This window comes from Bos indicus x Bos taurus, chromosome 11 (assembly GCF_003369695.1).
Source record: "Bos indicus x Bos taurus breed Angus x Brahman F1 hybrid chromosome 11, Bos_hybrid_MaternalHap_v2.0, whole genome shotgun sequence".
NCBI classification, from domain to species: Eukaryota; Metazoa; Chordata; class Mammalia; order Artiodactyla; family Bovidae; genus Bos; species Bos indicus x Bos taurus.
Window position 1 is genome coordinate 81,021,773 of NC_040086.1, and position 144,179 is coordinate 81,165,951.

Genomic DNA, 144,179 nt, shown 5'->3' on the forward strand with positions numbered 1-144,179 from the left:
TCAGACATCACACTAGAGTGATAACTTTTCCTTTTGAAGTTTATGAATTTGGGGACAGAAAAAGTCTTCTTTATCTTCAGATATCTTTAGCTACATCACATATTGTAACTAACGTCATTAAGTCCAGGGACTGACCCAGATTGAGAAAAAAATACGACATGTGTTCTAAAGGCATAAACATCTGGGACAGCTGTGGCTGCAGCTCAAAGGGGAGGCATCGCGTCCTCCTGTGGGGACAGCCAGGGCTTCACAGGGGCTAAACACACACAGCAGGAGGAGGTATGTCCTTGGAATCAAATAGGGTACCAGACAGAGCAGGCATTTGTTGAATGCATCCTGGAGAGTCAGACATGGTCTTCAGTGAATTCTGAAGCCAAAAGAAAGCTGCATGGAAGTCTTGGCTGTAGCATCAACAAGGAAGTTGTTGTTTAATTGTTAAGCTATGTCCGACTCTTTGCGACCCTATGGACAATAACCCATTGGGCTCCTCTATCCCTGGGATTTCCCAAGCAAGAATACTGGAGTGCTTTGCCATTTCCTTCTCCAGTGATATTCCTGACCTAGGGATCGAACCTCCATCTCCTGCATTGGCAAGCGGGTTCTTTACCGCTGAGCCACCAGGGCTGACTCTTAGCTAAATAGGTGGCATGATTTGAGAGTCAAGAGTAAGCCAACTTCAGACTAGAGTTTCCAGTGCACCTACAGGTGGTCCAGCTGCCCCCAGGAGAGCCTTCCTCAAGGATCTGCTCAGAGATGTGGTGTATTCCTTTCAGAGGATATATGTCCCCCATCCTCTGACAAGGAAGGCAGGCTGAGCTAAAGAGGAAGACACTCCCTTACTTAAAATATGATAGAAATGTTGGTGTTAAGATGGAAAAATAAATTACCTAGTAATTGTAAATTCATAGCCTGGGACCAAAAGAGAAAAATTTCCGAACTGAAAAAGAAATTAAGAAAGGAATCCCTAAATGGGTAAGTGGCAGTTAAAATGAAAAGTGTTATAGGGAACTTGGAACTCCTTGCATGCCTTAACAGCTGGGACTAGGGATTAATGCCCACACAGAGAGGGAAATTCATCCAGGAACCCCGTGTGGGTGGGCAGCTGGAACTCAGTGGCCTGAATTGATTCTGCAGCCCTTAACATTGCCGTTTGTAAGAAAATCACTGCCTGCCTAAGCCAAGAAAGAGGTAATAAAGCTCCCTACCCACCTAGGCCAATGGATGGAAACAGACACACCTGCAAGTCATCAGGATACAGGACAGGGTCCAAATTTAAGCCAACTAAGTAGTCCAGGACCCAAAAGGAATAAGTCAGTGTAAACATTAGACCAGTTCACTCAAATCCATAAAGTCCCAGCAAAATGCAAATGAGAGACTGTCACCAGAAGCAAATCACAAGGTTTGTCTACGTAAAATATCCTCATGGACGTTGTCTATGTAAAATATCCTCATGGAGGGCAAGATTATAGCCAAAATCATAAACCATATGAGAAGATGAATGAGCCGGAAGAAGAGGCAAGAAGAACCATAATCCTAGAGATAAAGAGGCAACTTTTAAGACTGTTTGCAGAAATAGAGAAGTAAATAGAAATCACACTGTAAAGAAAAAGTCAATATGAGAAAAGAAGAATAATAAATTCTAGAAATATAAGTCAATGAAAAACTCATGACACCCCAAACATGGTTTCTCTTCATTCACTTTAGGTACATAAGAACTGTTTCTAAAAACTGACTATGCTGTGATTAAAAATAATAATAATAAAAACAAAACTTTAAAATCTCAGTAGCATAAACAACAAGGATGTATTTAAAACTCACACTGTCTGCCATGCATTGTTGGTGGTGGCAGTGTAGCTTCTCAATGTCATTCTTATTCTAGGACTCAGGATAATGAACATTGTATTTTGCAACAAGAGGATACAACTTGTTGAAAGGTCTCACACTATGTTAAATGTTCCAATCAAGAAGTGACATGTCTGCCTACAAACCATTGGCCAGAACTGGTGATATGGTGCTACAGTGGGGAGCAAAGAAATGTTTTCCTCCTGATGGCCAGAAGGAGAGAACCAGAAGTGATTTAACATTAGAATTTTTTTTCACCCATGGGAACATACGAATTTCCAGTTGATCATTAATATCCTACTGTTTTAAAAATATTATAGTGCTAATTACAAAATGCTAATATTCTGGGTGATGGTAACATAGCTATCTGTGACATTATTCTTTGTGTACATGTTCTCTAGAATGGAGTAAGCATGTCTCCATCATGACTCTGATGTAGTGGTGCCCAGCATTTTTGGCAGCAGAGACGGGTTTCATGGAAGACAGTTTTTCCACTGAGGGGAGAGGGTGGTTTCAGGATGATTCAAGCACGTTAACATTTACTGTGCACTTTATTTCTATCATTATTTCATCAGCTCCACTTCAGATCGTCAGACATGAGACCCTGGAGACTGGGGACCCCTGATAGAGTATCAGTGCTTTGGATCAGGATAAAAGATAGGAAAGAAGAAATAAATGCATGGTAAAAGCAAGCTTAAATGAAAATTTCCTGTTCACTTTCAGCAACTGGTATAAGCTCCTTAGAATATCAGAAAACCTCTCTGTAATGACTACTGTAGAAATCTAGTCTCATTTCCCAATCTACTGTCAAACCAAAGTATTCATAATGTTGATGATGCCATCCAGCCATCTCATCCTCTGCCATCCCTTTCTCCTCCTGCCCTCAATTGAATTCGTTACAGTATTGTTTCTGTTTTATGTTTTGGTTCTTTGATCACAAGTCATATAGGATCTTAACTTCCCAACCAGGGATTGAACCCCGAGTGCTGGATAGCAAAGTCCTGCAATGCATTTGTTATTACTAACTTTCCCTTTTCTTCCCCAGATCAGCACTACTCAGGAAAAAATACAATTTTTACTGAAAGCCCTTCTCACAGGCTAGGTTAAATGTTAGACCCTAAACTCCTAAACATCCTTCTTATACTAACAGCCAACTTCTTAGGGGTTTTTCATGTCTGCTTCCCCTATGGGCAGTGAGTGCACAAGAGTATCCTTGTGTCATTGGCATCTATCAAAATGTCTAGTATGTAGTGCTAAATAAATCCTTAAATGTGTGAAAATGTAAAATTTGTAACAAACCTCAGTGATCCTTGGTAGGAGAAAAAGCAAAGGCCAAAGAAAACTTGACCACCTGCAGGAAATCAGCATCAAATTACCATGCATGCCACTTTGGCAATTAACAAAAGCAAAATATTCTACCCTGCTTTCTGTTGCTACATGAGATAATGATGTTTCATTTAACTTTTCTTACAATCTTTCCACATCTGTCATTTCACTGGATTCTCTCAAAATTCCTCCCGGGTAGGCAGACCAAGTGTTTATTTTCCATGATGAACAAAATAAAACATTGAAACAAGAGAAGTCTACTCACCTGCCCTAAATCATACAACAAATAAAGCAGAACTGTTTTCAGAACCTAGAATTTAGGACAACAAGCTCTTCCCACTAGATCACACTGTTTGGTTACAACGGCAGTTTCAGAGTCTTGTCTCCGGAATTGACTTGGGTCTTTCCCTAGGCAGGGCTTCCATGGTAGTTTAGCTGGTAAAGAATCTGCCAGCAATGCAGGAGACCCTGGTTTGATTCTTGGGTCAGGAAGATCCCCTGGAGAAGGGATAGGCTACTCACCTCAGTATTATTGGGCTTCCCTGGTAGCTCAGATGGTAAAGAATCTGCCTGCAATGTGGAAGGTCTGGGTTCAATCCCTGGGTTGGAAAGATCCCCTGGAGGAGGGCATGGCAACCCACTACAGTATTCTTGTCCAGAAAATCCCATGGTCTCATGAAGTCAGACATGACTGAAGCGACTAAGCATACACACACAGTCATTTATACACTCTTGAAGGGCTTCCTTGGTGGCTCAGATGGTAAAGAATCCACCTGCAATGCAGGAGACCCAGGTTCGATCTCTGGGTCAAGAAGATCCTCTGGAGAAGGGAATGGCAACACACTACAGTATTCTTGCCTGGAAAATCCCATGGACAGAGGAGCCTTATGGGCTACAGTCCATGGGCTTGCAAGGAGTTGGACAGGACTGAGCGACTAACACGTTCACATTCCCCAGACAGATTCAGCCCTCCTGGGGACAAGATCCAATGCAGCCCAGTAAAATAGCTTTGGGATTTATGAGAAACTGGATCATCTGTGTACAGGAGGCCAGCATCCTAGATATATGACAGAGTGAAAACTTCAGTGTTTAAATCAGCATTTGGGTGAAGATTTGTTCAGTTTTAGGGAGAGAAACCAGCCTGGAACGAGCACACAATATTTTAAATCATATCTCTTCCATTCATTTCCCATATGACCTTGGGAAATCACCTTTCCTTCCTGGATCTCCATTTCTCTAAGGCCCTTCTGCTCTGACATTCTTTGAAGATCCTAAAATGTCTAAATATATGTTATAAAAGGTAATGTTCCTTTTATTCTAAAAAGCATTAAATAGATTCAGGAATACCTGGGTATAGATGAAATGTGGAAATCAGAAAACCAATTGCCTTTATGTATATAGCAACATAAAAATCACCATATTTTAAAAACGCTTCTATTTCCTCTCCCATTAACAGATGGGAAGCAGTTTGATGGAGTTTATTGGATGAAGCAGCTGCCATCTGAGCAGTCACACCACATGAGTGACACTAATGAGACCGGTGAAATATTCAAGAGTCCAAGACTCCCCCCCAGGAAATCACTGCATCTCTATCAGGGTCATAGTGGGCATGTTTGTGAGTTAGTCCTCAGCTCTAAAAATAGGCTGTGTAAATAATAAGGCTTATAATGATGATGACTATTATTTATAGCTTGCCCCAGCCTCCCAGGCAAATGTCTGGGGAAGAACAAAAAGATGCTTAGTATAATTAAAACAAAGAAAATACAGAGGTGCAAGCATATGAGGAAATGAAGCATTTGAACATCAGAAGCTGAGAAATATTTGTTGGATTTGATTAATAATCACTAATGTGGATTTTATTTTAAGATCATTCAGCTAAAAAAGCAGATTGCAGGAGTTTTGTTTTATGCATAAAAAAAGCATCCTGAAACTGACTTTTCTATTAAAAAGTTCCTGTATGGCTAAACCTCTTCTGAGCTTGACTATATTTTTATACTTTACTTTTTCAGAAATAACTTGAAAGAGCAAGTTTTTCTAATCTCCAGATCTTGAGGGATTCCATTTGAGATTAACTCAAGAGATACTTACTACTAAGTGTACTAATGTACACTTTTCAAGCACACAATTTCAAGCACTGAGAATACAGATATTTTATATATATGTAATTTATGGGCTATCTCATTTAATATGTGATATATTATATATCATATATATTGCATATAACATATATTAAATGAGATAGCTCATAAATATGTATAATTCATAAATTCCAGGGGCTCAGGAAGGGATGGAGAATTAAAATACTCTGAGATAAACTGAGTTACAGGATCTGGGAATGTTGGGGACCAGAGTTCTGAAAAGACTTACTACAAAGTGCTATTGATATTTCTCCCACCTGAAAGGATATCTTGGACTTCATCCATTTGACACAGGAGAATGGGGCATTCCAGGAAGAAGAAATAGCAAGGACAAAGGAAGAGAGGAGTGATATAATACTTTAAGAGAAGAAAGAAATGCAACAGAAGGAACAACCAAAGCAAGATTGCAAATGACCACATGAGTCATATGGTGTGACCATATGAGTTCTCCGAAGAATGTCTGACTGTCCTGGGGTGATGAGGAACCACTGGGGGTGTGAATAAAGGGGCTGCCATGATCATATGTATCTCTTAGAAAGATCACTGGACAGTGTATTAGATGATCTGTATATGAAGACAGAGAGACCAATCATAATGCTGTCAAAATAACTCAGGCAAGAGCTGATAAGGGGTTGATCTGGGCAGTAGTTCAAGGGAGGATAAAAAAAGAAGATAAATATGAGACCTAAACATATCAAAGTTCCTGCTAGTATCACTACTCTAAGGCATTTCTCAAGTGATTAAAGAGTCAAAAGGCAAACACAATCAGGTGAAACCATTTAAAAAGGCCACTTTTTGTAATTATTATATGTAGTAGCTATGTGCATTTAAACATAAAACATCCATGTACTGCTCTCAGGGCTTGTAAAGAAACTCTGCAGAGTCAACCATTCTGTTTGGTGGGAAGTTTCACTCTAGTGTCCAGCGGTATTCTCAGCTCCCTACATTGAACACAATCTCTGATAACAAGAGAGAGTCCTGGTCTACGTCTGAATCAACCTGTCTGCTTGCTCACTGATAAAGCAAAGAAACTATTTGCCAAGAAAAGGAAGATCTGGTAGTCCAAGGAATTCAAGGTTTGATCTTAAACTGTGATCCATGACACCTGTTTTATTTTCGTGACTGTGGTTAGGACTCAGTTGATGACTTGAACAAGTTACATCAAGCCTTAATTTCCCTGGCTATAAAGTGGGTGTAGTCGGAAGTGATCCCTACTTAACTGTTTGTGATGCTGCATAGATGACTGGGCTATGCCTATTAAATGTTCTAAGCCTTTGCTCAAAGGCCGTCTTACATGTGTCATTACTTTGTTGACAGTGATTGTGGAGTTGGTGTGAGCTTTGTGGGTGGTGAGGTTGAGTCCCCTAGAGGGGCTGACTCATTTGGTCAAAGGTGCCAAAAGATGATGGAATCAGCAAAACCTGGACTTACCTGGTCCATCAAAGATCAAGATCAACTGACCTATGAAAGAGTATTAAAGGGTTTAGGAGAGAATGGTTAGAAGAGAATGGTTTGATGAGAATGGTTTGAAGAGAATGGATCAAGTCATATATTCTTGCAAATCAGAGAAAGAAGCAAGAATCAAAAGCAGAAATAAGTTTATAATGCAAATAACTAAAATTGTTTTTAAAATTTGCCTAACTATGCACTGTAGCTTCACGTTCAATATCTCATTCATGCTTCCAACTGATACACAGTTCAGTTCAGTTCAGTTTAGTCACTCAGTCGTGTCCAGCTCTTTGTGACCCCATGGACTGCAGCATGCCAGGCCTCCCTATCCATCACCAGCTCCCAGAGTCTATCCAAACTCATGTCCATTGAGTTGGTGATGCCATCCAACCATCTCATCCTCTGTCATCCCCTTCTCTGCCTGCCCTCAATCTTTCCCAGCATCAGGGTCATTTCAAATGAGTCAGCTCTCTGCATCAGGTGGCCAAATTATTGGAGTTTCAACTTCAACATCAGTCCTTCCAATGAACACCCAGGATTGATCTCCTTTAGGATGGACTGGTTGGATCATCTTGCAGTCCAAGGGACTCTCAAGAGTCTTCTCCAACACCACAATTCAAAAGCATCAATTCTTCGGTGCTCAGCTTTCTTTATAGTCCAACGCTCATATCCATACATGACTACTGGAAAAACCATAGCTTTGACTAGATTGAACTTTGTTGCCAAAGTAATGTCTCTGCTTTTTAATATTCTGTCTGGGTTGGTCATAACTTTTCTTCCAAGGAGTAAGCGTCTTTTAATTTCATGGCTGCAGTCACCATCTGCAGTGATTTTGGAGCCCCAAAAAATAAAGTCAGCCACTGTTTCCACTGTTTCCCCATTTATTTGCCATGAAGTGATGGGACCGGATGCCATGATCTTAGTTTTCTGAATGTTGAGTTTTAAGCCAACTTTTTCACTCTTCTCTTTTACTTTCATCAAGAGGCTCTTTAGTTCTTTTTCACTTTCTACCATAAGGGTGGTGTCATCTGCATATCTGAGGTTATTGATATTTCTCCTGGCAATCTTGATTCCAGCTTGTGCTTCCTCCAGCCCAGTGTTTCTCATGATGTACTCTGCATATAAATTAAATAAGCAGGGTGACAATATACAGCCTTGCTGCTGCTGCTGCTGCTGCTGCTGTCGCTTCAGTCGTGTCCAACTGTGTGTGACCCCATAGATGGCAGCCCACCAGGCTCCTCCATCCCTGGGATTCCCCAGGCAAGAATACTGGAATGGGTTGCCAGTTCCTTCTCCAATGCACACATGCATGCTAAGTCGCTTCATTCGTGTCCGACTCTGTGAGACCCCATAGGCAGCTCACCAAGCTCCTCCATCCACAGAACTCCCCAGGCAAGAATACTGGAATGGGTTGCCATTTCCTTCTCCATATACAACCTTGACGTACTCCTTTTCCTATTTGGAACCAGTCTGATACACAGTAGACACCCAGTAAATGTCAGTTGCATAAACGACTTTATGGTAAGTCCTATTGTTCTCATTTTATATACAAGGAAGAGACAAGGGAGAGGGAAGTTCTGCCCAAAGTCATTGTGCCTTAAGTGCAGAAGAGCCCAGATTTAAACCTGACCTCTGCAAAACTCCTACAAGGCCCCCAGGTCTCCCTGCCTCCAGATGTCACTTTCCTTCCCTATTACCACTCTGTGCTTCATTGCTGGGGCTGCCTTTCTATTTCTGAACTAGGTAATTTTTCTCCATTCTTGACCATCGTTTGACACTATTTCTCCAGATCCTGAGAATTTATTGTTCCTTCTTCCTTTCTGGGGGACGGATGGATGGTGCTGTTTATAACCTTTTACCCATTTTGGAAGTCAATATCTGTATCACCCACACTTGCCACACAAGAGGGATCTACTTCATTAGGAATGTTCTTTACATTCAAAAGGAGGACTCTTCTTAGTAACTGACAGAAACCTAATGAGATCCTCATTCAATGGGAGAAGATCTGAGACATTTTGCTGTTTTATTAACAGAAGTTTATAAATGGTTGGGAAAAATCTCTAAAGAAATACAAGACTGGATTGAATACTTCACTCATTCAATTGTCATTTATTGAGCATCACTTTTTTTCATGTATCAGGAGTTCTTTAAGATTCTGAAAAGATACAAAGACCAATAAGACAGAGATCCTGGAGGCAGAGTTCATAGACTCATTTGGAGGCGCATACAGTCTACATTCATCATTTGTGGATTCTGTATTTGCAAATTTGCCTACTTGCTAACATCAAATTACTACTCTCAGTGCTTTTGTGTCATTTATCAACATGCACCAAGCAACAAAAACTCAAGCCACCAATGAGCATGTTCCTAGTTGAGGTCAATTGAGAGAAAGCTCTACCTTCTTGATTCATGGCACACTGTAGACAAGTGCCATGTTTTGTTGTCTATGTATTAATAGTACCGTGTTTTCACATTTTTGTATTTTTTTGTTGATTTCACTCTCTGGTCCTCAAGCATTGCGATGAAGTGCTGTCTGGTGTTCCTAAGTGCAATAAGGTGGTGCTGTGCCTTAAGAAGAAAATGCCTGTGTTAGACAAGCTTCACTCAATCATGAGTTACAGTGCTGTTGACTGTGAGTTCAATGTTAATGCATCAACAGTATATATTAAATCAGTATTTTTGAGCAGATTTTGGGCTCCAAAACCACGGCATATGGTGACTGCAGCCATGAAATTAAAAGATGTGTCTTGGAAGGAAAGCTATGACAACCCTAGACAGAGTATTAAAAGGCAGAGACATCACTTTGCTGACAAAGGTCTGTCTAGTCAAAGCTATGGTTTTTCCAGTAGTCATGTATGGATGTGAGAGTTGGACCATAAAGAAGGCTGAACATCAAACAATTGATGCTTTCAAATCCTGATACTGGATAAGACTCTTGAGAGTTCATTGGACCATAAGGAGATTGAAACAGTCAATCCTAAAGGAAACCAACCCTGAATATTCATTGGAAAGACTAATGCTGAAGCGGAAGCTCCAATACTTTGGCCATCAATACGAAGAGCCAACTCATTGGAAAAGACCCTGAAGCTGGGAAAGATTCAAGGCAAAAGGAGAAGGAGGAGGCCTAGGATGAGATGGTTAGATAGCTTCACCAACTCAATGGACATGAATTTGAGCAAACTATGGGAGTGAAGGATGAAAATGTTATCACCAGAAGCTCACAGGAGCCTAATCTTGAATTTTTCCTAGGAGCAATGGTTCAATATTTGTTAGGTCAACGTTTGTGGTGATTTCATAGAACACAGTCACTGGGAACAACAAAAATCAACTACATATAAATTTATCAGATTCACACAACTTTTTGAGTGATATGATAAAGGTATGAATGCAATACTATGAAAGCCCACAAGAATGAACATTTGACTTGGCCCTGGAGAGTTGAAGGAAGCTTTTCAGATGGGTTGTTTTTGGACCAGGATGTTTAAAATGAATAGAAACTCAATAAATGGAGCAGGCTGGAAGGTCATTTAAGGGAGAGAACCATGTGCAAAGAAGGGGAGCCTGACACGCTGTGAATTAAAACATGATGATTTCGGCCATCTTAAGTCATAGGCTCCAATTCAGCCACAGGCAATGATTTTCAGCCATTACCAAGTTTCTGTACATAGTTTGGGCTGTGATTTTTCTTTTTTTTTTTTTCTACAACAAGGAAGTGTGCAGCGTGTCAGCTGTGAAAATTGGCTCAATATTCATAATCAAATCTATTACGCTCCCTCTGAAGCCAGGGCCATGTTTCCGTAGAAACACTCAGTTACATAAAAGAAGCCTGGCCTGTAATGGGCAAGAAACCCCACCACCCTTGGAAGCCATCATCGTCATACTAGAGGGAAGGAGCGATATAATTCCTGAGGAACTAAGTGAAGTGGGAGGGCAAAATAAAGATTTCTCCCTGTGAAGTAGTAGGCAGAGAGCGCTGCAGGGGTTCAGCCTCCATTCCAAGTTCTAATCTATGAATCAACGCACCAAACACCAAGTCTGAAATGAGCACCTACTGAATGCCCAGTTAGTCAACGCACTGGGAGGAAAAGCACACATACACACACAAAACTATTCTTTCTTTCACAGTTTCAGAGCTGACATCAGCTCTCCCATCTATCTGCTGGGATAAGTTTTATTATTCTAATTTTAGAGATGAGAAAACTGAAATTCCAAAGGATTAAGTAACATAGGTTCGTACAGCCAGTGAATGACAGAATCAGAATGTATGTTCAGCTTTGACTCCAAATAAAGTGAAGGTTTTCTCTGTGTCTCAGATAAGATCCTTGTCCTCAAGAAACTTGCATATGTGATGAAGCAAAGAGTGAGTGGATCAGATTGTCAACTTCACAGAAGTTTAGAAGAAAGAAGTGTGAGCCTATAGTTCACCATTGTCCTGAAGGCATTATTAGCCTTGGAACCAGTGGTGTTTGACAGCTGGAGATGGGGCAGTAAGTCGTTGGAGGTGTGTATATGTTTATACACACAATCAAAGGATCAGAGCAGAAATGTCTTTGGAAGCACCAAGGGGAGCTATGCTGAGAAGTGAAGTGAAGTGAAATTCGCTCAGTCCTGTCCAACTCTTAACGACCCCATGGACTTAGTCCATGGAATTCTTCAGGCCAGAATACTGGAGCAGGTAGCCTTTCCCTTCTCCAGGGGATCTTCCTGACCCAGGAATCAAACCAGGGTCTCCTGTGTTGCAGGCGGATTCTTTACCAACTGAGCTATGAGGGAAGCCCATGCTGAGAAGGGAAAATCTTATGTGTCCAGGGATTTAGAAGGAATGTTCCACCTGCCCTAGGATGAATCTCAGTGGATGTAGAGGAGCCCTGGGTGGGATCAGCTCTTGTTGCTTTGTCTCCACAGGGGATCACTTGTACCCATCACTTTCAACCTTATTGCTCGCTCAACAATATTATTGGAGACCAGTTTGTGCCAAGTATTGCTCTCAGCACTGGGGATGCTTCCGAGAATGTGTTTCCAAATGTCAGAGAGTAGAACTGGTCCACGGAGGGCAATGCAGAGCCCCTGGATGATGATGGCACTTCGCTCCTGGTCTTTCTCATCACTGTCTCCTTTTCTTCCTCCAAACTGCAGTCAGTCTCCTTATTTGAGGTTCCAGTCAAGGCTGCCCAGCCCATGGGAGTTCCCAGAATCAAGTGTAGCCTTCTCAGGTTGATTTTCAGGGTCTCCATTCTCAGCCACACTTTCTCCAGCCCCTGACATTGCAACCACACCAGACCTCTTTGTCCCTCTACCTGGAGGGACCTTATTTCCCTCTACCTTGACCTCATTTCCTGCCTCCTGAAGTCTAGTCATCCTTCAAGGTTCAGCTTAAAAGAATCTGAACCCAATTTTCCCCAATCACAATGAACTCCTTGTCCTGAGCCCACATGAAAATACGTGTTTTAGCCTATTTTCTCTTCTGCCTTGTCATAAACTGGGCTGGCAATCAGTCTGTCTACTTCTCAGGCCAGGGGCGTGTGTTATGTCACCATCATTTGGTTTAGCACAGTGCCTGGCCCTTTGTCAAAGCTCAAGGTATCTCTTTAAAAAAATACATACATGACAAGGATGTCCTTAAAATTAGAACAGTCTGGTTTAAATTTAATTTAATTAAGGTTCATTTTAGAAAATGTATATTTTGAAGAAAGACCACTGAAATTTCATCTCAACCTACCTGCCCCCTCACTGACAGCTTAATTTCACTGTAATCTTTATTATAGTAAACTCTAAACTTGTTATTAGTATTACTGACAAAGTTGAAAGACCATTTCATCCGATTATTGTGTCTTAGGAAACACATAATTATTAAATTCCACACTAATAATTAGAAACCCTATTATTTCACAATGGGCTAGGCAACACCACGCAGGTAGCCCTCAATTACTGAAACAGAAGCCCTCTTTAAGTGTGTGGAAGTGAAATTTCATACATCAAATAGTCTCTTCTCACCAACTTCAGCTGTGTTATTAGAGACAGACGAGTGTAAAGTAAGGAGTCCTCCCGTGGTCTGAAATGACGATGTCGCATGGGGTGAATGGTGTCTGTGGCTGGCTTGTCCTTGCCCTCCTCAGACCCTGACCAGGTTCACGGTGGATTGAATAAGTCAGAAACTTTGCTGTGTATATGTACAGGGGTGGAGCAAGAAGGATTTTCCAGTAGAGCCGCCCAAAGATAATACAGGTCTTTGCAGGGATTGACAACATGGTCTGGTTCAAGTACAGGCAACTTGACTGGCAAAAATAAAAAATGGAGACCTGTGCATTCTGATCCTAAGGTCCTCTACCAATAGGAAGACTATTTCATTCTAACTAGACTGTGCCTTCCTGGCCCCTGTCTGAATTCTTGCCAAAACTCAGAGCAGGAGCTCCCTCAAGAAGAAGAACTTGACCGAGGTCTCCTGAAGCTTTCTAACTCCAGAACCAGGACGGCCTGATGCGCCCAAACCACACATTCCTGGAGCAACTGCTGCAGCCCCCAGCACGTTCGCGGCCTGACCCCTTGTAGGGGTTTAATAAAGTTTCTCCGATGCTCTGGCTGATTGACTGGGAAAGGAAGCAGGAGAGGCCTGTGCCTGCAGGAGGGCCCCCCCAACAGGAGCTCTGACTCACAACCTGTTTGGCAACGAGCAGCCCTCTTTGGTTTCCTGAATCTCTCTCTCTTAATGGCAGATGTTTTAAAACAATGATCGTGACAATGACACTGTAATCCCCTACTTTCCCTTGCATCATAGGGTTTTTTCAAGTGTTTTTGCAGACTTGCTCTGAAGGGTAATAACATTTTTTGGACTAAGCATTTGCAAAGACTTTTGAGGGTCCCTTCAGATAAGGGCAGCCCCCAGGGCTGGGAATCTGTTAATAGTCCGTGCCGGGAGGGGCAGGGAGGAGAACTGGATTCAAAATCGAGGGTAATTTGGAAGGGGGTGGTTGAGGCTGGGATGGTCCGGCTGGGTGCATGGGCGCACATTTGGAAGTGCGGCTAGAGATTAATCAAAAGACCGGTCCCCCGTCCTTTTTCTTTTTAGAGAAATAGTTGGTATGGTGGAATTCCGTGTGTAGAAGTAGCAGGGGCAGATGCAGACTTCCCCTTGGAGGGCAAAGCCAGAGGCCAAGGCCGAAAAAAAGAGCAGGAATGACCGCGTGTGGAGGTGGTCAGCACTATGGGTCTGGGAAGGGAACCCGGCCGGATGACGGCGGGGGTGGGGCTCCCTGGGGGCCGGGGCGGGGCGGCCGCAGCGGGCGGGGCTGGGGGCGGGGCTGGGGCGGGGCTCGGGGCCGGCTCGCAGGCTGCGGCGGCCGCGGGAGAGGCGTCCACAGCGGCGGCGGCTGGGGCAGAGGCGGACGGGCGGCGGAGCAGGGCGGCGGCGACTCGGGGTGAGCGCGGTGCGGGCGCGGCGGGGTTCGCGGCCGGGGGCCTGCAGGGACGCGGACTCCGGAGGCGCCCGGAGAACCCTGCCATCCTTCCCCAGCTCCCGACGCAGCCTTCGGGGAAGGGCGGGCGGGAGGGCGAGCCGAGGACCCAGTTCTTTTACCACGTCTCCGGCGATCGCCGTCCAGATGTCCGGTTGGAGCCCTTTTGCCCTTCTGCGGAGCACAGCCTCGTGATTGTGCCCCGGATCATCTCTCTCGTCGCTCAACCGCTCAACATCTTTCCCCTTCAACCCCAGCGCCAGGTAGCTTGGGCTCCAAAGCCAATTCTTCCAGAAGACCCCCAACTCTGCTTCCCCGTTCCCACCACCAGAGACCCGGCTCCCCACCACTCCCTACCGCCCCCAGAGGCAGGGACGACCCCCGCTCCCTGGGGCCTGCACACCTGGACGTTTGTGCTGCCACCTGCCAGGGAGATTATTTGCCAGCCAGACGGCCCGCAGCTGTGCGGGGACCCAGACCGCCTTGCCATCACCCTCCCCCTCCCCCGCTTAGAATCCCAGTCTGAAGAAAGGGACTTCACCGGATCCTTAGCTTTGGGAACAATTTGACCCACTTCCCAAAAGACTGGTCCCAAGCCAGCCAGGCTGTTTGGTGGCAACACCTGTCGTGCCTGCCAGCCGAAGGACTGAAGAGCCTCTGTTATACCGGGCCAGAGGGTCCCTGCGTCCTTCTCCAGGCTCCCCTGATTTTGTGACCAGCGTTCCCAGAGACTGGGGCCACGAGCTTTTGTCATTTGCCGACCCCACCCCGCGTTCTCCAGAATTCCCCTTCCCTGTTGGGTCCAGGACTGATGGGCAACAGTACTGGCCCTGGCCTCTCCTCCCTTGCCCCTGTTTCCCCCTCCGCTCCCCCCAGGGAACCCAGGGCAGAGTCCTGGAGCCTGTATGCAGGGCCTTGATCTCCCTACCAGCCCTTTGGCCCTCCTTCCCTTCCCTGTTAGAAACTTTCCCCTTCTCTCCAGTCACCATCACTCTGGTCGGGCCCGGGGCCATCTGCACAGCGCCGTGTCCCCAGGGCACTGAAAGCTGGGCTGGGACCGTGGGCTGGGACGTGTGCTGGGCCAGTGTAAGGAGGGTGGCTGACAGCCAGGTCAGGCTGGGCATCTGGGCCTGAGTGTTGGTGCGGGGGGTGGGGACGGGCAAGGTTTAGGGTGGGCCATTGGCTTTCCCTGAGCACTGAAGGAGGTCCAAGAGCTTGCTTTGCTGTAGAGAGAGAAGGCAGAACAGGGGCTGTTTTTCCTGCGTGCTTCTGACTGTCTTGTGTTGCTATGGTGACAGTTTTGCCTCTCTTCCTTCTTCTGACTCTTCTGGGAGCTGGTTTTTATTGGTCTGTTGTCCTGTCTTTTATGGCTCTAATTTCTCCTTTCTATTTGCTCTGAAATAAACAGTCGTAAACCTGGCCCCCAGGCCGGGGGACTGGCAAAATCTCACCTCCTCCTGGCCCCCAGGCTCCAGTGAGGGGAGGGTAGAGGAGAGGGGTAGAGACAGACCTGGCCACACCATCTCCTGCCCCCAGCTCTGGGATGGGGGCTGTGGCATCACAGCCTGGGGCTCACAGTGGATAGCACCAGGGCCCCAGTGCTAATAATAGACCCAGGTGTGATGCAGAAGCCCGGGATATTATTTCCTTTCATCTTCAAGGCAGTTCTGTGGTGTAGGGTCCGTCTCCACCTTGGAGATGCCAAGACTAAGCTCAGAGTGAGCTATTTCCCTCAGGTCACTCTGCTTTCAGCACATAGTGGGCACTGAGCTTTTGTTGAATGGATGGAAAAGTGATGGAGCTGGTGGGCAAACACCCAGCTCACTCCCTGGCCACCCCACAGGCTTCCAGGTACTGGTCCCAGGAGAGGGATAACAGAGCTCCCTAAACCTTCGTGCTGGGAGACTCGAGTGGGAAGGGTGTTCCCTAGTTTCTCCGGTAGACCCCTCCAGAGGCCCCTGCCAGAGAGCTACCTGTAAGGTCCTTTGTGTACCCTTGACTCTTCAGGTTGGGGGAGCTGAAGTTGGGAGGAGAGTCAAGCCACTTGGGACTTCCTGTTTTTACTTAGCACCCAGAAGCATTCGGTTTGCTTTTACTCTCAGAGCCGGGTGAGTCGGGGACACGGAGAGCTCAGGAGATCTTCCCAAGCCAACCCTGGGCGAGGAGTTCAGAGCTGTCCAGGCCATGGGTCACCAACTGTCAGCTGTCAGTGACACACTCCCAGAGAAGCTGTTCCCCCCTTTTATTTTTCCCTTCACCACACACTCTTTTCTTCCCCACCCTGCCCCCCAACCCTTTACTTTGCGGGTGTTCTTGGCCTGTTAGTAATGAGCTGGAAAAGCGTCATGGTGGCAGGAAAAAAACAGGGAGTCAGCAGCCCATTGTCAAATTCCAGCCCTGGGGCAGTCACTCATGTGGACCTCAGTTTTAACCTTTAAAATGGGGTTGATAGCATCTCTCCTCCTGGCCACAGTTGGCTTGTTTTTGTAGCTGGAATGCAGTAGCTTACAGGGAGTACATTTTTTTGCAAAATTGAAAGCCTGGGGAGCCCATCATGTCCTCTTCCTGTTGGGAGGTCTCCATGTTAAAGACACCCCCAAACCACTGCTCAGAGATGAAGAATTGATTTAAGAATAATTAATCTGTGAAAGCTTAGGATCAGAGGCATTCTCCAGTCTGCAGGTCCAGACTTGATGCTGGATCAGTCTGTTTCTTTAGTTATGCACCTTCTGTTAACTGAGCATATACTCTGTACCAAATATAGTTTGGGGAACTGGGGATTTTAAAAAGTGAACACTATTTCTGTTTTCAAAGAATGTAGTCTGAGGGTAAAGACAGACGTGAAAGGAGAGCCTTGCAATCCGTAGGAGAGGTGGGTGATCAAGGAAAAGGTAGGGTGATGGGGACCCAGAAGTGGTGACTTGACTCGGCCCCCATGTTAGGGTGAATCATTCATCCTGTGCTTTGTGACTGAAACACAATTCTCTTGCCTCTGCCCACGTGGCAAGCCCTCGGTCCAGCCCTCCCAGCCAGAGGGGATGGTTGCTGAGCCCCTCATTCAGCTCTGTGAGCAGTGTCAGGTTTGTGGCAGGGGCCAGTCCTGCCTTCCTTCCTGGCTTTTGACTCATCCACTCACCGTAGCCTCTGGCTCCGAGTTCATCTTGGTCAAATCCTTTCACCAAGGCTGCAGGAATTACCTGCCAAGGCAGCATGGTGACTGGAAAGAAAGTGGACTTTTGGAGTCACTCATAAATTCAAACTCTCCTACTGCTGTGTCCTAGGGGTGGGCTCCTGGAAGAGCATCTGACCTCCCTGAGCCTTGGCTGTTGCACCTGTAAAATGGTAATAATGAGACTTGCCTTCTAGGAAGTGAATGATCTTATGCATTTATAGGGTCTGGCCTGGTGCCCACCTCACACTTGCTGTTATTTAGTTATATTGATTAGAAAGGAGTTCTCAGTTACTGGCCCTCTGGGTCCTTTTAGAGCCACGGTGGGGAGCTTTTTGATCTAATTCTGGCCTTCAGAGATTCATTATTGGGGAAAGTTAAAAATCACCCACACTCCTGTTCTAAGCACTGCTGGTTAATCTTTGAGTTCTCTCTCACCAGATAAACTATGCTGAGCAATGTGGTGTTTGATGTCCTCAAAAGGGAACAAATTTGAAACGGCAACAAACACCCTGGGTTTAAGAAACGTGTCACTATGAGAATACTTTGATGTAGTTCCACTGTTTCTTTTTGGTGTCAAGTTCCAAAAAAAAAAAAAAAAAAATCATTGCCATTGAGGAGATTACTGCATATGTTTTCTTCTACAAGTTTTATGATTTTAGGTCTTACATTCAGTCTATTTTTTGAGTTACTTTTTGTGTGCAGTGTAAGATAGTGGTCCAGTTTGGTTCTTTTACACGTGGCTGTCGTTTTCCCAACACGATTTATTGAAGAGACTGTCCTCTCTCCATTGTATACCCTGGCTCTTCTGTCAGACAACACTTTGAAATGAGTGCTTCACATTTTTATTCTGGGCCTGTTTAGTTTCCTTTTATTTTCTTAAGTTACACTACCTATGGAAATACATTTTCTCAAATCATCACTGCAACTCTGTGATATTAGTATTTTTTGTGCCCTTTGGACAGTGAAGGAAATTGGCAAAGGTCTCTGGTGCAGAGTCCAGCAACTAGTAAGTGGCAGGGCCAGAATTTAAAACTGGGTCCTACTTGCTCTTCGTGCCAAAGTACACAGCACTGTCATCTCCTTGGCTGGTGTGTCAGTGACCTAAAATAATTGTGTTTGGAGCATGGGAGCAGATTTTAACAGGGGTGGGACCGGTCAGGACTGTAACTCAGACCCAGGCTCATAGTAAGTATTTAGAGACTTTATTGGGGTTTTGCTGTCATCACAGCATTATCAAGGTTTTTGGCAGTTGGCTGAGGTGTCATTCCTAGAAGTGGTGAAGAGGAGAGGAGTTTGGCATGTGCAAGTTCAGAGAAAATTTTGATGATGCTTGAAATAGCTTTCTTTGCCTAAGAGTGGGTTACCGGTTTGTCATTGACATAAATTGAACTGATTTTCGGACTGAACGTATGAATGGAAAGTATGACAGGCGCATCCCAGGGATAGGGGGACAGAAGCAAGAAGGTCAGAAAACCTGGTCAGCGGCCCAACAAATACAGGGGTGGTTGGGATTCAGTCTATTGGTATAACTCATGGCTGGGAGATGGAGGTAGGAAAGTGATTACAGAATGGCCCCCTCCTGGCATTTCTTTCCTGGGTGATTTAGAAATTGAATTTCTTTGGCCCAAGGACCCCATTGTTCTGAAAACGGTGCCATGTTTGCCGGCAACATGCTTCCTGGTCCAGCTTAACTCTGCTGACAGATCCGTTTCTATTTGCAATTATCTCAAAGCCTGAGTCTGGTGTCTGCTTGTTTAATGACTTCACTTTCTAATAAAAATTCTATGTGGCATAGATAATTAGATCTTTAAAATGAAACTGGGGAAATGGGATGCCCCCGAAGAGTTGAATTGCAGTTTTATGATGGATCAAGCGTAAAAAATGGGATCATTCACTCATTCACTTAGCAAATGTGTATGAGACTGGTTCTTGCCCGGTGCTCTGCTAGACAGAACACAAGGATCAGGATGGTTTTGCCGCTGCCCGCAGGTAGTGCTCACTCCAGGACAGGCAGGGGAGGAAACACACACCTGAGATGGAGCTTGGAGAATGTCATAAAGAAAAGCAGTGCAAGGGGGTGGGGAGTGGGGAAGTGTCATTGTTTCAACTCTTATTGCAACACAGTCCATTTTGCTCCCCATGGGTGTTGTCTGCAGTACACCTCTATCACACCTGACACTGCAGGGAGAAGAAGCCTGGAAGAGAAAAGTTAAAGCCTGGATGGTGAACGACTCAGCTCTATTCCTAGCTTCCTGCATTGGGGAGGAGGAGCGGTTCTCTGTAGGAGACTGCCCCCCGCCCCCGGCCCATAGCTACAGTTTCCGGCTTCCCAGGTGGCTCAGTGGTAAAGAACCCACCTGCCAATGCAGAAGCCACAGGAGATGTGGGTTCGATCCCTGGGTCAGGAAGATCCCCTGGAGAAGGAAATGGCAAACCACTCCAGTATTCTTGCCTGGAGAATCCCATGGTCGGAGGAGCCTGGCAGACTCAGGCTGCAGTCCTTGGGGTCTCAGAGAGTCAGACGCGACAGAGTGATTGTGCAGGTGGGCACACAGCCATAGTTTCAGTTACCCATTCTCAACCTCAGTCTGAAAATAGTAAATGGAAAATTCCAAAACTAAGCAATTCATAAATTTTATGTTGGGCACCATTCTGAGGAGTGTGATGAAATCTAGCACTTTCCGGCTCAGTCCTACCTGCAATGTGAATCATCCCTTTGTCCAACATATTCCTCCTATTAATCACTTAGTACCCATCTCAGTTATCGGATAGACTCTGGTGGTATCACATTACTGTTGTTCAAGAAAGTCTTATTTTACTTAATAATGGAACTAATGTGCAAGAGTAGCGATGCTGGCAATTTGGATGGGCCAAAAAAGGAAATTGTAAAGTGTTTCCTTTCAGTGAAAAGGTGAAAATTCTCAACTTAATAAAGAAAGAAAAAAAAAAATCTTTGCTGAGGTTGATAAGATCTAGAGTAAGAAATTCATGCTAGTTTTGCTGTCACACCTCAAACTGCAAAAGTCACAGCTACATGAAGAGTGTTTAGTTAAGATGGAAAAGGCATTGAATCTGTACAATAAGGTACTTTCATCAGAGAGAGGCCACATTTCCATAACTTTTATTACATCAGATTGTTATAATGGATCTGCTTTTTTATTAGTCATTGGTGTTCATCCCTGACTGTGACCAATTTATAAACTTTATCATTGGCACATGTGTATCGGAAAAATCATGGTATATATAGCGTTCAGTACTATTTGTGGTTTCCACTGGCAGGCTTGGAACAGATGGATCCCCTGAGGATAAAGGAGACTCTCCACTGTACTTTCTGTTGGTAAAACAAGAAGGCTTATTTGGTGACTTAGAAGGGAGCTTCCACATCTAGCCGATGATTTGAGCTTCTGTCCCAAAGTGATAGGTGAAAAAGCAAAGCCTGGCAGCCTTAGTCAGCAAGGTTTCAAAAACAGAGCTGGAGTGGAAAGAACCCTGGGTGTTTTCAAAGAACACAGAAATCTTGCTCTCCTTCGTAGAAAGGGGGCCAAGTCTGATTGAACATCCTGATACATAGTTGAAGGTCAAGGCTGATGACAAAAGGGAGACACAGAAGGGCCCCAGGAGGTCAGTAGAGGTGGGAAGGACCCTTACCAGCTCACTCCCACGTTCCAGAGTGTCCACCAACTGGAACGTGGAGGGTTGACCTCCACATTGTGACCACATTGAATGTGGTCTGTCCTCCATATTCCAGTCAGTAGAGGATGCTTTGGTTCCTGCAGAATGCTCTCTGTTTTAAGTTAATAACCATTTTAAAATCATTTAGTCTGATGATTTCTGGATTTTGGAATGCATTAAAATGCATAATCGCTGTGGGACCTCAGAAACAGTGACAAGCACACAACTGCCTCAACACACCATCAAACTCTCTCATCCCCAGTGTCATCCAAACTCAGGATCTTCCAGTTGCAGTGATGAGGCCAAATCCCCTGCTTCTGGAGTAAAGAAGCAGAGAAGACCCACTCAGAGCTGCCTGGGCTTTGGCAAGTTATTCCATCTTTCTTGAGTCTCGTGTTTCCCCAGTAAAACACAGGCAGCAGCAGTACCTTCTGAATAATGAGCATTTAATATCCATTTTTTTAGAGGACTTCCCTGGTGGCTCAAATGGTAAGAATCTGCCTGCAATGCAGGAGACCTGAGTTCAATCTCTGAATTGGGAAGATCTCCTGGAGAAGGGAATGGCAACCCACTCCAGTATTCTTGCCTGGAGAAGCCCATGGACAGAAGATCCTGGTAGGCTGTGGTCCATGGGATCACAAAGAGCGACGGTCCATGGGGTCGCAGGACTGAATGACTGACACTTCCACAAAGAGCTTTAGAAGCAGATATACCCATTCTATGGATGGGAAAACTGAGGTCCACAGGTGTTAGGAAACTTGCATAATGTCACATCATTCATTAGGAAGATTGCATAGCTGGTACCTGAAACCATGTCTGTGTGCTTTCAAAGTGTGGTCTGTCTTTACCTTCCACCCTAGAAATGAGATGATGCCAACACTTTGAGGTCCAGAGAGGTGAGATGGGCACATGGACATTACCTGGGAGCATCCCAGGGCTGCAGCATGAGTGCGTCTGAAGTCCACAGACCTGGGTGGAAGCCTCCTTTTCCCTTGGGCTGATCCCTTAAGCTTATAGAGTTTTCCAAGTTTTGAACTGAAGTTAATAATATTTGTGGCCCAGAAATATTGCAAAGAATACAGGCATACCTTGTTTTACTACACTTTCCAGATATTGCTTTTTTTTTTTTGACAGATTGAAAGTTTGTGGCAACTCTCAGTTAATCAAGTCTGTGCTGTTTTTCCAGCAGCATTTGCTCACTTCCTGTGTCCCTGTTACATCTCGGCAATTATGGCAATATTTCAAGCTTTTTCATTATTATTGAATTTGTTCTGGTCCCCTGTAATCAGTGATCTTTGATGTGACTGCTTCGACTGGCTGAAAGCTCAGATGATGGTTAGCGTTTTTTAGCAATAAAATTTAAATTTTGTCAACTAAGATATGTATATTTTTTAGATATAGTACTTTTGCACACTTAATAGTCTACAGTTTAGTGTAAACATAACATTTATATGCACTGGGAACTCAAAAATTTCAGGTGACTCACTCTCTGAGGTGGTCTGAAACCAAACCCACAGTATCTCTGAAGTGTGCCAGAAATAAACATGTCAGTCTTCATTTTGCCTGATCTTTTGAGAAAAGTGTGTTTGAAAAGTTCATCTACCTCCTTGGCTCCTCTTGTTGTTTTTGGTTGGAAACAGGAGGGAACTTCTTTCTCTAAAAGATGCGTTCCTGAATTGCCTTGGCAAAGCCACCCAAGTCCACTCTCCTGGACCTATGTTTCTAGCTCCTAAGCCTTTGTTTTATACTTTAAATGAACCTGACCATGTTCCTTACTGGAGTGTGACAAGGATAAGACTTCCAGTTGACATCCAGCATTACGCCCACTGTATGATCAGGCTTGCATCCTGTCCTTCCTTGATTTTGTAAATGCATATGTATTTTTTCCTTAAAGTGTTGAGGCTTCAAATCTATGCCCTAGAGCACCTTCAGAAGTAATCAATGGAGCTGTAAGCTGTTTTCTTACATTCCCTTATTTGCAAGTCGAAAATCCAAAATGCTCTGAAAATGCAGTTTTTATTTTTTTTTCATAACTCATGTGGGTGCAAAAGCTGGCTTGATGGTACATGAGACTATTTTTAGTTTGCATTTATCCCACTTGGGATGAATACGTTTTTCATCAGAAGAATGAATGCTCCAGACCCTGCTGGGGGTTCGTGTAACATGGTATCTGTACTCTATTACCTTTCTAAAATATGAAAAATTCTGAATTTGGCAGCACATCTGAGCAAAGGGTTTCAAAGAAGCGTTTATGAATCTCTCTTTCTGAAAGCCCGGAGGAACTCACAGGACCCTTGGTGTTGGGGAGACACCAGAGGGGTCCTCCAACGTCTGCCTGATTCCAGATGCTGTGGTGACATGGTTTGTTGTGTGCTCATCAAAAGCCTTTGTGGCCAGTTTTCTATTTCCTCAATTTAAATAAGAGGATATAAATTAAATGACCAGGCCTGGCACAAAAACAAAACAAAATAAAAAAACAATAACAAAACCTTTTAAAGCATGGGTTCCAAAGTTTCATGGGGACCAAGTATTTTTTTTTTAATTCCATAGAACTAAAATTAAGCTGGGAATTTTTGGTCTAGAGTGGCTTATAATTATTTTGTCATCGGCCTTGGGGGGAAGGTACGAGGGAGTTTTTCAATCCTACTCATCCTTTTAGCCTTGTGAGGAGGAAGCAGGCCTTGGAGAGTGAGCAGGAGGAAGTCAAAAGGCCCGAGTAGGCGTGAGAAGGTCTCCATTCTTATCTTGGTTTCGCTCTTGATTTGTTGAGGGATTTGGGCTCCTTGCCTCCCTTCTCTGGGCCCTTGGAACTCCATTTCAAAGTCAACTAATTCTTTCTTTCTAAGAGTCTAGGAGTTGAAGCTGGGGCCCTCAAAGAGAGTAAAAAGCGTTGATCTGCCTCCTTGACTTCATCCTTCCAGCTTCCATCTGGCTCAAGGTGGACTGGAGGAGGCGAAAGGCTCTGCTTTGGTTTCCTCTGGGCCCGTCCTCTCCGCTTCTCTCACAACACGATCCTTTGATGCTGTGGCCTGGCTTGTGTGGGACTCACCTTGACCCCTGCACCTCCCTTGCTGCCTAGGGAGGGCTCGCAGGATGTTTAACCCAGCCGTGCAGGTGACACTGCCCTGCTGGTGATGGTCAGCACCAGGGCTTGCTCTGCATCACTGGGCTACGGTCAAGGCCATGCCGGGCACGAGTGAGGGGGTGTAAGAAAGGAGGGAGGGAGTGCCCTGTTGCAGAGCACAGGACCAGTGCAAGATCTGCCCAGGGAGACGGAGATGGAGTAGGTCCCTGCCATGGCCTGTGTGGGCAAGGGGTTGAAATTAAAGCATTTAGGTAAAGGATGCTGGGGACCCGTCTAATTCCTGTCCTTCTCTCCTTTCTCCCTTTGTTTCCTCCTTCCTACCTTCTCTTCCTTCTTTCTCACTTTCTTTCTCTTTGGAGTTTACACTTAAAGTACCATCATTCTGACTTTTGCCAGGTTGAAAGTTTCCTCCAGAGTCTGACATGGTTTAAAAACTTGGTGTTTCTTTCTCTCAGAGGCCCCACCCTGTTCAACCAGGAGATACTCACTTGGAAGTAACTCATATTAGGAACTGGGGCCTTGACCTTGCACAGGGGGCTTTCCCCAATGGAGAAGTGATCTTGACTTTGGGGATCCTGAAGTCCTTCAGTTCACACGGACTGTGGGAGCCACTGGGCAGTTGTAAACATCATTGACACCAGGGCATACTGAGAGGAGGGCAGCCCTGGAGTGGCTGATCTTCATAAATTAACAAGGCCTGGGCTCCGGTGGGTGAGCGTGTATGAGTGTGAGTGTATGCCTGGTATGTGGGTGTGTGAGGGTGCATGGTGTGTCATTGTGTGCATGGTATGTGCTATGTATGTGAGTGTGTGTAGATGTGTGTGTGTCAGTGTGAACACGTGTGAGTGCATGGATTTGGAGGTCCTTTCAGATCCCGGGAGATGCTGCCAAGACTTGGGTCTAGCTCCTTTGGACAAGGCTCCCCCTCAGTCTGACTCCTGGCCTTTGTGTAGCTCACGAAAGGAACTGACCTCCCAGAGGGTCCCTGGGGCTGAGGGACCCCTGATATTTCAGGGACTAATGACCACTGACAAAAGCAATGCAGAGCTTAACTGGCAGGAAGCAACTAAATTATGTTTTCTTAGGGAGAAATATCTAATCTTTCAGCTTTGGAAACCCAGACCGCTGTCAAAGCTGATTTTATACATGTTTGGAAAGATGCACATTATTTGAGGATGCGACTTTAAAAATAAGAGAAAGGCCTAATACAGGTTTTGAAAATGAAGGACTAGAGAAAATAGAAAGCAATACATCCAGTGTTATTTAGCAATCGGTTGGGGGAAGGTAGGAAAAGATTGTGAAAGCAAAAAGCAAGAGAAGCAGAAAGAGAAACGGAAGAGAAACTGAGCTGCCTTTGCCCTGTGATAGGCGGTGGGCCCGTCTCCTGGTCCAGATTCTTCTGGGCCAAACCAGGCAGAGCTGAGAGAGTCAGGAGGCTAGAGGCGAAGGTGGGGGAGGAACACGGGGAGAAGTGGGTAGAGAATCCTTGCAGAGTTTGCTTCTACACTTCCGAGGATCAGGAAGACATCTGGGGTGATGGAGAGTGCCCTGTCCAGGGAGTCCCCTAGGGGCCAAGGTCTCCCACTGACCCAGCTGCTGCTGCTGCTGCTAAGTCGCTTCAGTCGTGTCCGACTCTGTGCGACCCCATAGACGGCAGCCCAACAGGCTCCCCCATCCCTGGGATTCTCCAGGCAAGAACACTGGAGTGGGTGGCCATTTCCTTCTCCAATGCATGAAAGTGAAAAGTGAAAGTGAAGTCGCTCAGCCGTGTCCAACTCTTCGTGACCCCATGGACTGCAGCCTACCAGGCTCCTCTGCCCATGGAATTTTCCAGGCAAGAGTACTGGAGTGGGGTGCCATTGCCTTCTCCGACTGACCCAGCTAACCTTCTGTAACCATCTGTCTCTCGCTGTCCCTCGGTTCCTCAGCCTGCAGCTGCTGAGAACGTTCTTCTCCATGGGTGCAAATTGCAGACTTGCTCCCATGGGACTGGGGGCGAGAGTGTCAGCATCTGTGGGTGGGAATGAGATGCTCTATGCATCTCCTCCATCTTCCCTCCCTTTGAACCACCTGTCTGAAGGCACTTTTCCCCCTGTCCACTCTGTAACCCGCTAGTAAGGCTGTGGGCTGTGCGAATATATCTGTTCCACCTCAAATTCAGGAAATGATTTGAATACCTCATATCAGCTAAAATAGCAGCAGTGAGCTTGCTATTTCATCGTATATATGCATGAGTTATTTTTTCTACATAGTTATTTACAGGTTACCCTATACCGACATGGCCCTAATGTTTCAAAGTCTACCACATTTTAAATTATATTTGTAACAGTGAGTTGTGATCTTTAGCATGCCTTTAATACCCATCAGTTCTATTTTGCTAGACTATCTGTATACATTCCTCACCCTACAGACAACCTTGCAAGGTAGATATATTTCTGTCTCTTTTACAGATAAAGACTGAAACTAAGACAGTTTTATAAACTTGCTTTAAGACATAGGATTGAAAGTGGGGCACCAGGATTTGGATTCAAGACTGTCTGGCTCTCAGAGTCCTACTCTTTCCCACACCACATACTTCATACTGCTTCCAGGCCACAATTTTATTTTTTTCTTAGGAAAATCAAATCTTTTTTTTTTTCCTGACATGGTTCTACTTAAGCCTCAGAAAATGCAATCATAGCTGGAGTTCTTTGTCTCTTTCCAGTGGAGTCCCATGGTGCCCCCTACCTTAATGTAAACTTCGCAAATAATATATTTCCATATAACAAACTTTTGCCATGCATGTGTCAAGTTCTAGAAACTTGCCTGTGTCATTTATTGGGAGAAGATGTTGTGACTTTATTTTACAGAGGTCAAAACTAAGTCTCAGAGAGATGCAGTTATTTATTTTATTATTTATTTTGTGGCTTGCTTTGTGAGTTAACATTTTGGAGTATGGCTTTGTAGGGGGCTTGGGATTTTTCCTTTGGCTGAGGACCGAAGTACCCCATGTTGAATCACGAAATGGAGCCCCAACTGACCCACCCATCTCTCAGCCTTGTTGTCTCTGTCTGCTGCGGTCAGAACCCAGTCTGGTGGTTTTGAAGAAAGACCTGGTTCCTCTTGTCTTTCCCCATCTTGCATCAGCCTGCACCATCCTTGCCCATTTGAGCTGGCCCCAACTCCTGTTCTAGTTTCATGGCTCATCACTGACTTGCCAATATTATGCATTAGCTTCATATTATGGAAGGGATCATGGTGATGTGTTTATCCAAGATTGCACATGAGTTACATATGCTCTTTCCTTTCCTGAACAGATCCTCAAAGATTCACTTCCGGTTTTACATTTACCTAAAATTCGTCCACCCATCCATCATCCATCCACTTATTCAACAAAAACTTATTGAGTACCCACAGTGAGTCAGGTACTTATTTAGGTCAGTACCTGGAGAGTCAACAGTGAACCAAACAGCCAAACCCCCTGCTTCATGGAGTTTACAATCAATCGGGGGAAAATGGACCATAAATAATACAACCAAGTAAAACAGAGGATGATGTTAGATGGTTGCAAGGTGATGAAGGAACATGAAGCAGAGAGAGGTGTACACAGTGAGGGGTCAGTGGGGAGAGTTTGAGGGAGAAGAGTTGCTGTTTTAAGTTGGATGATCAAGGAACATCTCAGAGAGGGTGATGCTTCAGGGAAGACCTGCAGAGAATGAGAGGGTGAACCACACAGCTCACTTAGAGAAACATGTTCCAGGCAGAGAGTCAAAACCTCAGAACACGGGGCAATGCAGGACTTTAAAACCTGGAGTGGGTGATGCCGGCTTGGCGATGGAACAGCACAGAGGCCAGGGCTGTGGTTGAGTGGACAAGAGGCAAGTGGGCAGGTTGGGAGGTTGGGGAGACAGCCAAGGGCTGGCCAGCAACTTCAGAGCTTCTCCTTCCAACTGAGAACCTTTGCTGTCTTTTTACAGCCTGCTTTCCCCACCCAGCCTGTGCACCCTGGAGGGAAGTCACCTAGCCCCAGGCCTGGGCTGGAAGGAGAGTGCAGCATTAATGATAACTGTGCGCATTTTTTTCTCTTTGTCTTTTTTTTTTTTCAGTTTTGATTTTTTTATTGGCATATAGTTGACATACAACGTTGTATTACTTCTGCTGTACAGCAAAGTGATTCAACCATACATATATATGCATTCTTTTTTATATATTCCTTTCCTTTTTCTAAAAGCCAAGAATGCTAATGAAAAGTTTATTTGCGATTCTCTGGATAACATGGGAATTTTGAATGCATGCCGCTTCTGAACTCCCAATTAGTGAGTTCCTTTTTGGACAACCATCAAAGAGTTGCCAGGGAAAGAAAGAAGGGGCAGGAAAAAGCTGGAAGTGGAAACTGTGGTGAGGAGAGTGTTAACTGGAGTCGAGAGGAAGAGCACTTCACCAGAAAGTCCCGGGATTAGTGGGGCTGCCCAGATCTCTGCTGGGGACCAGTGTTTACAGAGAGTGACCGCAGGCTGAGCAAGGAGCTCTTGAGAAAGCCTCAGAGTGAAACCCTCAGAGCGTGTCGGGAGTCCAGCCAGGACTTTCCACTCATCACTTCGCTGACTCAGAGGGACCTGGAAGGCCTTGTCTCTGGAGACCTTTCAGGAAAGAAAAGAGCATTCTCCCTGGTAGGGAGTTTCCCTTGCAGAGCTCCACGCTGGTCTCCGAGGGGCCTGGGCTGCTTCTGAGGCAGAGAAAGAACACCTAGGAAATCAGCTAAAACAGGGGTGAGAAGAGGGCTGAGCAGAAGCCTTGGGTCTCCCATGGCATGTCAAGGTCAGGGACCTCCCCTCCACTGGCAGCTCCTTCATGAGTGTGTGCGTGCTAAGTCACTTCAGTTGTGTCCAACTCTCAGCGACCCTATGGACTGTAGCCCACCAGGCTCCTCTGTCCATGAGATTCTCCAGGCAAGAATACTGGAGTGGGTGGTCATGCCCCCCTCCAGAGGATCTTCCCGACACAAGGATTGAACCCGCATCTCTTAGATCTCCTGCGTTGGCAGGTGGGGTCTTTACCACTAGCACCACCTGGGAAGCCCTCCCACTTTCATATCTGCTCCTAATTCGAATCTTGCATCTTCAGGATGCTTGTAGGATAAAGCTGTTCCAACTCAGAGCAGTTGGTCCAAGTCACTCACTAGGGTTGGATTCTTGGGGGGGTAGGGTTGCAATTCGTGGATATTGAGGCTGGAGGATGTTCTGAAATCACTTGGAAGCTGTTATGGCCTTTCAACAAGGCAGTGATGAAAGAGGGTTTCCAGCCAGATGTGTGTGTGTGTCCAGGTGTGTATGACATAGTTGGAAATGACTGTTCATTCACGAGGGATGCTGGGGGGAGTGATTTTTTCGTCACTGGTGTGTCAGAGGATGGGTTGGTTTAAAAATTTTAAAAAAGAAAAAGCAAAGATTTTTCTTGCTATTTGGATGTCTTATTGTTATTCAGCAACTCTTTTTGGACATTGGGCTATGCTCAGGCATCAAACCAGGTGCTCACGTAGACACAGCATATCAACACATTCCTTATGCGCCTTGCTAGAGAAACCATACTTCAAAACACAGGGGATAAGACCCTTTGCATGACCTGGCTTCAAATGCATGTTGCAGAGGTATAAAGGTGGGGAAATAAAAAGTCACTGTATCTGATAGTAAAGGGCTGGGGGTTTACTTCTGTACCTGCTAGTGATCTGTGTAAAGTGAGTGACAGCCTTTCAGAGCCTTCATCTCCTCACCCACTGGTGGACTTGATCTTCAGCTTTCCCTCCCAGGGATATTAGGAACATAACAAGCTTTGCCAACAAATGAAAAGGTCTGTACAAATTGCAAGGAGTTACTCACAGGGCTGTGAGAGACCTCTGTTAGCAATGAGGGACCTGGTGAGAGGTTTGGATCACATCTAATATTCATTCACAACTTAATTTTTGTAAACTTTGCTGCTCCTGCTATGTCTCTAACTGCCTGTTTGGGCTTTCTTCCAGCTTTCAGAACTGCTTTTCCTGACTTTTTATTAGCGTCTGGTTTTTGCAATTCAGTGCAATGCTTTAGAAGTGTACACATGTATGTATTTACCTAAACACCGTGGGGCCGATTGTTTTTTGACCAACATTATAAAAATGGAAGAAAAGGGTCAGGATTGTTGCTCAGAATATGAAAGGACTTGGGTTTTGTATGAAAACAGCACCGGTGGATAAGTAGGGCGTGGGAGGTGTCAGAAGTCAACCTTGCTCTGGTCAGGGTAAGAAACCAAAAGTGTGAATTATTATCTTGTAAAAGCATGTAGGATGCCAGCTCTGTCAGATCCCCCCAAAAATAGCTGTTTAAAATGGAGCTTTCTGGTGAAAAGATCAGTTGCTGCAGAATCTAGAATGCTTTCCTTATATGTCAGAGAGCTGGGACAGAGCATTGAGCCAGCCTGAAATGTGTCTAAATAAATGATTAAGGTGACTCACTCATTCCCCATTGAAAAGAGCTTTGTGAAAAAGGGAAAGTAAGAGGGAAAGAAGAGAATAAAGCAGAGGCAAAGAACAATAGGATTTTAATTTTGAACAATAGGAAAAAGAAAATTGAATTAGTCACTCGTGTCAGATCCTGTGAGCCTCTGTTCTGAATGACTACCACCCTGTGAAGGTTTTAAGGTCAGGGTCTCCTGATGTTGAATTTCCTGGTGAAATAACACACCATTCCTGGGGCTGGTCCAGGGTCTGTGATGGGCATTCTGGGGATATTTGTCATGTAAGCCACTGCAGGGCTACACTGTCCTGTCCAGGAAGCCTTCCCTTAGCCAGAGAACAGTCTCTCAGCCGTGGGCAGAAGGTCTGAGGCTTGCCAGTTTAGTTCAATAAAGATGGAAGCCTTGTCACTCGGTTCTGCATGTCTTTTATTTATGTATCATGTTCTTTGACTACATCATCCCTGATACCAGGACCTGACCCAGAGACCAGTCAGATCTTTATGACTGGCTAGTGTTTGAATTGATCTGCAGTTTGCAAAAGAGATTTTTACACGAAAGGTGAGCCAATCTTGTTTTTAATCATATGCAGCAGTGATAAAACATATAGTTTTGTTCCCATGACTTACATCTCTTTGCTGTTTAATTCTGGGCCATCACTTAATCACTCTTAAGTCTTTGGGACCTCAGTCATAGAATGGACCTGATTCCTTCTTTGCTGACCTCAACATAATACCTATGAATATGAAATGACTTACTATGCCATCAGGTGGTGTATTAGTCAGTTTTGCTGCAGTAAGAAATAACCCCCAAGTTTCAGTGGCTGGTAGCAACAAGCCTTTCACTTACATCATGCATCAGGGGGCTGCTGTTTGGCTTTCATGGTGCTGACCCACAGTTCTCATTCTGAGACAGAGTCTAACTGGGCAGTTGCTTCTTGGAAAGTGTCCTCCTCTTGACAGGGAAGAGAGTGAGCAAGGTGGCAGAGACCTGATGCTTCTTGAAGCTTCTGCTCCTCACATCCTTTTCCTAAAAAGGGCAAATGGCCGTGTCCTGTATCAATTGTGTCCCACTGCCATGGGAGGGAAGGTGGTGTTAATACATGAAGCCATATGGCAACCAGAAAGGCTGTATATTCTTTCTACAACCCCAGACACTGTAAACCTATTAAACCAGATGTGAATGTTATGTTCTTAGTAAAATAATAATTGATGGCCTAGTAGGAACTGAGCTCATATTGGGTGTTGATATTTACGTCAACTGGTCTAGACTGTTCCAGGACATTCAAATGTAGTCTCTCCAGGAGAAGAAATTTGAGGTCATTTACTCCCATCTGCTAGGGGTAAAGCCTAGCAGTGTGCCTGGCAAATAGTAAGTACTGGATACAGACTAGCTGCTCTGAATAATTCGACAGAGTCACAGCTACTCCAGTACTCTGGAGCCAAAGAATCAAGTAGGATTAAGGTTTCCAGCCCATTTAAGATGAGAACATTTGGCAACGCATGAATTTTAACTCTATGCTAGATCAACAGGTTTATCAGTTTAGTTCTTCACTTCAAATATAATCACATTTCTGAAGCCTTGTTGTCCCTTACACTGGAACTCATATCATGACATCAAAGAAGGTTCAGAGTGCAGACATAACCCAAGATCCCCAGCATTGTTCACGATCAGTGTCCTTGTGAGCGACAGTAATAACCACAGTTTTGACTGTTGTCATGTCTCTCTTTGGGGCTTTCCAAAACACTATTATTCTTCATATCTTGTTTAAAGAAATAAAAACCAAGGCCCAAGGATGTGAGGGCGGGCCCAAAGATGTGAGGGCGGGCCCAAAGGCCAAGCAGGAGATGTGGACACCAACCAGCTGTGTGACCTTGGGCTAATGACTTGGCCTCTCTGTGCCTCATTGTTCACATCTGCAAGATACACGTGTTAATCCCTGCGTCTTCCTCCTGGGGGTGCTGTGATGATTTAGTGGGGCTGTGCTTGGCACAGAGCCAGTGCTCAGCACACTCGATGGATTTTAGGTTTTGGCCCCGGGCACAGGAGAGAGAGTGGTAGGCAGAGTAGCGCAGCGGTCTGGTCTTCCCTGTGACTGGTCTAGTGATGAGGCGTTTGATTGAGGCTGGGGTGTGGGACTCTGTGAACTGTAGAGGAAGGAAGGGATGAGGCCATGCTCCTGTACAAACAGCCCCCTGATGTGGTGCAGAGACTGGAAGATTCCTCAAGGTCCTCGCGTGGGCTAAACCTGAGCCTAAGGGGTCTTGGGGCCCGCTGGGCTTCCCATTTGGGCAGGACTTCTAGTCACTTCCGGTTGGGGGCCTCCAACTGGCACTGCCCCATAGCACAAGGGACGGTCACAAGGATGCTTGTTCTGGGCCCCTGATCGTGTCTTGCTGACAGCCCAGGTCAGGCAGTGTCCGACCAGCTTGTCCAAGGCATGAGGCCTCTACATGTGAAGTGGAGCTCAAGAAGCACGCTCAGAGCCAACCTCAGGCAGGAAGGCTCAGGAGACCCCCGGGGGCCGGTTCAAAGGCAGGTGAGTGCCCTGCAACCCTCTGGGGGTCCTTGTAAATAAACATCACCCTCTATTTCCCCTTCAGACCTTAAGTAGACAACTTCTAAGAGGCCAGCGTAAATTGCATTTTTAACCTGCAAATTATGAAACATTGTTTTGCTTTTTATTCTGTAATTGAGGGTTACCTTTTCTCTAACACCTTTAATTTAAATAATTTCATCCTGAGCGTCCAGGAATTTCAAAATCCACTTTAGCATCTAAGCCTTTTGTCACCAGCACTAACAGGTTTTTGCAAGACACAGCAGCTCATTTAGAATGCTGTGTTTTATTAATAGCTGGGAAAATACAGGCCTTATTTACATCTTTATCACTTTCCGATCTGTTGGCTAGTAGGGGAAGACATTCTGTATGTGGCTCTGATGTAGCATTCAAGTTCAAGGACACAGATTTTCAGGAGGATTCCCACCTGCGTGGTCTTCCTTCCTCTTCCCAACAATCCTGGACATCACGCTTTATGATTTAAGCGCATTTTATAGAATAGGAAACTAAGGCTCAGGGGCTTATAGGAACAGGTTATGGTAGCTGCTAAATGGAGCAGCCACATGAGGCTTGAGCTCACTGGCCAGGGCTGTGCCCAGAACCCTAGCTCCCTGTGCATGGACCAGCTTCTCTGGATTTCTGAGACTCTGCTTTTAGACAGTTCAAGACCTCTCCATTTTCAGGGCTACACTCGACCTCTGCTTTATAGGTTGACCAAACAGGCAGGATTCTTTGAGATCATCTAGACCAGGGATTTCCAATGTTGGATGTCATAGCCACTTGGGAAATGGTAATGTGTGTACAGCACACAGAGGAAATGGTGTGCTTGTGGTGAAGCTGCTTGTGGTCATAAGAGAGTGGCCTGGCCACCCTGACCTCATCAGCTATCTTCCTAGACTAAGGACATCTTTGCCACACACGGTTGGTCTGTTTTACAGATGGTAATACTGACACCTGGGGAGGGAAACACTAGAGCTACCTGGTGGCACTTGCGATTACATTCCGTGGCTTGCCTTAACATTTTAGTCACTCCAAATCTCTGAATTATTCATCAGCTATTTGTTACAAATTGTCAGGGACAGCTGACTTGACTGTGTGTATATGTATATTCACATGATCTCTTCCCAATTGGGTTATACATTGTCTAGGGACAAGGTCTTGGTCTTGTTCCCTTTCTTTTCTTACTGCCCCCCTCCACAAAAAAAAGATGCTAAGCATAATGACTTGGACTTTTCTATGTATTAAAGTGTAAATAAACTACCATCCGTCCTTTTCCTTTAAAATAAACTGTGGCATCCTCCTACGTCAAGTATCTCTTCTTCCGGAACACATTCCCAAATGCCCCTGGCTGTAAATAATCTCTGCCTTGTCTCACCCTCCAGCACATTTTCTTGGTGACATCTTGAGCTTTTACTGGTTTTTATCTTGTGTTAGAATCGTCGGTGAATGTATTCCATCTCCTTTTCCAGTAATACGACCACTTTGAAATCAGTTTCTGTTACGTGTGGTTCACATAACAGAGTGGCATTTACTTAACAGGCATTCAATTCAGATTCAGTGTTTTCGCAAGCCTCTATTAGACGCTGCACCAGGGCTGTAATATGGGAGCTCACTTAAATTTTAGCAGCCATGTGAGATGGGTGGCGTATATTAGCTTCATTTTATACTGTAAGGAGACTGAGACTGCAAGAGAGGAAGTGCCTATTTAAGGCTGTTTAAGTTGAAGTCAGGACCCTGCACTCCAAATTCCACACCCTTAGCTCCTCGTCCTTGCTCACAATGAATGTTTGCTGAGTAGAAATACAAGCCAAGAAGACGGGACTTCATTAGTTTAGAGGCTGATAAAGGCCCGGCATAAGGCTTGTGTGATTTTTGTTAGTGGCCGGAAGAGTACCCTCGTGTTGGGGAAAAAATGAAAAGAATGTTGGTTCTTATGAATGTTTTCTGCTTGCCTGCCAGTTGTCCCCAGAACATCTGCAAGTTCAGATGAAATATGACTTTCAGATGAAAGAATGTTCTAACTGACCCAAGTCTTTCTTCCCTGCAATGAAAACAATGGGAATTTATACCTTTTTGTTTTGCTGTTAACCAGATTCCTTGAGAATCAGTTTCCTTGATAGATGAGGTAAATCTAATCAGCTGCTGATCTCCAGGAGACTTAATGGTTGTGTCTTTGTGTGTGTGTGTGTGTGTGTGTGTGTATGTGTTTATGTATGCAGCAGAGCTATGAAAATCCTGCTTTATTTTTCTGCTCTACTTTCCCCTTATTTCCCATGGCAATCACTGACCCCATTCCAAGTTAAAGACCACACCCCCAAAGGTAGCAGAAACCATGTACAGTGATGCTGGATTCATCTTCCATGTGATTATCTAAGTGTGGCCTCCAAGGAAGTCATTTCTCCAGCCCTGTTAATTCCTGACTCTAATCAGAGCCCCAAAGCCCCTAATCAAGCTTCTGAGTTTGGTGATGGCAAGTGCCTTCATGACCATCTGGGAAGAAAACATGCCAAGAGGAAGCTTCTGCCAGATGACAGTGGTTAAGCCACAGCACCTGCTGGACAGATGCATCTTGAATAGCAGGATAAGCCCCTTCTCCCTGGGGAACGTGGCAGAGAGTGCCCAGAGGAGAAATGATCATCCATGGCTAGAACTCAGTGAGGCTAGTTTTCCACGGGGTTACCAGTCCTCTTGTGGCCCCCTGGTATGATAATTCTCATTTTAGAGATGCATACACTGAGTCATCTCTGACTCAACCCTTCCACTACAAGGACTGACTGTAGAGTCTTTCTGGGTCCAGTCCTAACCTCCTTTTATGGCAGGGTGGACACCATGACCAAGAGGTTCACACCAACTCTACCTTGGATCAAATCCCAGCAACAGAGTAGAGATGCTGAGATGCTGGCAGAGGGTAACGAAGATGGATGTGCCCTGGTGCCCTTGCCTGCTTCCAGGTCTGCATGTAGATGAATTTGACTTCTAGGCACCAGATCTTTCCAGTGTAAGGTACTGGGTGGAAATGAAGGGTGATGTATATTCTGCCTTGAAGACACGTCTCAAGGAGCGTTCTTTCTTAGAGTATATTCTTACATCAAGGAACTGGTCCTGGTGGGAGATGATCAGAAGGCAGTCATTCATTTCCTCATTCATTGAACAAGTCATTTAAAAACACTATGCCTGGGTGGGCTCCAAAGGTATGACAGGGAGCAGGGCTGACATGGGCTAGGTTCTGAACATGCACTTACAGGATGTCTAATTCTGGGTGAATATGGAGAGAACTGGGCTTCCCTGGTGGTTCAGAAGGTAGAGAACCTGCCTGCGGTACAGGAGATACAAGAGACCCGGGTTTGATCCCTGGATTCGGAAGATCCCCTGGAGAAGGAATGGCAACCCACTCCAGTATTCTTGCCTGGAGAAGTCCATGGATAGAAGAGCATGGCGGGCTACAGTCCATGGGGTTGCAAAGAGTTGAACACGACTGAGTGACTAAGCTCATAGTATAGCATGCATAGAACTAGGGATAAAGTCTTTGTAGGGAAAAAGGTGTGTACTGTAAATAAAATTGTACAAAGGATGTTTCTACACAAGTATTTATCAACTTTTGTATATCTTGTTTCATTTTTATTATATGTCTTTTTAAGAAAAGAAGCATGCTGTCCATTGATGTCCCTTGAAAACATCCTTGGCTGGTCTGGATAAGCTGGAAACTGCTCAAGTCTGCTTCTTTCATGGTTTTGTATCATGCAGGCAGGCTTGCGACACTGTCAAATCCTAAGATGTTGGTGAAGGTTCTATCTCTAGGCCCTGGCTTTTTTGTTCCCCCTGCCTACAGATGCCTTTTGGCTGTGGCTGCCTTTCTCTGGGCTAAATGCTATTTATTGTTTAAGCTGCAGTTCAGAGATGACCAGCTAAAACCATTCATTCATGCATTTGATAAATATTAATTGAATGCCTACTTTGTGCCATGCAGAGTTCCATGTACTGGGCCTGTGAGACATTAGTGAGAAAAAGTAGATAATAAAGTTAGTATCACTCAGGCAAAAGTAATAAAATAATGTTTATTGCCTTCTAGCTTATTAGAAGGTCAAAAGAGCATGGGACAATGTGGAGTAAGGGGATACATTTGGATCTGTGCTGGATGTACTTTAAAGGTAAAGCCAAAAGAACTTCCTGGAAGGTTGGATGTGAGCTGTGAAATATAGAGGAGGCTAAAATGACTCAATGTTTTGTGCTAAGAAACTGGATGGATGGAAATGTCATTAGCTGAGATGAGAAAGACTGGATGAAGTAGGCTAGGGAGCAGGGAGGAGTGAGGAGTTCATTGTGGGGCCACATTAAGTTTGAATTCAGCATCCAGGTGTGGCGTTTGAGCAGACTGTGGTTAGTGCAAGCAAGGAAGAGGTCCAAGATGGAAATACTCATTTAAGATTTATCAAAATATAGACAACTTGAAAGCCGTGAAGCCAGGTGAGGTCACTAAAGGCATGAGTCCTGATAAGGAAGAGGAGGACTAAAGATGTGAGTCCTAGGGAATGCCAATGTCAAGAGTTCTAGAGAAAAAGAAAGGGAACCAACCAAGGAGACAGGGAGAGACAGAGATTAACTAGGAGGAAAAATAAGAGACTGTGATCTCCTAAGATTTTCTAGAAGGAACGATGACTCAATCATGCAGAATTGCTGATGGTCTAGTAAAGATGCAGGCTGAGAATTGACCATTGGATTTATCCTCAAGGAGGTCATTAGCGTCATCCACCTCTGACCCCAGCCCACCCAGCTTACTTCCTCTGCATACCACATGGTCCTTTCATGATGCGCCTCTAGGCTGTACTCATTTGATCTCTTTAAATAGCTGTGCCTGCACAAAATAGCTGCATGTCTGCAGTCTTGAGACATCTTCACATGGATGATTCACTTACGTAACATAAATGAGCACCTACTGTGTGCAGGACTGATCGAGATAGAATAAAGCTGCTAAGTCAATCGCGTTGTCCTCTGCCCTCTTCTTCTAGCCTAAGGAGTACAGCAAGACTTATACAGAATCTGTTATCACAAAAGAATGTGATTGATACAGTAAAATTATGGGAGCTCGGAGGACAGAGAGATTTTCCTTGGGGGTCAGTGTTGAAACCATGTGCATGTAGCTTTTGAGTTTGGTCTTAAAGGATGAATAGGATTTGGATTTCAGGAGATGGAGTGGAGGGAAGACTATTTTAGATAGAGGGAAATATAAGAGCAAGGGCATGCAGGTGGGACAGCTGGAAGGGTGACACTGAGCCTGAAGGCAGGGTACAGGAAAGAAAGAAAAGAAGGTGAGGCTAGAATTTAGGCTGGGACCTGGTGAAGAGGACCTTAATAATTAGAAGCTGGGCTTTTATTTTTTAGCCCATGGAGAAATCATTAAAGGTCTTTGAGCTGTGGAGTGGCGTAATCATAGCTCTGCTGCTTCAGGAAGAGTCATCTGGCTGCCTGTGCAAAACCATCCAGGAGAAAGATAATAAAGACCTAAATTAGGGCAGCTGCAGTGGGAGGAGGGGGAGGGGCCGTGTGAGAATCCACAGAAGCGGAATCCCCAGGACCTGGCGTTGGAGAGTGTGGGCTGCCTGGATTGTAGCTGGGGCTCTGGGCCCTCCCTAAAGACCACATGCATGCGTGTGTGCTTGCTGAGTCGCTTCAGTCATGTCCCTATAGACTGCAGTCCACCAGGTTCCTCTGTCCACGGGATTCTCCAGGCAAGAATACTGGAGTGGGTTGCCATGCCCTCCTCCAGGAGATCTTCCTGACCCTGGGATCAAACTTCTGTCTCTTATGTTCCCTGCGTTAGCAGGTGATCCTTCACACTAGTGACGCCTAGGAAGCCCCCTTCTTCAAGTGCCAGGTGGCCTTGGTGGCTGCTCTTGCTTATCACCTCCACCCCCATCCTCTTCCAAACTGTGGGTGCTCAACCTTCACCTCAATGAAATGAAGCTGGCTTATTTTTGGAACTCTGTGATGCCCATGTTCTCTGCATTTAAGAAACAAATTAACGCTGTGCCTTTTAGGACTCTCCATCTGCATGTGCCCACTCAAAATAGGTAATTGTGGAGATGTGAGCAATGTGCGCTCTGGCAAGGGCTCCTCTAGGTCACCTCCAACCTCCAATCTCTGATCTGTTTCATCTGATCAGTTGCATACAGCGTTTTCAGCAATAGTTGAACAAAAGGAGTTCTCAAAGCCTCAAGAGGGTAATCTGCAGTGCCACCCCCACCAGCAATGTCCTAGGAAATGCCAAGTGACCCAGATGGGGTCCAGGCAGCCTGCCTGATTATTCTTCCTCTGAAAATGCAGCCTCAAGAGCGTAGCCTTTGTACCAGAGGTTAGAAACCCCCTCTCTGCCCAGTGATTCTTTCAGCATCAGCTAGAGTGGGCTGAGACATGGCAGGTAATGATGCCCAGGGGATCATTACTGAGTTCGGCTGCGAGGATGGAACCCCAGGCTGTAGGGGGAAGGGCCTGGCCTGCAGCCAGTCCCAGGATCCCAAGGCAAGTGGCAGCGACGGTGGGGGAGCAACCTTTGGGGCAAGGCTGGCTTCCTCCTGAATCTGCCATAAAAGGATAAAAGTGCTGCTATCTCATCCGCATTGGGTAGCATTGCTGGATGATAAATTTTTTAAAAGTGTGGATTTTCCTCCCTTTTTGCAATGAGTGTGTGTGTGTGTGTGTGTGTGTGTGTGTTTATGCGTGTGCACGCTTTCATACAGTTTGCAGGCTATATGTGTTAACAGATGGATTCAGCCTCATCTTTATCTAGTGTTACAGAAGATAAAACTGAAACCGGGTGATATGCTGCCTTTTCAATTTAAGAGGAAAAACACTTTTTTAAATGCCTTTAAGGGAAGCCCTTCTGGTAGAAAAGAGCGGTCCAAAATATGGTCTGGCTTTACCCACAAGGCGGACCACAACAGAACCATTTAAAAGTGATTTTTCTCCTTCTCCCCGCCTTCCACCTGACTTCTCCAAAATATATGATCCCTGTGTCAGAAGTAGGCCAAGCTTTAAGGCTGTCATGAACTATGTATCAAGAGACATCCTTACCCAGGAGTCTTGAACGAATGCCCCATGGTTTAAATTTTATAGACTACCTCACCTCCCCCACAGTAGCAGCATTTTCTGTTGCTGCATTCTTCCTGAGATGGAAATAGAAAGTGTTTTACAAAAGGCAGGACAAAACGTTATGCTAATAAAGGTAATTGTGCAAGGCTTGGAAACGCTCCCCTGTGAAGGCAGCTTTAAGCCCTGCGCTCCAGGTACTGGTGAGCAGCCTGCCACGGCTTTGGTCTTTCCTGATTTCAACAGGAGTCAGACATCCCCAGGGTTTCCCTGGTGGCTCAGACGGTAAAGAATCTGCCTGCAATGCAGGAGACCTGGGTTCGATCCCTGGGTCTGGGAATATCCCCTGGAGAAGGAAATGGCAACCCACTCCAGTATTTTTTTTAAATTTTATTTTATTTTTAAACTTTACAATATGGTATTAGTTTTGCCAAATATCGAAATGAATCCGCCACAGGTATACCTGTGTTCCCCATCCTGAACCCTCCTCCCTCCTCCCTCCCCATACCCTCCCTCTGGGTCGTCCCAGTGCACCAGCCCCAAGCATCCAGTATCGAGCATCGAACCTGAACTGGCGACTAGTTTCATACATGATATTATACATGTTTCAATGCCATTCTCCCAAATCTCCCCACCCTCTCCCTCCCCCACAGAGTCCATAAGACTGATCTATACATCAGTGTAGAATCCCAAGGACAAAGGAGCCTGGCAGGCTACAGTCCATGGTGTCCCAAGAAGTTAGACACGACTGAGTGACTAACACAACAGCCATTCCCAGAGGCAGGACTGGTGGAGAGGAGAAACAGATCCACTGGGCAGGTCTCCCTGCCCACCTTTTCTGGCAAGGACTTTTGCCATTTCATCTGAATAGCAAGTATGTTTTACCCACCTATGTGTTCTGTAAGATTCAAGCTGAGGTTTGTGAAAATAATTATTTTATCTGAAACTGGGGACATTAACTGGATAAACAAAAAAGTTGGGTGTTTGGTGTTTGATTTTTTTTGCCTCCTTATTGCTAACCCGTGAATCGGAAAGTGAGTCCTGAACACACAGGTGCCCTGGGCGAGACGCTCCCTGGGTGCAGAATCCCAGAGGGCCTTCCGGACAAGAAGGCCTGGGGCTGCGGGCTGTGGTCTCCTCTGCTCTGAGTGCCATGACCTACTCTCCGTTCATTCTTCTGGGGAGTGCATTTTCATATTTGATAGCCTTGAGATAAGCTAGGGGTCATTCTTCATAGAGGCTTCTCATTTTTTTTTAATCTTTAATAAACCTTTTATTAAATATCTCATTTCATCCCTGTAACACATTGGGGATATGAAGCACATAGTGTGTTTCCCTCATTTTAGAGGTGAAATAATTGACAGCCAGGATGGAATAGTGTGTACGCACACATGTGCTCATGCGCATGTGCACACACACGCAGAGGCATGATGTAAAATATAAACCTGACCGCGTCACCCTGTCCCTGAAAAACGGTGAAAGGTGAACAGTAGGAGCCAGCTGCCACGTGAAGGGTAGATTCCCTTACAAAGCTCTGCTGGCCCCTGTGGTCTGGCTTCCATTTCAGCCCAGGTTTCCCTCCCACCTGACCTATTATTGTCTCATAGTCCAGCCATACAGCAGAGGATGAGATGGTTGGATGGCATCACCGACTCGATGGGCATGGGTTTGAGTAGGCTCTGGGAGTTGGTGATGGACAGGGAGGTCTGGCGTGCTGCAGTCCATGGGGTGGCAAAGAGTCAGACACGACTGAGCGACTGAACTGAACTGAACCAGCCATACCCAACTCACAGAGTGTCTTACATCAGGAGCTTCATCACCTCCATTCATTTTTATTGCCTTATGACCTCTGTCCTCTTTCCCCCGTCTCCTTCTCAACCCCCATGTTGGCCTGGCTAAGTCCTGTGTGGATTCCAGACTTAGACATTGACCCCTCCACGAAGCCTTGACTGACTGGATTCCCACCACGTGGATGGAGTTCGGGGTCCCTCATTAGTGCTCCCACACGAGCCTCTGCTTCCCCCTTACAGCAGTCACCAAACTGTATTTTAATTCTTGTTTCTTGTCTTTATCTTTCCTGGTAGCTCCTGAGTTCCTAGTAAACACGGATGAGGGGGCCATACTTTGTTCTCAGAATCTTTATCCCCAAATGGAAGAAACACAGAAAGCTAGTGTCAGGCGGCAGGGCAGACCTCAGTGGGATTCCTTCTCCTTATTGCTGTACCTCTGTTTGGAGGCACCCCCATTCAAGGGGTCAGCCCACTAGGCAGGGTTTTATACTGTCTCCTGTGTCGTTCAGTTGCATAGCTGCTCTCAGATTCCAAGATGAGGTCCCAGGAGGCATCTTATTTATCTCCTCTACTGACCCAGGCCCTTGGGACCACGTCTAGAAATATTGACCATTTTCGTAGGAATTTTTTAGTAGGAAAAAAAGTCAAGCCTGCTCTCAGGTCATTCTGAAGATGATTAATAATGAAGCAAAATGATTTTTTTATTTTGTAAAATAAAATGCAGGCGTTACTGAAGACATTATTGTACTGTTTCTTTCAATATTAGGACTGTAAATGAAAAAGAAAATAATTTGTTTAAGGCAAGAACATCGGAATCAAAGGGATTCACTAGTTTCAGTGCCTTCCTTTGGGCTTTAGTGCCTTTCTTTACTTCTCTTAGCCTGAGTCATGACCTGTTGCTGGGTCATGGACATGAGAAATGAATGAGAGATGAGCATGGAAGGGGCCAAGTTCAGCCAAGGATGGAGCCAAGTTCTCACCGAGTGGTGGTTACTTTGTAAATTTCTTTCCCTGGAACTACCCTGCTTCCATCCTGTGGCCCCAAGTCCTACCTGGACCACAATTAGCTTATGCCTACGCTCCAAGAAGACTCTTGAGAGTCTCTTGTGTTGCAAGGAGATCCAGCCAGTCCTGAATATTCATTGGAAGGACTGAAGCTGAAACTCCAATCCTTTGGCCACCTGATGTGAAGAACTGACTCATTGGAAAAGACCCTGATGCTGGGAAAGATTGACGGTGGGAGGAGAAGGGGAAGACAGAGGATGAGATTGTTGGATGTCATCACCCACGCGATGGACATGAATTTGAGTAAGCTCCGGGAGTTGGTGATGGACGGGGAAGCCTGGCATGCTGCATGGGATTGCAAAGAGTTGGATACAACTGAGGGACTGAACTGAACTGAATTCTCCAAGTTTCACCATTTAGAGTTCAGAGACCTGAACAAAAAGACTCACTGAGCAGTCACAAAAGTACCCTCAACTAAGAGTCAATAGAAAACCCCACAACAGGCCTGGGGCAGTGCACCCCTCCCCTGGGCCAGGGGCCCCTCATTCTTAAAGAGGATTGGGGGAGGGGAGCAGGTACTCAGGTGGCTTCCAGCCCTGGCATCCTGCGAGCCTAATTGGTAGCTGAGTGACCTGTCATCAGTCGACCAGGATAAATCAATAGACCCTCGTCATTCTGCTGGCAGCTCTGGTGCCTGAGAAGCCGCTGGGTCCAGCTACATCTAGAACTAGCTCTGAACCCTTGGGGTTTTAATTACAGGGCTTTGTGAGTCAGATGGCTCATGGTCAGGGAGACACTGAGGGGGGTCCCATCCTGTCATCTGCTCCCTGAGAAATGGGCCGCCTCTCCCAGTCCAGCCCAGGGACAGGGAACCGAGAGGCTCGCCGGGGGTCTTCCAGGAAAGACTTGTGGCAAAGCTTCTCCCCACAGCCCTGCTGACTTCAGGCCCCAGAGGAGTTGGGGCAGTTGGTATGTGGCATGTCATCGCTTTTCTCTTGTGAGCATCTGGGCCATGCCAGACCGCTTCCCCTGGTGCTTGGAGGGTTTCTTAACCAACGCTGTTTCTGCTTCGGGTGGTTTGTGCTAAATGCATTTGCAGTCCCAAGTGGTACAAGGGATAAAAGGATTGTCTTTAAAAAAAAAAAAAAGTGGTTTGTGAATGTGTGGAAAGCCAGACTGCCTGCTGTGTGTTTTTAACAATCACCTCCCCAGAGAGGGTTCAAAAACTTCACCTTTCAAGATGCTTCAACTCCTATTAGAAAGTGACTTAAATAAGGTTGCTTTTCTGACCACGGCTGGCTGCTGTGACTGTCAGGCTGGCGATTATTTGTTGAAGCTGAGTCCCCGGGGCTGGGATATCACACCATTTCCTCCCATCTCCCTCCCAGAGGAGGTGAAATCCCTCTTGTCAGTTTCTTCTAGCTGGTGTCCCTGTGATGGAGGGTGCACATACACGAGTGTGAGTCTACTAGAGAGACTACACTTTGGGTCCCAGCTAGACTCATTGCTTTTCCCACAGATCATTACTGAGCACCTACTGTATGCCAGGCACTGTGCTGGTGCAGAAACTCATATCCTTGGGCTGTCGCCCTGTAGCACTAACCACCCTGTTCTGCACCCACTGACCCTCCAGGGTTCCTCCAACTGACCCAAGTTGCCTTTATTTTCCTCTTGGATGCTGATGTGTTCAGGGAACTTCAACAGGCCACATGTTTAAGTATCTTTAGTTCAGGGCTTCTCAACTTTGGCACTACTGACATTTGGGGCAAAATAAGTCTTTGTTTTGGAAACGTCCTGTGCATCGTAGGGTGTTTAGCAGTATCTCTGGCCTCTACACACAAGACGCCAGTCGCACTGCACACACTCCAGCTGTGACAACCGGAAATGCCTGTAGACGTTGCCAAATACATCCTCACAACTTTGAAAGTGAAGATGAAAGTCTGTCAGTCATGGCCGACTCTTTGCGGCCCCATGGACTCCTCCAGGCCACGGAATTCTCCAGGCCGTGGAATTCTCCAGGCCAGAATACTGAAGTGGATACCCTTTCCCTTCTCCAGGGGATCTTCCCAACCCAGGGATCGAACTCAGGTCTCCCGCATTGCAGGCGAATTCTTTACCAACGGAACCACAAAGGAAGCCCAAGAATACTGGAATGGGTAGCCTGTCCCTTCTCTAGCAAATCTTCCTGACCCAGGAATCGAACTGGGGTCTCCTGCATTGAAGGCAGATTCTTTACCAACCAAGCTATCTTTACGTTTACTCAAATGCACTTAGGTCCACCGTCCTACCTTATACAGTCGTGTGTCAGGAAAGCAAGGATTCTTTGCTCCCAGTCTACAGTGAAAGTCATTGAGGATCAAGAAGGAGAGAAATGTGCTCAGGCCAAATGGTGAGTTGGGGGCACAGCTGTGGCTACAGTTTGAATCCCCCATCATCCTAACTCAGTGACTTCTGATGGATCCATGGAGTTGTGCCTGGTTAATGTTTAATAACTGACCCTCTAGGGAAAAACATAAACAAACCTGACTAGGAGTGTTTGCCAATTTCCACAGTGTAAGTATTCCCACATGGGCGGTTTCTAATTATAAGACCTCACTGAATGTGAAGTTGGGAAGACATAGGTATAATTGGCTCTGGTGAGCTGGTGCCATGGGTGCTTCTGTCCACACAGCATCCATACAGTGGTCTTTCTGTCTTCCAAACCTTGTTCTTCTACGCTTTCTACCATAAACACACACTCTTATGACTGTGAGGTATGATTGGGGGTATGATTAGGCTAGTCAGGGTTTCTGATCACCTCTGGATAACTATAGAACAGTTAGAGTGGAATTTTCTCCCTTTTCTTTTAGATGGACATCCAGTTTCACAATCTTTCCATCTAAGGAGTTACAGGAGCTCATCAGGAGGGTCTCCTGGACAGAATGAACTCTTAGGCATGAACGAAGTGTTTTGCTCAGCATCAGACAAGTTGACTGGGAGGTACTTAGCGGTACAAAGTAGTGATGGCCACTGGGCTGCAGGGTTCCATATACCATTCCAGAATACCTAGGTGGAATCTTGGCTGGAGTTTTAGTTCAGGCATGAGCTCAGCTTCTGTAAGCCTCAATTTCCATGGCTGTGAACATTGCCTCATCACTGTGGTTGTAAAGAACAAATGAACTGTCTTATGTCCCAGTCTCAAATGCCTACTCTCCCATTGGCTGGTCAATGGAATGGCTGAAGACTATATTGCTGTAAGCTTATTAAGATCAAGAACCTGGTGGGCTACAGTTTATGGGATTGCAGAGTCAGACATGACTGAGCACTTAGTTGGTCTTGACTCTTTTTACCTTGGTCATGGTTCAATGCCATTTGCTCCTAGCCATCTTCTCTGTGGTCCAGCATTTGACGTGGGGAGGGGACCTTGAAACTGTGGGAGGAATTCTCAACTGAGTTCTTATCCCACTCTTGGTGCCACCTCAATATATAAACTCAGGAGTACTTTGGTGTCACTGGAGCGTAGGCAGGCTCAGCGGAGGGGCGGGAGTATGCCGTGACATTTGAATTTGACCTTAGAAGTGGTAGGAAGTACTAGCAGAGTTTTAAACAGGGAACACACATCATCTGATATGCTTTAGAAAGCTCTTTCTGCAGAACATGGGTCTGAGTCCAGGCAGGATGAAACCAGTCGGGAGGCTGGTATAAGAGAACAGTCAAAAAGCGATGAAACAAAAACGCTGACTGGTGCAGGCCGAAAGTGCTATGAGAGTTCAGACAAAACAGAGGTCCGTGTGGACTGGGTATCAGAAAAGTATCAGAGAAGACTTCTTGGAGGAGGTGAGACTGCTGCTGGCCTGGATGGATGGTAAAAAGGAGGGAGGTGTGTGGAGAGGTAAGTCTAGGCTGCAGAACAGGGTGGAAGAGCACTGGGCTTAAAGTGAGAGGTTATATAATGGTGGTTCTCTTTCAGTATGGACCTGATCATGGAGAGATTTGAACACGTCTTAGGAATATGGGTTTCGTTAGAAATTAATGGGTCTCAGAAGGACGATGCATTTTTCTGTAGTCAGTCTGATCTCATCCCAGGCATTTTTTATGTCCATGGTTCCCCCTTCTCTCCCCCTAGGGCCAGGTGTAGGGTGTCTGGGACCCTGATGGGGAGGTGTGTGCATTTGCCCCCTACATCCCTGTGCTATTGAGAAAGGCAGAAGCCCTGTGCATCTTGAGGATGAATGCTGATTTAACGATTCCTAATTTGCCTCGCAACAGAGGGGGGCCCAGGAACTGGAGCAGCTGTGCTATTGTCTGAGGGTCCCCAGTATTTGTCTGCCTGGGCCAGGGTTACGGGCATCTTGTCATCAGCTCAGATAAGCCGGCTCCCAGCTGTCACTGCAGCCCGTTCTCATCACTGTTGCCGCTGTTGACAGGGACCCTCTCCTCTTCCTGAGCGTAACGCACGGCCCCTCATCTCTCCCATCCCTGCTTTGTGAAGGTGTGTCTGGCTCTGTCTGGGAGGGTGGAGTCTGACTAGCCTCATCACGTCCGAGAGAAAGGAGATTTGTACTTTCTTTGAAGTTTTAGAAAACAGAGCTTGCTGGGAAATGACATGAGCAGAATGTCATTACCACTGAGTCTCACGTGAGGAAAACTGAGGCTCAGAGGGGTAAAGCAACTCACCCAGGGTTGCACAGCAAGAGTCAGTGGGGTGAGAACTAGAACCTGTTGGATTTGGCCTGAGGTGTCTGCAGGAGGACCTCCGCTTTCACAGCCTTCAGCAGAGGCCTGGCTTGTCAGAAAACCACTCTCTCCAAGGGCAGTATATAATATATATCCCAGGCTAAGTTCTTTTAGAAACACTCCACTGAAGGGCTGTCTTAGACCTTGAGAGCCCTGAGTTCCAAAGACCTCTCCATTCGTGATGCAGATAGTGCTGAGTGATGTGCTTGGGCTCTGAGAGAGATTTAGGGTCAGAGCAGAAACTGGAGCCCAGATCTCTCGCTTCTCAACCCCCTGTGCTTTGCCACCTCCTACCCCTACCCCAACCCTACCTAGCCTCATGGCGTAAGCAAGGCCTCTGTAGAACAACCAACCCAAACCACTTCAATGGTGCCTTGTGTCAATGACCAGGGGCTGCTGGGAGTTTGTAGGTGGTTTGTGGTCCTTGGGTGGTACTTGCCCTGTGAGACTCTTGTGGCTTTTGGGTGCAGGAGTGCGGCCAGGCTTTGCACGAGGTGCTGGAGTGCAACAGGGTCGTTGGGAACTTGGACAACAAATGCCTCCAGCCAGACTGGCTCTCAGGCTGTGCTCAGTCCAATCTGGCCGTGGTACCATTTCTTAGTTACCTCCAGGCAGCACTGACTTCGAACTTCCATAACAATCATTGACTCTGATAGCCCAGGTCAGTTTTTGCTCCACTTATTTAGGGGGCAGTTGTATTTGCTGAATTTGAGGGCTTCCCTTATGGCTCAGATGGTAAAGAATCTGCCTACAATGCAGGAGATCTGGGTTCAGTTCCTGGGTTGGAAAGATCCCCTGGAGAAGGAAATGGCAACCCACTCCAGTATCCTTGCGTGGGAAATCCCATGGACAGAGGAGCCTGGTGGGCTACAGTCCATGGGGTCACAAGAAGTTAAACATGACTGAGCACACATGCACTGCACGGACCACTTTTTTTTTCTTTTTGGACTGGCCACTTTTTATGTTGGGTCGCCCACATGCCTAAAAGGGAGAGATCATTACCATTGAGCAGACAGGGCAGCCAGGTGTCCAGGTGTCCAAAAACTACAGCTCATGACTGTTGGGCACAAGACCCCAGGCTCTTTCCACAGCTCCGTCGTCCCACTAGTACAAAAACATCTGATAGACGAGCTCACTACTTGGCCACACAGAAAGGATGGGCATGTGTAGGGTCCTCCACAACCTGATGCCAGCCTCTTTCTACTGTGTTTCTGCTGCCTCTTTCTCCCTCTCTAGCCACCCTGAGCCGTTCACTGCCCCCAGGGAGGCTGGATTTTACAAACTTGGCCATGAGTGTTTGTCATTTGTGCAGACTTTGAGCTCATTGTGATAGCTTGTGAAAATTAGGAAGACGTGGGCCCCTCCTCTCAAGGCACTTTCGCTCAGTGGCAGAGAGAGCATATGAACATAAATAGCTGTGGTGCTTTCGAGGCTCATTTGATCTTCAGAGTAGCCCGGAGAGGCTTGCTCATGTATGTGGCTGTACAGCTGCACTGAGCGGACTTTGCATCTGAAGATCAGAGAGGTAGTGAGGGACCAGAGGTCACGGAGCCCAAGCAAGACCCAAGTTCAGGCTAGATCAAGGTTTCCTGGCTCCACCACGAAGCATTCAGTGTTTAGGCTTGCACCACCGCCGATGGCCGTGCATGCAAGCCTGTTAAGTTGTGCCCTCGTCCTTCCAGAAAGGGGATGTTCCTGGAGGTGTAGCCTTGGGAAGGGAGGCAGGAACATGAAGGAGCCCCAGAGATCTGCGATTTGACTGTGCTGGTGCTCAGGCTTGTCAGGGAGAGGAGGCTGATCTCCTTGGATCTCTAAGGTGTCTCCCACTCTCTGACCCCAGGGGATGACCTGATGGAACCAACCTTGTGATTGTCACACATGAGGCAGTCACGTGATGTGCGCCCGACGTCCGGCACCAAGTGAGGAAGAGTGAGGGTTGTGTCGCCCCTGTCCCCCTTTGCTCTCTGACGGTCTGGGATGGCCTGAGCCCAGGTTCTGTCGCTGTCTGTCTATGGGCCGTTTCCTGCTCCAGCCTGGGCTCCTTGCCCTTAGCCCCTAGCGCAAGGGGGTCACATGCTGAGATAGAAGAAGCAGGAGTCAGTCAGGAGAACTGTGTTCTGGTCTTGGTTTTGCCACCTACTTGCTGGGTGCTGTTAACTAAGTCCCTTCCCTCCCCGAGGTTTCAGGCATCCCCTAAATGGCACGACCAATAATTTTAATAATAGTAATAGCAATAACTTGATAGCAGTAGTGGGTTGAATTGTGGTTTATTCTCTCAGTTGCGTCCAGGTCTGTGCGACCCCGTGGACTGTGGCTCCTCTGTTCATCAGATTTTACAGCCAAGAGTAACGGAGGGGGTTACCATTTCCTACTCCAGGGTATCTCCCTCACCCAGGGATTGAACCCACATCTCGGCGTCTCCTGCTTTGGCAGGCAGGGAACCCTGGCCACCGGGGAACCCCAGAGAGTTGAATAAGATAAGTCCACAAAAGATAAGTCCATGCCCTAAACCCCAATGGCATATGAATGTGACCTAATTTGGAAAAAAAAAGTCTTTCTCTTAATCAAAAGTCATCACTAGCAGACACTTCTATGCAAAACAAGAGGCTGGCTGTGTGCATTATTGCAGGGCCCTGCGGCCTGTGTCTTCACCAGTCCCTCTGGGGGTCTCTGGGCTCCCCAGCACCACTGAGCTTTCCTGGGCTGTCAGAGAATCACTGCACCAGAGGTCCTGGGATGCCCCTGATGAAATAACTGCAGGAAGCAGCTCTTAAGAGAATGGACTTAGTGCCTGTTGCTCTCTTGTTAGCGTTTCACTTGTATTCATGTGTGAGATTGATTTAAGACTGATTTCCTGTTTCAAAAGAACAGCAGATTCTTTTTTCCTCTTGATCAGACATTCTTAAGAAGGCGGAAAAGAAACAAAAAGCTTAAGAAACAAAAAACAAGCTTTAAGTGCCGCCTCCCTCCTCCCCAGGCTCATAGAGTCAGAGGAGAGATCCCTGGACAGGTGGGTATAACCCCACACCCTCCAAGGGTTGGGGGATCGGTGCCTGCTGGCAATGGAGACAGGGCACCTGTCCCAGCCCTGCACCCCCTTCCAAGGAAGCAGGGTCTTGGGTCCTGTCATGGGTGGCGGTTTCTCCAGCAGGATGCAGCAGCTTCTCTTTGCAATGTTTCCTGTCCTGTTGCCTTGGGCCGCCGGAGATGAGAGAGACGCCGAGCCCTCAGGTCTGGGGGACTGGCTGGTTATCAGAACACCTGCCTGTTGAGGTTCTGGGTGCGAGGGCACCAGGCGCCCAGCAGTGCTTTCAAAATCTATTGCTGAACAAGTCACACCCTTGCTTCCCAAATCATAGGATATCCGCTTTATCATCAGCTTGCCTGTTTTATCCGTAAGGCCCATGAGGCCAACAGGTGTAGAAGACTTTCTGGTGAGCAAAGGGAGAGTGGATTGTTGCAAAGGAGTGTTTGGGTAAATTAGAAAGCAGGAGATCATGCAGTAGCATTCTCCACCGAATCAGTGAGGCTTAAAAGAACCCACCCCCGGGACTGTGGTTATAGCAGGGTGACAAAAGGTCTTTGTGTGCCTGGGACAGGACTGGTTAATGCGTGTTGTCCCAGCGGCACGATTATTATTTTAATTTTTTCCTGTTTTCTGATTCATTGATTTCTGTTGCAGTCCCTCAGTTTATTTTTTATTTTTACTTTTTTGGCTGCACCATGCAGCACGTGGGATCTTAGTTCCCTGACCAGGGATCGAACTCATGCCCCCTGCATTAGAAGAGGGGGTTCTCAACTGCTGGACCACCAGGGAAGTTCCCCAGCAGCATTATTAATAGGCCCTTTTCACTCTGGCAAGAACCCAGGTTTGGATCATAAGCTGCTTGATTACCTTAATAGTATGTAACCATATAGGTGGATATGTAGCATGGATACATAAGTGGATACATAGTATGGATAAAGTGTGGATAATATGTCTAAGTTTAAAGACCTGTACCTTTGTGCTTTAACAGTTCAAAAGTTGGTTGTGGGTTAGCACCATCAGTCATGGGCAGAGCCTGTCACCATCTCATGACACACGTAGCTTAGAGGTAAGACCATGGACCAAAATGTCAGACAACAGTTCAGATCCTTGCTCCTAACCAACTAGCTACTTATCCTTTAGGATATGATTTAGCTTATCTCAACTATAAATTAAGAATAATCATACGGCCTTCTTAGAGTTGATGTTATTACCATATAACCTATATAAAGCATCTAGTTCATTTCTGATAGATGACAGGTGTCAATAAATGGTGGCTGCCATGATGATGACGCTGGCGTCATGACTGTTGTTATTTTGGCTCTAGTCTCCCCGTCTGTGAAATGATGAGGGATGTTCTCTGTCCTTTCCTGCTCCCCAGTTCCTCCTGAGTCTGAATTCACCCGGCACCCTTAGAACCCAGGCTCCCTGGTAGTGTGTGCACTCACTGCTCTGGGTGAGAACTTTTGGCAGAGTCTCATTCACCAGCTGCCCAGTGGGTCCCTCCCTCTGTGACACGGGCACTGAGTTCTCAAGAACACTATCCCTTCCATCCACCCTGATGTCTCTCCCATCTTGGGTCCTCCCTCAAACCCTCCGCAGCCCACCTCACTTCCTCTTCCCACGAGTGGTGCTGTGTCAATACTGAAGCCAGGAAGTCCTTTACTGGTGCTGGCTGACACCCAGGGGGTGGGGGCAGGGCTGCCACCCAGGAAGGGCTGGGGACCAGAATCCTGGTCCTGCCTGCTCAGCACCTTTCAATCACTATTTCCCGCCCTGGAGAGTTTCCTCCTTTCCTCCACCTTTGGCATGAAGGCAGTGTCTGCTTCTAGTGCGCCTCCTGTGTTCCCCGTTTCTTTCCACTAAGTGACTGTTCTGTGTGTCTCTTTCTTTCCTTTTTTCTTTTTTTTTAAAATGTAACTGCTTTGGGATGGAGTATGTGCATGCTAAGTCACTTCATTCATGTCTGACTCTTTGAGACCCTATGGACTGTAGCCCGCCAGACTCCTCTGTCCATGGGATTCTCCAGGCAAGAATACTGGAGTGGGCTGCCATGCCCTTCTCCAGGGGATCTTCCTGACTCAGGGGTTGAACCCACATCCCTTAAGTCTCCTGTATTGGCAGACAGGTTCTTTACCACTAGTGCCACATGGGGAGACGGAATATTAACAGCATAGTAGTTAAGAGCAGGAATGGAGCCAGACTGCAGGAATTCAGCTCTTGTCTCTACTGCTCAAAAGCCAAGTCCCTTGGACAAGGCCTCAGTTTCCTCGTCTGTAAAAGCAGCTGGAAGAACACCTATCTGTCCAGTGTGTCAGGGAGTCACCAGGTCTCCAGTGTTCAGTGACACCTGATGCACTGTGGGAACCTGATGAGCAGGAGTCGTATTTTTCTTCACACTGACCGGGGCTCCTGCTGCTGTGGGAGAGAGCGTTCTGAGGTTCCCTGACTCAGGGTGTAGGCCCTGCCGCTGGTTAACCTGTGGCTGGAACAAGTAGGCTTTGCCCTGCTCTGGATTCTGAGTCCCCTCAGCTTGGAGGGCAGGCAGGTGGTCTTCCAGGCTCTCCAGTTCCCTCACCGTCTATAGGTATCACCTTCTGTCTGTCCAGTGGTTCCACTTTCAGAACCATTCAAAAATGGCAGACACACAGACGTCCTAAGCTATTTCTCAGCCCCCCCGCCCCTGAAAGGGGGAGGCGAGGTGGGCGGTGGACAGGAGGCAGTGAAAAGGTCCCAGGTCACTAGACTGGAGAAGGTCAGGAGATGCCCGTTCTGGTTTCGGTTCTGTCCTGTGAACCTGGAGAAGTCATTTTATGTCTCTGGGTTTTAGCTTCCCCATTTTTAACATGGGCTAATAACACCATGCTTTGTCCCTCTCAACACATTATTGATCCGGGAGTTTTTTGCAGAAACTGATGCCTGTGACCAGCCATTTGTAATGTAAGTGAATATTGGAACACTCCGGTCAATAATGTTTGGATAACAAAAGATGTATTAATACGTCTCTGGTCAAAAAGCTGTTACAATGACCAAAGAAGACAAGATATTGACAAGAGAGGCTTCCCTGGTGGCTCAGGTGATAAAGAAGCTGCCTGCAACGCAGGAGACACGGGTTTGATCCCTGGGTCAGGAAGATCCCCTGGAGGAGGGCATGGCAACCCACTCCAGTATTCTTGCCTGGAGAATCCCATGGACAGAGGAGCCTAGCGGGCCACAGGTCACGGGGTCGCAGAATCAGACACCACTGAGCACAAGCACTCAGGTGCTGCCACAGCGCCGCCTACTGGTGGTCTCGGGTGGTGCTGGTTTCCTCCCTGGGGCAAAGGGACAGTGGCTGTGGCTCCGGTCATTTGTAACCATGGCAACAGAAGCAGACCCGTGCTGATGTTGTGTGAGGTTGGGCTGCTGGTGGGGACCAGAGGCGGAAGTTGTCAGTGTCTTTCTTCACTTGACTCTGTGCTCCCTGACGGATCTCTGGCCTGTGGGTGACTCAGACAGGAAACCGCCAGCCGTCCCTTCAAAAAGCTTGGACTCCTCTCAAAGATACGCTTGCTTTTCATTGCTCTGTGTTTGTTTGGATGGTGGGGGAGTAGTTTACAGAATCAAGGCCAGAGCCCTGGAGCAGGCTTCTCCTTGGGAGGGTCTCCGTGATTGAATGGACAAGATGGAAGGAGGTAGGACCCTGTGAGGGCTGGGTGAGGATCCAAGCTATCTAAATGCTGGTCTGTGGGTCAGAGCCAGTGATGACACAGATCTCTCCAGAAGCTTGGCCCCAAATCCAGGTTGGGCTGTACTTTTTTTTTTTTTTTTCCTTTTTTTTTTTTTAGCTTCTCTAGATGCACAACAAGTTTGGGGAACCACTGGAGTGGGTTGGACTGGTATCTAGGACTTGTCTTTGGGGGGGACCTCTGTATTCCCTGCCTACCATCTAGTACCCATTCAGATCCTGTAAAGTATTATTAGTTTTGATATTACAGAGTGATCAGGTTATTAGTTTAGCTTTCTATTTGTGTGGTTGTTCAGCTTACCAGGTGACTGCCAGCCTCAATGGTGCCCACTGGGAGTTGGGGGACTTTCGTTGTGTCTGTAATTAAGTAAAGTGAACAAAAGGAAAAGATTCTGGAAGTACTTAGAGTCATGGTCTGGAGGAGACCCAGCATTCTGCTGGCCTTGACTCTCTTAGTATTGCGATAGAAGAAAGTGTGATTCTTGCCGGACCCCACTGGGGGAGATCAAGTCCTAATCAAACACATGAAAATGGTTCTAATTTTGAGAGCATTTGAGCAGGACAGGGGTGGGGACGGGATCACACCCCCTGATACTGATTGCCTCGAAAGTTCCCGGGTCCTTTTGTGACACTCTGGCTTCAGCCACAACCAAGAGGTGAGAGAGGTGGTCTCCCCTGGATTCTTCTTTAGAAAGCCACTGTAGTCAGGGGCCCTGGCACACAGCACCTGTGGGGGGCACCCTTCTCCTTGGCCTGTGCTCTGCTGGGAATTCACGGGCACGACCCCAAAGGTGGGGGAAACTAACTTCTCTCCCCGGCCCGACCCCGATCCCCCCATTCCCCACCCCGCTACCACCATGACCTGGTTTCCCAAAATGCAAGGCTCAGAAATCCCTTTCTCATCAGGCAGGAGTTGCTGTGTTTTCTCTATCATTTCCTTCCCTTCCCCCGCCACTTCCTGTTTTTTCTTCCCCTTTCTCCACCCCCCATCATCTCTCCAGCCTGTCCCTTGTTGTCCAAGACCAGGAACAGAGGCCGGCCGTTGATAATCATGATTTCCTGACAGGCCCTCTGGCTGCTCGGGGCCAGGGCCAGCCCAGCATCTCTGGGGCACGTGAGCCCTGGTTGGCAGCACACAGGAAGCCAGGGCCCTTCCAGCCTCTTGTCTGAATGAGAATCTAACGAGAATAACCCTTCATGTCCTGACAGCATTAACAGCTGCCAGAGAACTTTCGCCTGCCTTCAAGCTAACACACTGGAAAATAAGACAGCTCCTAGTGTTTTTTGGCCTAATAACTGTAGTCCAGTTTAGATGAACAAAACACGGATTTTGGAGTCAGAGATGAGTCCATGCCTAATTCTGCACCGAATTTTCTTTATGACTCTGCAGGGCATTCTAGTTCTCTCCAACTCAGCTCTAGGTCTAACCTTTTGGGAAAATGGAACTCATGGTACCTTTAGGGGAAGTTTTTGAGGATAAATTAGGAAACTGTATCTATAAGATTCACATGATATGAATGCTTTGCTTCATGAATGTGGGATCCCTTCTTTGGTTTTGATGTTTTGCATAGAGGAGTGGCTGTTCAAATGTACACTGTTCAGAAAAATCACATAATAAAACAACAAGGTCCTACTGTGTAGCGGAGACATTGTTTTGCTGACAAAAGTCCGTCTGGTCAAAGCTATGGTTTTTCCAGTAGTCATGTATGGATGTGAGAGTTGGACTAAAAAGAAAGCTGAGCACCGAAGAACTGAGGCTTTTGAACTGTGGTGTTGGAGAAGACTCTTGAGAGTCCCTTGGACTGCAAGGAGATCCAACCAGTCCATCCTAAAGGAGTTCAGTCCTGGGTGTTCATTGGAAGGACTGATGTTGAAGCTGAAACTCCAATACTTTGGCCACCTGATGCGGAGAGCTGACTCATTGGAAAAGACCTTGATGCTGGGAAAGATTAATGGTGGGAGAAGGGGATGACAGAGGATGAGATTGTTGGATAGCATCACCGACTCGATGGACATGAGTTTGAGCAAGCTCCGGGAGTTGGTGATGGACCGGGAGGCCTGGTGTGCTGCAGTCCTTGGGGTCACAAAGAGTCAGACATGACTGAGCGACTGAACTGAACTGAACTGAACTGTGTAGCACAGGGATCTATGTTCAATATCCAGTAATAAAATATAATGGACATACTCAGACATATGTATATATGTATAACTGAATCACTTTCTCTGGTAGCTCAGTTGGTAAAGAATCTACCTGCAATGCAGAAGATGTGGGTTTGATCCCTGGGTCAGGAAAATCCCTTAGAGGAGGAAATGGCACCCATTCCAGTATTCTTGTCTGGGAAATCCAATGGACAGAGGAACCTGGCAGGCTACAGTCCATGGGGTCGCAAGAGTTGAACACAACTGAGTGGCTAAACTACCATCATAACTGAATAACTTTGCTGTATACCAGAAACTAACACAAAATTGTAAATCAATTATAGTTTAACAAAAAAAAAGGTGGGGGGAATCACATAATGGATGATATCCATGGGAGGAGAGTCCATGTGTATTTCTGTGTTTTCTTGAAACATGTAGTGACAGATAGACAAAAAGAGACAGAGACAGATCAGCTGACCTAGGGGCTGGGTATACAGACGACTCTCATTAAAAAACCAACTCCACCCACCACTGTGCTCATGGGTCCCTCTCTTCCATAACAGTATTTTTCTAAAGGGAAACAGGGAAAACCATGCCAACCACATGCCTGAGGTGGACTGTTTTACTCATTCAGCTCCCAGGGGGTAATACTACAAAAAACTACAAAAACAGCATTCTGGAAAAAGTGCCACCTCTCTTTTGGAAAATCTGTTTTAAAAAAGAAAAAGAAAAACAGAGAGTTCCATGCAGGGTCAATGACCACTTGTTTGAGAAGTCAGATGGGTCACGTGGCTGCTTTTTAAAAATTTGTTTTAAAATTCCAGAGGCCAAAGAGTCAGAGACACGTTCTGATCTGGAGTCTTCCTCCAAGTGGCAAGACCCTTGAGTGAGGCTCTTTTCTTCTCTGAGCCTCAGTTTCCCCAACTACATGTGACAAGGTTGTTGTGTTTCTTCCGTCCCTGGTAATCGGTGATTCTGGGGCTGTCTCTGCTCTGCGTAAATGAATGTGTTATGGCCAGAGTAGAAGAGGAAATGGCCTCTCCTAGTAACATGACTTGTGTTCCCTTTCTGCAGATTATCACTCACCAGGGAGAGAGAAACCACAGGACTCTCAGGGGCCACAGCCCTGATCTGGGGAGCTAGACTTGTCTTGGCTGAACAGCTGCTCATCTGATTCGTTCCATCAGCCTGGATTGGTGACTCCGAGTCACGGGAGAGATCTCCAGGTAAGAAACAACTGTCTTTGCTTTTAGCCGACAGCACGGTGATGACCAGCATTTTTAGTGCAGAGAATCTATGATATTCGGGCTTCCAGAATACCCAGAAGTCTCAAGGATGGTCCTTCGGCCATATTTCTCATCTCTGATTGGAACTCATGCTTCCTTACACCACATACATGTACAAGGAGAAAAAAGAAAAAACAAGGGTATAATAAAGAACTGATGTGTATTTCAAAGTAGCTCATTCTGAAGTGGTCAACTGTCCCCAGGTTCTGTAACTGCATTTTGAGTGGGAGCATTTGCTACATGAGTCTTCTGAGTGTTTAGGCAAGAAACAGAGGAGCTTGAAACATGGAGGGGGAGCAGCTCAGAACTGTTGTTGTAGGTTGCTCTGTCCCTACAGAATCCATCTGAGGGTTTCTTTCTGCCCATCCTGGCCATCCAGATTAAGACCAGCAAGGAGAGAAGTGGCTGACCTGGCATGAATTTAAGCCTCATGCCAGAGGCCTGGTTGGTGTCTCACTTGCTAAAACATTTTGGGAGGTAAAACCAGCTGAATTTCCAGGTAAATTTGGCACCGCGGTGCACCACTACGGACTATGGTGCCCTTGCCTCTTCCCTCATCGCCAGCACGTTGGCTTTTTCTCTCCCACCGCCTCCCAGTCAGTTTTGGATACTTTTCTTCTTACCTGGAAGGGGAGAGGGTCATACCTACTTGAACCTCTTTGAACATCGGCCTGACACAAGCTGACATTCCTCCCAGGTGACCTAAGATCTGCTGATTTTGTCTGCTGGGACTGTGGGGGTATCAGTGCATCTCCTTTAAGCTGGCCCAGGGCACCCACACATCCGAGGTCAGCAGTCACGAAGGAGGTGACAATACGCCCTGATGACCACACGCCCGTTTGTTACTCTTTCAGTGTTTGCTGCTGTTACCTTCTGCTGTCTTCTCCTAAAGCTCATCTTTTTCATTTACATATTTTTATTTTCCCCTGAAAAGCAAAATCAGAAGCATTTCATAAAGCTTGACAGTACAGAAGGTAAGGCCAGGTGATTTCGCAGGTATTTTCCAGTTCTGAAGTCCTGGGGTTATTTTGTCCCAGACTTGTTCCTTATGCCAGATTCTCATTCTTGGGGGAACTGATTTGTCTTGTGCTCCTTGCCTTTCTTCCTCTTATGATTTCTTTCCCCCGAGGGGTCCCTGAGTTGTAGCATAATTCAGAGGAAGGAGAAGAGCTTTTGAAATTAGACAGACTTGATTTCACATCTCAGTTCTGCTATTTATTGGTTGAGTGATTTTTGCTTAGATCATCGTAAATTCCTGAGCTTCAGTTTCCCCACCGTAAGATGGGGACAGTCCCTGCTGTGATGAAGGCTTGTGCTTAGGCTCCAAGGAGACGATAATGCATTGCCGTGGGTTCTTGCAGATGGTAAACCTCAAAAAAATGTCAGCTTCTTTCCCTGGTCATCCTTATTCAGAGGTATTTCAATACAGCTTTGAGCCCCCATTGAGCTCCCTTTGAACCTGTGGCCAAAACCCTAGGGACAGGCTAGTCTACATACACAAGTAAAGAAGAGAACTGTTAACAGCTCTCAATTTCAGCATTCCTCTTCAGTAGCAGCCTTCCCTCTTCTAGCTTTGACAGACCACCTTCTGCAGTTCAACTATTTGACAGTTTGCTCTGTTACATCTCACCACCCTCCCAGCCTCTTGAGTACATCTTTGTCCCATCAGATAGTAGCTGAAAACTAACTCATCACCAGCAGCTTTCCCACTTCAGACCAGCGTACTTCCAAGATCCAGACGAATGTCCTTACAGCTAGGATCAGCTGATTTGGGGGCAGATTTCCTGGCCCCTCAGCAAGACAGTTAGGTTTCAAGCACATGTTTGTCCAGGCCCACAGTGTTGGTTTTCTTCCTTAACTGTTAGCTCTTATGGGGCATTCTTTTATCCAGCCATCCATGCATTCCACAAATATGAATGAAGCATGTCTACACAGCAGGGGCATTCTTGGGGTTAGGGTTCTGTACAAAACAAAGCAAAATTCCTGTTTCCTTTGAGCTTGCATTCTGATGGGATCAAGGGCGTGTCAGTAAATAAACAAGCATATATTATCCCAGGTAGTACTAAGTGTTATGGAAAAAATAAAGCAAAAAATAATGACCATAAAGCCAATTCACAGTGATAGCAGTACCTGTATGCCTGTAGCCCCCAGCCTCCTGTTTTCAGCAGGATACCAGGGAAGTCCCCCTGACTGGGTGTCACTGGAGCAGGATCCGAACAAAGTTGGGGACGGAGGCTTGAAGGAAAGTGGGAACAAAGGCTGTGAAGTGGGCATGTGCTTGGGCTACAAGGAGCTGCCAGTGGCCAATAGGATTGGAGCAGACGGAACGAGGGACAGTGGAAGGAGGTGAGGACAGGAGGCGTGGGCAGGTGGTGCAGGCCTTGTGAGCCACTGTGAAGACTTGGGCTTTTATGTTCTGGTTGACTTTTCCAGAGCCTCCTCTACCCTTCTCCTTCTTCCCCAGAATATCTCAAGGGCCTCATCCCTGAAACATCCTGCAATAGAAATGAAGATGGATGTTCTTGCCCAATAGAGTACTCACCATTCATTCCCAAACCTGTATTGGGCACTCGGTAGTGAGACTCTGGAGATAAATGAGACTTGGCCCCGTTCTAGGAGCCTGTGGCCAGGCACTGGTTCAAGGCTGCTTGGAGAGTATGCATGGATAAATCAGGTCCAAGTGAGCAGTTGTCCTAATTTGGTTACTTTGGAAGCAATTGCCAGAGTGGGAATTTTCTGCTGGTACCTCCCACAAGTTGCTGGTACTAATTTTCTTGGAATTCATTCACCTAGACTGTTGCCAAGCCTGGCCTTTTGGGTTGAGGGAGGATCAATCCATTCAGCAAACCTGTGAGTGCCTATTCTGTGTTGGTACCAGTGCTAGACACCTGGGGAAAAGATGCTGAGATCCAGCCCCTGCCCTTGGGTGGTTTATGGTTTTCCTGAGAAGCCTGCTAGTAATTATACAGCACACCACTTATCAGATGAGAGTGGGTGTGAGGGAGCCAAGAGATGGAGCATTTGGGGTAGTGAGCTCCCCGTCCCTGGGAGAATGTAAGCAGAATGAGGGGCATAGCTGAGGAAGCTTCCTAGGGACACACTATCTCCACTGAGTCCTGGAAGTGAGAGGAGTAGTCTGCCAGGTGAATAGCAGGGAGAGCGGGAAACTTCAGGGAAAGGTTAGGCATTTCCAGGCAGAAAGGGGGCGTACACAAGGGCTGCCTCTCGGAGGACCTGTGAAGGTGAGGTGAAGGTGAGGTGAGTCTGAGCAAGAGAGAGTCATTCAGAGACAGAAGGTGGGAGGACTAACCAGGGGCCTTGAATGTCAGGCCGAGAGGGTTGGGTGAATCCTGAGGACAGCTCAGAGCTGGTAACAGAAACTTAAGTGAAGACGGATGGACCTGATGAGGAAGTTTTACAAAGCAAAGGGTCAGCTTTTATTTGACCCCCTCTTCTGTAAAGTGCTGATTTTACGTCCACTCCTTATAATAGTATATGATCATACCTCAGCTGTAAAACAGATTCATACAGACCAACTGAGTGAGATGCTTGTGAGGGTGCCCAGCCTTTCCACCACGAGGTCCCTGGGAATGGTGAGTGCTGATGGCCCTGCACCTGCATCTTGGTGCACAAATTACTGGGAAATGGTTAAAACACGAGTCTTGTGTTCTATTCATGGGTCGCAAAGAGTCCGACTCTTTGCGATCCCATGGACTACAGCACACCAGGCTTCCCTGTCCTTCATCGATTCCCAGAGCTTGCTCAAACTCATGGTCATTGAATCGGTGGTGCCATCCAACCATCTCATCCTCTGTCGACCCCTTCTCCTGCCTTCAGTCTTTCCCAGCAGGTGAATGGAATTGTACACATGCATTAAACAGACAATATCTGAACCCTCATGATGCACCAGCCACCATGCTAGGCCTGGGAGCATCCAGACAAATGAAGCCCGATCAGCCCCCCAAGTAATTCATAGCTCGTGACAAAGACAGAGGAACCAGCAGTAACAGGAGCAGATGGTGGGCAAGAGCCTCAGCATAAACAAAGTGATGTGGGTGCGGAAAGGGAGCCTGCCCTCTGCTCAGGCAAGTCAGGGAATTCTTCCAAGATGGACCATGTGAGCTAGGTTTTGAAGGATGAGTAGGAGTTGGGGGCTGGGAGAAAGTACAAAACAGCACTCTCATAAATAAGGGCGAACACTCAGTCCTCTGTGATGACGCTGGGGAGGAAGTAGCACAGATAATGCCTCAGCTCTGCTTTGAAAAAAAACAGTAGTCGCTACCTCCTCATCCTCCCACCTCATTCCCAACAGAAACTAAAAATAATCATTGACTAATTTGAGTTCATCCCTTCTCTGACTGCATGGAGATTGTTAGTGATCAGAATTGGATGAAGGGGACCAAGAAAAGAAGTACAAAGGAGGAGGCAGGAGATTTTTGAAACTGTATCTGTCCTATGTTTCTCTTAGAAAAAACAATCTAGATGTAGATGTTATGTATATGCACACTCTCATGTGTAAATGGATCTGATACATATGAAAGTACATATGTACACATGTATGTGTGGGCATGCATAGTCCCGCAGTTGTGTCCAACTCTCTGCAGCCCCTTTAACTGTAGCCCACCAAGCTCCTCTGTCCATGCAATTTTGTAGCAAGAATATGGGAGTGGGTTGCCACTTCCTACTCCAGGAGATCTTCCCAGCCCAGGGATCAAACCTGCATCTCTTGGGTCCTACACTGGCAGGCAGATTCTTTACCATCATGCCACCTGGGAAGCCAATATACAAGTATGCACACTTTCATATTATATAGAATTTGTTTTAACCGAGCACAGAGCCTGGTGCCCGTGACCTTCAGGCACGCTTGCTGTCTGGAGATGGATGCGGGTGAGAATTGACCTCGCTGACTTTCACACATCCCTGGTGTGTCAAGGTGGCTGAGGGTCATGGTATTGTACGTTCAGAAGCACAGCAGGAGGGAGTCTGGATGCTGGCCGTGGCAAAGGAGCCTGCAGCTCTGGAAGACGAAGCGCCTCGCCCGAGGCCCGCAGCTATCAGCTGGTCAGGATTCAGGCCCTCTTCTGACTGTCCCTCTCCCGCAGCGCCATGCTGTGTGTCACCCTGTCTATGAAAAGGGAAAGTGTTCCTGTGCGCTCAGTCGTGTCCAACTCTTTGTGATGCCATGGACTATTGCCCACCAGGCTCCTCTGTCTGTGGGATTACCCAGGCAAGAAATACTGGAGTGAGTTGCCATTTCCTGGATCTTCGAAACCCAGGGATCAAACTCACATCTCCTGCATCTCCTGCGTTGGCAGGCGAGTTCTTGACCACTGTGCCACCGGGGAAGCCTATAAATAGGGCTTCAGACTGCAGCAGCAACTCATCGTGGAATCAGGGATACGTGTGCCCGGAAATCCTCTGTAGATCCCTCTGGTGCTGGCAACACACTATACTTTGCTGTGCAGGGGAGGAAGAAGGAAGGAGGGAAGGAAGGGAGGAAGAAGGAGGAAAAGGGAGGAGGGTAAGGAGGGATAGGATGAAGGACAGACATCAGGGTGAACTTGGGTTCTAGTCCAGGCCTGGCATAGACACACCTTTGACCCTGGATACCCCTTCCCTTCTCTGTCATCACTAGGAGGGTATTGGGCTTGATTGTTCAACTCCTGTTTCTGAACTTGTCCCCAAGGAGTGTCCTTGGATTCATTCCCCTGTAGTCCCACAGGACCCCAGTGTAGGACTCGAATTTGCATCACCATCACCAGAAAGTTCTAGAAGGTGAGAAACGAGAGTCCCCACCTCCTTGTGGAGGGCCGGGTCTCCCCCAGCCCTGGAACCAGAACAGCTGAGCCAGTACAGAGAACATGGAGGGCTCAGCTGCACCCTGTCCTCCCAGCCTTCTGCTGGGAGCCTCAGTGTAGCTGCTCCCTTGTTCTGTCCCCCTTTCCAGCACCCCAGCCTTCTTGCACCTCAGTCTTCCAGCCTGGAGAAGTTCAAGTGCTGGGCTTGGCCCTGCACCTTTCTTCCCTGGGGACTTGTAAGCTGCCAGCCCAGATGTCCCAGGAGGGAGCCTGCAACTGACCTGGAAAGCAGGAAGGAAGCCGGGGGCAGGAGCAGGCTGCAAACTGGCAGAGAGAGGAGTCCTGCGGAGTCGTCCATGTGGGCGTGGCTTTGGGCATCAGCACCCCGTGGCTTCTCCTTCCTGCCAGTCAGCTCTCTTTGCCCTGAGCCTGCTGCTAGCCAGGGTTCTGGGGCAATTTGTCATTCAGTCGATCAGTCGTGTCCGACTCTTTGCGACCTCATGGACACGCAGACTTTCTTGTGCTTCACTATCTCCTGGAATTTGCTCAAAGTCATGTACATTGAGTCGATGATGCCACCCAACCATCTCATCCTCTGTTGTTCCCTTCTCCTGCCTTCCATCTTTCCCGGCATCGGGGTCTCTTCCAGTGAGTCAGTTCTTCGCATCAGGTGGCCAAAATATTGGAGCTTCAGCTTCAGCAGTCGTCCTTCCAATGAATATTCAGGGTTGGTTTCCTTTAGGACTGACTGGTTTGATCTCCTTGCTAACACCTCACTTCAATATTCAATTCCATTTCTGGGCTGAGCTGCAGGTTCAATCATTTAATGGCTGTTTATTAGGCATCTCCTGCTTGCAGAGCTTGTCCTGTGAAAAAGTGAAAAAGTCACTCAGTCTTGTCCGACTCTTTGTGACCCCATGGATTTTATAGCCCGCCAGGCTCCTCTGTCCATGGAATTCTCCAGGCAAGAATACTGGAGTGGGTTGTCATTCCCTTCTCCAAGGAATCTTCCCCACCCAGGAATCGAACTGGGGTCTCCTGCATTGCAGGCAGATTCTTGGAATGTCTGAGCCACCAGGGGAAATCCACCCCACCCCCCAACCCCCAAGCAGAACTTTTCCTAGATGATGTCGTTTCAAAGCTGAAGTCAGCAATGCAATAAACACAGGGAGACGTCATGAATGTGGGACACCTCCTTCTGTCCAATGGAACAAGTGGAGCCTCGTAGGAGACCAGAGGCTGGAGAGTTCCTTGAACCAGGCGGCTTCTCAGAGGAGCTGGGAGTCTGGAGAGGAGCGGGTAGCAAGGAGGAGATGGAGGCAGGAGCCTGGGTCGGGGGAGTGGAAAGTAGGCGGAGAGAAGGATGGAGGAGCTGACTAAGGATGAATAGGGAAGGGGCTACCGTGCTGAGTGGGAGGAACAGCTTAGAGGGTGGATTTCTTGTGTGTAGTTTTCTCGTGTGGGTGTGGGTGGAAGCTCTGCTTTAAGCCCTTTTGGTGTAAAATACCTGCTCACCAAGTGGAAATCCATCCACTATGCTCAGCTCTGCTATCAGGCAAGGAAGAGGGCTCAGGATGCCCCGGTGAAGGGCCCCCCGGCTCTGGGCAGAGCTAGCACAGGCCCCTCTGTGTGCGGCTGGAGAGCCTGGGCTGGGCCTCCTCCTTGAACGGCCTGACAAAGACTTGCTTGTTCTCCCCTGACATCAGACCTCACCCTCAGGATTTCTCTGTTCTTCTGGGGCAAGATCTCACACAGTGATAATAGAGTGAAAGGGAAGGGAGGAATCGAGTGAAGAATGTCTCAGGCGTCACCATGCCAACCGGCTCCCCAGGCAGAGGGTAGGAAGGGGGCGCCAGCCGTATGCGCCCTGGGCATCTTTTGGGTCACACCCTGGCAGGGACAGCCCTGAGCTGCTGACAGCCTGGTTGGAGATGAATGGGAGCTGCTGATGTTGGTTCTGAGAGATGCTAGTGGCCTGGTCAGTGACAGACAAAATATTAGTGAGTCACGTTGATTAATTTCTGCACATAGTGGTTTGCTTGTTTTCTGTTGGTGTGTGTGTGTTTTATCTTAAGTAAGTGTTGCATTTAAACACCTGGTTTTCTATTTGTTATTTTAACAAAGATTTATTGAGAGAGCTCTGCCTTGGAAATTTCATAAAGGTTGTCTTTAGAGGGTTCTCTGAGATCACTCGGTCTTGCTTCTGTCTGATCCTTTTTTCAGATGAGTAAACTGAGGCCAGGAGAATGGGAGGCATTGTGGAAAGTGGCAGCAGGAAAGATGGTATAGCCTTCTTGTCCAGGCTCCAGGATGCAGATCCTGTGTGACAAGCCCTCAGCCTAAGACCTGGTCCGAGGTGGGGGATTACTGAATGCCATCCCTGCTTACCTTCTGTGCTGTGATTTGTGCCAGGCGGTGGGTGGTGGGGGTGGGAAGGGGGCTGTCAATAAATGAACTCACCCTTAAAACAAAATGAATATGAAACTAGTACAAGGGGAACCCCTGGTTTCACTTATCTTAAGACAATCAATCCTAAAACAACCATTTACTTGTGATATACAGGATGGAAGGGAGATTTGGCACTGGAACTTCACATCCTTAATCTAGTGCATGCATGCATGCGTGCTCAGTCGCTTCAGCTGTGTCCAACTCTGTGCGACCCCATGGACTGTAGCCCGCCAGGTGCCTCTGTCCATGGGATTCTCCAGACAAGAATACTGGAGTGGGTTGCCATGCCCTCCTCCAGGGGATCTTCTCGACCTAGGGATTGAAGCTGTGTCTTTTATGTCTCCTACATCAGGAGATGAGTTCTTTACCACCTGGGTCAGATTCATGGCCAAGGCCATAGGCTAGTAAGTGAAAGGGAAGCCAGGGTCTCCACGGTCTCTTCAGTGTGTTTCCCACATTCCACCCTCCACTCCACCAAATGACCTGGGATTACTTTGTTGAGCTGGGTTCTCAGCTGCTAGGAACTGCGGAGCAGCCCCTGACCTGGTGGTTGAGTTAACAATTTGCTATCTTCAAGTGGAATTTAGGAATAGCCTAAACAACACTTGATCTGTCTGTGAGAGCTGGCAACCCTGGAGCATATGCAGGGCACAACTTTCAAATTTAGTCATTTGTGGCCACAGACACCAGCCTGGGAACTCTGGCTGCAGGGTCAAGTTTAAACCAGGATAGCACATGGTTGAGTCATCAAGGGCAGGGCTGGGCTTAAACAGAAATCTGGAGATAAACTTGGTGAGCTTGTTTGTTTGGTTTAATTGTGATCTTGCTGGATCAGCCCAAACAGGGAAGTTCCACAGTCCCTCTGCTAACTCCTCTGTGTATGTCGAGTTTCCTGCTGGAGCATCCTTTGTGAAAACAACACTCTACTTCTGCACACCTCCTGACTCTGTTTATACATACAGGGTGGGGTAACCGATCGCTAATGGAGGATCGCCTGCTGTCCCAGTTTAGGCTTCCAGAGAATTTTCCAGATCCGCAATATAATTTTAAGCGGATGTTGCATGAGAATGAGCGGTCAGAATTCATTCTGATCAGCTTGGATAGGATTTCAGCCCTTCCTTCCTTCCTTTCTTTCTTTCTTCCTTTCTTTCTCTCTCTCTTTCCCTTTTGCAACTGGAGTCAAGTTGATTCAGCCATCAGATCCGTTTCCCTGGGTGGAAAAGGTAATTTGAGAAATTCAGGGGAAGAGGCTGGGAAGGAGGATGCTTACACCAAACGGGTGAATCTATTCATTTTTCTTTCCCACCAAATGTCACGGCTCCACTTCCAGCAAAGTGGTCAAGACCAGTGCTTTCGACGTGCCCATGAACAGGGATGAAGCCAGTAAATGTGTTCAATGAGCGCTGGGTGCCACAGCTGTGAACGTGAGCCCATTTTACTACCAAGAGGAGCAACATTTAGAATATATTCAGGGCGTTGAAACTGATCCCTCTGCTTTGTCCATTTTGTGAAAAGGACAAACTTCTTTTGTGAAAAGTGTTAGTCTCTTAGCAGTGACTCTCTGACACCATGGACTGTAACCTGCCAGGCTCTTCTGTCCACAGAATTCTCCAGGCAAGAATACTGGAGTAGATAGCCATTCCCTTCTCTAGGGGATCTTCTAAACCCAGGGACAGAACCTGAGTCTCATGTCTCTTGCATTGGCAGGCAGGTTCTTCACCATCTGAGTCACCAAGGAAGCCTGACCGGCACTTTTAACGGGAGATGAGCACTCCCCTTAGTGGAGAAAGTACTTAACTGCAAGCTCTTAACATTTGCCCAAAGGAAAGCTCTTGGTTGTGGCAGAAATACATAGATTTAGTATCTCTGAAAGCCAACTACTTATCTACATTGGAAAGTTATTGTGAGAAATTAAGTGAGATTATTTGTGGGCAGCGCTTAAAATGGCATTGAGTGAAGGACTGAGGGTCAGCAGCTGCTAATTCAGAGAAGGAGATGGCACCCCACTCCAGTACTCTTGCTTGGAAAACCCCACGGACGGAGGAGCCTGGTAGGCTGCAGTCCATGGAGTCACAAAGAGTCGGACACGACTGAGCGACTTCACTTTCACTTTCCACTTTGCTGCATTGGAGAAGGAAATGGCAACCCACTCCAGTGTTCTTGCCTGGAAAATCCCAGGGACGGGGGAGCCTGGTGGGCTGCCGTCTATGGGGTCGCACAGAGTTGGACACGACTGAAGTGACTTAGAAGCAGCAGCAGCTGCTAATTAATTGTGTTTATCTGAGAATGAGGATTTGGGAAGCAAGGGGCTGAGTGACGTCATTTGGGGAGTCTTCAGGGCCCTCTGTACCCACACTGATACCTATTGGGAAAGATGAATGAAGAGTAGTGGACAGGACTTACCTGGGACGGGACCCACTGCCAGCCCACCTGCTCCAAGGCCAAAAACAGTGAGGACCACTTCAGAATGCAGGCCTTCTTGCCTTGCCAGAGCTTTTATTTCACAGAGCATCCCACAGTGCAATTCCAACCCCATTTGGTGAGGAGACACTATTCCTTTGCCACATCTGTCCTTGACCTTGGACTTCTCCCAGCTCAGCTTCCCAGTGATGCTGAGACAGCTCCACAAGTCTCCTTTTGTGAAAGTGACTCACTGGCCAACTCCTCCTAGCTGCGGGAGGAGATGTCTTTTTCAGAAGTTAATTTGGGCATCACCGAGGCTGTATTTTGCTCTTCTGATGACTCAAGTTTTCTTTCTTTTAATTGTCAGACCTAAGATGTGACTCCTAGGAGTCTGAATCCAGTTACAGCTTTATTAGACTAGATGTGAAAGTGGGGGGAACAATTTTCCTTCCCTCTCCCCTTCCTTTATTCTTTCTTTTCTTCCTTCTTCCCTTTTTTCCTTTCATTCATTCCTCCCTCTCACTCACATTTCCCTCCTCTCCCACTGGCCCCTCCTCTTTCCTTCCCTCTTGCTCTAAGGTGATGGCCGGCACTCCGGTGAGAGGTCCTTGGATACACACGTTGGCTCCCACACCTTCTTCTGTCCACTCACTTTTCCATGTATTCAGAAATACGTATTCCCTAAACAGCCTATTTTGAATTCAAACATGAGTCAGTCCCAGTCCCTTTGCTGTAAGGATTCATCCTTTAGGATGAGAGGCAGACAAGTGAACAAGAATGGCAAGATTGAGGGAAGGTGCTGGAAGAGGGCTCCCAGGGGGGCGGAGGAGCAGAGGGCAGGCCCCTGCCCTGGACCAGCCCGGGACTGGCACCAGCAGCGGCACCGGCCCCTGGCTGGTGGTGGACGTAAGTTTGCTTGGCAGAGAACCACCTTTGTAGCAGTTTTAAATGCCACCTAGGAAGACTGGTCCCACCACTTCGTCATAAGCCAAAGATGGATGTGCCAACAGGTCTCATGGCCAGGCCTCTGGCCAGCTGTCACTCCAAAGGCCTCTCTTCTCTATCCACAGAGAATGTCATTTCAGCCATGGGGGACTTAGAGCTTCCCATCCTCCCAACCCCAGACCTCCACAGCCACCAAATCCCACTGACAATTGAGTGAGCAATTGTCCTCCCACTCCATAGCCCCCTCCTGCAGGAAGCCCTCCCAGGTCCTTCCAGCGAGAGAGGTCCTCTCCTGCCTTCCACCCTCTTCCCAGATACCGGTCATCACTAGAACCTTCCAGCCTTTGTAGCCACCTGTCTGTATTTGGCTGCACTGGGTCTTCGTTGCACACATGGGCTTCTGTTGTGGAGCACAGGTTCCAGAATGCACAGGCTCTCCAACTGCAGTGGGCAGGCTTTGTTGCCTCACTGCATGTGGGGTCTTAGCTTCTCGACCAGGGATTGAACTTGCACCCCCCGCATCGGAAGATGAATTCTTAACCCCCGGACCACCAGGGAAAGCCCTTTATAGCCACCTTTAAACATGGCTTCTCTCTGCTACCAGGCCACTGCAGGGGCCATGGCTTATGTAGCTCTAGTCTAAGAAGAGAAAATGTTTGTGCCTTTACTGACTATGCGCCAACTTTCCTGTCCTCTGTTAAGGGCTGTGCTGGGTATGGAGGCTGGACCACTGATTAACACCTGCCTTCAGGAAGCTCAGGAGACACATAGGAATATTATATTTTGATAGAAATATTTACAGCATACACAGAGTGTATATATTAGGACCAGAACAAGGAAGAGGTCAGGTCTAACTTGGGAGCTTGTGACAAAGGAGAAGAGGGATGTTGGATTGGGTGGAGGTGGGCATCAGCTGAATCAAGTCACATGTGAAGTGAAACGTAGGTGGATAGATCACTCAGCAGAAACAACAGAGTTTTGCCAACTACACAGAATCTTCAGTGTTACTGGTAATTTCTAGAAATGTTGAAAGAATTCATTACTTGTTTCAACTGCCATTTCCTGGGCAAAGTAAGTAGACTCCCAAAGTCTCAGCAGTTAACAGCATCATTTCACCATCTCTTGGAATTTTTTTGAGTCAGCGGACATAGCTTTGGTGTTTTCAAATTACCCCCTACCTACTCCCTTCATGTTACAAATTTACTATTATCGTCATTGCAGTGAGACCTGATTTGGACTTCAAGGGCTGTCAGGTCATCAGTTGCTTCTGGAATTCCCAAGGAAAAAAGTTGGAATTAAAGATCACATTAGACCTTTGAATACACGTGATAGATGAAACCCAGCTGCCTAAGCATTGCCTTATTAGGTACTTTGGGAGCCACTTTATCTACGTATGAAAATTAGTTGTTGTTTAGTCGCTAAGTCGTGTATATGACTCTTTTGTGACCCCAGGGACTGCAGCCCACCAGGCTCCTCTGTCCATGTGATTTCCCAGGCAACAATACTGGAGTGGGTTGCCATTTCCTTCTCCAGGGCATCTTCCCAACCCAGGGATCAAACTTGCGTCTCCTGCATTGGCAGGCGAATTCTTTACCACTGAGCTACTAGGGAGCCCCTGGTTATAGTGAGTGCATTTGCATACATCATGATGTTTGATGCTTCGGAAATACACAAAGACTTGAGAATAATTTCTCTTGGGTCATTTAGGTGTTCCACCTGATTTTGAATTACTGCTTTTTCTCAGAGGTAAACTCTAGAAGCACTCTCTGTCTGCAGCAGTGGCCAATTTCCGGATAGCGTGTTGCATTCTCCAGTGTTGGGAAGCTGTCCCCACCATCCTTCCCAAATAGCTGGAAATCCAAAGGGCTCCATGGACCAAGACCAGGGAGGCTCTGTGGAAGAGCAGTCAGCACACAGTTCTGTTTCTTAAATGGAAGTCTCGTCCCGTTTCTAATTAACTTAGCTCCTGGTGTGACTTTAGGTTGCCTGAATACATTTTTAGAGATTGTTAGACATTCTCATTGCATTAAAACCTTAGGATGCTGGAGCAAGGAGTTTTCCGGGTCATCTAGCCAGTCCTAGAGGGCTAGAGACCATGAGGATGAGACTCAGAGCTAGAGCTGGGGGGTGGAGGCAGTGGGAAGGGGATGATGACCCTCCCCAGGGTCTCGTGGTGAGCACGTGGCTGAAAAGAGATTAGGACGAGAGGCAGTGACTCCCTGTACCACTCCAGTGGGTGGGCAACCCACTCCAGTATTCTGGCCTGGAGAATTCCATGGACGGTATAGTTCATGGGATCACAAAGAGTCGGACATGAATGAGTGACTTTCACTTTCACAGTCATGGTAGCTTCCATGACCTTCAGGCCCTGGGTTACACAGTAACCGTCTAACCCATTCAAGCACCAAGCTGCATTTCTTCCCAGGAGTGTCCTTGCTTCTGCTTTCTGGATTCAGAGTTCCTATGTAATCAGTCCTCAGAAGATTCTCCTGTCTCTTCCTCTACTTTTCCCCCAAAACACAATGTCTGTTTTAGAGGTTCATACTGTTCCTCACTGGGACCAGGCTCACTGACCACGCACTTTCCCATCCCCTGGAATGACTACTTCTCCCTTTTTGTTATCTAAATAAGAGTATCCAACCTAATGCACACACTCCTGTAGTTTAAATGGAAGACAACAAGGGCTTACTGCACAGCACAGGGAACTCTGCTCAGTGTTAATGTGTGGCAGCCTGGATGGGAAGGGAGTTTGGGGGAGAATGGGCACCTGTATATATATATATGGCTGACTCCCTTTGCCGTTCACCTGTTGAGACTATCACAACACTGTTAGTTGGGTAGCTTTTCCCTTCTCCAGGGGATCTTCCCAACCCAGGAGTTGAACCCAGGTCTCCCACATTGCAGGTGGATTCTTTACAGCTGAGCCACAAGGAAAGCCCAAGAATACAGGAGTGGGTAGCCTCTCCCTTCTCCAGCGGATCTTCCTGACCCAGGAATCGAACCGGGATCTCCTACATTACAGGCAGATTCTGTACCAACTGATCGACCAGGAAAGCCCTAATTGGGGTTCAAACACAAAATAAAAAGTTCAAAAAACAAACAACAGAAAAGACTGTCTGACTGAAATAACAGATGACCTGAGAGCCTCTCCTTCCATGAGAGGCTAGTGGAAGAAACATGTTCTATGGGAGGAGAAGCTCCAAGGGGTCATGGGAGTTGTGTTTCTGAACCGATGACTTCATTCATTCACTCTACATATGGAGTTCCTGTTGTGTGTCAGGCCCTCGTCTAGGAGCTGGAGGGTATATGTCAGTGGCGATAGAGATTAAAAAAAAAAAAAAAAAAAACAGTGAGTGGGGAGTCAGGTGAAGTATGATGTTGGAGAGGTTGGTTAGATTGAGCTCCACCGAAAAGTAAGCCCTGGACAGAGGCCTAAAGAAAAACCATGCAGACATATTGAGGGAAAGCATTCTAGGCCTAAAGATTAGCAAAGCTCCTGTGTCAGAAACTCATGTGATAAGTTAAAGAGTGAAAAGGGAAGAGGCCAGAAGCAGTGAGTAGCCAGTGATGGAATGAGGAATTGCAGGCAATGAGCTACCTTGTGGAAATGTCACCTCAGGCCTTGGTGACTATGATGAGAATTGTGTATTTTATTCTAAGTGAAACAGGGAGCCATTGAAGGGACTTTACCAGAGAGTGACATGCTGAAACTTAAAAAAAAAAAAATTATTATTTTCAAATTTTTTTAATGGGAGGATAATTGCTTTTACAATATTGTGTTAGCTTCTGCCATACATCAACATGACTCAGCCACAAGTATACATATGTCCCCTCCATCCTGAACCCCCCTCCCCACTTCCACCCCATCCCACCCCTCTAGGTTTTTACAGACCACAGGGTAAAGCTCCCTCTATCACACAGCAAATTCCCACTTGCTATCTATTTTATGAGTGATTAGAAGCTGGGAAATCTTTTAAGAAGTGAGTATGATACTCCTGGCAAGAGATGGGATGGCTTGTGGGCTGGTCTAGGACTCTGATAATACCTTCATGTCTGAGAGATGTTCAAATTCAAGCTGTATCCTAAAAGGAAAGCTGATGGGATTTGTTAGCTTAGATATGGGATGTAAGAGAAAGAAAAGTCAAGGATGACACCGATGTTTTTAGAATGAGTGTCTGAAGACAAGGAAATGCCATTTACTGAGAGAAGAAGGACTGGAGAGGGGGCAGATTCCTGGGGGAAAAATAAAAACTTTAATTTTGGATGTGTGACATGTGAGGTGTCTGTTAGAAGTCAAGCAGTTAATCAGATAAATGAGTCTGGAGTTCAGGCAAGGGGATCAAGGTCAAGGTGACAGTTATAAATTTGGAAGTCATCCGCATACATCTTCTAACATGGTATTTTAAGCCATCAGATATTAATAGTTGTGTCAGAAAGGGAAATTCTTCTTCATGGCCAGAAGGGCAGCACTAAGACCAGTGACTAAAACAAGAAAAATAACGATAGTAACCATCTAGTCAAGGCTATGGTTTTTCCAGTGGTCATGTATGGATGTGAGAGTTGGACTGTGAAGAAAGCTGAGCGCCGAAGAATTGATGCTTTTGAACTGTGGTGTTGGAAAAGACTCTTGAGAGTCAATTGGACTGCAAGGAGATCCAACCAGTCCATTCTAAAGGAGATCTGTCCTGGGTGTTCTTTGGAAGGACTGATGCTAAAGCTGAAACTCCAATACTTTGGCCACCTCATGTGAAGAGTTGACTCATTGGAAAAGACTCGGATGCTGGCAGGGATTGGGGGCAGGAGGAAAAGGGGACGACAGAGGATGAAATGGCTGGATGGCATCACTGACTTGATGGGCATGAGTTTGGGTGAACTCCGGAGTTGGTGATGGACAGGGAGGCCTGGCGTGCTGCAATTCATGGGGTCACTAAGAGTCGGACACGACTGAGCGACTGAACTGAGTTGAATAGTATTATGCTCTCAGTCGCTTCAGTTGTGTCCGACTCTTTGCAACCCCATGGACTGTAGCCCACCAGGCTCCTCTGTACACGCGATTTCTCAGGCAAGAATACTGGAGTGGGTTCCTATTTCCTTCTCCAGGGGATTTTCCCGACCCAGGCATCAAACCCGAGTCTCCTATGGCTTCTGCGTTGCAGGTGGAATCTTTAGCACTGAGCCACCCAGGGAATTATGGCAGCTACTGTTTATGCATCTGGCCATTTATATATGTTGTGTCATTATTTCTAAGAACCAGCCTTGAAGAGGTTGCAATCATCTCTGTTTTACTCATATTGAAGCTCCGATTCTGGGAGGGTACATGTTGTTAAATACATTGATTAAGACCACCCAGCCAATAAATAGTTGAGCTGGGATTCAAACTCAAGTTCGTATTTTTGTGGCTATGCTCAACATCACAGCTCAGTTTAAGAAGTCTTTTATCTTTGAGAAAGATAACTTAGCTCAGAATTTCTGTCAGCTTGTCCCCTACCTTTGAGGAACTTGTCCGGAAGATGGGGCCTTTCAGATGCTGGGTAAAATACTGCATGTCTGGGTTGTCCTTGCCAACACGGAACACACACGGAACACTGTAAAGCAAGGAAGGGAGAACAATTTGAAAAAGAGACGATACATCAGAAAGATAAGTCACATGCTCTTAACACATCTGAACACTGGCCACAGTTTAAGCCAAGATGTTACCCTTGATTTCCTTTCCTAGTTCCAGAGATCAGATGACAGTACCCACTCTACTGGAGACAGGTGGAGAAGGGGAATACAGGTATTTCTTTCACACTGGCTGAGTGTATCTGTCATATACTTTCAAGCTTGCCACAGCCAAATGGGGCTTCCCAGGTGTCACTAGTGGTAAAGAATTCGCTTGCTAATGCAGGAGATGCAGCAGACACAGGTTTGATTCCCTGGAGGAGGAAAGGGCAACCCACTCCAGTGTTCCTACTTGGAAAATCCCATGGACAGAGGAGCTTGGCGGGCTACGGTCCATGGAGTCACAGAGATGCAGACACGACTGAGTGAGCACGCGTTGCCAAGTAAGAGCTGAATTTTCCACCTAGGAAAATAAGACCTGAGGGGTGACAGGGCTCGTCCAAGGACCTGCAGGCAACGCATGTTATAGGCTTTCCAGACCCCAAAGTTCATGCCCGTTGCACCGTTGTCCTTAAGAGAGAAGAGGCTGGATGGAATGCTGAGAATGGCTTGCGTTATCCTCCGCCCCTTCCCGGCTGCAGTTCCAAGGACGGCCGGCAGAGGGCGCCACGCCCCCGGCTCTCGCAGCCGGCGGCCTGAAGCCATGTTGAATGAGCAAACGTCTGCAGCCGCCTCCGCGAGATGGAAATGTCTCCTTGGCAGGAAATCCGCGAGGAGCACCGCGGGGTTGTGCAAACAGCCTCACAATGTCCGCTTGTGTGTATGCACTCGGCTTCGCCTGCGTCGCCCACAATGCTCTGGTTTTTTTTTTTTTTTTTTTTGGATAATGGGCCTCTGTGGACCCATAGGCCTTGTCATGCAAAGGGAGTGACCTGTGTTTGTCATAAATGGGCTCTTGTATGATTAATCGCCACGCGAGCGCGCCCGCAGCCGCCGTGCAGCGCCCGCCTCACCTCCTTGCCGAGGCGGTGGTCTCAGGCGCTTTCTTCCCTCGCTCCAAAGCAGCCGTGCAGAATTTATGGCTAAAAGGGAAATGACTTGTTTGCATTGTGGTTGCGGTTTTTTTCATATGCGAGACAGGAGTTGCAGAAAACGACCATTTGTTGCTGGAGGCTAGCTGCATGCCGGATGCTTTCCTCGTTGCTTTCTGTACATTATCTCACTCAGTAACGACACTGCTTGGGAACTATTATGATGTGCATTTTACAGATGAGAAAAGCTCAGATTCAAAAGAGTCGAAAACCTAGGACTTCCTTGGTGGTCCAGTGGCTAAGACTTTGTGCTCCCAATGGAGGTGGGGCCCAGGTTCAATCCCTTGGTCAGGGAACTAGAGCCCTCATGCAGCACTGAAGACCTGGTGTAGCCTAAATAAATACATATTTTAAAAATAAGCAAACAAAAGAGAGTCCCCCAAAACAGAAGAGTACAGGACTTGCCCAAAGTCTCCACAGTCTGTGCAGTTGCCACTAAAGGACTCCTTTTGTTTTTCAGCGTGGCCCACTGTCCACGCACTTGGAACTGTCTCCTGGCCTGGCCGCCCATATGATGGAATTGGCGATTTTAAAATAAATGAGAGAGTTCTACTCTTGAGTGTCAGTATGTGTGTTGTACTTCCTGGAATCACGTGAAGAAACATGTAGGTCTGAGCATAGGTGCGTTTTTCTAAGAAAGCTGCTTTTCATCAGATTCTCAAAGTCATCTGTGATCATAAGACAACAGAGTTGAGCCTCCCATAGTATCTCTGTTTTGGGAAATGCTTATTTTCTTCCACCTATTCCTCTGTTAGTCACCTAGTCGTGTCTGACCCTTTGCGACCCCATGGACCTTATGGACTGAAGCATACCAGGCTCCTCTGTCCATGGGATTCTCTAGGCAAGAATATTGGAGTGTGTTGCCATTTCATTCTCCAGGGGATCTTCCTGACCCAGGGGTTGAACCCAGGTCTCCTGCATTGTAGACAGATTCTTTACTGTTTGGGAAGGGGATGACAGAGGACGAGATGGTTGGATGGCATCATCGACTCAATGGCCTTGAGTTTGAGCAAGCTCCAGGAAATTGAAGGACAGGGAAGCCTGGCATGCTGCTGCAGTCTGTGGGGTCACAAAGAGTCAGACATGGCTGAGCGACTGAACAACAATTCCTCTGTTGGTCTTGTGTGCAGCTGACAATCATATGGTTGTAGATATGCAGTGACTCCTATGGAAACTCCCATTCTGTTTCAGTAGCCATCAGTACAGAGGCTGTGTGCCCGACCCCTGCTTGGAGTTTGGGTGGGGAGGGGTGAAGGGGGAGAGGAGTGGACTAGGAGGAATGGGGTAACATTCTGAAAATGAAGAAGACACAGCCCTTGAAAGAATTCACAGCAAGGCCAGGAGGTCAGGGAGGAGGTTTCTGGGAGGAAATGTTTGATTTGGACCTTGAAAGATAGAACCTCCACAGGCTGAGGGGAGGGGAAGACTTAACAGGCAAAGGAAGCAACATGAGCCAAAAAAACAGAAGCAAGAACGAGGCCAGAGCTCTGGGCACCATCTGTGTTCTGATGTGACAAAAGTAGAATGTTCCGAGGAGCTGAAACTTGAAAGAGCGATTCAGATCAGGTTTCAGTACCAGGTGAAAAATTGGACCCATCTAACTCTGACAGTCAGCTTGGGAAGTGCTTACACTGAAGTGCTTTTCTCCTTTCACCTGGCTACCTGGTATCCCTCCTGGCCAGGGTGTCACCTTGAGAAGCAGCTCCCTGTAGGAGAGGATCTGTCTTTGGGAACTCAGCACACCCCACCCCTACCCCACCCAACCTTTCCTGTCCCAGCTTACAGTGATGGTCTTCACACCTTGCTTGGGTTTCAAATGAAGGATTTTATTTTAAAACTTTACTTGGGTTTGCAATGAAGGGTACTGTGAAATCAAGGCACTTGCTCCTTTCAGAAACTGGAGACCAAAGCAGAGCCCCTCCAGCCTCTGAGATTTCAAAGGAGGTTTTCGGCCCTTAGGATGAGTTTGAGATGTGATGGATCACACCAGCCCTTCCTTGGCTTCCAGTTCTTCAGGTTTTCAGTATATGAAATGGCTTTTGTTGACTTGTTGGTACTTCTGTAATTTTTGACATCCTCTCTCCCCAACCCTGGGCTTCCCCGATGCCTCAGTGAATAGTCTGCCTCTAACACAGGAGACACAGGAGACCCAGGTTCAATCTCTGGGGAGATCCCCTGGAAAAGGAAATGGCAACCCACCCTAATATTCTTGCCTGGAAAATCCCAGGGACAGGGGAGCCTGGTGGGCTATAGTCCATAGGGTGGCAAAGAGTTGGACACGACTGAACAACACTACAAACTATAAAACCCCCCAATAAATTTGAACTGGGAGGTAATGCCCCTAATGCTTTGACGTTCGAGTCAACTCCAAAGTCTCCTTTGGTGCACAGGTCAACCTCCATTTAAGAAAGTTCAGGATCTGATACCCTAGCCTTACGAATCAGGTCAGTCCCTGACTCTGGGAGGGTAGGAGTCTTCAGGGGGCTTTCACTTCCCAGAAGGACCCCCATCTATGAGCCCCATGCCTGACAGTGCCCTCATTTGAGAGGTCATGTTTTACCCCCTGACAGTGAAGTATGGAGGCAAAGAGACCTCAGGCACAGATGTGTGGACCAGCTGCCTATGACATGAGAGCCAGCCAGATAGGGACTGGGGCTGCGGGAAAGCCTTTTTTTTTTTTTTTTAGGCTGGATTGTCAGATTGCAGAAATAGAAGAGATTTAATTCACCAATGTGCATTTTACACAAGACATTTCCTGTAATGGGCACAGAGTCTGCTATGTAATCTGAGGTGCTTGGGGTATCTGGTGTTGGGTTGAGGGAAGACAAGAGAGAGCCTGAGATAGTGACCAAAGATGATGACCAAAGATTGCACCAGGAGAAGGCCTTAGAAAAGTGTCGGGGTTCGGGTCAATGTGGAAAGTACCTGGATAGAGTTTGGTTTGAGGGGGGCAGCGGATGCAGAAATCTCGGGGACACTTGGGTTGTTGGCTCATAATTCATTAGGCAGTGAGGTGTTTCTTTGAATAAGGAAGGAGGAGGACATTTGGAAAGAGCAGAACTTAAGGATATCAGGGCCTTTCCCAAATTGCTACGCTTGCAGGATATTCCCTTAGAGTTACTGGCCTGGAGTTGAGGAGGGAGGTCCAGTTTGGGGCTAAAGGTTGAGAAGTCTTCTGCGTATGAATGAAAATCACAGTCCAGGGGGTTTCACCTGGGAGCAGGAGAAAAGGTGTAAAGGACGATCATTGGAGACAGACACTGAAAGGTTAGATGGAGCAAGAGGAGACTGCAGACGGACCACTCAGAGATGAGGTGGTGCAAGGAGGTCCTCCAGCATCTCAGGGAGCAGGGCTTGGCCAACGGCGCGCAGGGCAAGACTTGTTCTCAGCCCCAGCTCCAAGCAGCAGGAGCCTGGCTTCTGTCAGTTTAAGTACCTGAGAAGCAATTCTGGGAAAAGGAGATCTGTAATCCAAGAGAAACTCAAGTCTGTTTAATCTAAGTCATTTGCCCGTTAGAGCAGCCCAAACTTTGGGCAACTTCCCCGAGTTCCCTTTTGAGTTCTAGAACTGAAGCAAAGCCATTTGAGAAAGGGAATATATAGCTTTCCCAACACCCCTCAGTCCATGGAAGGCATTTCCAAGGCTAGAGCTCAGGGCCCTGGGCTGCTACAGGGGTCACTGTCCCTTTGAAATTGGGAAGTGACCTGGGTGGGCTTCCCTGGTGATTCAGATGGTAAAGAATCTGCCTGCAATCCAGGAGACCCAGGTTCGATCCCTGGATCAGGAAGATCCCCTTGAGAAGGAAATGGCAACCCACTCCAGTATTCTTGCCTGGAGAATCCAGTGGACAGAGAAGCCGGGTGGGCTACAGTCTTTGGGGTTATAAAGAGTCTGACACGACCAAACAACTAACACTGCTACTACTGAGCGGGTTATGACTGTCAGCCTTCTTTCTAGGAAAGGGGAAAGCTCATCCAGCAGTCTCCCCATCACCAGGTTCTTGATTTCACTAGTGGAAGGGAACAAATTCACTAACGATGCCCCAGTGGTGGGCTGGTCCATAATGAAGCAGGTTGATTGTTTCCACATTCACTAGTACTGGAAATTGGGGCAGAGGGGAACACATTGACTTTCATTCCCTAAAAAAGAATCTAATTTTGCCCTCATTTCTTGGAGACTTTTTGCTGCTGTAATATTGATGTTTATGGGGAAATTAGCTCTGATGAGGTAATAGTCTATTTTAGAAAACTGAACTCAGATATTGAAAGGACTATTTTAAACCTGCGCTTAATCGTTCTGCTCCGTAATGGTCTCTGGGTATTTTTTTGGAGAATTCCCATGGATTGCCTTACAACTCGACTCTAGCAGCTTATATTCCGCTGGGAACGCCCAGCCCTTTTGAGGGACACCGTGGTATTAATGATGGATGAGAATATTCAAGGCATTTTCCCATTTGAGTGCCATTACTTGTGGTGTTAAAACGTTTCAAAAACACATTTTAGCCATTAACTCATTTTTATTGTCAGATGAAAGTGCTTAATAGACTCACTCTAGTTTCCCTCCTTCGTCTTGGAATGAAATCATCTGTTGGATTCTTGGCACCACATTCGGCAATGGAACAGAGAACGTTACAAATTCATTGCAGAAGTGGCAGCTGGGGCGGGGAATTCCAGCCCAGCCCAGCTATCTAAAATCGCTAACCTGGTTTAGCAGATTCAGGCTCCTGGAATTTATAGGCTGAACTACTTCCATGCATTCCATTGGTACATTTTTCCCTCCCAGAAAAACAGGTGCTTCTAACATTTAAGAAATGTACCTTTCCCTTGGTTGAGAAGTAGTTTTTTAAGCCACCTATTTTGTATCTGATATATTATAGGCTGATGGTCAACCAGTTTTGCTTATCATTCAAAACAGTCAAGGAGTATAAATGGTGTACGATGGGATTATGTGATCACTAGGAGAAAGTATATCCGAGTTGTGTGAATAGTTGATGTATTGGGGTTGTACTCTCCCCTCCCAGATGGCTCCCTGGATGGTTCACGGGAGATAAGCCAGAGGGGTCACTCACTTTTGGGGGGTGGTGTGGGAAGCCTGCAGACCTCTTCTGTCACTGGCATCAGCTGCCACCCTGGCTGCTGTCAAGATTTCGCCAACTGTGAACCTCACTGATCAGGTTGAAGAGCAAATTGTCTTAATAGCCCTCCTAAAATCACATCCAGTCACCAGAAACACTCCGAAAGCCAGAACTGGACTTCTTTCCACCACCCTGGTGGGGAAATCTCGAGGCTTCATTGAAGTTAGGAGGTCAGACTTCTGGTAAAAATAAGTAAGGCAGGTCGCAGGATGCCCCTGGAGGTACCAGCCTCAGAGCAGAGACCAGCAGCTCAGCTCCCCAGCTGGGCTGAGTAATTGACCAGGTTAACGACCTCTAGTCTTTAGAATTTCATAAACCAGTAAAATTTCAAAATAAACTTTGGGGATTTAGGATGTAACTATCTCTATCATCTTATAAAGTAAATTAAAACACTGTAGCCTAGAGTTGTTTGCATAACTTCAGCTTTCTGCAGGATTCATGGTGTAGCTTGTATTCCTCATTTTGCTTGGGAATCACTGGACAGAACCATCTTAAGGATTTCTTGCCAGTGATCACTGTGTGTTGATGCCTAGTGCTAAGTGCTGGGCATACAAAGAGGCGTAAAATCAGCCCTGCCCAAGAAGGCTTTACATTCAGAGCTGGGGAGAAAGTGTGTAATTACCATCCACACTGTAGGCCGTGTGACACAGTAAAAACAGCGTGTTAGGTGAGCAAAGAGAAGCAGAGCTCACCCAAGGGAGTGGGTTTTGTTTTCTTTGAACTGGAGTTGAAGAGGAGGGAAGACTTAGGCGGTTGCTTCTGAAGGCCCTTATTTCCAAACTCATACTTGAAAGGAAATTCCGGGGAGGCCGTGGTCGAGGGCCAGTGCTTAGAGGTCAGATGAAATTGGAGTCCAGACTCAGTTCTATGACTCTGGGGCTTGAGAGACTTTTTAAATCTCCAAGATTATTTCTGTATCCCTAAAGTTGGGATAATAACAGTTGCTTCCTCATATGGTGGTTGTGAAAATTAAAATATGATAATACATGAAAAGCTCTCATTGCTATGGCCTGCAGATCATTTTAAAATGTTAGCTGTCATTCTAATTGTAAACAGAAGGAGCAATGTGAGCGAGGGCCCTGAGGCAACAAAGGCAGGCTGCTTTTGAGAAGTGCAGGGTGTGATGAGTGCTGGGCCCACTGGCCCAGAGGAAGAGAAGAGACAGAGGAGCCGGCAGAGGCTGGGGGCCAGGTTTTCTGGACCCAATGCACCCATTTGCATGCCTTGTATCCTGCGGGTCCTGCAGAGTCTTGGAAGTATATTAAGCAAGGAAGGAACACTGTCAGATTTGTGTTTAGAAAGCTGGAAATGAATGGGCGAGAGATAAGACTGGAATTAAGAGGATCAGTCTGGGGGCTCTCTGTAGAGTGCAGACAAGCTCTGCTGGGGGTCTGAATTAGGATAATCTTTGGCCACCTCATGCAAAGAGTTGACTCATTGGAAAAGACTCTGATGCTGGGAGGGATCGGGGGCAGGAGGAGAAGAGGACGACAGAGGATGAGATGGCTGGATGGAATCACTGACTCGATGGACGTGAGTCTGGGTGCACTCCGGGAGTTGGTGATGGACAGGGAGGCCTGGCGTGCTGAGATTCATGGGGTCGCAAAGAGTCGGACACTACCGAGGGACTGAACTGAACTGATCTGAACTGAGACAAGGAAGGAGAGAAGTGTGTCCAATGCAATGAATCACCGGTGGAGATGTCCTTGTTTAGTAGCTGTTTAGCATGTTCTGGGGAGACCCTACTACCGTGGAGCAGAAACTCTCCAGGGGCAGCGACACACTGCACCTTATATTTTAATGTCTTTAAAAAAAGGAACTTGATGTCCCATTTACTTTTTGCATTAGTGGACAGAGCAAGAGAGTGACAGTCAGGAAACCTGTCTTCTGAACCTTCTTTGAACTAATGTCCTGGGGCAAGTACTGCTTCTTAAAACAAGAGCTTTAAAAAGGTGGCCCCAGTTCTAATGTGGAATGTGTTCTGATGACGTTTGGGACTTCCATCTGGATGACTGAAAAGGACATTTATTGTACCTGATCCACAAGTTCTTGTCTGTAAAATGGGTCCAATATCACCTTCCCTGCTTTTGACACGTGTTCATGTTGAGAATAAATGAGTCCAGAAACATCTTTGACAAAGATATGATGTTATATAAATAAATGTCATTGTGTATTTGTGATTTGTCTGGGGCTTATGTTGGTTCAGACTGGTAAAGAATCTGCCTATAATGCAGAAGACTTGGGTTCTATCCCTGGGTTGGGAAGATCTCCTGGAGGAGGACATGGCAACTCACTCCAATATTCTCACCTGAAGAATCCCATGGACAGAAGCACGTGGTGGCCTACAGGTCATGGGGTCGCAGAGTCAGACATGACTGAGCAACTAATACTTTCACTTTCACTATATATTAATAATTATGTTACAGAAAAATATTAGGCTCAACAGAACTTAATCTCCAAACTATGGAGTTATAGGTAAAAGAATCTAAGTCTTTGATTTCTTAAATTTTTGTACCAGGGATGCTGAAAAATTTGTAGCTGCTGGAAGCTATTGTCTCACTCAAAATGCTAAGAAAACCCATGTCTCTAGTAGAGGCATTGAGTCTTTACCATCTTAGACCTTAAGAAAAATACTAGCAAATAAAACCATGTAGGGCTGTTTCTCTGTTTTTTCTCACTTTCTGTTCTTTATTGATGAAAGGTGGTATTGGCTTAGAAATACTCCTTTGCAATAGTTGTAGCTACAAAAGAAATTTTCTAAGTGCTTGTTCTCTAATCATGAAAATCAGGCATTGAAATGTTGGTGTACACAGGCAAAAGTCAGAATTCACAATGCCCATGCCCTGCCCTTGAGTTTTGCTATGTCTTACTTCTAGAAAACAAATTTCCTCACCAGAGATGGCCCTATTTTTTTAAAAAATCACCTGTGGTTGATTTTATTTGGTTTTACACTCTGGAAATACAGCTAATCCTATTGTTTATTTATTTTTTTCTTCCAAACAAGAGCAGAGTTATAACTAGGACAAAAAAATAATTGCACGTGTGTGTGTGTATGTGTGGTGTCTGTGTGCATGTTTTGCTTCTCTTCTCATTTTTGGAACTGAAGTGTTAGCAGAAGACGACTTCTTTAGGAAAATCATCATTTTCTACTGAGCAGCCTATGAGCCAACTCCCATGGAAGTGGTTTTAAGCTAAGAGCCAAGAAGGTAGTCATAGAAAACACCAGTATACATCCCAAATCATCACCACTGAGACATGAGCGCCTCCCTTGGCAGAGACATGCAGGCTGTCTTAACAGACACTGTTAACGCTCCTACCGGGACTAGAGAAACGCCCTCCTTCAATTTGCAAAAAAAAAAAGTGAAAGGATCCATTTCAAAATTGTATTAAGTAAATAAACCTTGAGGAATAAGCCTTCTGTTTGGGGAAGTCACCCAGATTGTGTCTGCTGTTCTGTTCTCACCCCTCATTCCCCAGCTGGGGGCCTCCTCTGTGCCATTACAGATTCCCAGGGTCCTTCATGCCTGGATGGAGTTCACTTCTTCTATGAAGCCAACTTTTCTGGAAGACTCCACCCCGACATGGTTTCCTAAAGAAAGCATGAATTCCTCAAGAAGTATGTTTTTCCCTGTACGTGGAGCAATACTAGTGAGAAATAGGCTGCTTTGGAATCTTAACAGAAGCTGTAGACTCTGTCCCCAGAAAAAGGAGCATAGACCTACAGTACTGTATTATCCTGCAGACACTTTCTGCAGACCATGGACTCTCAGTGTTCTCAGCCAGGGACCTGCTAGGGGTCTGAAGCCCCAGGTTCTTTCTTGTGGGGAAAAGAATGTGAACATTGGGTTCCCAGACCCTCAAGTTCAAATGTGACTCCATCTTTTACTCTCCTGTCATCTTTAGAAATATACTTAACCACCTGAACCTCTTTTTCTTCCAACAAATGAAGACAGTTGTAGCTACCCAAAGAGTTGGTGTAAGGTTTTAGTGAATTTAAGTGTGTGAAAGCTCCAAGCACAGTGCCAGGCACACCATGGGCACTCAATAAAATGTGCATGTTCTTGTCCCCTTGGAGGGGAACATTTTTTTTTTTTTTTGCCATGAAGGAGGTGAACTATTTCTGTATCTGTTCAAGAAGTTTGTATTGAAATGTGTGTTTTCTAGGTTCCATAACACTACATAAGTTCCCACAATTTTATCATTCCAGACAGTTCCTGTTTGAGATGTCAACATCTAGAAATCTAGAATAATTCCAGTTAACTGACCTTGGCTGTTGTTAGAATCACGTCTCAAGATATTTGACCACATCAGCCAACCAGTCTAAGTAACCTTCTGAACAGATAGCACTCTGCAGCCGGCTAATATTTGGATGTATTTCCATGTGTGTTTCAGTCTGTTACTAATTTTAAAGGCTTAACGTATTTCCCACCCAGGAACTCTGACAGTAAAATCCTACACAAGGCAGACTTTTAGGAGGAAGCTAAACTCATTCAGGTCTCTTGTGACATGTTAATAGCACAAAACTAGGGAAATTAAGAATATTTAACTTCCATTAAGGCATTTTATATGCAAGTCGGGGCTGCTACTAAACAGTAGAATCATCTTCCTGCAAGATTTGCCTTGGGGTCTGAGTTGGAATTGTTCATTAAATTGGAAACACATTGTTTCCTAGAAACCCAGGAGGGTTTGTGAATACTGCCCAGTGATAAGGATGGACTACACTAGTTGTGAGTTTCAATTTGGCAGAACCTGTCTCACACAGGGCTTTGCTCAAAAATATCTTAAAAGGAAACACAAATCAAGACAAGGGAGGAAAAATTAAACAGTGACAGAAAGAACATAAAAGAGGGAAGATTCTTTTGGACAAGACGAGCATGGCGTTTGCCTCCTACTCTGTGTCTGTGTGCTCGTGCACACATGCCCAGGTGACGCTAGTGATAAAGAACCTGCCTGTCAATGCAAGAGACACAAGTTCGATCCCCGGGAGGAGGACATGGCACCCCACTCCAGTATTCTTGCCTGGAGAATCCCATGGACAGAGGAGCCTGGCGGGCTACAGTCCACAGGGTTGCACAGAGACGGACATAACTGAAGCGACTTAGCACACACACACGCATGCCCAAATATTCATATACTTCAAGATCGGCAAGGTTGAAGAAGTATATATACTTCCCAATCTTCTGCCCAACTCATTTTCACAATATTTTTAATTTCTACTTCACCACCAGCAGTGACAGGAAACTCACTATTTCACAGGGCAAATCACCCAGTAGTCTGACAACCCTAATGGTGAGAAATGTTTTCACAACATTGAATGAAGATCTTCCTCATTATTCCCTCATTGGTTCTAGTTCTCTTCCCTAGAGCCACATAACGCCTCTCTGATTTGTCTTCCATAGGAGAATTCTGAGTAAGTATTTGAAGGCGTTAAGATAATCATCATGATGACAGTGGTAATTATCACATATTGTTTCTTGAGCACTTCTTAGAAGCACTGTGCTAGGCATTTTATATCTTTAACCTCATTAATATCCATGAATTGATGAAATAGATACGTTTCAAAAACTCTTTTTATAGATGAGAAAACAGGCTTAGAGAGTCAGTGCCTTGCCTTGGATAACAGAGCTAACAAGAAACAGGTAGGATTGCAAGCAGTCCTTCCTAAGTTCTTCTAGCTTCACATTAGTGACATGGGTGACTTTGGGTGATATCTCTAAGTGGATGTGAGTATTCTCTCAGAGGGAGGAGTATGGAGACTATATTATACCACCAGCTGCCCTCAAGAGAACTGCTTGTTATGTATTTTTATTTTTGTTTATTCTCCTTTCACCACATCTTTCTTACAGTGGCATTTCTGTTGTTGTTGTTAATTCCTACAGCAACATAAACACTATCAGGAGCCATGTGCATAGAAAATTACAGCCCTGAGCTTCATTATCCCTCACAAGCTGAGGTGTCTGAGTCACGAATTAGAGGAATGCCTTCGGCACCCAGCATGAGATCGCAGCTCCATCAGTTCAGTTCAGTTGCTCAGTCGTGTCCAACTCTTTGTGACCCCATGAATCGCAGCATGCCAGGCCTCCCTGTCCATCACCAACTCCCGGAGTTCACCCAGACTCATGTCCATCGAGTCAGTGATGCCATTCAGCCATCTCATCCTCTGTCCTCCCCTTCTCGTCCTGCCCTCAATCCCTCCCAGCATCAGAGTCTTTTCCAATGAGTCAACTCTTCCCATGAGGTGGCCAAAGTACTGGAGTTTCAGCTTTAGCATCATTCCTTCCAAAGAACACCCAGGGCTGATCTCCTTCAGAATGGACTGGTTGGATCTCCTTGCAGTCCAAGGGACTCTCAAGAGTCTTCTCCAACACCACAGTTCAAAAGCATCAATTCTTCGGTGCTCAGCTTTCTTCGCAGCTCCATAGATATATGTAAAATGAATGAAGGCATTCATTCATTCACATAGAATGGCCTCCTGAAGAAGAAGTTTTAATGACTAGAGCTGAGAGCAATAGACACGTTGCTATTTATTTAAATCAGTTCAGTTCAGTCGCTAGGTTGTGTCTGACTGTGACCCCATAGACTGCAGCATGCCAGGCTTCCCTGTCCTTCACCATCTCCCAGAGTTTGCTCAAACTCATGTCCATTGAGTCAATGATGCCATCCAACCCTCTCATCCTCTGTCATCAATAATGACTACATTTCCCTATTCTTTCAGCTTGGAGTTGCAGATATGTCACAGATTTGTATTTCTCTGTAGGTGGATTCACCGTTGCCAATGCCTCAGGCTGCAGTTTCATTGAGAATAACTTTTTGGATGTTATACCTTTTCATTTTTACACTCATGAAGTACTAATCTCATAACTATTGAAATGTCAAATCGCAGGAACCTCTGACTTACCTGGGAAACAGGACCTCTTGTACAGGCTAAAAGGGATTCCTGGGAGTGTAAATCTGTTTTCTAAACTCTTTTCCTTGGGAACTTTGAGAAATTTACCTTTCTGGATAGGTAATTAAATATGCCCTCACTATTCTGCTTCCATTGACATAGTATGTTTCCATACCAATGGGACAGAAATCAAGCAAGGATTAAATATTAACTGTAAGGATTCTGGGGATTAGTGAAAGGGAAAGGGGAAAAAAAAAATTCTAGAATACACCTGAACTCTGCCTCCTATGACCATTACCCAATTCTTTGAACAATAACTCATTGCTAAGTTATCACTTGTCACCTAGCATAAAAATACTTTCTATTAGGTCTTCTGATGTAGTTATAGGGGTTCAATGGTATTTATGCAAATCATTCAAAAATATCTAAGCTTTTAAAAAGTATGTTTTTTATACTGCTAATGGTGTTTGGTTTTGTGTTCCCTCTCCTAGGCTTGCTGGGATGGGAAACCTGCTCAAAGTCCTTACCAGGGAAATTGAAAACTACCCACATTTTTTCCTGGATTTTGAAAGTAAGTTCCAAAAATTAAAAGATTATGATGAAAAAGCTTCACTTTCTTTATAGTTTGTTGATAGGGGAGTTATAAAGATTGTTATGTAATTCTTAAACCACATCCAAATGTCTCTCTACATTTCTCTGAGTCTTCAAAGACCATTTCCTCCTTTCTTTTCATATATTATTTTTTTTAAAAACAAAAAGTATCTTTTTAATATGCTTATGCTTTTCTTTGATTTTAGAAGCAGTTATTGTAAGCCTAACATCAATCATCATCATGTATTTTCCTAATAATTTTCATGAATTATTATGTCATAATCCAAAGAAAAATAGTATACATAGTAATTTACACAGATTAATATAAAACAAATATCACTAGATGTAAAAGAAAAAGCGATAGATAGCAGAAATGAGACTTAGAGGTTTTGTAGTTTTGAGTAATCTCTGTCTGCTCTTTGTGTATTATTCGATAATACAGAACTGTTTCAGAATTTTGAGATGTAGCTTTCATTTGAAAGATTTTTTAAATCAAAAACTTTAAATTAGGGAAAACGGCTTATGAATCATGACTGAATACATACAGAGATTCTTTCTTATATTGTTCATGTTTGAATATGTTTATCAATGAGTGACACATTCATTTTAAGCAACTGATCTCATGTATCTATACTTATTCTTGTGGTCTCCTCCTTGTGAATTGCAATTCCACAATACCAAGCACAGTTAAATGTCCTTTGTCCCAGTAGTCATCATCTGTTGCAAACCTTAATCTGCTTTAAACTATAGTTTCAAGTATTGTATTCATATTAAAAATAAGTTGAAACTTCCTTGCATATATATTAAACCTTCTAACAGAGATTTTCTAAGTAAATGCTAGAATAACTTTCTAAGACACAGCAAACCAAACTATGAAAGATCTCTGGAGCTATCTTTTTAAAATCTTTGTTATGCCTAAATACCTACTTAAAAAGGAAAAGTATTCCCCAAACTCATACATTCTGAAAAAAATTTTTAATGCAAGTTATATTCAATTAAAGAGATCTCACTTGTGATTTAACTCAGTTTGTTATTGTTCTTGTTATTTTGCTAAGTTTGGCTGGATTTGATTGGGTGTGGTTGGTTATGGTTGAGTTGAGCTAGGTTTGGCTGGGTTTGGTTGTGTTTGGCTGAGCTTGTCTGGGTTTGGCTGAGTTTGATTTGGTTTGGTTAGGCTTGGTTGGTTTGGTGGGATTTGACTGGGTTTGGCTGGACTTAATTTGGTTTGGCTGGATTTGTTTGGGCGTGGTTGAATTTGGTTGGGTTTAGTTGGTTTTGGCTGGGTTTGTTTGGGTTTGGTTGGGCTATGCTGGGTTTGGTTCAGTTTAGTAAGGAGGGCACCTAGGAACTCAAGAGCCAGATTGATATGATACTTCAAAAAGATTTTTTTTTTTAAACTGGTGTGACTTTTGCTACTCTTCTATAATATACATATCTTTGTTATTACAGGAAGATTTATTAATAATTTTTAAAATTGTTGCAGAATGAACTAGCTATTATTCCAACACTCTAATTTTACTACTTGCATCTTTAGTTGGTCCTTTCCGCTTCTTGTCATATGTATTTTACACTGTTTCATTCAGCGTGCACAAAGGCCAAAATAGTGGTAAAACAGCGTTCACTCACAACTTCAGGGCCATATAAACAGCTAAGGGAGTTTCATGCTTTACTTTTTTGGAAGTTCAAAACTCCACATGCATGTGTACATGCTTCTCACAATGTCACTCAGAATTCAGTGGCCCCATTTGCCTATGTAGCTGTTCTTGAACTTTGGCCTTCCCATGCTTCCACAAAGAATAATATTGAGTTCTTTGTCAAGTCTAATATGAAAACCCTTTAAAGTGATAAAAGTAAAATACAGGAATTTAAAGCATTAGTTTTCAGCTGGTGTTCTCTGAAGCACCAGAATTCTGAGGCAAGATCTCAGGGCATCCCCTTCCCCAGCAACATTGCAAAGGGGCCTCTCTTCCTCTCTCCTACAACCCAAGGACTCTGACCTACTCAGTCTTGTAGTTTGGCCATTTTCTTAATATGTTATTTAAAGAAAGATCATGGTGGCCGAAGAAAACATTTCAATATTTTCAATTTTGATAATGACTTATAGTATCAAAACTCCACTTATAGATATGCTCTAATTTCTTCAGGAAGGGGAAATGTAGACTGGATTTGCATGTCTGGTGGCCTATTACTAGGACTAGAACTAAAGTATTTAAGGAAAATATAAAACTATAAATTTATAGACATGTACAAAATCCTGTTTATATCCCCCTTACTACCAAAGAGAAGATTAACATTGTTTCACTGAGTCTGAGAAGATGAGTCACTGGGCTGAAGTCACACAGGGAATGATTGGGGAATTGAGGTGGGTGTATAGATGTCTTTGGCCTTCTTCCTCCCTTTGCTTTGATTCCCTTAAGTGCTCATCATAGGCAGCTTCCAGGAAGTAATACAGCCATCATCTTCTGCCTAATTAGAGAGGGAGATGAGATGTCTCAAAAAAAAAAAAAATTGTTTTCATTTCTTGATTCTTCAAATCTTATTTCCTAAAGCTGGCTTTCAAGAAAGAAGGATGATGGACTGGAAGGGTGGGGAAGATGGGCTGAGGTCATAATTTTTCCTTGAGTATGTAGATTTCAGTTTATTATGGCAATAGTCTGTTGAATATGGTCATGAGCATCCGTGTAAGCCTGGTGACATCAGGGAGACAGAACTAACAAGAGCAGCCATTGCCTAATGAAGCCCCAAGCTGGTGTGGAGGACAATATAGGCAGACAGTTCAAAGATAAAATAAAATAAGGGGCTTAGAAGAGGCATGGTGCGGCCTGAGAATAGAGGGAGAAACTTCTGGTTTCAAGAAATGGATGACCTCAGGAGGAATTAGAGCAGTTTTCTTGCAAAGGTGGAATTTGGAATGGACTTAAAACAATGTGTATTTTTTTCCGAAGACCTAGAAGACCTGGGTTCATTTTCTGGATTGGGAAGGTTCACTGGAGAAGGGGAAGGCTACCCACTCCAGCATTCTTGCCTGGGGAGTTCCATGGACAGAGATGCCTGGTGGGCTCCTTACAGTCCATGGGGTCGCAAAGATCGGACATAACTGAGCAATTAACACCTTCACTTTCAGAAGACTTTTCCAAAGAGAATAGTTGAAATCCCTGAAGGAAAACTACAGAAGATTAAGAGCTGAGTGGATGAGAACTTCAGGCATGCTTGTGTTTAAAGGGAGCTTGAGTAGGAGAGAGGCTACATTGAGGGAGAAGCAGGGCAACTTAATTGAGATTCCTGATGGCAGGGCTTGGGCCTCACCCAGTTTGGTGACCCAGCCATCAGCTTGTGCTGAGTTAAGAGACCGAATGAGCCCAAGTAACAGATGCTGGCCATGTGAAGAAACAGGATAGAACAGGCTAGATAAAACAGCCAGAAGACACAGACTTTCAAGAAGGAGGGAATGTAAATAGATTCAGATGCTGAGAGTAGTCAAGAAGGCTTGAAAAGGGGATGATGAGTTGGGCAGTTAGCTGCCTAACAGATTCAGGATTTATTGCTTTAAATACAGAGGTTGGATTGCAAAGAGTTAAGGAGGGAGTCAGCAGTAGGAGGAAGGCAGGCTGAACAGAGTGTAACAACAGCTTAAATGCATGTGGCACCTCTGCTTTGAGTATTGAATATTCTTTTTGAAGTCAGTGATGGAATATAATTGAACTGGGTCAAATAGATATAATTAAGCTGGGTCAAAATTTAATACAAAATTAGACACATCTGTCCTTAGGTTTTCCAGTTGTGTAGATCTGATTTAAATTTGTTTGACCTTTGTAGTAGGTTCTACAGTCTATGCTCAAATTTCTACAGTCACTTACCGTCTTTTTATTGTTTTTTCATCCCATGACTACTTTCTTTCCGTGAACAGAAATGTTATATTTTGATGAAGTGTGATTCATCATTTTCTTCCTTTTTCATTAAGTGCATTCTGTATCCTCTTTAAGAACTCATGCCTATTCCATGGTCATAAACATACTCAACTACATTTCCCTAGGAATGCTTTAGAATTTTAAGCTTTACCTTTAAGTCAATGATCAATCTTAGCAAGTTTTTGCATATGTTATGAAAGAGATATTGGATTTATTTCTTTTTTCATGTGATACAAAATTATTCTAGCACAGACGGCATTGCTTTAATGCTCTTACTATAAATTTGTTACTATTTATAATACGTGTGGGGCTACTTAGGGACCTTTTCTTCTCTCTCATTGCTTCTTGATCCATTTCACCAATTAATGCCAAAACATAGCAACTAATAAGTTAGGAAGTCAGGAAAAGCAAGTGCTTCAACTTTGCTCTTTCTCCAGATGTTCTGACTATTCTAGCACCTTTACTTCTCTATATAATTTTATGTATCCTTCAAAACTAGCTTTTAATGTCCACAAAAAACCTTGCTGGGATACTGATTATAATTACGTAAATCAATAAATCAGTTTGGAGGTAATTGACTTCTAGGCAATATTAATTTGTCTCACCTATGCATATAGTCTTTCCGTTTGTTTAGATATTCTTTAATTTCACTCAGAAATATTTCATAGTTTTTAGAAATCTGACATATCTTTTGTTGAATCTACCTTTACTCATCTCATATTTTGACTATAACAGTTTTCTTACCCTCAGTATTTGCAGCAGTATGTATTTCCCTATTTTGTCTGCTTTTCTTTATAGCGTGTTTCTTATAAACAATATGTAGTTGCCCCAAGCTTTTTCATCCAAGCTGAAAATATCAGCCTTTTAATTGGTATGTCTAGTCCATTTACTTTTAATTATTGTATGTGCATTTAATTAATGTTTGTATTTCTGTATCTTGGTGTGGTTTCCATTCGTTATCTTTTCCCTCTTTGTTTCTCAGTGTCTTTCTGTCTTTTAAGTGAACCAAATAATTTTTAGTATTCTTTTGTGTCCTTTCTGCTGACTTTTTAGTTGTGCTTCTTGGTTCTTACTTTAGAGATTATTATATACACCTTTAACTTACTGCCATCTGTCTTCAAAATGCATTGTTTACTTCATGAAGAATTTAAGAAACTTGTCACAGTAGACTTCCAATCACCACCCTTCCACTCACTCTTTGTGCTATTGTTACATGTTTTACTTCTGTGTACATATGTTATAAACTCATTGCAATGTCTTTATTTTAAACTTTAAACTCTTGAATAGTCTCTGTGTGTTTATTTTTGTAATCTTAATAGATCTTTTATATTTACTGACATATTTTTCAGTGTTCTCCATTCCTTCTGACATAGCTAGGTCTCTTTGGTATTATTTCACTTTAGCCTAAAGAACTTCTCTATGGGAAAAGATTTAGATGGCATCTTATGCTTATGTCATGTGTGACCTATTCAATATCTGACATAGACCTGGGCATGAAGCATAAGCTTAGGAACCTTGGCTTCTTCATTGATGCTAATTCAGTAACTATCTGCAGAGCATCTTCTGTATCCTAGCTTCAGGCAGGACCAGCAGAAGTGGGGGTCGGGTCTTAGTGGAGCAGAGGGGCATGAGGGGGAATGTCATAAAGTACATAAGTACAGGAACATTAGAAGAGCACAGACTCTTTTTCAAGGAGTGTGTAACTGTTGGGGAGATCAGATGCAAGCACAATGAAGAGCCAATAGTACAGGTAGCAGAGAAGAAATCTGTGATAGCTAGAACAAAGAGAAAGTGATGGACTAGCCAAAAGAAGTACAGGTTCTAGGCTGGGATGAACATACGTTTCTTAGGCTATAGTAACCGAAAAGTGATTTTCTTATAAGAAAAATCCACCTTTATGAGCATAATAGGGATGCCAAAAACCATAATGGTGGTTGATGGGGTTAGTCGAGAGGGAAATTCTAAAGCTCCCAAGCCATGGTACTTCCAGAAAGGCTCTGTGTATTTTGACTTGTTACAACTACAGTCTCCTACTCTTTAAAGCAAGGGTGTGGGTGCATGTCAGATTATGCAAACAGCTGGAATTTCTTTGGGTGATGCAGAATACTTCTTACTACTACTGATCTCTTCTTTCATCTCCCCCTCTCTGGTATGCTCACATCTGCTGCGGTTGTGCATAGGGGGCTAGATAATCTTGGAAAGGGAAAGGAGGAAAATAAAGGATGTTTTTGATCACTTTACAAATGAAAGCAAAACAAACAAAAAGCAAAGGAACAGAGCAGACCTGGGAAGCAATTTGTTTATGCCAGGGCAGGGATTCATTCAGAAAGATTCTTTCAGTTTCTAGCACTTTCACTTTTTAAGTGCTTTTCAGCTGTCAACATCCTCTTTATGATCCACAGACCCCCACAGGACCATATAGGGAGGAGACGAGGTTCTTGCTAGCTCCCCTCCCTCTACCAAGAATTCATCTGAGACCAAGAGATTAATTGGCTTGCCCTGAGGTCTCATATTTAGTGAGTGAAAACTTATGATAGGATCTGGTTCTTCAAAAATTACATCCCTGGAGCTCTCTTCCCTCCATGACATCACAGGGATGCCTCAGCATGTGAATGAAATAAACAAGCCTTCAAGTGCCTTAAACCTTGCTGCTTTTTGCAGTCCCTCATCTGACTGTCCCTTGGGAAAGGGTCTGGCATAGGATGACTGATGTTCCTGTACAAATAAATATGTCAGTCCCGTCACACTTACATCTTCTGACAGACCTTTGCAATTTTAGATTGTTTTTTTGTAAGCAGTTAGTATCGTGCTATAAATCGTTTCCATTTTTACATCCCCCAATGTTCATATCAGGGCTTCCTTGGTGGCTCAGATGGTAAAGAATCTGCCTGCAATGCAGGAGACCCAGGTTCGATCCCTGGGTCAGAAAAATCCCCTGGAGAAGGGAATGGCAACCCACATCACATCAGTGTTCTTGCCTGGAGAATCCCACGGACAGAGGAGCCTGGTGGGTTACAGTCCACGGGGTCTTAAAGCATTGACCTGACTGAAAGATTCACACACACACACACACACACACACACACACACACATAATGTTAATATTAAATAGTTATTACGCTTCCTAGTTTATCCTGAAGGGGTGAAGGGTGAAATGAGGAAGTGGGTGGAGAAGGAGAGCTATGGATTTAATTTATGGTTTGGCAAACCCTTCCTGCTCTACATTTCTTTGGTGTTTATACAACAGCTGGTGGGTGCAGAGATAGGGATGTATCCTACTGATGAAATGCCAGGGCTTCCTTCAAAGCCAAAGACATCTCCAAATAAATTGTCTTCCGTTCACATTTTCTTCAGTTAATTTGTTTGATTCTCTGTCAGCTTTTCCACACAGTCTTGAATAGGTCTTTAGGGGTAGGTGTGTGTGTTCCCCAGGCTTGTGGAGACAGAGTGCATCCTTGGCTGATTTACAAAGATAAGAACTCTTTGATTTGACAGCCTTGCTCAGGGTTGAGCCCTGCCGCCTGTGCCCTGGGGTATGTTCACCAAAGATGTTCCTTTCTGACAAACAAAGCTGGTGGCCACCTTGCTTTGCATCGGCACAGTGGAATGCCGAGAATTCTGCTCTCAGTAAATATCACAGTCCGGCATGAAACCTCCCCCTGACCCCGGTGACTCTAAAATGCTGACAGTTAATATCCACTGTCACTGGGAAATTGAGTCAAAGGAGGATAAATAGGTCCCCTATAAACAAAATGAATACTGTTGAACTTTCTTAATTGATAAGATGGTGCTTTTTCCATTAAAAATTCTAGGCACTTGGAATTCAGCAAATTCTTGACAATAAATGTATGTATTCAAGGTCACAGGGCACATGATACATTTTCATTCTTTCCACAACAGCTAGAATAGGGGTTTAAATCACTGCCTGGAGAAAGGCCTGGAGAGGCTTGTTCCAGGGCTCCTAGAAGTGTTGGTTTCTGAAATTGCCTGTGTAAATCACAGGCACTTTTAACAGCTTCATTGTTAGACAGGAACAGTCCAGCTTTCTGTAACCATTCTCCTCAATTTCGATGAAATAACTGGTGATGATTAGGAATTTAGAATGTGATTCTTAGAAGAAACATCACTAAACAATTCACTGGCTAGAACTGGAAACAGAGACCCATTTCCATCATCATCATTATTATTAATGTGTGTATGTACCTTTGACTTAAGATCAATCTTTGCTTTAAAAATAGAAAAACAGAAGCCTTAATTCAGAGTTCCTGTTCACTCAGCAAATGCTCTAGGAGGTTGCTGATAGGTTAAATAGTAACCTTTCCAATCACTAATTCTTCTGGGTCTTTTTCAAGATGTCTCTCCTTGACATCTGAAGACACAATACATTTTAAAAGCATGGTGACCAACTGAATCTCAATTTGGAGAATGCCGAAAGTGCAGACCCCAAAGTCTCTCAAAGGACTATTCCAGAAGGTGAAATAACAGCTTTAGAATTAGGACAGTAACATTAATGCAGTTTTGCACTCATCAAATATTCTATTAATATGTTAACCACACTGAGGAAACGTTGAGGCCATAGATAAATGATGGAGGATTTAAAAACACATTAACTAAAGTGTGAATAGCCAGTCTGATTATAGGTAAATGCATATTGTCTTCATGGTGATAGTGAGACATGCAACAGTGGTAAAGCCATTTCAGGAGACAAGACAGAGGAGAGGATCTGGAGTAGTAAGATCTTTATATTTTTCACCGCTTCTCAACACCCGTGTTCTCTGTCATATGGTCAATTTCATCGTTTATCCATTGAGACAGACATGACACGTTTAGTAAGTTTCTCCAATGGGCAGGGCATATGGGAGCCCGGAGGACAAGCAGCCAGGCCCTATCTTCAGGTAGCTTGGTATTCAAAGACGAACAGGAAAACCATCACAAAACAATATGAATTGCTGTTCAGTTGCTAAGTTGTGTCTGATTCTTTGCGACCCCATGGACTGCAGCAAGCCAGGCCTCCATGTCCTTCACTATCTTCCAGAATTTGCTCAAAGTCATGTCCACTGAGTCAGTGATGCTACCTAACCATCTCATCCTCGATCACCCCCTCTCCTTTTGCCTTCAATCTTTCCTATCATCAGTATCTTTGCATCAGATAGCCAAAGTATTGGTGCTTCAGCTTTAGTGTCGGTCCTTCCAATGAATATTTAGGTTTGATTTTTCTTTAGGATTAACTGGTTTGATTTTCTTGCAGTCCAGGGGCTCTCAAGAGTCTTCTCCACACCACAATTTGAAAGCCTCAATTCTTTGACACTCAACCTGCTTTATGGTCCAACTCTCACATCCGTACATGACTACTGGCAAAGTCATAGCTTTGACTCTATGTTTCAATCATTCAGCCCATTTTTCTATTGCCATTACTGTGTGCCAGGCACTGTGTTAGATCCTGAAGATACAGTGTCAAATGAGACAAATAAGGTCTGAGTCTTACAGTCTTGTGGATCAGATTCTCACTTATTAGTCCTGTCTGTTCTTTTAGCTGGGGGATCAAACTGGGGTGAATTATGAACTTAGGGATATGGGCCAAGACCACATGTCCCTTAGGGTTACATGGTCCTTTTCCCATTTGAAAATCAAGACAGACAGATTAGGGCTTCTCCCAGCTGGTACTTTCTGTCTCAAAGTTTATGCCACTTGTGATTTGAGTCCTCTAGACTCTTACAGCAACCTGGCCCAGAAGCCAGGGACTATGTAGTCAACACCGAGGGCTTAATTAATAGCTAGAAGAAAAGATGACTCAGTTCCCTGACAGAGAAAAGTGAAAAAGCCTAGGGCTTGCAATAAGCCTAACCAATTATGGAAGAAAATGAGCCTGTAATTCAGGAGACTCGAGTTTGAATCTTGCTTTGGAAGATTCCCCTGGAGGAAGGCATGGCAGCCCACTCCAGGATTCTTACCTGGAGAATCCCATAGACAGAGGAGCCGGCGGGCTACAGTCCATAGGGTTGCAAAGAGTGGGACATGACTGAAGTGACTGAGCACGCATGCAGGTACCCTTTCATTAGTGAAGTCTGCTGGGAGAACTCAGTTCTTAGGACTTGGATTTTTAAAAACAGATTTTAGGAGATGACATCTGTCCTCTTCCTGTATTAGCAATGCCTTTGTTTTAGATGGAGATTAATTTCCTAACTAGCCCAGGCAAGAAACCTATTTTATAGGCATTGTGAGATAAATAAAACCCTATCTTTACCACCATTCAACTTCCACCCACCAGCCCTCACAAAATATTCCTGCAGGCAAGAACATACATTGGCTCCAGGAATGTAAACAAGTCAGAATTCATTGAGGAACTAAGTGGATGTCTCTGTGACTGTTAGAATTTGTTCTTAAGCATTTAAGTTTAAATGCATTACTTATTTTTGTGGATAAGTTTCATGGTTAAGACCAAAGATGAACAGTATAGGAGTCTTTAAAATGAACTCTCTGCACTTCTTGAGCTCATGTTCAAAAAGGAACTCCATTGCTTTCTACATCACTATGTTCTGCAAAGATACACCTATACCATAGCTCTGAAGGATTAATTACAGAAAATCTTAAGTGTTTTTTAGTATGGAAATATAAGGGGGGACTATTTTCCCATCTAGACTCAGATTCACAGACTTTCAGTCACAATAGCTTCTATTAAATATTAGAATTGGATCCCAAAAGGTAATGTTTATTCTTTCTATCACCCAGTGTACCACTTGACACATAGTATATGTGCAAAAAAAAAAAAGTGATCTATACAAATAAAGGGGTGCCTACAATGATTCCATGGGCTTCTTAGGTGGCTCAGTGGTAAAGAATCCACCTGCACTGCAGGAGACATGGGCTTGATCTCTGGGTCAGGAAGATCCCCTGGAGAAGGAAATGCCAACCCACTCCAGTATGCTTGCCTGGGAAATCAAATGGACAGAGGAGCCGGGTGGGCTACAGTCCATGAGATCTCAAAGAATCAGATACAATGGAGCGACTGCGCATGCACAATGATTCCAACAATCTTTGTTAGATGTGAGTGAAATATTTGTAACTATTTTGAACTCAGTAATGGCCAGATCTTCTGTTAGTTTTCATTTCTTTGCACCTTATTATGTTAAAGAGGAAATACCATGCCTGCAGGAGTCACATAGGATTGTCTAGCGGGTAGAATTGAATGCCGAGCCTCTTCCCAGGCTGTTTATAAACACAAGCCTCTGTGTCTCTTGGTTTCCTGTCTGCCTAGATGCCCAGCCCACAGAAGGAGAGAGGGAAATATGGAACCAGATCAGCGCCGTGCTCCAGGATTCCGAGAGCATCCTCGCAGACCTGCAGGCGTACAAGGGCGCAGGGCCAGAGATCCGAGATGTATGCCAATAATAACACTAAGCTGACAACGCCCTTGGTGGAGAAGGGAAACCCACACACGCACACACACAGCAAGATTAAGTAATAGCCCTAGTTTTTCCTAGCATACCAGGAAGAACAAGGAGGGTAATGTGTCCTTAAAAATGTATGAATGGTCCCTTTTATTCAAGTCCACTGATCTGAGCACATAGTGCTGTGCACCATGTAAAGTGCAAGCCATTCTCTCCTCTGACATGCATTGGAAATTGTGGGACTTACATTTAAACAATAATTTGTCAATATGTTGCTTCGTGTAAGAGAAACATGAAATCTGTGAACGGTAGTTGAAATATGAGTCATGAAGTCTGGGTGTATGTGAACTTTCCAACATTTTGTAATGATTTTTGGCAGGTTTCATGACTATCACAATCAAGAGACATAAACAACCTCCCTTAAGGAGCCTGCTCATCTGTCATCCTGAAATGACGTGTAAGATCAAAATAATAAGTGCAGGAAAAAGAAAACAGTGACCAAAACAACAAAAAAAATGGCAGTGTGGCTTTTGAGAGTTTGTCATGCCTTCAAGGCAAGAAACCTCACACTCCTTTTGTTTGAAATAATTAGCTTTATGGAAGTATCAGCACACACACACATTGCCATCACCATTTTCTGAAAAAAAACAAGACATAGCAACAACAATAAAATGCCGCTAGCATCATAATCCTCAAACTGCTGAAACCCAAGCAAAACAGCATTTCAAAGAAAGTAGCAGCCTATTAAGAGGTTATTTTTCTACTTAAGGGTCACCATTTAATTTAGGCAATTTAGGTACCATCTCAGACTGTCAGGAATGTAATACATATTATAGAGAAAGGAAAACATCTACAAAATCTGCACTTCATAATGAGCACTAGCTCTACTTTAGAAGAATCAAATGGTCATGGAGGAGATCTGAATTGCTTCCAATTAGACATGCTTTTTTTTTTTTTTTGCATTGAAGATACAAGAAGTGAGTCAAATGACATGGTGTCTAATTGTTGAGCCATTTGCATTATGTTCAAGTGCTAAAATCACCATCCTAATTGAGCATCTTGGACAATACTTCCATGAACTGATTTAGGCAGTATACATTAGCAAAAGACAGCAGGAATTTTTTTTTTTTTAACTCAAATTCTTTCTCAATCTTAAGTCATTTTGACGTGGAGCCTACTGCTTCTTTTTAAGCAGAAAATTCCATCGTGTTTTGGCAGGCCATCCAAAATCCCAATGACATTCAGCTTCAGGAAAAAGCTTGGAATGCAGTGTGTCCTTTAGTCGTGAGACTGAAGAGATTTTATGAGTTTTCCATCAGGCTAGGTGAGTATGTGTTTATGATTTTCATGTCCCTCTTGTGAAACTCTGTGATGGTATTTGAGAAAGTAGCAGGAAAAGCTCAGGGGATTGGAAACTGCCCCACATCCACTCTTGTGCATCATCAGAGGCCACTCAGATACAAAAACAGCAGTCAGGTCCATTTCTGACAACATGCCTCAGAGTTTCTTCCCCTGCATTTATTGGCATGTTTCGAGTGTCTTTACTAATGGGTCTTCCTTTGGTTTTGTTCTCAGCTAAGTTCTATTCTTAACAGTATTACCCTGTCTGATCACATTTCCAAAGGACAGAGAAGTTGGAAAATCCATGTTACCTGCTAACCCAAAAAGAAGTTGGTTGGCTGGAATCATGTGTTAAATTTATTTGGTTGGCCAAAAAAAGTTAATTTGAATTTTCCAGATGATAGCACAGAAAAACCCAAATGAGCTTTTTAGCCAACCCAATAATATAGCAAAATATAAGAAAGACAAATATAATGTTCTTTTCTTAAGCTTAAAAACAAAAAACAAAAAAAAACAAAACCAACTCTGCGCAGGTACAGGATGGCTTTGCAGAGTTCAGAGTAAAATCAAGTCTGGTTGACAGTAGTCTCCATGTGACCACTGATATGATATAACCCCTCTCCCAACAGTAAAGCTATCTGAGGTTTCACTGGTTAAAACGTATGATATGTCTAGAATGAGGAAGGGGGTTTTACTGTTGTTCCATCGCTCAGTCATGTCCGAGTCTCTGCGACCCCATAGACTGCAGCACGCAAGGCTTCCCTGTCCTTCACTGTCTCCTGCAGTTTGCTCAAACTCATGTCCATCAAGTCGGTGATGCCATCCAACCATCTCATCCTCTGTCGTCCCCTTCTCCTCCTGCCTTCAACCTTTCCTAATATCAGGGTCTTTTCCAAAGAGTCATCTCTTTGCATCAGATGGCCAAAGTATTGGAGCTTCAGCTTCAGCATCAATCCTTCCAATGAGTATTCAGGGTTGATTTCCTTTAGGAAGTGTGTGATCATGTTTTATTCTACTTCTGCCATAAGTGAGTGCTACATTTTAGGAATTAAACAGAGAAAGTAAAGTACCCTGGGGGAATAATAGCCGTGATGTTGAGAGAACTTGAAACTGAGACTCCAAGGGAATAGTTCAATGAACTGAACCAGTTTTTCAAAAAGAGCTCCTGAAGACTCTCAGGTTGAAGAGGGATCGACTTCTCAGTTTCCTCAAAGTGTGTGTCTAGACCCCTTGAACTGAAATCATAAGGAGCCAAGTGTCAGCTCAGCAGACGGAAAAAGATCCACCAAGGTCAAGTGGGCTGCCTCAGAAGACAGTGTGTTTCTGTAGATAGAAAATGCTAGTGATGTCCTCAGAAAGAAACTGTAAAAGGCCTCTGGGGATGATAAAATCAGCACTAGCGAACCCTTGTAAAGAGCCAGATAATAAATATTTTAGGCTTGTGGGCTATCCTATCGTTGTTACAGCCACTCAGCCCTGCCATTGTGGCACAGAATGAAAATATTAATGAAGCATGGCTGTGTTTTAATAAAACTTTATTTGCAAGAAAAAAGTGACTGTGGACCTGATTTAGCCTGTGGGCCAGAGTTTGCCTACCTCTTCTCTAGAGGACTGATAAAATGACTTGATGCCAAGAAAAATATATTGAAGAAAAAGCAGGAAGGAAGGTTTAGAAACAGACAAGTGAGAGTAATGAGACTGTTTTCAGGATAGTAATGGAGGTAGATATGGCAGCAGGTTTGCAGAAAAATATTCCTGGGATTTGCTAAGAGTGTCATTGCAGAGAAGGGCTGGTGTGGACTGGAAGTCTCTCCCTGCAAAGCAAGCAATGTAACCCATGCATTCAGGGCCACCTCATCTCATCCTGGGTCATGGATGGCTGTCTCATCCATCCATGGATGGCTGTCTCATCCATCTCAACCACAAAATCCTATTTGTGGTTTTCTACAGTGTTAGGATTTGGAACAGCTGAACATGGGAGGGTCCAGCTGAGCTTTGGGACCATGGGTCAGTTCTGCAGTGGAGGCAGCCTTCTCAGGCATGGAGGGCAGGGGGGGTCCTTTTCCTCCTTATCCACACACATCACATTTCACACTGTTCTGTGGGGGAAAGGTGGAGAGGAAAGACTCACACAGGTCATCTCTGAGAATGTCAACTGGGGCTGCAAATTGGGCTTTTTGAAAAATCTCTGTGATCCACCTCAAATATGTATGTATCCCTTTGACTTTTAGAAAAAGCTCTTCAGAGTTTATTGGAATCTCTGACCTGTCCACCCTACACACCAACCCAGCACCTGGAGCGGGAGCAGGCCCTGGCCAAGGAATTCGCGGAAATTCTGCATTTCACCCTTCGATTCGATGAGCTGAAGGTTAGGCCATGTGCGCTTGGACAATTTAACAGATTCACACCGAGCACCTGCATGTCCAGGTGCTTTGCAGGGCTGTGGGGTGGGGAAAAAAGATGAGGGAAGTAGCTCCTTTCCCCAAGAGACATGTGATGTGGTAAGAATTCACACTCCTTGTGGTCAAAGTGATTTATGATGGTGGTTTGTATGTGGAAATTCAAAATCTGCCAAATACAACCAGAGAAAACATCTCAAGTGTCTGTTCCTCTTTGGAAGCAAGTGTGCTTTCCCTAAAATCTAGCCTAGGGTAAAAATAGGGTGTATTCTTAAATAATGAAGCTCTGAGTCTATTTTTAACCCAAAGTTGTTTTAACTCTTGGGTAACAAAGAGAAGTCCTGGTATCTGTACAAAATATATTGCCTGGATTTTGGGTAAATAACCCCGCTCTGATGCTGAGAAATGACCTTCTTTCCTCTTTTCTGAACTTCAGATGAGGAACCCCGCTATTCAGAATGACTTCAGCTACTACAGAAGGACCATCAGTCGCAATCGCATCAACAACATGCATGTGAGTCCCTGGATCTCCTGGGTCGACAGCCCCAGGTTCCAGATCTCTTTTAATTTCTGCATCAGGAGGGGCACAGGGAGAAGACAGAGCCTTTGTGATTCATTTTCCAGAAGACACAATTTGAGCTGTTGACCGTCTCTTTATCAATCGCATCTTCTCATCTTCTTTTCATCAGCTAGACATTGAGAATGAAGTCAACAATGAGATGGCCAATCGAATGTCCCTGTTCTACGCAGAAGCCACGCCGATGCTGAAAACCCTCAGCAATGCCACCATGCACTTTGTCTCCGAAGTAAGTGATGTTGAGCAACAAAGTGCCTTCCGCCCAGTTGCCCATCAAAGCTGCTAACAGGCTAACACGCTTTGTGTCTCCCATTTAGAACAAAACCCTGCCAATAGAGAACACCACAGACTGCCTCAGTACGATGACAAGTGTTTGTAAAGTCATGCTGGAAACTCCGTAAGTTAAATCAGAGGTGTATCCATGTCAAGAATTCACGTATCTCTAACAGTGATGATGGTGGTGATGACCGCTTCTAACGTTTGGGTTAGCACGTCAACATTTCCTTATATATTAACTGAATTAATTTCATAAAGAACTCTGGCGATAGGTGTAGTTATCCCCATCTTAAAGCTAAGGAAGACAAGGCTGAAATTGGTTAACTGACATCTTCCCAAAGATCGCGTGGCTTGTTAGATGGCAGAATCAAAACTTGAATCAAAGATGCAGGAGAAGTTGTATGCAGATCAAATGGTGGATTGAGTTAAATGACTGGGTATTGTTATAGGTATATTGGAGAAAAGATTTGAGAGACGATATAAGTATGCTGGATAAAAGATTTGAGAGAATATTTAAAACCAAGAGTAGAACTGGTAAGACTATTATAAAAATGATAATGAAAATCTCTCTCTCAGGCATGTGGCAGTTTCTTTGTACTTAAATTAGTTGCTAGATTTTAAAAATGCTTGAGTTGTTGAGGTGAGGCAGTATAGTAATGAGGAAATCTTCACTCCAGTGTCAGGTTTCCCCTTATTCTATTTATTTTGTAGCCCCTTCTGTGCCCACTGACAGGTGGTCTGACCTTGGTTTCCTCACCTGATGAGATCCCCATAGTGCCATCTACAAGGCAGAAAGTTTGGGAGTGCCACAGGCATCAAGAGTGCCTTCTAAAATGTGATGCTCTGTTCAAATGTAAGAGGCATTCCTTCCAGATATTTCATTTATATTTAAGTTAATATTTATTCCAAGATGGAAATAATAATCATCATTGTGGAGCCAAGTCAGAATGAAGTTGATGTTAAGAAAGCCTCTAGAATTGGCCTGAATTATCTGAATCATCAATGCCCCTGTCAAGGTAAGGGAACAGAATTCAAGCTCCACAAATACTCTCAACCCAATGAATGGTGTGTAATCTCTTTTAGGTATCTTTGCCAATCTAATTCAATCTGCAGCCTGTATCTTAACAAAGGAAGTTACCCTGACTGGCGACGCAGTAGCTGCTCTATAGAAATGAGCTTGATTCGTTTTCTCCATAATGAAGCCATTATTCTCTATAATCTAGGACAGCCAGAGAGACCTGCTATAAAATATTCATGATTGATGGGTGGGGGGGTTTTATATGTGATGAGCTGGCTCGCTAAGGGCAGAAGAGAAGAGAATTTACTGCCCTCCAATTTACCTTGTTTTCACACTGGTTGGATAGATTCAAGGAGAATTATCATCGCCAGTTTCTTTAAGAGCTTATTAACCTGGTTCTTGCAGGTCTAGGATTGTTCTCAAGAGAGGATTGGAGGAGGCTAAACTAGCCAGTTGTGGAGCCAAAAACAAATGGATCTGTCACGGAAGTAACACCTCTGCCATTTCTCCTCTCTTCCAGGGAATACAGGAGTAGGTTTACCAGTGAAGAAACGCTGATGTTCTGCATGAGGGTCATGGTGGGGGTCATCATCCTGTACGACCACGTGCATCCCGTGGGAGCTTTCTGCAAGACATCCAAGATCGATGTAAGAACAGTTATGATAGGTGATTTCCCAGTAGGGGCTCGTGAATGTCGCCAAACAGACCTTGCTTCTCTCTCTCCCTCCCCTCCATCCACCCCCCACCAACTGCCCATGAGTGAGCTCTCCCTGTTGCAAATCCATCAGGGCATCTCTCCTTGTAGCAAAAAGTCCAGTCCTGTTCACGGGCATACAACAAATGCATCCAACCTCAAAGACACAGAAAGAGAATGGAGACGCTGATCCCCTCAGCTTGTAGAGGGGCTGAGGGGTGAGCAGTCACTTAGCTGCTAGCTGCCCTTCAGCTTTTCCACGTGCCATATACGTATTTACTTGTATATATGTATCTCAGCGTGAAAAGCATTAGGAGATAACTGGATTACAAGACACCATGGTCAAATCCCAAACAACGTTCCAACTTCCTGTCCCATTGCCCAGCAGAGAGCACCACCTGATTCTCATGCTTTTTCTTGTCCTTGGACTATGCTTGAGCCCTGCCCAGAGCGCCCGGCCTCTTCCCTGGTAGGGGGATTCCTTTAAGACACTCTTCACATGTCCCCTCATGTGGAGCACGTCTCCCGCACCCTGCATGGAGTAGAGCCTTGCTTCTCCTCCGGCCCCAGAGCGCCCGCCATTTTGGATTTTCTAACTCCTTCACAGACTCTGGTACTTCCCTGGTAGCTCCACAATAAAGTATCTATCTGCCTGCAGTGCAGGAGACACAGGTTGATCCCCGGGTAGGGAAGATCCCCTGGAGAAGGAAATGGCAACCCATTCCAGTATACTTGCCTGGGAAATCCCATGGGCAGAGGAGCCTGGTGGGCTGTAGCCCATGGCGTCACAAAGAGTTGGGCACGACTTGGCAACTAAACAACAAACACAGATTCTGAGTTTGTGGACAAGAGCGGAGACCAGGATGTATACACCTGATGCCCACTCCATTGCCTAACAGTGTCTTTGGTCCATGGAGCATAGTGCTCATAAAATTTTTGCTGAGTGAATGAATAGGACTGGAAAACAAATGATGGTGGTGTGCAAGTGATTTCCTGTTGACTGTGAGATAAAGACACTCCTCTCAGCCCAGTGTTTGCCTGCAGCAGCACCCAGCAATGTATCCCTGTATTAATTTAAAACCTTTTAAGTACAGAATAGCACCTTTTGGTACTAACTTATTCTGAAACAGCTAAGTAGGGGTATGCACTCTCTAGGCTCATTCATGCATAGACAGCAGCATCTTTGATGCTCTAGTTCTGTGCAGACAGAAGGTCCAGATGCCCAGAGGGGCTGTGAGTCTGAAGAGTGTAAGAAAATTTTTCAGTTTATAATACAATTCAGTTTACTCATGTTGAGGTTCTGGCTTCCTAGCATACATAGCTAGCCATAGTTCTCCATAGAGTTTTCCTTATTTTTAATATAATTATTTTTATTTCTCAAGAAAATAAATATTTATATAAAAATTTGGGGGAAATAAAGGAAATTAATATACAGAACTTTAAACATATCTGTGGTAACCTCACCATGGACATCATGTGTCATCAATATGTCACATATATTTGTCCCTTCATTTTATATAGATGTTTGGGTGTCTGTGTGTATGTATTAATACTTAACAGATTAGCACCCTGCTATAATTGTTATTTAAAAACATTTAATTTGCATAACAGTATATTACAGAATTTTTTCCATACCAATAAATATTTTACTGTATTCTTCGTGAGGCTTTAACATTTTTATGCTATAGATTGAGCATAAATAGCTCTATTAATAACCCATGAATATCATTTGAATATGGATTGAATTTATTACCTAGTACTCATAGGACATTCTCATTTACCACAGCCATTTGTTAATTTGTCAGAGAGTCAATAATTAAAAATACACTGAGTACCATTATGTCTTGTAGCCTTAACTTAAAAAAAAGCTCGTCCTTGCTTGTCATTCACTGACTCTTTCTGTGGAGGCTGTAAACATTATATGATGTTAGTTCTAACCCTCCCCATTCCTGATGAAGTCTGTTTGTTCAAGTTGGTCTCACTAAGAATGGCTTGCTTGTACTGAAGCTCACCCATGTCTCTAAGAAAGTTTCAGGTTTACAGAGCACAGTATGTGTACTATATAATGGGTCATTTTTCTCTGATGACATAAAGGCTCTCCTTCCAGATACCAGTCTGCTTCGAAGTCAGCAGTTACAGGCATGGGGTTTATAAACCCTCAGGGTATCAGCATCAACTATGAAGAAGCAGATAATGAACTAGATCCTGTCCTTACAGAGAATGTGTTCTGGAGCCCAAAATGGAAGTACTGAGCTCTAGACACCCAGATGAGGGAGAAATTCCTTCTGTAGAGAGGCAGAGAAAGAGGGCGATGTTTCAGGTGGATCTGGGGAATCTTACCAAGTGGACGGAGAGAAGGAAGAGTACTCCGAGCAGAGGATTCATCCCAGCAGAGTCATGGCGGCCCAGAGGGTTGGTCATCATTTAGAGAACAGATCCTGTTCGTGGGTGTGAGGGATGCAGGCTGGAATGAGGTGGCATTTTCAACTGATTTCCTTAAAACTACATGGAGCGATCCAATACAGTATCACTCTTTAAGCCCGGTCCCCAGCCCACACCTCACCCAGAATCCCAGACCCCCACCTCCTCTGGACACCTGAGGTATGGCCGGCCTCAAATCAAATGTTCTCACTTTCACACAGACCTGCTCCTCCTCTTGGGCTCCTGTCTCAGGTATTTCACCTCCTTTCAACTCAGGGTCAAAGCCAAACCTGGGGTTTTTCCGCAGAACCTAGGAACAGTCTTCTTCGCTCTTCACCTTCACACCTCCTCAGACACCGAGTCCTGTGGCCTGGACCTCAGCGCGTCCTCTCATCTCGCCCTGACGCTCTGTGCCTACTGCCGCTCTCACAAGCTCACTCATGCTCTCCCTCACACCGTCACTCACGCCCTCACTCTCAGGGGCTCCCACCGGGCCTCCCATCTCCAGCTCTACTTCCTCAGATCCCTTGCAGTATTAACCACATTATTAGATCGTTGAACACCTATCAAGGGTATTTTCCACAGGTCAAGGCCTCAAGTCCTGAACATGTTGTTAAACGCACGTTGAATATGGTCCAGAATGCATCTCTGACTGTGTCTTGTTAGTCACAACCCAGGCTTTTATCAGCCTGAGATCGAACTAGAAATTCCCGTAGAGTATCCACCACACTTCTGCCTCTTTTCTAATCTGTATCCCCATTTCTCCGTGGGCACTTTTTACAAGAACACATATCAAAGGATGACAAGGAGCTGTTTGTCTCTCTTCTCCCACTGGGCTCTGAGCTCTCTTGGGAGAGGGACTGAATCTCTTCATCCTGTGCTTGTCCCCATCCTGCACCTGTGACAGGCATCTCTGATTGACCACGACATTCTTTTTGGATGAGGCTAAGCATACCCCCAAATGACTCTAAGCCCTGTGCTTCAGGCTGCCCCCATCAATCCAACAAGCTTTATCAAGTCTTTGGGGAAAAGCTTTCAGCCTACAAAAACATTTTCTAAGCGACCATTGTAAGAGAGGTCCTTAGTACTGTTTACCCAATCAATGCATGAGTATCTGTGAGTTTAAAATGACTGACTGTATTCTTTCCAGAAGGATTCTTCCTTTGCCAAAAAAATTCCCGTATATGAGTAATATAATGTGATCTATTAAGATGTAGATTTAGCTTTCATGTATTTCCCAAATGATGAATAAATTATATTGCAAGGACACAAAAAGCTAAGAAACTTACCCGGTTTAGGAAGATGCTAAATAAAGAAGGATGGATGAAACCCAGGCATTCTGCCTCCATGTGCTTCGTATTCCTAACTGTTGTCCTTTACTGGCCCTCTCCTGGCCTGGGGAGGGAGACAAATTAACCTGAGCACTAAGATCTCTTAAGGTTCTCTGAGAAATGCCAGTGTACTATCAGGGATACAAATATGTGGTGGTTACTTCTACCTGGTGAAGGTAATGAGATCAGAAGAGGCTTCCTGGTGTTGGTGCGCTCCAGCTGAGTCCTAAAAAAGTTTTAAAGAGATTACCAGTCAAACAACTAAAGGACGAAATGCATTCTGGGCAGAGGGTGGTGTAAAATGATCAGGTTTGCAGTTCATTTGGTCAGCCTCCCCTGAGCACAGACTAGAGAAGCTCTGCTCTTGGCTCTGGTGTCCAAGACAAGAAAATCAGTCTCAAGTCTTTGTCTCCAAAGGCCAGACACAGAAGATATTCAATTGTGGTATAATATGAAAACTGACAGAAGCTTCTAGAAACCCACAGAAGCAACTCACTGGCCCGACGGAGGAGGAAGGTTTATTGGTCATTTCAATATTTGCTTTCTATGAAGACAAACAATGTAGTATTATTACAGGCAGATATTGTTATGGACAGATACTATGATGGGCAGAATTGCTAAGGTATTAACCAAATCTTGTACTTTCTCTTCCTAGATGAAAGGCTGCATAAAGGTTTTGAAGGAACAGGCCCCGGACAGTGTGGAGGGGCTACTGAATGCCCTCAGGTGAGCTTCAACCCTGTGGGGTAGCAACCCTTCAGATCCACTGCTAATTTAGATGCTGCTAGGGTCCAAGGGCTAAAAACACCAAGCTTAACCTCTTACGTCTGTTAACACATGTTGAGGTCAGCCCCATTTTTATCATCCCCTTTTCACAGATGGAAGAAACTGAAATTTAGAGAAGTCAACTCACTTGGCAAAAGTTCTCACAGCAGATGGCTGAGCCAAGATTAAACCCTGGTCTGGGTGACCCTGCAGGTCAAAGACCAGATCCTGGCCACACTGCTTTGTGGTTGGTGGGGACTTGTCAGGAGAAGAAGCCTCCTGGGTCTCACTTCCCCCTCCACCCCTGCTCCCCAGACCTGGCTGCATATGAGAATTAGGTGGGTAGCTTTTGCCAACACTGATGCTTGGGTCCAACCCAGACCAGATTAATTTTAATCGCTGGGATAGGGGCTCAGGCATCCATTTTGGGTTTGTGGGTTTGTTCTGAAGGTCCCTGCATGAGGCATCTGTGGAGTTGCCAATACTGAGAACCCTGCTCCCATGTCTGGATGCCCTTGTATCTGGTCAATGCCCCTGACAGCTCCTCACTGCTCCTGAGCCATGCTAAAGCACCTGCTCTTCCCAAGGACACATGCACTTAATCCACTGCAGGGCAGGACTCTTATTTGTTTAGCTGTGACACATCTATATAGTTTGTTGAATCAGGCCAATTGGATTGCCATCTGGAAAAGTTTATGGCCCCTGCTGTCTTAGTCATTGGTGATTTCCCTCTGTTCCTCTCAATACCATTCATGTAGTGAATGTTCAATAAGTGAAATGAAGCAATGATACTCTATGATGTACAACATGTATGTTTCATGTTCTCATTTAATCATCACAAGTCAGAATGGTAAGATCTATTATCCCCATCTAATAAAGGAAGAAACTCAGATGCACATGACATGAATAAATTATACACTGAGGCTGATCCTTTTTGGTGCAGCTGCTAAGTCACCATTCTTCAGAACAGATGTAGCATTAACCTAAGAGTCTTTCAAATTCTGTGGGTAAACCAAGGTTTTTTTCCATTGATGCCCATTTCATAGAAGGCAGACTTTCCACACTCACTAAGAAAACTTTTGGCTTCTGACTTTTTTTTTAAAGATTTTTTTGATGCAGACCATTTTAAGTCTTTGTTAAATTCATGACAATATTGCTTCTGTTTTATGTTTTGGTTTTTTGGCCATGAGTTGTGTGGGAATCTTGGCTCCCCGACCAGGGATCGAACCCACGCCCCTTGCACTGAAAGGTTAACCACTGGACCATCAGGGAAGTCCAATGTCATTCTGTTAAGCAAGGCTTGGAGACCAGGGCACTGTGGTAGACTGCAAGTTCCACTGAGTTCTTGGCATTTTGTGTCTCTTCTAGGCACTGTGATGGTCAGAGGGTACAGACTTTTGAGGCAGCCAGACCTGGATCCACATCAGAAACCACAAATTGTTCATAAATCATGCATTGTTGTATTTGTCATCTGGAATGGGTCATTTAACATCTCTAAATCTCAGTTTGCTCATCTGTAAAATGGAAGTAATAACCTGTCCTGCAAAGAGTTAGTGTGAGTGTGAGTGAAATAAAAACTTCCACAGTGCTTGGAACACAGTCAAGATTTTACTACATGTTAATTCTCCTTTCCTTCCTTTTCATGACCAGTAAATGTGAAGATACACATTACACCACTTTTCTTTCCTATATGGGTCTGCCTTAGTGCCCCCTTGCGGTGGTAATGAGGATAAGCACTCTCACAAAAGGAGAAAACAGTAACTAGACAGTTGGATAATGTTGTTACGGTGACTGGGTGGTAAAGAATCCTCCTGCCAGTGCAGGAGATGTGGGTTCGATCCCTGGTGGAGGAAATGGCAACCCATTCCAGCATCCTTGCCCGGGGAAGCCCATGGACAGAGGAGCCTGTGAGCTATAGTCCATAGCGTGGCAAAAGAGTCACACATGACTTAGCAACTAAACAGCAGCAACAGTGTTGCTATATGCAAACCAAGCTTTTACAATCGGTGACTCAGGAGGTGTGCCAAGAGCCTGCACTCAAGCACGTGAAATCTGTCTCCCTGGAAAACGAGATTGCTTGTTTCTCCTTCATGTAATTATTTGATTAGGTAGAAGATCTATTTGTTTAATAACCAAAATATAAACTTCTTTGGAAGGAAGGATCGAATATTAAATCTGAGACTAAGTTGGACACTGAAGTGTGGCTCTTTGTGTAAAGAATGGATGCCAAGTTTGATTTCTAAATATCAGCTGTGCCTCTCAAGCCAAAGATGAGCTGACAACTCTGATCAAAGCTTTCTCAGAGCATACTGTTTGCACACTGTTTGCACACTGACTGCCGTCATTTTCTCTCCATCCAGGTTCACTACAAAGCACTTGAATGATGAATCGACTTCCAAACAGATTCGAGCGATGCTTCAGTAAAGCCTTGCTCAATGAAGAGGATCTTTGAACTGACCTCAGAAGATGTATATGTTTACATAATTTAATACAGATTGATGTTAATACTTGTGTATTTACATAACCGTTTCCTTCTTGTCACTGAAATATATGGACCTTCATTTGTATCCTGACTGACTCAACCCAGAGATCATAAATTGACTGGAGAGCCTTACCTTCGATGTCTAAAACAAAAACCCCTTCTCCAAAAGGCAGAATTTGGAGACGTTGATCTTTGCTACTGGAGTTCCTTACGCCTGTAACCATCAGAACTTCCCAACAGTTTGTGGTCATGTTTTAATTCTAGATTAAATTGATCTCTCTGGGAAGTATAGTTAGAGAAACACAAAGAGTTTGATTTCCTGGGTCAGCCCAGCTACAAGAAACACAACTGTTATCCTGACAGAGAGACAGGGGGAACCCCAGAAAAGAAAAATTCCAGTGGAGATATAAGCCCCAGTGTCTGGAATTCAGCACACCCCCTCTCTTTCCTCAGAAGGCACAGCACCCATCAACTTTTCTGTTTGCACCTATTTTATTTCTCAGCATTCTCTCTTCCTATTTTGATTTATACCCTGTAACATTCCCTTTCCATTTTTCAAGAGGAAAAAATCAGCATGTTTGCATCAGTTTGTGGAGGAGAAAGGAGAATAGAAAGATGCACTCTTGTGGCTGGGCTGGTGACTGTCGTGGAAGTGGGGACAGGTGGGGAAGAAGGGCATCCAAGCAACAGTGGCAGTCATCTCTCTGCTTCAACCCTCTGTCTCCAGGACCAGGGAAGTGGAGCTCTGGCTAAAATTGTGGGTGAGGTTGCTAATGTTCCAGTTGTCTGTGGAGTGCTGGGCACACAACTCCTCCTAATAGGAGCCATGGCCTCTGGGGACCATTCATGTGGTAGCAAAGATCTAGCTAGAACTTAACTAGTTATCAGAAAGCTTGGGGACTTTAGAGAGGAGATTTTTATTTTCTGATTACCTGATATTTAAAAGACAGCTCCTCCAGGACCTAACTGCCAGCTTGTTACAATGTATAAACTCAGGCCTGAGTACTGGGATTAAATGGTAGACTTGTTGATTCAGAGTGAACTTGGAAAATTCACTTAAATTCTCTGCATCTCACTTTCCTCATCTATAAAATGGGCAAATAAAATAGATAACCTCCAATACTCCTATAAGACCATGAGCCAATAAGAAGACTGACTCTCTCATCCTTCCTTTGTAAATAGAATCCGGTAAGCATCACCCCACCTTGCCTTGATGATTAGCGATATGACAAGGGTTATCTGTCTGCAGATCAGAGGTTAGAGTGGAATCTTGGAAATCTTCTATTTATTCTGGTCTCCAGTGAGGATGAAGTCAAACAGCATCACCCCTCTGTACTACTAGAACCCAGGATGCCTCATTGCTGATTCCATGTCCTTTTCTTTTCACCACGTGGCCTATGCATACATACTATAGGGTGATATTGGACACTTTTAAATATTCAACCTGGCCTGTATAATTGCTTGCCTGTTTCTGATGGAAGCAGAGAGTTATCCAGGGAATGATAATGCCAGAAGTTGGGTTTGGTATATCAGGGTTTGATGACATTGTCCCAAGGAATGAGCTGTCACACCATTACTTTCTGGATTTTGGTAGCCAGGTGGCAGTCCCTTGAGTCCTCTAAGAATAAGAGAGACATATTTAGGTTTTATTTTTAACAAATCCATTCAGTGGCAGAACGGATTCCCTGGTCTATATCTAAATGTCAGTCAGTCAACAAAGAGAGGAAAAGCCCTTTTCCTTGGAGCTTTTCAAGCTGAACAAGTACAGCTGGTTGGATGAGGGTTCTGTCGTCATAACAGAAATGCACTAAATGGCTTTCAAAGACCTTTCCAAACCTAGGGATTCTAAAACCCTAGAGGAAGCCAGAAGTTGGGATAACACTGGGCGAACAAATTCATTAGATACTCAGCTTCTTTTACTTGGAAGCCACATGTTGTCTTTGGGCAACAACTGTCAAGACTAGAAATGTAGAAGTACTCAATATTTATTGTCATAGGGTCTATTTTCCTCCCATATCAGAGAAAGGACTAGCAGAGTAAATGGTTGAGCACATTTATAATTTTTAATTCAACTTTCTCACAAGTGGGACCAAACATATGGGGTGAGGAGTTGCTGGCCTGCCCCCATTTAGCCAGGCCACCTTGTTTCAAAGCCAAGATTCACCAGAACATGGATTCTCAAAAGCCCAGGGCCTAAACTATTGCCTCCGGTTAGCAGCAGGACAGGTTAACTGAATGTCTGTGATCACTAACAGGTGGTGGGCCGTGGGTCCACTCCAGAGCTATAGTGGGAGACAGATTCTTTTAACAGGCTGTCCTTCAGGTGTCCTTGAACAATCACATTTTTGTATGCTGCATGCACGTGTGTCCAGGACCCAGGAGCTGTTCAGGGGAAAGTGCTAGCCACGGTATCCATGTCAATGTTAGCTATATTTCATATTTGAGGTCTCATAATTTTCAAATAAAAGTGTACCCCATTACTCAGATATTTATTTTTGGGCAAGTGACAAGGTGAAAATGACATTTCTTAGATGCACTGCTACTTTGGCATTATAATTTTGTTCTCGGAAACGTTTTATGTGCCACTAGACATTAGTTTAAAAAGAAAGTGACCATGTTTTAAATTGTGGTGACCCATTGGAGCTGGAGTTTTAATTAAGAACCAGAAAGAAACTCCTGGATACTATCCTTTAACTATTAGTTAATACCATGCTTCATTGGTGTTTGCTCCTAGTCACCACCATTGTATCAAGATATTAATGGTAAACTGAGGTTTTTAATACATTATCACATTTAAGTAACAATAATTTCATGCTTCTTCAAAAGAAAAATGAAGCTTACTCAGTCTTGGGATCTAACTGTGCAGTAGACATCAGAGACTTTTCATTCAATCTTGTATCCCAGACAGCTACAAATTTTTGTAGATGTTAATAATAAACATTGGAATTTTGTCTTAAAGAAACAAAAACTTTGGAACCCAATTTTCCCTCTACATCTATAAAGGCTGTTGCATACACAAAGCTGTTTAAAAATTGTCATATGTTGTTTGCTGAAGTCATTGTAATTTTTTTGCCTGCTTTGCCTCTTTTTGTACAGAAGTTTTGAGTGTGAAATGAAAATTAAAGTTTGGTACATATATTTAAAAATACACTTCTTTTATATGATGTTCAAGGTTGAGTGGGTAATAAGCACACAGTCATGAATACTTGCTGTGCTAAGTGTTAGTCGCTCAGTGTGGCCGACTCTTCGCAACCCATGGACTATAGACCACCAGGCTCCTCTGTCCATGGAATTCTCCAGGCAAGAATACTGGAGTGGGTAGCATTCCCTTCTCCAGGGGCAAACCCAGGTGTCCTGCATTGCAGGTAGATTCTTTACCATATGAGACACCAGGGAAGCTCTGGATGCTTGCTGCACATAAATATTTGCTAAATGTCTGCTCTGGGGATCAGGAAATCACACCAATTGCCTTCGCCTCTCTAAGCCTCCATTTCTTCATATACCCAAAGTCTGAAACATCCAAAATGAACTCCTCTTGGTACCAGCTGTATTTATGCACTTCAACAAAGACTCCCATTATTTAAAAAGACATAAACTACAGAGATGCATGACGTATCTAGAGATGCATGAGACCTACTTATTCAAGGATGCTAAGAAGTAAAAGAGCATTTATTTGCTCTTGTATTTTTTCTCTTCAGTGCAGTAGCACTTTCTTGGGTTGGCAAATTAACAATAACCTATTCCATAAAAGCATATTTTTCAGGCAATTTAAACTCTAAAGCAACTCTCCTAATGATTAAACACTGAAACTTTTCTAGAGCACTACTTTTAATCCCTGAACCTCTTAAGCTGATCACCTAAGACCTAATTGTATGTGTTTTCAATGGGTCAGAGTCCCCAAGAGAGACTTTCCATGAGTCTATATGCAAAACACAAAGGGAAATGAATAAGAATAATTTTTCTGTAAATTGACACACAGACAAATTATAATGGACAAAAGCTGGAAAGAAGCAAAAAGAAAGGGGCCTTTGTGAGAGAAGAAAGGGAGAGAGAGACCCTAATTAAATAAATGCTGAGAGTCAAAAGACATGAAAAAAAAAATGAGTAAGCATATGTGTGATTGTCAAAGGGAACACAACTGGTAAGGAATTGCACATGCTTCATACCAGCCAGAAATTTGGTTGTTAATCAGAGTTCTCCTGGAAGGATGGTAAAGGAGAGCTCAGCTGATATTTTCCTAAAACCTAGTGAATATTTCAGAGAAGGCAATGGCACCCCACTCCAGTACTTTTGCCTAGAAAATCCCATGGAAGGAGGAGCCTGGTGGGCTGCAGTCCATGGGGTCGCTAGAGTCAGACATGACTGAGTGACTTCACTTTCACTTTTCATGCATTGGAGAAGGAAATGGCAACCCGCTCCAGTGTTCTTGCCTGGAGAATCCCAGGGACAGGGGAAGCCTGGTGGGCTACCGTCTGTGGGGTCGCACAGAGTCGGACACGACTGAAGCGACTTAGCAGCAGCAGCAGCAGTGAATATTTGCAATCAGTAGTCTATACCTGATTTTGTACTTTGAGTTACCAGTTATCAGTTGTTCAGTCGCTGAGTCGTGTCCAACTGTGCAGCCCCATGGACTGCAGTATTCCAGGCTTCCCCGTCCTTCACTATCTCTTAGAGTTTGCTCAAATTTATGCCCATTGAGTCAGTGATGCCATCCAACCATCTCATCTTCTATCATCTCCTTCTCCTCCTACCTTCAATCTTTCCCAGCATCAGGGTCTTTTCCAGTGTGTTGGCTCTTTGCATCAGGTGGCTAAATTATTGGAGTTTCAGCTTCAGGATCAGTCCTTCCAGTGAATATTCAGGGTTGATTGCCCTTAGGATTGACTGGTTTGATCTCCTTGCAGTCCAAGGGACTCTCAAGAGTCTTCTCCAACACCACAGTTCAAAAGCATCAATTCTTCAGTGCTCAGCTTTCTTTATGGTCCAACTCTCACATCCATACACAACTACTAGAAAAACCATAGCTTTGACTAGATGCCAGCACTTTGTTGGCAAAGTGGTGGTGCTGCTCAATTATCAATAAGCAGACAGAAATTCTAGATGTTTGCTATTTGAAAGGTATGTAAGGGTAATTAGTCGTCACAATGTAAATGACCAATTAAATAATACTGTATAGTGTTCATTGATTTATTTAAACTATTTATATTAATTAAGTACATTAATATATCCAATACCAAAATCCTGGTCACTGTGGGTTACCTCCACCCTGACTAAGTACACCTACATGTACCACTTAGTAAATAGAAAGGTCTTGGCCATTCTGTCTGCTCCAGCTCAAAGGTCAAATTCCAAAGAAGGGAATTTTTCTTCCTAGGTCTCATCAAGTTCCTAGGGCTGTATTTTTACCACTCTAGCTCATCCCTTGCCTGATGTCCCAGAATTTCATTTAGAGTGTCTTTTTGGCTGAAAGTTCTTGTAAGACTATCTTCAAGATAGTCTTTTCTGTATAAAATGTTCCAGTTTTCACTATCAAATTGCACATTTCCAGACTTCTCTTTCTCTCTGCCTTCAGTTTTAAATTGTCCTTGTTTGCCCCACAACAGGCTTTTTCTCAAGTCATGAGCTATATTTTATTAACATCCCTAAGCCATCCAAGAGCTAAAGTCTTCAATATTGTGATTTGAGAACTGGTAGTTCTAAAAGGCTTCTTACACTTTGAAGAAGCTTATCTCTAGAAATTATCAAAAGCACTTGGAGGAGGCCATAAAATTCTTTCCTTCCAAATTTAAATAGATTTAAAAGGATTTTTTAATTCCTTTTATGTGACAGAAATAAAGTAATCACTATGGGGAGAAGTTATGAAGGTTGTGGTGCTACATGTGAATATGAGTGGGAAGGATGCTAAACCTCTCTTTTTTGGTTCTTAATGGATTTAATGTATCTGGTGCTAAATATAGGCCACTTGCGAAGAGTTGGACATGACTGAGCGACTTCCCTTTCACTTTTCACTTTCATGCATTGGAGAAAGAAATGGCAGCCCACTCCAGTGTTCTGCCTGGAGAATCCCAGGGATGGGGGAGCCTGGTGGGCTGCTGTTTATGGGGTCACACAGAGTCGGACACGACTGAAGCGACTTAGCAGCTAGCATAGGCCACTGCACAGCAGTTTAAACTATGTGTTTGCTAGAACACTTTCTAACACCTTACACAAAAATAAACTCAAAATGGATTAAAGATCTAAAGGTAAGACCAGAAACTATAAAACTCTTACAGGAAAACATAGGCAGAACACTCTCAGACATAAATCACAGCAAGATCCTCTATGATCCACCCACCAAAGTAATGGAAATAAAAACAAAAGTAAACAAATATGACCTAATTAAACTTAAAAGCTTTTGTACAATGAAGGAAACTATAAGCAAGGTGAAAAGGCAGCTTTCAGAATGGGAAAATAATAGCAAACAAAAACAACTGACAAAATATACAAGCAGCTCACACAGCTCCATACCAGAAAAACAAACAACCCAAAAAGTGGGTCAAAGAACTAAACAGACATTTCTCCAAAGAAAACACACAGATGGCTAATAAACACATGAAAAGATGCTCAGCATCACTCATTATTAGAGAAATGCAAGTCAAAACCACAATGAGGTATCATCTCATGCCCATCAGAATGGCCACCATCAAAAAGTCTACAGACAATAAATGCTGGAGAGGGTGTGGAGAAAAGGAAACCCTCTTACACTGCTGGTGGCAATGCAAACTGGTGCAGCCACTATGGAGCACAGTGGGGAGGTGCCTTAAAATCTGGAAATGGAACTGCCATATGACCCAGCAATGCCACGGCTGGACACACACACTGAGGAAACCGGAATTGAAAGAGACAGATGTACCCCAATGATGTTCATTACAACACTGTTTACAATAGCTAGGACATGGAAGCAACCAAGATGTCCATCAGCAGACAAATGGATAAGGAAGTTGTAGTACATATACACAGTGGAATATTACTCAGCTATAAAAAAAGAACACATTTGAGTCAGTTCTAATGAGGTGGGCTGGAGCCTATTATACAAAGTGAAGTAAGTCAGAAAGAGAAACATTAATACAGTATATTAACACATATATATGGAATTTTGAAAGATGGTAACAATGATCCTATATGCAAGACAGCAAAAGAGACACAGATGTAAAGAACAGACTTTTGGACTATGTAGGAGAAGGGGAGGGTGGGATGATTTGAGAGAATAGTATTGAAACATGTATATTACCATATGTAAAATAGATGACCAGTGCAAGTTTGATACATGAAACAGGGCACTTAAAGCCAGTGCTCTGGGAAAACCCAGAGGGATGGGGAGGGGAAAGAGGTGGGAGGGGGCTCAGGTTGGGGACACATGTGCACCCATGGGTGATTCATGTCAATATATGGCAAAAACCACCACCATATTGTAAAGAAATTATCCTCCAATTGTAATAAATAAGTCAATTTAAAAAATAAATTATTTGTTTTATTTGTCCATTAGACATTTAAGTTCCTGGGGGCAGAAAAATGTGTCCTAATGAGTGTGAAGCTCAACTTAGTTCAATAGCCAGTAGATGTCTGCAGAAGGAAAACTCCAGGGTCCTGAAGGCTGAGGGTGCTGAAATGAGAACTTGAGAATTAATTTCTACATCTCACAGCCATCCACAGCCACAAATTACCTGATTCTCTGGCTGGTCAGCTTTATTCCTGGAGGAAATTTTTACCTACTTGTAAGGGTATCTTTAACCTATGTGAACACAGGGCCTGCAGCTTGCAGCAGATATGCCAGGAGTCCAGCTGAGAAATCAAGCTGTTGTCTTGATCAAAAGTCAGAGTCATCTAGTTCTGACAAAGGCAGGCATATTAGTCAGATTAAATCTTGCTCAGTCTGGTGCTAGGCTGTTACTCCATCAGAGAGTTGAGCTTGAGGCAGAGGCAGAAAGACAAGAGAAGCAGTTTTCAGTAGTGAGACAGATCGGTTCAGCACCTTGGATAGCAACTGATGCTTGGTGCCCTGGCTGTCCACAGCCATGTATCCTGGAATCTATAAGCCCTATTCGTTGGTTCAACTTTATTTCTTGAACTCTGCTTATCAAAGACAATATGTCCTTCATAAAATTAAAGTTTTTTTGGCAGCTGGAAAATAATTTTTCCATGATAGGGAATTCTGAATATTACATAAGAAATAGTTTTGGAAAGGCCCATATATCATCTTGCATTTTCATATTCATAATACTTTTAGATTCAGATCAGACTCATACTAATAAATCTTTCTTCTTCTTTGTCCCTACTCCTCCAGCTGATAATTAAAACCTAACAAGTACCCTTTTTAAAGGAAAGACCTGTCAAATTCTCTTCACTTCATTTAGCTTTGTTTATACCATCTCTTCTTTAGAAGATCACGAAGTCTTTACTTTTTCCTTTCTTCAATTCATTTTACATACAGCTAACACTCATATTTCTGTGACATACATTTGACAATGTCTGTGCCATATTATTGCCTTTATCATGTTCCTTGAAATATCTTCTTGCAGATGCTAATTGGTATTCCATGAAAAGAAAATCAATTTTCAAGTACTGTGGAATAAGTTTAAGCAAATTATTTTATCTACTTATTCTTTTTACTACTAGAATTTTTTGTTCATTGTAGATCTCCACAGGAGGGTAAAGCACATGATATGTAGCAATTCTCAAGTGTATTTGTCTATAGAACTCATATGCCACAGACATCTATGATTTCTCATGGACATTAGCATTCTGAAGAAACACGGTTTAAGCAAACCCAAGATGGATGTGAGAGTTGGACTGAAGAAAGCTGAGTGCCGAGAAATTGATGCTTTTGAACTGTGGTTTTGGAGAAGACTCTTGAGAGTCAATTGGACTGCAAGGAGATCCAACCAGTCCATTCTAAAGGAGATCTGCCCTGGGTGTTCTTTGGAAGGACTGATGCTAAAGCTGAAACTCCAATACTTTGGCCACCTCCTGCGAAGAGTTGACTCATTGGCAAAGACTCTGATGCTGGGAGGGATTGGGGGCAGGAGGAGAAGGGGACGACAGAGGATGAGATGGCTGGATGGCATCACTGACTCAATGGACGTGAGTCTGAGTGATCTCCGGGAGTTGGTGATGGACAGGGAGGCCTGGTGTGCTGCGATTCATGGGATCGCAAAGAGTCGGACACAACTGAGTGACTGAACTGAACTGAACTGACTGAAGAGCTTAATTTTTCCATCTCACTTATCTTCTATCAAACATGCACTTCACTTCCCCATGCTATAAAAAAACATTCATAATTTTCTGACATATGTATTTTTTCCATACTTTTAACATTGATAATAATGCTGCTCCTTCTGCCTGAAATTCTATTTCCCCTACTTTTTCTTGTGAAATCCTATTCATGCATTTAAGACACTGCTTAAGTGACTCTTATTCTTTGACCCTTTCCATGCTTTCCCCAAGCAGAGTTAGTTACTCTTTCCTGCGTGTCCCCTGTTCCATTTCCATTACCCCAGTTTCAGATTTAGGTACTATTGGAGAGATTAATGGTGAGCACCTGTGCTTAGGTCTCATTTTTTTTCTCTTGGTCAAATAAGTCACTAAAATAATAACCCATATCTGAGATTTCTTCAAAAGACTTAAAATTTTTCAATCAACTCTATAATTTAAAAAATATGTATTATTTTGAAGATCTGAAATTAGTCACTTAAAAAATCATCTCAACTGACATTTTTAGGCAGATATTTTCAGTAAAGTCTTAATATTTTCAGTATTTGTGAAGCTTGTTAGTGTAGTCTATACATTTCATTTGGTTTTTAGTAACTTGCATTTTCATAGAAAATGGTACATTTTATCTACTTTAAAAAGTATTTAGCAAGACCTTCTACAAATTATTTATTATTTTATTATTTTCTCTTTACCTGTGGTTGTTTCTACTTCCTTAGAATAAACATTTTTGAATTTACAAATTATAAAATATGACAAATACATGATTTATCTGTTCCTATGTGTGTGTATATGTGTGTATATATATACACACATATACACACATGGGTACATGAGTGTACATTTTAAGAAGTAGCTATTGGATAGCAGTTCATGGTTTATGAAAGGGAGGGTCACTCAAAGTCCAAAAAACACACTAGGTTTTCATTCAGGTTACATGACTTACTAAATGTATAATCTTGGAGAACTTTATTTGTGCCTCAATTTTATCATCTGTGGAATTATGTTAATTATAAAAACATGACAAAAGGTCTTTCATGCAGTAACCAGTTAATAATTATTACTTATTATATCATTGAAAAAGCAAGAGAGTTCCAGAAAAACATCTATTTCTGCTTTATTGACTGTGCCAAAGCCTTTGACTCTATGAATCACAACAAACTGGAAAATTCTTAAATGAATGAAAGTACCAGACCACCCGATCTGCCTCTTGAGGAATCTGTTATGCAGGTCAGGAGGCAACAGTTAGAACTGGACATGGAACAACAGACTGGTTCCAAATAGGGAAAGGAGTACATCAAGGTTGTATATTGTCACCCTGCTTATTTAACTTATATGCAGAGTACATTATGAGAAACACTGTGCTGGATCAAGCACAAGCTGGAATCAAGATTGCCAGGAGAACTATCAATAACCTCATATATACATATGACACCACCCTTAGGGCAGAAAGCATAGAACTAAAGAGCCTCTTGATGAAAGTGAAAGAGGAGAGTGAAAAGTTTGACTTAATACTCAACATTCAGAAAATTAAGATCATGGCATCTGGTCCCATCACTTCATGGGAAATAGATGGGGAAACAATGGAAACAGTGACAGACTTTATTTGGGGGGCTCCAAAATCACTGCAGATGGTGACTACAACCATGAAATTAAAAGACGGTTACTCCTTGGAAGAAAAGTTATGGCCAATCTAGACAGCATATTAAAAAACAGAGACGTTACTTTGCCAAGAGAGGTCTGTCTAGTCAAAGCTATGGTTTTTCCAGTGGTCATGTATGGATGTGAGAGTTGGATTATAAAGAAAGCTGAGCACTGAAGAATTGATACTTTTGAACTGTGGTTTTGGAGAAGACTCTTGAGAGTCCCTTGGACTGCAAGGAGATCCAACTAGTTCATCCTAAAGGAGATCAATCCAGAATATTCATTGGAGGACTGATGCTGAAGCTGAAACTCCAATACTTTGTGTGCCTGATGTGAAGAACTGACTCATTGGAAAAGACCCTGATGCTGGGAAAGACTGAAGGCAGGAGGAGAAGGGGATGACAGAAGATGAGATGGTTGGATGGCATCACCGACTCAATAGACAGGAGTTTGAGTAAACTCTGGGAGTTAGTGATGGACAGGCAGGCCTGGCATGCTGTGGTCCATGGGGTCACAAAGAGTCGGATACTACTGAGCAACTGAACTGAACTGATACTTATTATCTATGGTAGCAATTTTTATCTTCATTATTTCCCACTCTCTTAGTTAAAGCTCCTTATTTTACTTTTTAACCTCTTCATTTCTTATTTTTACAATGTCTTTCATAGACTATTTAGTGGTTTTTTCCCTCTGTTCATGAAAAAACTCGTTCAGGAAATGCATTTTTCTATGATAATACCTTTAGCTTCACTTCATTACCATTTTTACTAGATTACTTTATACTCTGAGTGTAAGTTTTCATCCATTTGTGCATAATTTAGGAGTGATTTTAAGTATATTAAGAGTTGAGGATTTTGTTGAGTTTTGTACTCTAGTTTTTGTCATTAATGTTAGTATTATCATATCATGATTAGAATGTGTGATTTATACTATTGCTATCATGGCTATGTTTTTTTCCAGTAGTCACGTATGAATGTGAGAGTTGGATTATAAAGAAAGCCGAGTACCGAAGAATTGACGCTTTTGAACTGTGGTTTTGGAGAAGACTCTTGAGAGTCCCTTGGACTACAAGGCGATCCAACCAGTCCATCCTAAAGGAGATTAGTCCTGAGTGTTCATTGGAAGGACTGATGCTGAAGCTGAACCTCTGATACTTAGGCCATCTGATGCAACGAGCTGACACATTTGAAAAGATCCTGATGCTGGGAAAGATTTAAGGCAGGAGAAGAAGCGGACAACAGAAGATGAAATGGTTGGATGGCATCACTGACTCAATGGACATGAGTTTGAGTAAGCTCTGGGAGTTGGTGATGGACAGGGAGGCCTGGTGTGCTGCAGTCTATGGGGTCGCAAAGAGTTGAACACGACTGAGCGACTAAACTGAACTGAACTGATCATTTTGGAATTAACCAAGGTTTTCTTTGTAGCCTAATATCTAAGTCTGAATTCTCCCCAAAAGCAGATCCTAATGCTAAGACTCGGGCACAGGTAGTTTATTTAGGAGATGGCCCCGGGAAGCAGGGGCTGGGAGACAGACAGAAAGAGATGGGGCAGGAGGAGCATGTAATAGCAGATGCTTCATTGAGAAACTTACTTCTGAGGACAAGTGGAGCCCAGTCCTTCTGAACACTCTCTAGGGAACTATACAGAAACTCCCAAATATTGTCTCCCTAAAGGACTGAATGCTGAGGCTGCATCTGTGCATGAACTGAGCAACCTTTCTTCATTTCAGAGAAAATCAAGAAATAGAAAAGTGGAGAGAGAGTTCAACTCCCAGCAGGCCACCAAGCATGTACTTACAAATTGCCCATTGCAGCTACTGCTGACATCTTGGTTAGGCCTAAGCAATCTGGTGCGGGAACCCATCTTGTAGGTTGCACATAAAATCATCTCCATTTGTAAAGTGTGCCAATGGTAAGGATTTTTTTTTTTTTGCTTTTTTTAAAAGACTCTTGGAGTATAATTTCCAGTCTTTGCTTCTAAATTTGTATCAAGGAGTAGCTTAATACTTCACAAGGCAGACAGCTCTATTCAGGAATATATGATCATATTGCCATTACAAAAGTCAGAGGTGCAGAGGAGTAGAACCTTCTTATTTATCAGATGGTAAATAATCAAATTTATTTGGCTAAGAGTTTCTTTATGTCAAAATGTAACTTGAATAGTAAATAACTCTCTCATACTGATTATGAACAGATGGAATAGATACAATCTGAAATCATCAGCATTAATAATTAACTGGAAGTGTATTTCCCCTATTATTACAAATAATAGCAGATTTTATAGAGTAACTTATCTAGATAGAAATAACCCCATAAGAAATTATATTTTATATTATATTTTATAATCATAAAATTATATTTTATGATTGGAAGAGAAAACTTGAATGTCTCTTTTTACTTAAGAGATTTGGAATTTTTTCTTTAGTTTCAATGTAACTTGTTATTATATCCTATACTACTTCTGAAAAATCATCCCAGCGGGTTTTGGATTGTCCTGTGATATGATAAAGTCAGCATAAAATTAACTGTGGCAAGTTAAGAACATGCATTTATAAAAACAGAAAGGGGAGCTAAATAGAATATATCGGTTCAGTTCAGTCTCTCAGTCATGTCTGACTCTGCGACCCCATGAATCGCAGCACACCAGGCCTCCCTGTCCATCACCAACTCCCGGAGTTTACTCAAACTCATAAATAGAATATATAAAGAATATCTAAAAATATTTAGGACAGATGATGGATTAACACTGCTACTGGTAATTGGGGATCTTATGTAACATAAGATGTTACAGATGGTAGGAATTACAGATATGAAAGGTCTGACTCTGACAGCTTTTGCCAGTGTTTTTAATAAATGTCTCCTTCTAGCCTTAGACAGAGTTGAGCTGTTTGAGAAGCAGCCATGCATGGTATGCTGACTTAAACTAACCTGTTATTAACTCATCTTGTAACCTCAAGATAGTTAGACCATACCTGTGGAATTGTAGTTTTCCATGTACTATGCAACTTTTTCAAAGGGTTGTCAAATTAGCATCTCAGAATTCTTGTGGTGATAAGTGAAGATCACTGACCCTTGGATAAAAGGGAGGAGGTTCTCAGTGAAAACATCCTTCATTTCTTACCCAGAATTCAGTCACTTATTTCTCATTGCTCACTTACTGAGTTACTTACACTGAGTATAAGCCCCATATGCTAATCGCCAAGGATATGGTTATGAAAGTCAGAGAATTAACAGTCTAGTGAGGGGACATAAATATGATTCAATTTTATAATTATTATGATAGAGATAAATGCAAAGTTACATGTTAGGAAGGACATGGGAAACCTAATCTTGCCTAATTGGTTTGGATGGAGTCACCAAAGTTACTCTTGGCAAAGGCAGCTGAGGTTTGAAAACTAGAGGGAGACCTCCAGAAGGACCAGGGCTAAGGCGAGATTGTTTCAGATAGGAATAGCGTCACATGCAAAGGTAAAAGACCATAATACCAGCAGGGGCTTTGTATGGATGCAGCACATGCTTTTGTTCTCCCCCCTCTCCGGGGGTGAGAGATAAAAGATGAGAACCCAATGAGAGGGGAGGCCAAACAAGAAAGTGAAAGGTTAAGAGAGTGATGGGAAGATATGGAAAGACTTTCTGAGAAGTGACATGGTCAAATTTATGCATTCCAGGGATTACTCTGACTTCTGTGTGGGAGGACAATCTGGAAAATATAGACTGAAGAGCGGAAACCAACAATTAGTAAGGGTACTGCTGCTAAGTCGCTTCAGTCGTGTCCGACTCTGTGTGACCCCAGAGACAGCAGCCCACCAGGCTCCCCCATCCCTGGGATTCTCCAGGCAAGAATCCTGGAGTGGGTTGCCATTTCCTTCAATGCATGAAAGTGAAAAGTGAAAGTGAAGTCGCCCACTTGTGTCTGACTCCTAGCAACCCATGGACTGTAGCCTACCAGGCTCCTCTGTCCATGGGATTTTCCAGGCAAGACTACTGGAGTGGGGTGCCATAAGTATAAATGGTTATAATAGTACATACCAGGAGTTAGACTCAGCTAGTGAATTACATAGATTAACCTCTCTACACGATCCCTACTGCTTAATAAATCCCATTTTTACAATGGAGAAAATTGAGGCCCAAAGAGGTAAAGTGAATGATCCGGGTTCTCAGAGATGTAAGTGGCAGGTCTGGGATTCTAAACCAGGCAGCTGAGTTCCAGAGTTCATGCTCTTAATCTCCATGCTAGGGAAATGTGCTTGTTTATGGGCTGTCACTGTGTGTAGGCAGTGGTTCAGCACTTAGCATACTTTATCACTCTTCACAGCAATGGCTCTGAGTAGGTGATAGTATTAGCCCCATTTTACAGATGAGGAAAGTGAAGCACAAAGAGGTTGGAGAAGTTTCCCAAGGGCACACAGCTAAAAAAAGGTCAGACTGAAGATGGGGACCCAGGCTGTCTCATTCCAGAACCCATTCTTTTAATTACTGTGATCTCCCCATCAACAAGTGGTTGCTGGAATTTCAGAGACATTCTAACTATTGAAGCAGAAACTTACCTGATATAAAGCCCTCATCCATGTTAGAAATTTAAGGATTCAGAAAGAATTAAAATCATCTGCCAAGACTGGAATCTTTATTTCTTTTGACATGATTGGACTTGCTGATTTCCCTGACTAGAATCTTCCTTACTAGGTTCTGAGTTTTTTGAGGAAAGGGACCCTAAATTATTTATCCTTGTATTCCAAATACATATTAAATAGGACATAAGAAATGGCAACCCACTCCAGTATCCTTGCCTGGAAAATCTCATGGACAGAGGAGCCTGGTGGGCAGCAGTCCATGGGGTCGCAAAGAGTCAGGCACAACTGAATGACTAACACTTAGTTATTTACTTAAGAAAGTTAATTAAGGCAACCCAACCTGAAGGTGTTTCAGCATAGGCAAAGAGGTCTTTGAGTAAAAAAGAAGTGTCTGACTGTTCAGGATGCTACAGCCACTAACCACATGTGACTTTGTTGTTTTTCAGTCACTCAGTCACGTCAGACTCTTTGCACCCCATGGACTGCAGCATGCCAGGCTTCCCTGTCTTTCACTATCTCTCAGAGTTGCTCAAAATCATGTCCATTAAGTTAGTTATGCCATCCAACTATCTTACCCTCTGTGGTCCTCTTCTCCTCCTGCCTTCAGTCTTTCCCAGCATCAGGGTCTTTTCCAGTTGGCTCTTTTCATCTGGTGGCCACAGTATTGGAGCTTCAGCTTCAGCCTCAGTCCTTTCAAATCAGATAAAATTAAGTAAATTTTAAAATTTAATTCCTCAGTCCTGCTAGCCACATTTCAAATGCTCAGTAGTCACATATAATAACTAATGTGGTGACACACTGAGACAGCATTTCCATCATGGCAGAAAGTTCTATTGAAGACAAACGACATGGCCAAAAGTTCTATGGAAGAGAGCTTGCCTGTTACCCAGGTATTGAAATGTCACTGTCAAAACCTCCTGGGCAATTTTCCACAAAGCAGTTTTCTGGGTTCTATCCCAGACCTACTGTATTAGAATTTCTTTGCCAAGAGTCAAGGAATCATAATTTTCTATATATGTCTATATGGTTTATTTTAAGAAACACTGGCTTAGATTTTTGGACTTCCATATTGTTGCCTAAAAGCCCCTTTGTTCTAATAAAAGCTTAACTAGAGTGCCAGCAGGTGAAACAAACACAAGTAGGGCTGCTTGACTTGGAGAGGAGAATGGGTCTGGATAACTACTTGCCCACTGCCTGATCTCCATGGAACACTGAAGAACAAAGACACTGAAATTTATGGTTTGAAAATTATTGGTCCAGAGATTATAGGAGCTTCCCAGGAATGCCAGGGTGCTGACTCCCCAGAGAATGGGACTTCCCTTGTAGCTCAGCTGGTAACAATCCGCCTGCAATGCAGGAGGATTGAATCCTGACCCTGGTTGAATTCCTGAAGATCACCTGGAGAAGGGATAGGCTACCTACTCCAATATTCTTGGGCTTCCCTGGTGGCTCAGACAGTAAAGAATCTTCCTGCAATACGGGAGACCTGGGTTCAATCCCTGGGTTTGGGAGATCCCCTGGAGGAGGAAATGGCAACCCACACCAGTATTCTTGCCTGGAGAACTCCGTGGACAGAGGAGCCTTGCAGGCTGCAGTCTGTGGGGTTGCAAACAGTCAGACACAACTGAGCCACACGTGGCCCTAAGTAAACTCAAAATTGAATCTTGAGCCTTGGGGACTTCACAGTCTAGGGACTGATATATTACAGAGCTACGGCAAGCAAAGCTTCATGAGGTGGCAAGCGGATATGAACGGATGCTTGAGAAAGGATGATGTCAGGTAATCTCTGAAGACTTGACTTAGATCCAGGATAGATTTCAACTCAGGTGTTGTGCTCAACCATCACTCAGTCAAAGCACAGGCACTTATGGAAGGGGAAAGGGAATCCTTTACCAAGTGGGTCTAGACACAATAATGCCTCCTGATGGATTCTTGAGGTTGGCCCACTTTTTTACAGGAGTCAGTGTTACTTCATTCACCTGCAGTAAGTCTTGTGCTTACACTTTTACCCATTAATGGAGTTCCCTAACTCACTTTGCCATCTGTAAGAGATGAGGGCCATGCAACTGTGAGAGAGACAGGCATCTAGGCATCCTCATTCTTTTACCCAATGTTCAGCCTAACGCAGTCATTAACATCTATGTGGGACACTTTACCCAGTGATGTCAGATCATCTCTGTAATGCTGCCACTAAAGCAAAATCCTTGTAGGTGACATTTTTTATCCTTTAATAAAATGCATGTGCTTTTGGCCCCAGGTGTTTCTTCCTCTGTATGAGCCACGGTTGAGCGCTGGTGTTGAAGATCAACCATGCATAGAGATATGTTTACTGAGTCTCATCCATTGTCTTGGGTCCTTTCAGCTCTGACATCTTATACCATGTATATTGCAGTACTGATGGTCAGGGCATGGAATAAACGAATGAACAAAACACAGACAGAAGGCTATTCTTTTGAATGGTTTTTATTTTCAGGGTTTCATTTGTAAATTACAGAGCATACCATATTTATTTAACTTAATCTATCAGGATGACACTTCATTAAATTAAGAAATTTTAATTAACTAATGAAGATTTCATTGTCTATTCTTTTTATGTTCACATTAGGGTAGCCATTTTGATGACAATGTTTATAGCTGTAATTAAATATTTCTAATAGGTTTAGTTAAAATTTGCAAATAATAAGGCATATTTCATCTTTATTTTATTATTCATGGCATATCCAATTTAGCCTTGTGGCAGTCACCCAGCTTTATGTGTCTTCTCTTATTTCTTTTCACAAGTCTGTGCTTTACTTCAGACAAAAGTTTGAAGTAGTGATAAATCAGGGTTATAAAATCCATGAAATTTATCAATGGATCCACGAGCAAAGGAAACCCTCCTTTTCCTGCTGTGGTCTGTGGAGTAAGGCCACCCCAAGTGACCACCTCACATACATAACTCACAGCTTGATTAGCATAAATCCAGTGGGCGACAGCTTGGCATGTATCCCTGAGTGTGACACCATTCAGAAATGCACTTTCATGGCATTCCTAAGGGAGGGTCATTCTGCTAATGTCTGTACACCCCAGTGGTGAGGAGCTGATTATTCCAAAGGAACATTGGTCAGTCAACTATTTGACATTGGTTTTTAATGCAATCTTCCTATTCAATTAAAATATATCTTATTTTTACCTTACCTTCATTTATTTCTGGATCTACTTTCGGGATCTTCACTCATTATTCAAGTATTTATTTACTTTCCATTACATTCCACTGGAAGGAAGAGAATGGATATAAACTGAAGCCAAACATAGTGAGTTTATTCCCAGTTCCCAGAGGTCCAAGGACACTGACTAAGCCCTTAATATGCTTCTCTTCTTCCCCTCTTTCCTTCAGCTCTCCTTCCTGTGGCCATTGTCCAGCTCCTTCACCTCCTGTCTTTTTCCTTCAGTTTGTGATGGTGACCAACCTACTGCTGACGGCTAGATCCCTGCCTGTTTTCTGCTGTCTCTAACACAACACGCCTCTATCAGGAGCTCCTTTTATTACCAAAGATATAAACCAGATCATCCAAAACAAGAATGGAAGAGAATCTCCTCTTGCAAGGTCAGCTAGACTTTTCGGCCCCCGCTGTCCCACTGAGTCACTCACCCATAGCACTGATTCCACTGTCTCCAGTTGAAGAGCAGCTCAGCTTCTGGAGGGAAGATCCAACATCAGATGGTGACAGATTGTAATACACCCTGACCTGGAGCCAGATATAGTGCATCTCCTCCTCTCTGCCATGCTCCTTGCCCTGAAAGGATTACTGTTCTTTAGTGGCATTTTTGACTAATCAACTGTGACAAATGCTCAGAAGACTCAAGCAAGACAATATTATGAGCATCAGTGTCCAAAATGCTGAATAAAGAGAGTAGTCCACTGATTTTTCTTTCCATGCTGATGATAATTGGGTGACCTTTTCTGGGAGGTCTACTGTATTTTGTCAAAGTCCTGTTGCTGTGATAGTCAGACTTTGGTATGAGTGTTAGCAAAACTTCCAGGGTAGGAACAGCATTTCTCCTAAAAAGAATAAGCCATTTCCACCCAGCCACCCAGGGAAAGAGGTCTGTTCCTCAAAACTAGAATCAATGAGGAGGTTAACGTGCAGCTGTAGTAATTCCTACTGTTTGGAGGCTGAATGCTCTTGGATCCAGACCCTGGTGATGGTAAATGCTGGATGTGTTGGGCTCCTGGGAGTAAAATGTGAAGTTCAGGCCTACCATGTGTTAGGATCTGGAAAGGAGGTATGACAGCCCTGGGCATGGACTGAAGACACTGAGGTCATAGGGTGTACTTTACACACTGGGAGTCAGTGCCCTGTTGGGATCTGGAGTTGCCCTAGGCATCTGCAGGATATTTGACAAGCTCCGCAGATCTCTTGGTCCCTGTTTTGTGGCCACACTTTCAGCCTGGATCTAAAAACCTGCCTCTCGCATTCACTGACCTCTATTGTCTTGACCTCCTGAAACCCAGGTATCTCCAGCTCAAAATAGCCCTCTTCTTCCTTCAAAGAAACAGTTCCTGACTCCTCCAGTCCATGAAAGCTTCTCTCGCCTGAGCACCATAGTTCTGACTGCTTGTGCTACTTGTTTTCCTATCGTTTCAAAGTGGCTGCCTTCCTAAGAGACTGTTTTTGATTTGCTTTCACATGGATTTGCGTGGTTTTTTTCTCCCCAGCAGAGTTACAGTCTTTTGGAGGGTGAGATAAGGCCAGAAATCCTCTGTATCTCTTCATTGTACAAATCCTACCTCTCCATCTGGCTCACAGTTTCATAATTAGCTGTTGAACTACCCACAATGCATGATCTAATGCTTTTTCTGGAATGCCTAGTAAAACCAATGAATTTGACTCAATCTATTGCTATAGTCTACCCTCCTTGGCTGAACACCCATAAAATCCATTCCTACTCACGTTCCCCAAGTTTCTAACAATATAGTAGCACAATTTTCATTCTTGTTGGTATAAGCTGTTTCCACCTGGGCCTTAATATGGCACTAGTAGTAAAGAACCTGCCTGCCAATGCAGGAGACATAAGAGACTTGGGATCGTTTCCTGGGTGGGGAAGATCCCCTGGAGGAGGGCACAGCAACCCACTCCAGTATTCTTGCCTGGAGAATTCCATGGACAGAGGAGCTTGGAGGACTACAGTCTATAGCGTTGTAAAGAGTTGGACACGACTGAAGCAACTTAGCACTAACTATGGGTTTGTTGGCAACAGAAGGTGATTGTGGAAGATTTTAAAAAGAGAGATCGTCCACTATAAAAGCACCTACCCCAGGTAAGATTAAATAATAAGATTTTCAGGTACAGGAATGTAAGTCTGACTTCTGTGTACAGGAGAATTAGGTAATTTCAGTGCCAAGGGAAACCCAGAGTGACTTGGCAGCTCAAGATTGTCAGTTGCATCTGGGGCCAACCAGATGTTCTGAACCCTAGTTTTAGTCTCCTAATCTTTCTGAATGAGTGTCTTCACTCTCACATAAGAAACTTGGCAAGACTCTGAGTTCAACTGTAATTTAGCAACTTGCATAATACATTTTTTGGTGATTTTTTCACAATATCAGCCCTGCAGCCATAAGAAATAAGAACATATTTTAGAACCACCTTGTAAGCCCTTTGCTCCTCAATCTGTGACTTGAGCTGACAGTTATAGGACTAGAGCTTGTCACTTTCTTTCTATAATTGCTCGAGCGCACTCTGAGGAGTCATCCCACACCACTGTCCCCATTGTCATCCTTACTGCCACATAGGCCACATCTTCAATTGGCACTTTAACACATTCAACCACAGGCGACAGCTGGACTAATGGCAACGCCATTGCATCCCATGAATTGCTAGCACCTCATTTTCTATCAGCAAAAAAATACAGCGCTGCCCTCAAGTTCAAAGACACAACCGAAGCAACCCAGAATCTCAACTTTGCATATCTATCTCCTGAAACCATTCTCAGCTAGGGTTGAATCAGGAGACAGAGAGCAAGCAGATATTTGAACAGAAAAAAATAATAATATAAGGAATTATTCACTGTAACAGTTACAGTTACTTTGTAAATGAGTAAACTACTCTGGACTTGCCAAGTGGCGTTAGTGATAAAGAACCTGCCTGCCAATGCTGGAGACATGAGATATGGGTTCAATCCCTGGGTGGGGAAAAATGCCTGAGGAGCAAATGGCAATCCACTTCAGTATTCTTGCCTGGAGGATCCCATGAACAGAGGAGCCTGGTGGGCTACAGTCCAAAGGGTTGCAAAGAGTTGGACATGACTGAAGCAACTTAGCATGCACACACACAGAGACTACTCTAAAGAAATTTCTAAGGTTGATAGAAATCCTCTAAAGATGAAATAAACTTGAAAGCCTGGGGCGCTCTCTCAGCATGGAGCTCACCTCATTGAAGAAGGTGCGTTTGTATTCTGCTGGATGGCAGCGAAGTTCATTGTGTTGTCAAAAGAGCTGGTCCACAGATATCAGGCTAAGGCTGGTGGGCAGGGAGCTGCAACTGAAAGTGACCAACAGGAAATACTCCATCTAAGAACAGGTAGATTGAAACAGATGGGCAGGGACCCACAGCCATGACTGGCAAGCTGGAAACCTACCATGTGCGGGCCTGACAGGGAAGCCAGTCATTGGAATGCCTGTGAGACACACTGGGGATCTGCCCACAGGTGTACCCCACAAATCAAAGGGAAATTGTCTATAGAGGAACCACCAAAAGATGTGGGGGTTAACCCCAGTGAATGTTCCCAAATGTGATGCTGACAGCAGAAAGACTGGAGCAAGAAGCAGCAGAATCCAGAGAAGGAGTCTCTTCCTCCTGATTTATCTCTTCAGTGCCCTCTACTGAGAGAACTAAACATCGTGTGAATGGGCAAAGAAAATACAGAGTCCCTCTCCATTAGCACAGAGCCCGCAATGAAAAGTGCTTGGGGGCTGATAGATGATAAATTGATACCTGGCACAAAAGCATCAATTACTATGATAATAATTAACATTTTATATAGTCTTTACATGTTGTTACATAATCTTTATATTTATGACCTTATTGCATCCTTCCAATTATTAACTTCACCTAAAGGATAAAAAGTTTGAAGTTCAAAGACATTGACTTATCCAGAGTCCCACAACTAGTAAACAGAAGAGTTGGAGTTCAAACGAGATTTTACATGCAGCATGAATTCTTCCTACTGAACATCTCACCTTCCCCTGGAAGGAGCTAGAAGGAAGGAAGAGTCCATTGATAATTTCAGGACAGCAATATTTACTGAACATCCACTACATATGAGGCACTGAGTTGGGTACTAGATATGTGGAGTAGATAAAAGAGACATGGTCTCTGCTCTAATGGTGCTCACAGTTTTGAACACGTTGGCAAGTTTCATTTATTTAAAAAATAAATAGACATACAAATATTTCCGGGACGTCCCTGGTGTTCCAGTGGTTCAGAGTCCGCCTTGCAATGCAGGGGACATGGGTTTGATCTCTGGTTGAGGACTAAGAGCTCACATGCTGCAGAGCAACTAGGCCCGTGAGCTGCATCTAAGACTCAACACAGCCTAAACATGATAAATAAATATTAAAAAAAAACTTCAGGTTTTGTAAGGTATAGAAACAAAATCAAAGATACTATGTAGGTGCTTACATGGCCATTTACAATGCAAAAGCCTTTTTTCAGCTTATAGGCCATGTGGGTTATAACAAAAAGTTCATGAGAGTCATGGAGAGCTTGTAGATACCTGGTCTCAATAAAGAGACATATTAAAAAAAATACATGTATGAGTGCAAAGGGTAAGGAGGGCACAAAGGAAAAGAAATGGTTCTATGAGGGAAATAAGGAGCAGTTCGGGGGAGATTAATTAAGATGGAGTATTAAGGGAGTTGTGTTTGAGGAAGGCCATTTGGAACAGATGGGTGAGTTGTTAGCTGGGCAAAGAGTGGGGTGGTGGAACATTCTGGGCAGAGGTAGCAGCCCCTAGGTGGGTGAGAACTTGATGCATTCACACACACACACACACACACACACACACACACACACACACACAGAGCAGTAGAGCTGGAGCCCAGAGGGTGAGAGGGAGAGGAACACGGAGATTAAAGAAGAAGTGGGGAACCAGTCGTCAGATCATCCACATATCCAGGGTTTTGTGAAGAGGCGATCCAGGAGGCAGTCAGGCCTGGGAGCAATCAGACATTGAAGAGAAGGAGGAAGAGGGGAGAGGAGCAAATCAAGGGCAGAGCCTCAGTCAGCAGCCACGGGGCGGGGCTCACCTGGCTCCCCAGTCATACCCGTGAAATGCTGTTATGCGTGTCAGCCTTCAGGAAAGGCCCGCCTCCTGACCCCGCCCCCCACCCCGACCCTCACTGGCACACATTCCTTCCAGGTCTGCACTTTGATGCACACAAAGAGAATTCAAACCATCTTTCCATGTCATCATTTAATCTGTTGCTCCAAGCCTGACAGAAAGGGCATGAAAGCAACCTGACCGTCTCGCCCTCCAGAAGCTGGGGCCATTCAGGGTCCTGGAAAAGGATGGGCTGCAGAACGCAGGAGCCCTGGTCTCATTATGCCTCAGCCTGGATCTCACCTTTCAGCTTCACATCTGGGCTCTGAGGGAACAGGTCACAGAGACCAGTTGGTTCTAGTCAAGAGCGCAGGCTCTGGCGTGGGACACCCTAGATTCAAACTGAGCCTTTATGTCCTCCAAAGACGTGACCTTGGTCATGTAACTAAACTCCGAGCCTCACTCAGCTCCCTCATTCTCAGGGATGGGCATCGTTCTGGTATCTAACTGATGCAATTGCTGTGAGTGGTAAGTGAGTTGAGTGAAGGCTTAGACTAGTGCAGAGCACACAGAAAGCACTCCGTCAATATTTGCTATACTATCTGGGTCTTCTTTGCATCCTCCTGTTTCACAGACATGGCAGAAATCACTATCCCATTTTACAGCTGGTAGCTGAAGCTGAAGCTCCAATATTTTGGCCATCTGAGATGAAGAACTGACTCATTGGAAAAGACCTTGATGCTGGGAAAGATTGAGGGCAGGAGGAGAAGGGGGTGACAGAGAATGTGATGGTTGGATGGCATCACTGACTCAATGGACATGAATCTGAGCAAACTCCGGAAGACATTGGAACACAGAGGAGCCTGGCGTGCTATGGTCGATGGGATCGCAGAGTCAGACATGATGGAGTGACTGAACAGCAACAACATATGATGGACTGGAGGCACCATAAAATCAAGTCTCTTGCCTGAGAACATGAGGCAGAGCTGGTCCTCAAGCTCAGGCCATCTGAGCTCCAGTCTAAGACTGAACCGGTTAACACCAGACCTCAGTGAAATTATCGTGGGCAAGTTGCCACCATCTTATGGGTCTCAGTTGATGCCATAGTAAGACAAGAGGAATAGCACTGTGCAGTCTCTAAGTTCTCTTCCTGATCTGCCCATTGGTGTGCCTACAATCCAATCTGGGGGCTTTGCTATGGTGGAAGTAACTCAGGTTCTGCCTGTGTGCTGTTCCTGGTTGGCCCGGGCATGGGAAGCACAGGGCAGGATCACACCCAGCCTTCTAAGCACCACTGTTTCCCCAGGCAGCACATATGTCAGCTGCCAGCCCCTGCTCTGTGCTCCGAAGTTTCCCTTGTCACATAAAATTCTTCTTTTGACACTGTTTCCCTTTAGAAAGAAAGTAAATCATAACTTTTCACTTAAGTATTTCTGCTTCTAGTCAGACCTGCTTTAGCCTGAAGTTGAAAAAGCGTATATTTGGTTGGCTCACATTTCAACTCAGTCTAATAGATATTTGCTTAAGGGGGAAAAAGGTTGAAGAAAAAAGGGAAATGTCAAAACGGAATAATAAAATGGCCCATAAACAGAAGCAGGTTTTCTGCGATACGTTACCCCGATAAACCCGATAATGGTTCCCAAATGCACTGTCCTGGGTGGATGCCAGGCGGGGCGGTGGGGGGTTCTGGGTTATTTTTAATTTTACTGTAGCCAAACCATGACCTCATCCCGAAGGAATTCTCTCCCACCAAAGAGCTGTATCGAGTTATTTGTCGGCCAAAATTCATTTGAATGTGGATTCATCGGAAACATGTGTGACCACAGAAGCGGCCAAGAGGGAAATCTGGGAAAAAGTGGGATTTTCAAGGAAACCCTTCCCTTTGTTTTAATGAAACAAGCTGGTTCTTCTGGGGCCTCGGGCCTTTGATACTGTCATCCCTGGGCCTGCTGCTCTCTGTGACCGTGCGGTGCCCTCAGCAGACCCCCTCCCATGTTCTTAGCAGTCCACCACCCACCAGGCAGGCCCTAGGGCAGCCCACTCCCACCCCCTAGAAGGACTCAGGGCTTGGGCAGATGCTTTGGCCATTGCACACATAACTTAAATACAGTCAGTGCATAATACAGGCCTTGAATAATAATAGCAATCCCCACCTTTTATCAAACACCTACTCTGGGCATTGCCCTCAGTGCTTAGCATGTACCATTCTCTCATCCGCTCAACAAATGTAGAAAGCTTGAGGATTTCCCATTTCATTGATTAAAAAACAAAAACAGGCTTAGCAATATTAGCTCCCCAAGAACACTTGGTTATTTAGTGGCTTAATCAAATTTCCAGCCCACGCTTGGTTTATCTCAAGCTTCTGCTCTAGTTACAATACAGTGCTTCTGCAAATAGAAGTTTTTGCCAACACAAGTTTGTGTACCTGATACACAGTGAGGCTAACAAACTGAGACTTAGGAGTATGGAGTCCAGGAAATGTTACTGCAGGGCCAACCAGGGAGAATGGATGGGCCATTCTCTAAAAAACCACAAACTCCCCAGTCCTTTTCAGGGAGAAGGTTTCATAGGCAAATTTTGGGTTGAAGGTTGCAGGGTGTATGACTGTCTTCTGATTAGTTGGTGGTAAGGTAACAGGGCGGTGCCCTAGGGATCTTGGGCTCAGCCTGAAGTTGCCATCCTCCACCTGGGTGGGGGCCTTTGTTCCTGCAGAAAAACTCAAAGGTATTATGAATATTCCTTGAGAAAGAACCCAGCTCCTGCTTTAATCACTACTCTAGTTTTTCTTGATTATTCCTCCTTTGTTTCTGCATTTCCTCCTTTCCCTGATTAACACTGTTTGAATCTACTCTTTAGAATTCAAGGGAGGTCAGGGAGCTTGAAGGCATTCTCCTGTAATTAAGAAACAGGGCACACAAAAAGGTTTTTGTACCTAGGAGAGCCCCACAAGGTCCTGCTCAGGTCCAAGGTCTTCAAGAGACTTGGAGAAGAGAAAAATGCCCTCAGTTTGGAAGCTCAGGGAAAGCTTCATGTAGGAAGTAGCATTTGGGCCAGTTGTGAAGGACAGGCAGCATTTGGACAAAGGGAGATACATTCCAGACAGAATGAAAGTCAAGAAGAAAGGAGAAGGCAACAGGAAACGTGAACTGAATCTTGGGGGGCGGGGAGCGGGGGTGTACAGAACCTGCTTTGACTCCCAAAGGAGAAGAGGGGAAAATGAGATAGAAATGCCCCATGGGGCTGCATCGAAGAGGTCACTTGGTTTTCAGATGTCTGGGCAGACTTGACCCAGAAGGAGATGGAAGAATCATTGACAAGTTTTTAAAAAGGAAATTGCCATGAGTTGTCATCTAGAAGGGATGGCGTGGGGAAGTTGGGCATTACAGGAAACAGCTGGGTGGAGGCAGGGCTCACAACATGGGAAAGGAGAACCAGAAAAAGAATCAAGAGGATTTAAGATCATTTTGTGGGGGGAAGAGAGAGGGAAAAGTGCAGGATGAACGCCAGGTCTCTGGTATGAGTGAGTCAGGGGTCAGGGGCCAGAATCATTTACAAAATAGCAGTGAACTTGTAGGCAAAACAAGTGCATCTTGCTTTTGAACATGTTCAGCCTGAGTTATGTTAGTTCTGTCACCCCAGCTCCCACGTGGTGGGACTCAGTCACATCCCTCTCTATTTCCCCCAAGCTCTTAGTACAAGCCTCAGTGAGTATAATCCGCTCAGGGGAAAGCATTGAAGTGATCAATGGGTCCTATCACCCCCCACCTTCCCTCTGGCCAAACAGCCTTGACAAATCAACAGAGCTGGGTTTGACCACAAGCAACATCCAGACCGGGCAGACAGTCAAAGCACCATGTCAGCAGCTAAAACCAGTCTCTACATCTAGACAGAACCAGAGAAGCAGTTTTCTGAGATTCCACATGACAGCACTGGGGGTAAGAAAAGACCTGGCATGAGCATAGGAACCTGCCGTTCACCATTCTCAGCACTGAGATGGACCTGCTCGCAAGAAGCCATCCTGGCCAAAGAGTCCCAAGGCCTTAGGAAGATAAGCCTGCTCAGAGCAGTTGGTGTTGTTCAGTGGCTCAGTCATGTCCAACTCTTTGTGACCTCAAGGACTATCAGGCTTCCCTGTTCTTCACCATCTGCCAGAGCTTTCTCCAATTTCTGTCCATCGAGTCAATGATGTCAGCCAACTATCTCATCCTCTGTTGTCCCCTTCTCCTCGTGCCTTCAATCTTTCCCAGCATCAGGGTCTTTTCTAATAAACTGACTCTTCATATCAGGTGGCCAAAGCATTGGAGCTTCAGCTTCAGCATCAGTCCTTCCAATGAATATTCAGGATTGATTTCCTTCAGGATTAACTGGTTGGATCTCTTTGCAGTCCAAGGGGCTTTCAAAAGTCTTCTTCAACAGCACAGCTCAAAAGCATCAATTCTTTGGCACTCAGGCTTCTTTATGGTCTAACTCTTACATCCACACATGACTATTGGAAAAACTATAGCTTTGACTAGATGGACCATTGCTGGTAAAGCAATGTCTCTGCTTTTTAATATACTGTCTAGGTTTGTCATAGCTTTTCTTCCAAGGAGCAAGAGTCTTTTAATTTCATGGCTAAAGTCACCATCTGCAATGATTTTGGAGCCCCAGAAATAAAGTCTGTCATTGTTTCCATTGTTTCCCCATCTATTTGCCATGAAGTGATGGGACCAGATGCCATGATCTTAGTTTTCTGAATGTTGAGTTTTAAGCCATCTTTTTCACTCTCCTCTTTCACCTTCATCAAGAGGCTCTTTAGTTCCTCTTTGCTTTCTGCCAAAGGGTGGTGTCATGTGCATATCTGAGGTTGTTGATATTTCTCTTGGCAATTTTGATTCCAGCTTCTGCTTCATCCAGCCTGGTATTTCTCATGATGTACTCTGCATATAAGTTAAATAAGCAGGGTGACAATACACAGCTTTGACATACTCCTTTGACAATTTTGAATCACTGTTGTTCCATGTCCTTTTCTAACTGTTGCTTCTTAAACTGCAAACAGGTTCTCAGGAGGTTGGTAAGGTGGTCTGGTATTCCCATCTCTTGAAGAATTTTCCACAGTGAGGGAGGTCAAATCATCAGCTTAGGTTTTCAGTCAAGTTCTTTTTCCTATGTAAAGTAACCCTGTAGGAAATTAACTATTCTACTGCCTTCTCAGCAATAGAGACTCTGATAATAGGGAGAATGGTTTCCTGCAAGACCAAAGAACAATAGTCTGTGTGTCTGGGAGCATCATGATTTTTTCTAGTGTCTCTAAAAACAGTCCAGAAACTGAGGCAGAACTGTGTTTGAGTGTCTCCTGCAAAGATATGGGTCAGCAGTGGCCTGCCACAGGGGCAGGGGCTCTGGGTACAGCAGACCTGGGTATGGCATAAACCCTTTTGGAGGAGGTCACCATTAACCCAACCATAGAGCTGCTAGAACTTACAAAGGACTGGGGAAACAGAGTCTTGGAGGGCACAAACAGAACCTTGCATGCACCAGGACCCAGGAGAAAGGAGCAGTGACCCCACAAGAGACTGACCCAAACTTTCCTGTGAGTGTCCAGGAGTCTCCAGTGGAAGCGTATGTCAACGGTAGCCTGCTACAGGGTTGGGAGCACTGAGTGCAGCAGTGGGTGCATGGGACCTTTTGAAGGAGGTTGCTGTTATCTTCATTGCCTCCACCATAGTTTGGCCTCAGGTCACACAACAGGGAGGGAACACAGCGCTGCCCATCAACAGAAAATTGGAGTAAAGATTTACTGAGCATGGCCCCGCTAATCAGAACAAGACCCGGTTTCTCCCTCAGTCAGTCTCTCCTATCAGGAAGCTTCCATAAGCCTCTTATCCTTCTCCATTAGAGGGCACACAGACTGAAAACCACAATCACAGAAAACTAACCTAACTGATCACATGGACCACAGCCTTCTCTAACTCAATGAAACAATGAGCCATGCCATGTAGGGCCACCCAAGATGGACGGGTCACGGTGGAGAGTTCTGACAAAACCTGGTCCACTGGAGAAGGGAATGGCAAACCACTTCAGTATTCTTGCCTTAAGAATCCCATGAACAGTGTGAAAAGGCAAAAAGATAGGACACTGAAAATTGAACTCCCCAGATTGGTAGGTGCCCTATATGCTACAGGAGGTCATTGGAGAAATAACTCCAGAAAGAATGAAGAGATGGAGCCAAAGCAAAAACAATACTCCAGTTGTGGATGTGACTGGTGATGGAAGCAAGGCCCAATGCTGTAAAGAGCAATATTGCATAGGAACTTGGAATGTTAGGTCCATGAATCAAGGCAGATTAGAAGTAGTCAAACAGGAGATGGCAAGAGTGAACATCAACATTTTAGGAATCAGTGAACCAAAATGGATTGGAATAGGTGAATTTAACTCAGATGACCATTATATCTACTACTGTGGGAAAGAATCCCTTAAAAGAAATGGAGTAGCCATCATAGTAAACAAAAGAGTCCTAAATGCAGTACTTGGATGCAATCTCAAAAATGACAGAATGATCTCTCTTTGTTTCCAAGGCAAACCATTCAATGTCATAGTTATCCAAGTCTTTGCCCTGACCAGTAATGTTGAAGAAGCTGAAGCTGAACTGTTCTATGAAGACCTACAAGGCCCTCTAGAACCAAAACCAGAAAAAGATGTCTTTTTCATTATAGGAAACTGGAATGCAAAAGTAGGAAGTCAAGAAATACCTGGAGTAACATGCAAATTTGGCCTTGGAGTACAAAAAGAAGCAGGTCAAAGGCTAACACAGTTTGCCAAGAGAACACACTGGTCATAGCAAACACCCTTTTTCAACAACACAAGAGGAGACTCTACACATGGACATAACCAGATGGTCAATGCCAAAATCAGATTGATTAATATCTTTGCAGCCAAAGAGGGAGAAGCTTCAGCAGTCAGCAGAAACAACACCGGGAGCTGACTATGGCACAGAGCATGAACTCCTTA

General features: G+C 44.6%; 1 protein-coding gene across 5 annotated transcripts; it reads left to right on the forward strand.

Moving 5' to 3' along the window:
- Positions 1-14,081: 14,081 nt before the first annotated feature.
- On the forward strand, positions 14,082-116,573 carry FAM49A (family with sequence similarity 49 member A). Of its 5 annotated transcripts, none has more exons than XM_027556026.1 (12): positions 14,082-14,170; positions 57,717-57,868; positions 88,727-88,806; positions 99,989-100,110; positions 101,340-101,445; positions 103,694-103,830; positions 104,298-104,375; positions 104,551-104,667; positions 104,756-104,835; positions 106,253-106,379; positions 110,834-110,904; positions 112,312-112,538. In XM_027556026.1, exons 3-12 carry the CDS (start codon positions 88,737-88,739, stop codon positions 112,388-112,390), a joined length of 987 nt encoding a protein of 328 aa, XP_027411827.1. In that variant the 5' UTR covers positions 14,082-14,170; positions 57,717-57,868; positions 88,727-88,736; the 3' UTR covers positions 112,391-112,538. The 5 variants fall into 5 exon arrangements, with proteins under 5 accessions (XP_027411827.1, XP_027411830.1, XP_027411829.1 ...); XM_027556029.1 differs by lacking the exon at positions 112,312-112,538 and adding an exon at positions 113,304-116,573 and having other exon boundaries at positions 14,123-14,170; XM_027556028.1 differs by lacking the exon at positions 14,082-14,170 and adding an exon at positions 14,375-14,469.
- The last annotated feature ends 27,606 nt before the right edge of the window (positions 116,574-144,179 follow it).

Excerpts from the sequence above, each read along its gene's own strand:
- FAM49A (XM_027556026.1), top strand. The coding sequence starts at position 88,737 with ATGGGAAACCTGCTCAAAGTCCTTACCAGGGAAATTGAAAACTACCCA. Across the intron at positions 100,111-101,339 it reads CAGGGCCAGAGATCCGAGAT|GCCATCCAAAATCCCAATGA; the intron begins GTATGCCAATAA and ends GTGTTTTGGCAG. Across the intron at positions 104,668-104,755 it reads CCATGCACTTTGTCTCCGAA|AACAAAACCCTGCCAATAGA; the intron begins GTAAGTGATGTT and ends TCTCCCATTTAG.